The sequence below is a fragment of the Lepisosteus oculatus genome, chromosome 8, assembly GCF_040954835.1.
Source record: "Lepisosteus oculatus isolate fLepOcu1 chromosome 8, fLepOcu1.hap2, whole genome shotgun sequence".
Classification (NCBI taxonomy): Eukaryota; Metazoa; Chordata; class Actinopteri; order Semionotiformes; family Lepisosteidae; genus Lepisosteus; species Lepisosteus oculatus.
In genome coordinates this window covers 43072006-43216184 of record NC_090703.1, presented here as the reverse complement: position 1 = coordinate 43216184, position 144179 = coordinate 43072006, and the positions used below count along the sequence as shown (strand labels likewise).

At 34.9% G+C, this 144179-nt stretch overlaps 5 protein-coding genes and 1 long non-coding RNA gene across 9 annotated transcripts in view; 2 read left to right on the top strand and 4 right to left on the bottom strand.

Moving 5' to 3' along the window:
• LOC102698283 (hephaestin) overlaps positions 1–3145 on the bottom strand; it is a 26452-nt gene extending 23307 nt beyond the window's left edge. Inside the window, exons 1-3 of the mRNA XM_015351294.2 lie at positions 2874–3145; positions 2700–2796; positions 1343–1556 (exon numbers count right to left, since the gene is read on the bottom strand). Of these exons, the coding sequence (XP_015206780.1) occupies positions 1343–1503 (161 nt within the window). The 5' untranslated portion in view covers positions 1504–1556; positions 2700–2796; positions 2874–3145. The remainder of the gene's footprint in view (positions 1–1342; positions 1557–2699; positions 2797–2873) is intronic.
• Positions 3146–3965: 820 nt separating this feature from the next.
• LOC102698084 (heat shock factor protein 3-like) lies at positions 3966–16821 on the top strand. The gene is made up of 14 exons (XM_015351265.2): positions 3966–4177; positions 5279–5387; positions 6923–7050; positions 8216–8340; positions 8615–8690; positions 9638–9699; positions 9778–9862; positions 12814–12950; positions 13368–13619; positions 13972–14077; positions 14265–14330; positions 14673–14739; positions 15063–15398; positions 15743–16821. The coding sequence occupies exons 1-14, from the start codon at positions 4082–4084 to the stop codon at positions 15790–15792; spliced, it is 1695 nt and encodes a 564-aa protein (XP_015206751.1). The 5' UTR covers positions 3966–4081; the 3' UTR covers positions 15793–16821.
• A 10731-nt stretch (positions 16822–27552) lies between these two features.
• LOC107077861 (uncharacterized) lies at positions 27553–30577 on the bottom strand. Its single transcript, XR_001478839.2, has 3 exons — positions 30446–30577; positions 28889–28944; positions 27553–28194 (listed from the first exon to the last, which is right to left on the bottom strand). It is a non-coding gene; the product is annotated as an uncharacterized lncRNA (long non-coding RNA).
• A 32264-nt stretch (positions 30578–62841) lies between these two features.
• Positions 62842–91793, top strand: arhgap20b (Rho GTPase activating protein 20b). 2 transcript variants are annotated; one of them, XM_015351484.2, is made up of 15 exons: positions 62842–63269; positions 72658–72737; positions 77079–77249; positions 77730–77879; positions 78587–78628; positions 79027–79111; positions 79215–79292; positions 79908–79974; positions 81411–81593; positions 82516–82688; positions 83843–84004; positions 84438–84547; positions 85065–85254; positions 86510–86627; positions 87652–91793. In XM_015351484.2, exons 1-15 carry the CDS (start codon positions 63189–63191, stop codon positions 89376–89378), a joined length of 3417 nt encoding a protein of 1138 aa, XP_015206970.1. In that variant the 5' UTR covers positions 62842–63188; the 3' UTR covers positions 89379–91793. The 2 variants fall into 2 exon arrangements, with proteins under 2 accessions (XP_015206970.1, XP_015206969.1); XM_015351483.2 differs by having other exon boundaries at positions 62843–63269; positions 72655–72737.
• Positions 91794–91953: 160 nt separating this feature from the next.
• fdx1b (ferredoxin 1b) lies at positions 91954–96597 on the bottom strand. The gene is made up of 4 exons (XM_006632819.3): positions 96404–96597; positions 95385–95512; positions 94998–95127; positions 91954–94665 (listed from the first exon to the last, which is right to left on the bottom strand). Exons 1-4 carry the CDS (start codon positions 96574–96576, stop codon positions 94551–94553), a joined length of 546 nt encoding a protein of 181 aa, XP_006632882.2. The 5' UTR covers positions 96577–96597; the 3' UTR covers positions 91954–94550.
• Positions 96598–100518: 3921 nt separating this feature from the next.
• On the bottom strand, positions 100519–140935 carry msna (moesin a). Of its 3 annotated transcripts, none has more exons than XM_006632761.3 (13): positions 140614–140935; positions 122766–122849; positions 113919–114014; positions 113196–113470; positions 112160–112243; positions 110807–110953; positions 110437–110533; positions 109583–109746; positions 109053–109183; positions 108609–108769; positions 107575–107667; positions 105697–105927; positions 100519–102249 (listed from the first exon to the last, which is right to left on the bottom strand). In XM_006632761.3, the coding sequence occupies exons 1-13, from the start codon at positions 140623–140625 to the stop codon at positions 102085–102087; spliced, it is 1740 nt and encodes a 579-aa protein (XP_006632824.2). In that variant the 5' UTR covers positions 140626–140935; the 3' UTR covers positions 100519–102084. The 3 variants fall into 3 exon arrangements, with proteins under 3 accessions (XP_006632824.2, XP_015206963.1, XP_015206962.1); XM_015351477.2 differs by lacking the exon at positions 140614–140935 and adding an exon at positions 134232–134251; XM_015351476.2 differs by lacking the exon at positions 140614–140935 and adding an exon at positions 129018–129107.
• Positions 140936–144179: the final 3244 nt, after the last annotated feature.

Below are 144179 nucleotides of genomic sequence, written 5' to 3'. Positions count from 1 at the left end.
GCGGTCAGCAAAACTGAAAGCAGTGTCCTTTAGATTCTATGGCATTGCAAAAGAATAGGGAGACAGGAATGTATGGCATGTAAAGAGAGCACCGTAGGAATATTTTTTATTTCTCTTGTTATTTGGGACTATGTTGTCAAGTTGTTTTCCTTTTGTGTTTTTATACATATCCCTTGTGGATTCTCTTTTTTTAATTGATAACGACTCTAGCCTTTTTTGTGATTGCACATTTCTAAAAGGATAAAACCACAGCTATTGAACAGACTTGTGCTGTGCTGGTCTGTGGGTGCCATGATGGCTCTGGGAGATCTGGCAGCCTGTGCAGACAGGTGGGTTCTGGCACCTTTAAGATTGCAAGGTGGTGTAGCAGGCTACAGTTCCTGCAAACAATCACTGTTTTGACAAGAACATCATAGCTCTCAATTGCACCAGTATAGTAATATACTTGAAATGTGTTTCCCTTACGAAAAATGTGTGTCATCAACCAAAAACTCTATCTGAACAGGCCACACTGTCTGTGGATGCTTTCTGCCAACAAAGCCATGCTTTGAATAATTATCACTTGAGATAGCTGATACATTCATGATTATTTGATATGCTTCACTGATTAAGACTTTGATATGAATAAATTATTAAAATAAAGTTGAATGTGTATGATAACCCAAGATTAGAAGCTGCATACTGTATGTCTTCCTGAAGCAGCAGCTTACTAGATATCACAGCAGGTTAAATTTTAATAGTCTTAATGGCCAAGTAAATACTTTATAACTTCCTTGAATGCACTTAAATGCTTAAATTCATATCATACTCAAACAGTTACAGGAAACCTCTATTTATAGTTATTACTGATCAAGAAGGTGCCAGCAGTTACTGCATGTACTGTACTTAATCACATGAAGATTTTCATTTTATATAATTTCGAAAATTAAATCGTCCAAACATATCTTATGGCACTATAACTATAACTTTAATAAGGTTATCTTAATATTTTATTAATACATTTGTGAAGACTATGTTTCACATCTAAAATATACGAGGAACAATAGGTTTATTCCATGCTGAAAAAAGAAGAAAGAGAACACAACGTTTCGGCCGTGGAGCCTTCTTCAGGTGTGAGAGAGACAGGGCAGTAGGCAAAGGTAAAGTAGCGGAAGAACAAAGGTTGGGAGGGAGGAGGAGTGAGAGGCCGGAGCAGGGGACAGAAAGATACAACATTTTTCTTGGCACTGTACAGCCTTACTAAGATTAATGTAAAGTAAATTATAGTATATTTTGGAAAATAGGATTGATTTATTGATTAATTATTTAACTCTCACAGAAATAAAAAAAAATGTTCACTTACTGATCCTCTGTGAAGTTGTTTCCAGATATTTTATTTTTCCCTGTTGGGGTGTAATTCCACTCTATTTCACGAATACCCAAATAATAAAGCCTTGTTGCTCCTCTCACACAAACCATCAGGCTTAAAAACCCCATTATCTGGATGGATACAATATGTTTCATTTTGCCTTACTCCCAGTTTCCAAAAGCTTCTCCTTATAGTGCAGGTTAAACTACTGGCAAAAAGTACAAGGCCAAAATTAGGAATGCTTGTACTGTATGTACATTACCACTCTCCCAAGACACTCAATGAAACTACTGTTGTATAGATGCAATGAAATATGTAAAAATGACTAATATTTACCCATTTAAGCTGTTTAAACTGTAAATACAGCAAAGAGAAGATTTAATTTTCAGAAACCATTTTGTGAGTTGAAAATGAGTACTATGACACGGAGAGGATCATTGATAGAAAGATTAATTTTAAGAACTAATTCCCATTGGAAATATATGATAATAGGTAATTGTAAATAATAGGAAATATGAAGACTTCAAAAAACAAACATATTAATGAATATTGTAGAAGACAAAACTGTATACATGCCTACAGTATCTTCTTTTCAAACTATCTTGACACCTGGTTTTGGTGCAATACATTTCCTGGTCTCTGCTTCTCATTTAAAAGCCAATAGTAACGTAACAAATCTGTCATTTGATGATGTATTGTAAAGACTATATGTCTGAATATAGTTATTTAAGGTATATATCTTCAGACACAAGAGAATAACAAAACAATTCAATAGCAACAATATTTTTAATATCAGAGAATTCCTTATTCTTAAAGGAAAAAATTGGATAGAAGACACAATGTTCACAGATAAGATAAAAATGCAAAGTTTAAAGGATCTTTTTCTTAATCAATTTTTACAAAGCACTTAAAACAGAGACACATTAAATATGCTATATAAACTATATATATATTTCTTCACTATTGTCTCTTCTACATCAATCAAAGGCTTTCTTCTGTTTACTCAAAATGTTTTAAATGGGATATTTTTAAAATGTATCAACATTTTTTAAAATAATGCAAGAAAAAACATTTTAAAAGGTTTAACATTATAACAGGTTTAAGCTTTAAAATCTTTCCATAATATTTCCAGAATTTTTTATTTCTAAAGTAAAAGGGTCCTATGTAGTAAAATTCTAAAAAAGACAATTACATGTATGTGCATAGCAACAAAGTGAACAATCCATACAAGAAATTTACTTTGCAAAATCAATTTTTAATCTATGCAGGAAACAAGTACAACCTTATTTGTAGTTATTTATGAATTATGTATATAGCATGTTTGTTCAACTTTAAATTAAATGTTACAAACCTTGTTTGCAAACCACTTCCGTTATGAACTCCAAAGTTTTTGTTTGCTTCCAGTTGAGTGCATAAATAGATGTCCATTAAAACCTGGAAAATTGAACCTGTAGTACACCTGCGTTTTAGATATGTGAAAATATAAGTTTAATAAAATTTGACAAATTAATTAAATTGCCCTTACCTCCTGAATAGTAACCAGTAAAGCCATTTGAACTGCGAATTCTCCAGAGAACATTTCTAACACTATCTGAAAGGACAAAGTCTTAACAGTAAAAAGATAAGTTTATTATCAGGGAAGCTAAGCATTGCCTATCTTTTACCAGTGCTGCAAATATGGGAAAACCTGACAGAGCCCTCATCTGAAGAAACAGCGCTCAATATGCTAACACATATTTAACATACTGTACTTAAAGCATTCTGATCTTTACTTTTTTACAGCACAATAAAGTTTACTCTGTAAACTGTGGAAATTAAATCATCGTGAGAATTTTTTCAGATTACTTTCAAAGTCCCACGTATGTTTTCTAGTTCAGAAACTGATTCATTGCTGCTACAGTACGTGACTTACTGTAGATGGACAAGTTCCACCTGCTCCTCTTTTGCAATTGCAGTAGTGCCATAAATACAGTACAAAAACAGAGGTCATATGCTAATAAAACCCACGATTATTGAATTGAATTAAAAGTTATTTGCTCTAAAGTGTCGAAAAAATGTAACTTTTTTTAATTTTTCACTAGAACAATCAACTTTGCCTCTGAAGTGCTTAATGTACATAATGATAAGAATTATTTAATATAATGAATTCGGTGGATCTCCAAATACCGCAGGGTGTGTTACAGTCTTGGCCATTTTCTTCTGTCCGCTAATAATAGTGTAGAAATTCCTAACCGCAAATCATGTATGTGATCCTACCTCGAAAAATATCTTTAAACTGCAGCAAGCCAGAAACCGACTCAACTTCATCATTTCATTATTGTCCAGTCTGTTTCCGCGCAAGGTGGTTATTAGAGAGGATACATGTACTAAAAAATCTAAACACTTCGTTCCCTTCATAACAAATCAAAGGGTATTATACATTTAAAGCCTGTTTTAGAACAATAAACAAGTTACGTTTTCAAGCCAAAATGCACATCACAAAACCATTTTACGTACTAAACAATATTTTCGATTTTTTATTTTAACATTCGGGGCAAAATGATTCAGCACGTGTTTATAAAGTCCTTACGCTCAGCTGTATTACGAAACAGACAAAACCAGGAAGTGGAATGTACCACGTACGGATGCACTAACACAATCAACTACTAAAGGTTCGGTTACGGCGGAAGAGGACGTATTGTTTGCGTGTTTATTTCTTTAGGTGGCCACTTGAAGCAAACCAAAAACATCAAAATGGTGAAACAGAATATCAATCTCCAGGGATTTGTCTCAAAGCTCTGGACTTTGGTTGATAATTCAGACACCAATGATACTATTTGTTGGAGCTTGGTAAGGTCGCACACACAGGGAGTTCTTATTTTAGAATATTTTTTTGTTTCGTTTTTTTTTCCCCTCTTTATCAGTAGCTTAAATCGTGCTGAATATATATATATATGGCGGACGATTAATTAAACTTAGGTTTTCAGTTATGATTGGTGTAGCAATTCGTTATTTTATGTTAATTGTATTAAAATATCAAACTAGCCAGGCCGCAGACTTACTTAACACGCTAGCTACTGTATGTGACGCAATTTTAAAAAACTATAACTTTCTACTTATTTTGTTTGACAAATATGGTCAATTCTAAGTTAAATTAAGAGCAAAACACAATAAATAAATTGAAATAAAATAAAAAGTAAATGTATTGTTTGAAATGATAGTATTTTCTCACAAAACATACTGATCGTTTAATTTCCTTGTATATGTTGTTTTTGAAATGGATGCATAATATCTATTTCTGAAATCCCTATCATTGGTTAAACCGCACAAAAGTTACAGTGCTAGAACCTTAGAGGTTATACTGTACCTTTTGAGGTAATACTAAAGGTTACAAAAAGGTCTTTACACACGTATAATGTAGTTATCGCTAGTTTTCAACAGCAAATACAAGACTATACTACAGTGTAAATAAACGTAGAATAAATTATGTATATACAGTGACAGCTGCAATACAACATACGATTTTTTTATTATCTATGAGAGATATAAGAGATTGTATTGGAAAATTAACTCAGGTTTATGTTTAGACCAACAACCATCATTATGTGCATAGATAAAATGTAGCTGTCTTTGAGAATAATGAGGTTTTAAATTTTGTAGGAAATTACTTTTAGGAAAACAGTTTTTCTGATTACCAAATTCATTAAAATGTTTAAGGTACTGCATAACATAAATGCTTGTAAATTTCCCATGATCTTTTTTGTACTTCATTCTGAATAACCTTTTTTACAAGCTTTTAGAGACAAAGGATATGTACTGTATATATGCAGTATATATAAAACAATGGCTTCTTCCTTCAGTGAAACATACAGTATATGAAACATGCAAATAGTCTAGTATATATTACCTTAATAGCTTAAGAATGTGACTCATTGTCTTTTTTTTCCCTAGAATGGAATGAATTTCAGAATCATCGATGAACAGAAATTCACTGAGGAAATCCTTCCCAGATACTTCAAACACAATAACCTGTCTAGTTTTGTACGACAGCTCAACATGTGTAAGTATAAAATTTAGCAATGTTGTCATCAAATTATCATTTTGCCCCGATCAGTTGGTGTCACTTCCATGATTCATAATCTCATTTATGTCATGTAGTTTAGATCTTTGTTTTGCTTTGTATAGTCACAAGTGTTTCCTTGCTCTCCATAAACTTTAAAATGGGAAAAGTGATGTATAAATAACACTATTGTACCTCCAATTGGTAATTGGTAAATGTTGACCAGTTTCCTTTATGGTCATTTAATATATAGAAAGTGTGTATTCATTATATCATTCATGGATGAAAATATAATTTGAATGCATGTACAGTATGAGAAATTATATTACATAACTGGACATATCATATAACAGTTTGATTTGGACTTTTATGATCCTCTACATATGGATTTGTTTTGCTTCCGCAAAGTCATATTCTTAAAAAAAGTGTTTAAGTATTTTTTCTTTAATCATTCTAATAAAATATGTTTTCTAATGTATTTTTTTAAATGGCTGACACACACTGTCTGATTATTTGAGGACTTTTAACTAGAAAGAATTGTATATTGTATATTTGACAAGAATTAAAATAGAGCATTTTAACCTATAAACTGTACAAAATCTTTCTCAAGGTACCTAGATTAAACTTTTTCCATCCTTAGTAAACAGATTATTGTGTGGTCTTCCATAATGCAGTGATGTTGGTGGATGTTTGTAACTGAACTGTATCCTACCAGGACTGCCCAATAAACTGTAGCACAATATATACTGTAATAGTATTTTCTTATTGTATCCTCTTTCTCTGATATCCTGAAATGTATTTCTGTGATTATTCCTCTTATCTTATGGTTACACAGTAAGTACAAAGCATTGACAGGCAGCGTATAATGTGACAGTAAGCTGGTTTGCGGGAAGATATTAAAAAATGTGCACAAACCAGAGCAAAGAGCACACACATACTGCATGGTGAAGTAGTGAGTAGGTAGACTGTATATTACTATACTGAATAGAACTAAACAGTGAGCTTATGGTTATCAATTAGAAACTGTATAAATATTTTCTCATCTACAAATGTGTAAGCTTGTGACCATTTTGACTATACTATATGAAGCAGCATTACATGCCACTCATAGTTGTACTATGATGCATTTGCACTGAGCATAATTAGTCTTTTAAGAAAGTTTTTAGTTTATATTTAGGTGACTATTTCACCTTATTTGCTGTAATGGTATTTTCTTATTGTATCCTCTTTCTCTGAAGTCCTGAAATGTACTTCTGTGCCCCCTATGTTATTTTATGCCTCTGGTAACATCATTTTGGCTGACAAAGTGCTATCATGGAAGTCATCTATTTTACTATTGAAGTGTATGTAACAGTTTATATACTGCCATGGAATAAGCCAACATAATGAAGTCTCCTTGGAACTGTATCTCAGCTTCACTAAAAAGTGGTTTAATATTACAGGCTGTTAAGTGTTTCCTATCATTTCTTAGAATTTAGACCTGATGTCGTATAGCTAAGATGTATCTCAGTCATGTCATTTTATGTTCTTTCCAGATGGATTTCGAAAGTTGATAAACATTGAAGGTGGTCTGGTTAAATCAAAAAAACAAAATGTACTTGAATTTCATCACCCTTGTTTTCAGCAAGGCAAAGCAGATCTACTGGAGTTTATCAAGCGTAAGGTAAAAACAAAACAGTGACAGTCATTCTTTTTTTCAGTATTGCATTACGTTTTTTATAGTTTTTAGTTTATGCAAACCCAAAGTCATTTAAAATAAAAAGAAATCTGTATCGTTAAACATTATTAATGTATATAATTATAGAAATATTGTATACTTATTGCACTTTATATAAAATATTTCAGGCCAATATTTAATGTTTGTGAAGGCACAGTAATATTTAGTCTAAGTGTTCATTGCATCAAAGGTAAAAATATAGTGGGTTTACTATTCTCAGATATTGTATGTGTAGTGAATTCTGCAGATAATTTAAGTGGGTTCTTTCCAGGAATTATAACATGCCTTAGTCAGTCATTACCTGGTCTTATTTTAATGTGTATTGATACTTTGCCCCACTGCACTTAAACAGATTTATCTTGATAGGTGACTGAACCACATGTTTGCTCCTGTTCTTCTATAAATGGTAGTGTGAGATTCTGTTAGTCACAACCCTCTTTATGTGTTTGATTATGTCTGGTCACTTCAGCACTGGCAAATCACGCCTTTTCATTTTACTAGACATGACCAGAATTATCCCAAAGTGCCCTTAAAAACACTTGCTGTATATACGTTGCTTAGCAACATTGGACCCTTTTCTCTCCTTCATTTAGGAGCCATTTTAAATTATTTATTAATTTCTTTATTAACTGATGAGTAACACTTTTAGGGAATCACTAGGTCATTCTTGCAAAATCAAATATCAATAACCATCAAATCCCAATGCAGTAATGTCCACAAGTATGCACAGAACACTTAAAGAGCATGACAAAATTGTGGACACATTTACTTGCAAAGCAGGCTGTCTGAGAAGGTATTTTATAAGACTCTTGGTTTATAACCTCTTTGTTATTTTTTTTGTTTTGTTTTTTCCCTCCTGTTCTTATAAAAAAGAATCTCGAGTACACATCACAGGTCTCAGGTAGTTCTCAAACTTGTGGATATTCAAAATTTGGGGGGATTGTGCAAGTAAGAATGGTATACAGAAACCTCTGTGTAGATAGTCAAAACCACAGTAAATTAAAGGTTAGGTTTCTGGAAGAGGGAGTGACTTATAATATCAAAGCCAAGATTATATAATTGTATTGAAAATCCATGGGGTAATATGGTTGTAATTCTTCCAAAATAATAGGTGTCCTCTGTAAGAACAGAAGATACCAAGATAAGCCATGAAGACATGTACAAAGTACTGGAAAATGTGCAGCAAATGAAAGATAAACAAGGAGACATGGATCAAAAGCTCCAAAATATAAAGAGGTATGTAAGTGAAAATGATTTTCCAAAAAAAAGGTTAATATTATGTGAAATGGATATCAGGCCAAGGATTGGTATTTTTCATGAACTTCTGTATCTGTGAAAGCAAAATAAACTTCAAACCTGTGTTTCTATAATAAACTTCCATACAACTTTCCTGAGTAAAACGTTCCATAATTAGGTTCTGTTAACACAGTTGTACCAATTTTTCCCCACTTGTGTAGTTCAGACATTACCTATTAGATATTGAAGTACGATGTTTCTTTTTTTAATTCAGAGAAAATGAAACTTTATGGAAAGAGGTTGCATCACTACGAAGAAAGCACAATCAACAGCAGAAAACACTTGCCAAGGTATGTAACGAAATAGAAGCATGAAATTACTTGAGAAAATAAATTGTAGTTCTGGAATTTTAGTTTCTTATTCTACGAACATGCTTTTGAAATGCTAGTTTTGTTTTTAGTAAAGCCTAAATAACCCTGTATAACTTTCCATAGAAAAATGTAGAAATCTTCATCTTGTTGCCTTTTCCATATATTTATCATCCTTGCTTTTTTATATAACAAAATAAAAATGAGGAAAAAGTGCTCTAAGGGAAGTTTATTAAACTTGTGCACAAGTCAGAATTAACAAATGCAATATAATTGTTAATCAAATCAAATCATGCTAGCAGCAGGTATATCTAAAAATAACCTATTTATAAATGAATGTCTGTAAATGCAGAGGAATAGCATTTGTAATGTGAACTAAATTCCTGTATTGACCAATCATTTTGAAAGTGGTCAACCCATCCAGCATTAATTTAAATTACAATACAGTCTGCAGTGCATTGGTCTGTGAATTAGTATTTTTTGTCATCATTTTTTACATGACTTGGATGAAGGATTTACAGCACGTAAAGGAATAGGGATATATTAAGTATCCCTTAAATATAGATAAGTAGGTGTTTTGGAGAAGGTTATAGTATGTGTTGTTTCCTTATAAAAATAAAGAAGTATAAAGATATATCTGGTAAAGTTTTTTTTTGTCCTGTCCAATATACTTTAAATCATAAGATGTGTGTAGTTAAGAGACAATCAAAGTAAGTCTGATATTTGGGCTATTTTCACACCGTTTATTGGAGTTTATTTGAAACTTTTACATTACCATTACTATATGAGAATGTTTGGATCAGTTTCTTTAGATACTCAGGCTGCATACTACAATGTACACACAATTATTTGGCTGTGTAGATTCAGTTCATATCTTTATGTGTCAGCTGAGTGTATTTCTTCTAAAATTTGTTTTCATTTTATTTCAGGTGATTCAGTTCATACTAAGCCTTGTGCAAGGAAACTGTGTTGTTGGATTCCAAAGAAAAAGGTAATATATTGCCTTTCTGTCCATAACTACTAGGTAACTTGGATTTCAAAATAATTTACATTTTTTCTTTCTTTTTAGACCACTGATGATAGATTTATCAGAAGCACCACCTGCAAAATGCAGTAGAGACTTTGTTCTGAAAAGAAAGGAAAACACAGTCCCAGTAAGAAACTGCATTTCTTGTATTATTGTATTTTTGTTTCTTAAAATACCTTGTAAATTCAGTATTGTTGGTAGTTTGACAACATACTGTAGAAATGTTAAATTCTATGTCCAAACGTCTGTTCATAAATTGTGATCTAAATTGTGTAAGTACAACAGCAATGTCAATGGAATTTAGATTTTATTTTTTATATTTAAAGATTATGACTCCTTTTCAATGTTGTCTTCTCCTTCACAATGCATTGACGTTAATATTTTCTCAATTACTGTAAGGGATCTCCTTGTATCTACAGGTTCAGTCTTGGAATTCTGACTCCCTTTGGGGGGGTTTCAGTCAGCCTCAGCATTTCTCATGAAGGGGTAGATATATTCAGTACTTAATGCTTTTATCTCCACAAAAATTCATTGTTGTGACTTCAAAAGGGATATCTAATCATGTAAATATTGTGACAAACATTTGTAAATTTTCAATGCATAAATACTTAAACTCTTAATGCCACTTTCTCAATACAGTGAAAGGTATCATTAGTTTAAAGTGTTTCAAATAAAGTTATTAACAAAACCTGAATAGCAAAGCATTCCATGAACTTTTGAAAACATTACATTAAAAGGTTAACTATGCAGCCTTTTACTTACTGGAATGCTTTACTAACCAGCATTTTCTCCATAAACTTGCATCTTCTGTTGCATCCATCTTTTGGTAGTTCTGGATGCTGTTGAAAGGGTGTGCTCAATTACTTTAATACATCTGCCATAGTTCAGACGTAGTGTGTCATAATATAAATAAAGTATTCCATAATGTTTAGTATTGTTGAATTCAGGTATTCCACAGCTTGCATGAGTTTGTGCAGAAGGTAACACTTATGTCAGCTATGGAATACTATATCAATAATGCTTTCCGTAATCAATAATAATATTTTTGTAATTCAGAACATACTCTCACATTGTACAATCACACTTACACCTGTTAGCATTACAGTACTCAATGAATTAATACAGTAATACACATTAACGTTCTTTAGTAATAAATACACAGCAGAAATTATTCCAGGCAATGCACACATACAGTAACAAGATAGAGGCTGCAGACACTTTTAACAATAATTCTGATTTTCAGAGATCAGGGAGTACCTACTGTATATGATAACTCTAATGACACCAGATTTCACTATGTTTATCTTGTTACAGTAAAATCCGTGGAGATTAAGGGTTACAGGATACTTACAGTTAAAGTACTCACAGTTACATCAATGATCAGTGCTACTAGTGTAACTTAGCCTTTTAATATTCAAATTCAGTATAACTACAATAGTTTTACAGTAGTTTTACAATTATTTTAATTTAGAGCTACTAGTTTTGTGAAGAATTGTCATTCTGTAAATGTGGATTTCAATTTTTAAAGACGTTTTGATATTAGTATTTATGTTACATTCATAAAGAAAGAGAATACACATCTGTCTGTTATGGTAGAATATGACAGAAACCATTCCATCTTTGAATAATGTTTTTTATTTTTTTATTTTCAAACTGATATTCTGCCATTTTCATAATTTTTATGAAATCCTATACATGTATATCAGACCTAAACCAGCCAAACTGGTATCTGGTGTCCCCAAATAAACATAGTGGAGCTTTCCGAAACATAACAACATTATTGAGAAAAAAAAACCCATATATATTGTACATCTAAATACACATAATATTAATAACTGAAAGAGAGTTATCGAATAAATTATCTTTTTTGTTGCAGGTCTACTGATATTTTATTGATCAGACATGTCAAATGTAAATGCATTATGCTGTTCAATATGACAACACATCAGACCACATCAGAATACATTAAACAACTAGTAATTGAAAAAATAGGGTGCATAGCTGTACAAGCATACTTGTTCTGCTTGGGTTACAGATGTCTTTTTGGATTCTGTCCCATTCATCTTATTGAGTTAGGAAAAGTATGTGCCTTTCCATAGGTCTCGGAGCCATACAGCCATACAGATGCCTTGTCATTCCATATTGTCCTGTTAAATGTTCAGTGGGATTTAGGTTTGGCAAAGAGGCCATCTTTGGCATCACTGGTACATTTTCATCTTGACACAAATCTGTAGTTACACAAGTAGCATGAGGATGTGTGGTGTTGTGCTAGAATGTTGTCACAGGGATGGTAGCAAGTGAGATTTCAGATTAGACTTGATCAGTGTAGCACTGTACAGACAGGTTATCATCTATCATTACAAGAGGAGTTCTCTTTATAAAAAGTTGGATCTTTTCATAAAGTGGTCTCTTTTTCACAACAAGTAACATATTGTTCTGCACATCTGCACATTCGCTGAAATACATGAGGGTATGCTACATAAAACTTGATTAAAGAGGACTTTGCACCAGTGCTAGGGAATCCACTTGAGGTGACTTTGTTCAACCTTTAAAATACTTCAACCAAACCCGATATTCAACTCATTGCCTCCATCACTAAAGAGGAGTTGACTAAGACTTCACGTATCATAGGTTTACAGGTATATCATGGTCACTCATGAACTATAAATTAATCAAATAATTTATAACTCTTAATTAATATCCAAAATCTGTGTACTTTATTTTTCTAAACAATGCATAAATGAGGTGATAAGTTTGTTTTGATGCTTATTATTTAAAATATAAGCTTTTTTGTTTGATCTTTTAATACTTTTGTTTTATAAAAGTATTTTAATTCTTTATAGCCTGATGGTTGCAAAACTGTGTTGTTGATTAATAAACTGAATTTTCAGTCTGCATTTTATGTGCTCTGTGGTTAACTTTTCATATGAGTATTTTCTTCAAAGGACTACAGCTTATGTAAAATTGCCCCATAAGGGAACTATAGGGACAACTAAACAACTTATCCAGCAAATAATAAGTAATTAATAAGCTTGTTTTTCAAGTGTTACGTATGGAATTTCTTAATTTATTTCCCAGGTGACACAGACAAACAATAATGAATTTAAAGCCTCATCTTCAAGTGGTATAAGGATTGTGGAAGTCACAAATAAAGCCAAGCAAGCCCTAAGTGATGAGATATTAGCAGCTGGCACAGAAGAATCCACAACTGAGAGGTGAGTTTGGAGTTACTAGAATAGACAATACATAAAATGCCCACAAAAACATTACCTCAATGTGTATTTTTCAGTTAAATATTCAAAACTATTTTTTTCCACTAAACCAAACTATTAAGTTCAGTTATAGTGTATACATTAAGTAACTACATCTTCTTGCCTTTTCAGGCACACATTTATGCATTTTTAGTCCTTTAGAATTAGCTGATTTTGGAAGCATTTTTCAGACTTGATTGTTGATTGTTCTAGTGAGGTACAGAATATGTGCTGCTCCAAAGGAGGGACTATTGTCAAGCACAAAATACTTTTAACATTTTGTACATAAGTACTGCTTTCAAAGCTCAGCTGGATAAATTGGAACAGAAAAAGCAAAACAGGCCTGTGTCTTCTAACCACTGTTGAATTTAACATTTACAGGGATCTTCTGTCTGGTCCTGTAATTTCTGAGACCTCTGGTCATGACATCTCTAAATCCATAGCAATGGAAGACCCAGAAACAGTCGGCCATTGTTCAAGCAAGAATTCTGCACCTTTTGATGTCTGGGAGGAAGCCGCACCATCCGAAACAAAAGAAAGTGCCAGCAACTTGCAAGACGGCAGCTTAGATTCTATCATGACAGAAGAAAACGCTTCTGTGGCACCTCCTCAAAGCAAAGTAGTAATTAACAAGTAAGGAAATTTAAGATAGTGGATGTGTTTTTTTTTTTAAATAATGAAAGTGATAATTTATATGAACACATATAAGTAAACAAAAATATGTATTGTGGCTCTCTTTAAATCAGCCTAATTAAAAACTTCTCTGTTTTAATATTTTGCCATCATTCTTAATTTAGTAAAATTCAGGTAGATTGTATTAAGTCTTAGAATAGACTGCAAGAAGACTAATTTTTCTCATTTTTGACAATTCAGTGGAGTATATTAGTCAGGTTGATAAGTTTATGTAGTCCAAGGTCATTTTTGAATGTTGTCTAAAACCTTAACTAATGAACAGTGTATACTTCTTCCACCCTTTCCACCTTAGGAATGATATTCAGGACTTCACAGATGGCATTGATTCCAACTTTGAAGATTTGCAGACATTGCTTGCAGGAACGCAATTCAACATAAAGCCTGAATTCATCAGTGATGTAAGATGACCTTTATTCTTATTCATGGCTTCACTTTTAATTGTTAATTTACAATAATTATGTTGCAGTGGGTATGCACTGCATTGGCAATAATATATTGTTGTTACTGTATGTAACTGAAATGTGCTGTGTTGTTACTCTATATTTCTTTGTATTCATATTCAAATTCTTATTGTCCTTTTTACAGCTTTTTAATCCAGACCTATCTGCTATAGATATAAACATGCCAGAGAACATTCTTAACGTGACACCTGTAAGTAAACACAGTATTAAGAGATAAGATAAGATCACTTTAGTGGCCATATACAATTTCTTGTATTAGAAATGTGTCTTTTTGCATATCCCAACTATGCTCTCCATGAGACACACAGACAGGGAGAGAAGCTTTGGGTCAGAGCGCATGGTCAGCCATTACATTAGTATACACAGTAATATTGAATTTGGTGAAAGTTGCTATGGATATTTTGTTGCAATGTGAGAGGCTGTTTATACAGTAATGTAACAGTAACTCAAATTTGTTGTAAAATTAGAAATCCTTTATAGAATATATATGTATTACAGACAATTCTTTCTAAACATAGCCTGTTTTCTTCAGGTATCAGACTGGAATGAGAGCACCTTTGATGCACAGGGATCAAATGATACGCCAGGAAGCACTGAAGGTTAATTTCCTCTGCTGACATTTCATTCTGTTCACCAAATATTATAGTGTGGTGCATTTTGACATAAAAAGTTTGACATGGAAAACTAAAGAAAAACAGTAAGGGTTAATATAATTAGCATGCTGTTGGTTTGATGTTACTTTTAAAAATCCTTTAAAATGTTTTGTGTGGAGCTGGGAAATTGCAGTGTCTTTTCTAAATATTAATTTTGTCCTCAATGTTTGCTCTCTCAGACTTCTTAACAAGTGTTGTATTGTGTAGGAAGTATTCTGTGTATTTAATGTGTGTAATCTCTTTCATCATTATTTTTTGTGTCCTGACAGCAAATCAAGTGCTCCGGTACACACCAAGTAAGTTCCTGAGTGTGTTGGACGAATTGTGCAGCAACTTAGAACCTGAGGAGGGAAAGAAAAACGAAGTGGTCCCATATGTACCGGATAATTTCCTGAGTATATTGGATGAACTGTGCAATGATTTACACTCCAAGAAAGAAAGTAGTGAAAATACTTATTCTCTCTCTGGTGATGAGTCATTGGTTCCAGTAGTACCCCAGTTAGTTAATGAGGAGCCAATCTTCCAAACCCATGAAGGAAGTTCAGCATTTCCAGAAGAGGTCGATACAAATTACAGCTTGGAATTAAAAACAGAAGATGCAACAGGTAATTTATTTGCATTCAAAGGCTTTCTGTCCTCCAATTCTGTGTATCACATATTTTAAGGCTATTTTAGAAATGTAGTATTGTCCTCATTAAATGATAAAGGGAACTCTTTAAGGACAAACAGAAACATGATTGAACTTCCTAAACTGAGACCTCTTTGTCTGCTTCCATTATTTAGCTAGCCATACTCAGCTGGTTTGTCTTGTTTCTGCGACAGCATTCTATTCATGTAAAGTTTATTAGCCTGTATTATTCAGATGTGTAAAAGCAGAGGAATTTTGAGTCAGTAGTCTTAATGAGAATATACTGTATGTTTGGCCTCATCCCTGTCTTTCTTGTTTTAGGTGCAATTGATCTCAGCACAACTTTGCCAGAGGATGTTTTGAGTCTTTGACTATTGTTAACTGCAGTAACTCGCCATGGAGTTTGGAAAAGGGACTACAAAATATCTACGTTTAACTTCCATTGCTCCTCAGCTACAGTACCAAGTCAATTCAAGATAATATACTGAAAGATACTTGATGATTTACATTTTCCCATTTCAGAGATTGCTCTTTGTTCTGTTCCTTACCTACCCTGTGTTTTGCATCTCAGACTTGGTCAAGTGTAGACTTTTGTTTTAAGGTAGTTAAAACATTTTATATGCAAGTATAAATACAATAAAACATATTTTTAGTGAGATCACCTCTTTTGATATACAGTAACTTTTCAGTTTTAGTAAAGCTTTTTATGCCAGATACTGTTGGGACAATTGTGCAGAGAATGATGTGGTTAGCCCTTTTGACTTGTGGAAGAGTATATCCTTATAAGAACATTAAATCTGATCATTTGTGATCCAGGAGTGTATTTGTCAACAAGACCGAGCTCCAGTACTCTCGTGTTTTCAATTTACAACAATTTGACTTCTCTCTAGGTTTTGTGATAGATTTGTCATCTCTGACAAAAAGTTTTGGAGTCCCTAAATGATATTAAATTTTCAGCTTTGTCATGTTCTTCGGTATCGTGTGTAACGGCCCCGGGGGTTTCCGCCCTTGCCGCTCCTGCCCTGCCTGTTCATCACTCACTGCCTGGACAAGAACCCAGGTCTCCGGCGTCACGCAACAGGGAACTTGCCAGCTGAGCTAAAGCAGAACTCCCTCTGCCCAGGCAGCTGAGATCCCTGTTATATGCAGGGGCGTATTCGTTACACTTGACTGTAACTCTAGATCAAAGGATATACAGTATACAGTACAAGATGTGTATATATCATTATGTACAGTTTTATTATCTAGCATCTGTGATGAAGAAAATAGAATTGAGATTTTTAATGTTTGTAAACCAATTAAAGTCTTGTAATATTTATCTTAAATGTTACTGAATTGTTCTGCCTCCTCTCTCTCTTTATTACTTTATTACAATAAACTCCCCATAGATTATACCACCACCAGTGTTTTTTACTACTATTACAACTTTTAATTTTTTAATGCATGGAATAGAATACTCAAAAACTTTAAGATTGATTTTACAAAGAAGCATTAGCAGTCAAGGTGAAGTGTTGTAGTGTATGCATCTTATTTACTGATCAAATTAAAATGACTTATTGTCATGTGCTCATTTTGATTAACTGTTTTCATTGATTCAGTCCTCCCTACTAAGAGTAAAAATGCAGATGTGTTACCTAAAAACAAAATGTCATTTTCAGTAAAAGTTCTCAAATCATTAAGTGAAAACAGTAGAATAATGCAAAATGTCTTAGACTAACCAAAATAAATCTCAGAAATGCATTGATTACAAGTGTGCAATAATAGGTTTAAAGTTTATTCTTAATTTAGATGCAGAATATAAATTTTTCATTTGAAAAATATGAAACCATGTCTACTAGTTTGTCTACTAAAAGTTTTTTATGCATTCTGAAAGCTCAAACTCGGATGCTTTACACATTTTACACATATACTATACCATAGGGATTTCAAAGACAATTTCAAAGTTACCTTCTTCAGGTGTTATCAGGACATAGCTCCACAGCCAAAACATTACACTTGTACCAAAGGGTAGTATTGAAGAAAAAAAATATTATTTTCCTCTCTTTTCAACATGGAATAAACCTTGTTACTTGTTCCCTTGTAGCCTATGCATGCCGACGCAGCTACCTACTTGAACCACACGTGTAATGTCACATATTTGCCTATGTGTATGGTTTGGATGTTTTTTGAGACCCTTGTAGTTAAAAAAAAAAAAGTTATCAAGGATTGAAACATTCAATAAAATTAAATATTTGTCTATTTTTTTAAAAACATTATACTACTCTTGCAGTTACTGTATGTCTTGTACTTCATAGTGAAGAAACACTGATCAACATGTTGCTGAAACTAGAAGGCTTATTAAGTAATCCGTGATGTTTGAAATTACACTGCTCTATTTAATGAAAAGAAAAGGAGAACCTCCTTACAATAGTGCTCTTAATTTGTTTTTCTCATAGAGGGTTTTGTCTCATAACATTCACACAAAGATGATGTTTGCTGTCATTTTACTTCTATTGTGTTCAGGCATGGGTAGGTATTGTTCTTGGAAGTCTTGACCTTTTATCTTAAGTAATTGTCTATCCAGAATACTTCACATGAATGCACTGTAGAATAGTATAATTCTGCAGTAATGAAAAGTTGAGATTGCCGTTTTTATCATCACCTGAATCTTGGTAAGTGTTTGGTTCATGTTTCTTAAAATGTGTTATCTTTTAAAATATATGCATTTCTTTAATTTCAGTCTCAGAAATTTACAATTCAGACATTTTGGACAGTTGCTCTGCTTTTGTGAATTCACACAATACAGAAAATGTCTTTGTAGCTACAAATATCTTGAATTTCCATTTTATAAAAAATAGGTAAATTGCAGTTCTGGACACTGAAGAATTTCATTAATTTTAGTATTCTAAAATTATAATAGCTAAGAAATATTTTATGAAAATTAAACTTGATTAATATAATATTTTTCCAATACTTCTGTTTCAAAATAAACTTACATATGCATATTTTAACATGTGTAACATAATACAGGAGAATTCATAGATAATTTGAAAGAATGTTTTAAGTTTTCATTTTTGTACATCAGTAAATGAAATCACATTTATTTTCAAAAGTAAAAATAATTTTCATGGCCTACTGTTTTTGCATCATAATTGTTATTTTTTGTAAAATACATGCAGATTGGATGTAACAATTTGTGGAATGAAAAGGTTCAAAATATATAATTAGTATTACTAGCTGAGATATGATTCATGGGAGTATTGTGAGTGGTTTTAAAAATAAAATATGATTAATTGATTACAAAATGTTAGGTGCAATTTGAGACACCCTTTAACATGATTAATCATTTTAAACTTTGAAGAACACATCTTTATAATGCGTATCTTAGAGTGAACTTGACTTCTTCAAGTTCTCAAATTTAATACACAGATATGCAAGATAGTTTATGGATATTGTGACTGATTGCCTTATATTTTAATGGATATTACAGGGTGTGAAATGTAAACACATTTGTAAGTGAATATTTTAAACAAAATCTGAATCTAAATCTTTTAACCTTCATATTTTTTGTTGAGTTTGTGTTCTTTTGATCTCATGTTTGGATTTTCTATAATTAGTAATGTAGAAAATAAAGTGAATTGAATGATCTACAGTAACTGTCTTGCTAACTAATCTGATGTAGTCTGCAATATCTGTTTTATATTCACTTCAGCAGAAGAATTTTCCTCTCTAGATCCCTGCCTTGAAATACAGTGCCTTGCGAAAGTATTCGGCCCCCTTGAACTTTTCAACCTTTTGCCACATTTCAGGCTTCAAACATAAAGATATACATTTTTTATTTTATGTGAAGAATCACCAACAAGTGGGACACAATTGTGAAGTGGAACGAAATCTATTGGATTTTTGAAACTTTTTTAACTAATAAAAAAATGAAAAGTGGGGCGTGCAAAATTATTCGGCCCCCTTGCGTTAATACTTTGTAGAGCCACCTTTTGCTGCGATTACAGCTGCAAGTCGCTTGGGGTATGTCTCTATCAGTTTTGCACATCGAGAGACTGAAATTCTTGCCCATTCTTCCTTGCAAAACAGCTCGAGCTCAGTGAGGTTGGATGGAGAGCGTTTGTGAACAGCAGTTTTCAGCTCTTTCCACAGATTCTCGATTGGATTCAGGTCTGGATTTTGACTTGGCCATTCAAACACCTGGATACGTTTATTTGTGAACCATTCCTTTGTAGATTTTGCTGTATGTTTGGGATCATTGTCTTGTTGGAAGATAAATCTCCGTCCCAGTTTCAGGTCTTTTGCAGACTCCAACAGGTTTTCATCCAGAATGGTCCTGTATTTAGCTGCATCCATCTTCCCCTCAATTTTAACCATCTTCCCTGTCCCTGCTGAAGAAAAGCAGGCCCAAACCATGATGCTGCCACCACCACGTTTGACAGTGGGGATGGTGTGTTGAGGGTGATGAGCTGTGTTGCTTTTACGCCAAACATATCGTTTTGCATTGTGGCCAAAAAGTTCGATTTTGGTTTCATCTGACCAGAGCACCTTCTTCCACATGTTTGGGGTGTCTCCCAGGTGGCTTGTGGCAAACTTTAGATGAGACTTTTTATGGATATCTTTGAGAAATGGCTTTCTTCTTGCCACTCTTCCATAAAGGCCAGATTTGTGCAGTGTAAGACTGATTGTTGTCCTATGGACAGACTCTCCCACCTCAGCTGTAGTTCTCTGCAGTTCATCCAGAGTGATCATGGGCCTCTTGGCTGCATCTCTGATCAGTCTTCTCCTTGTCTGAGCTGAAAGTTTAGAGGGACGGCCAGGTCTTGGTAGATTTGCAGTGGTCTGATACTCCTTCCATTTCAAGATGATCGCTTGCACAGTGCTCCTTGGGATGTTTGAAGCTTGGGAAATCTTTTTGTATCCAAATCCAGCTTTAAACTTCTCCACAACAGTATTACGGACCTGCCTGGTGTGTTGCTTGGTCTTCATGATGCTCTCTGCACTTTCAACAGAACCTTGAGACTATCACAGAGCAGGTGCATTTATACAGAGACTTGATTACACACAGGTGGATTCTATTTATCACCATCAGTCATTTAGGACAACATTGGATCATTCAGAGATCCTCGCTGAACTTCTGGAGTGAGTTTGCTGCACTGAAAGTAAAGGGGCCGAATAATTTTGCACGCCCCACTTTTCATTTTTTTATTAGTTAAAAAAGTTTCAAAAATCCAATAGATTTCGTTCCACTTCACAATTGTGTCCCACTTGTTGGTGATTCTTCACATAAAATAAAAAATGTATATCTTTATGTTTGAAGCCTGAAATGTGGCAAAAGGTTGAAAAGTTCAAGGGGGCCGAATACTTTCGCAAGGCACTGTAAGTACCAAACAAAGTAATCTATTAATGTCTTAATTGTATTTTTGTGAGACACCTGTATAAATGTTTTCCCACTTAACGAAATGTAACTGAACTCTGATTTTTTAACATGTTACCTTTCACAGAGCAGGATTTCATCTCTACTATAAAGTAGTAGTATTTGTCAATTCCTTATTTCTCAGTTCCTTATTTTTCACTAATTAGCACCAGGGAGAAGAACATACAGTACATGTTTACATTTTCTTCTTGAGGAACCATTACAAAGCTTTGTAGTATAGAAAGTATGTTTAGAACAGGATGCTGTTTTGTGCAGTTTATCACTGTTGCTTGAGTTTTGAAGGGTGTTAAAGGAATTTGATAATGAGGTTTGTGGTTTGCTTTGCAAACTTGCTTGTTTATTTTATGACACTTATTTTACAGTGGTACAGTATGTTCATCTTGCAAACAGTACAAGAGCACTTTAAAAGTATAAATAGAATCACAACTAATATCTGTAGTGATGAAAAAACATTTTCTATTTCCTTAAATATTTAATGACAAATGTAAAAAAACATAGTCCTGTATGGTGATTGAGGCATGTGCTGTAGAAGACGCATACACTACTGTACATTTCATCAGATGAGATGTTAAACTGAAAGCCCAGAGTACTTGGTCATTAATCATTGCATGTCACTTATCAAAAGTATAGGGGTGTTAATCCTGGCAAATTTCTACTCTGGGCTTTTACAAATCTGACCTTGTTAACATTCTCCTTTAATTAAATTGGTGAAGCAATTTCTTACTGTTCTACCTGACCAATGGTAGAGAGGGGCTGCTCATCACTTTCAATAGCAGTTCATCACTAGTTCCCGACTACAAGCTGGGTACTTTTCAATTAAAATTTCACAAGTCAAAATGCCCTTTAGCTCAGAAGCCACACTTGTTTGCATGCCAACTACTGGCTTCTGTTAGTTGCCTTGACTCTTGCTATTAATTTTCCATCACTTAATCATTAGATTTCTAGTAGAATTTAGCTGGGGAATATACAGATTCAGTTTATGCCATTACATATCAGTTCAGACCATTTAAAACCAGTTGCTAATTTGTACTACTGATCAGACTAAATATGAGCTAAATGAATTCTTATGCCAATTATCAGTTCATTTCACAAATTTAGATTAGATGTGGAATGGACCACACAAATGGACCTTTACTGAGCCCTGAAGTCTTTTATAGAAATAATAAACTATGCAGTGGATAGGAATTCATTATATTCTAGGTCCTTTCTCTATTTGTATTATAATAGATTTATATTGTATATAAATAACTATGCATAACGTATTGACAACAGTCTTTTTCATTAATATTTTAGGAGAAATTAATTCCAAACTAACAGATTTGGTTAATGACTTGCCGGTGAATGATGAATGAAAAGGGTAAATATTGAAAACCTTTTATCTAACAAAATAGTTTTAACTAACCAAATAAAATGTTTTGTGTAGCTAGCCAGTATATTAATGCAAGGATCCACATTAAAATCATATAATGTTTTAAATAAATATTTTGAAGAAAACATTTACAGAGTAACATCAGTGTGTCTACGTTATTGTGAATACCATAAACTTTGTGATTGTACCCAATTAAAAAAATCAAAGCGTTACTTTAGTTTAAGAGTGATCAATGCAGAGAAAATAAAAGTGCATTATTCACAGATTTAAAATGTAAACATCATTTTTAATTTCTTTCAAGGTAATACAGTAAAAAATCACTACAGTGGAAATGACATTGCTTGACATATCTACGTACATCACAACATCTTTTTATCATCAGTCATTATATCATCAGGCATCAGTCAATTCAGTTGACAGTCATAATGGATTATCAGAGGGTTAGAATATGTAAGAAAGATGAAAGAAAGTTAATGCCATTACAGGCGTAGAATCTAAATTTTGAAGAAAACATTTCGTGGACTCCACACACTTCTTCATATCTGCAGGGTAATTGTCATTACTTGTAATGACAATTAGTAGTAATTAGTAATTTTGTAGTTACTAATAGTAGTAATTCTGAAATGTACCCACTTTCACATAAAATGCAGTAGGTTGAAAACCATCTTGTTAATTTCCTTCAAGTAGTTGATGTATATTTTCTTAGAATTACTCCCTCAATGTAACTAAAGAGTAGGCCTGAGTGTTGTTCTTAAAGCTTCACTTCTACCAACAGAGTTCACTATAGAGCAATGTTTGTAGGCATTATTTCAAGTATGACTCAGCTTAATGCATCCTGTACTTAACGATTGCTATACAGACTGCTATACAGTAAATAACATGATTCAATAACCCATGTGCCCCAAATCCATGTGCCTTTTGTAATATTTTGATATAAAACTAAATATTTGACAGAATAAGTGACATATACACTCAAATAAATAAATATATTGGTCAGAATATCTATTTATTCTAAATGGCAGCTTTTCAATTGGGTTTAGCTTATAATTCTATAATTGATAATATGATGCAGACCTCCTAAAGACCTCAAGCATAAAATCATTTTCCAAATGACTGTATGTAAAGCCTTGATTATAGAAAATATACTATTACTGTATGACCATCAACTGAATACTGTATACTGAACATCAAAACAAAAGTATCACTTAGAATTGCCACAAATTTACAAAGATATCAGGAACATCATAGCAATTATTTTGCAGCAGGTGCACTGACATTTTATTGAACAGACATGACATACAGTATGTAGATTCATTATGCTGATTAACATTTGTTATCAGCAGAGTTGATTGACAGGAGCTATACAACAAAAGTGTACTAATGGTACTAGCCAGTAGCACATATGACCATTGTTGGAAGCAATATCGCATTCTTATTCTACAAGAAAACAATAGTTAGGCATCAAGGGGTTAGGCATTGTCCTTCTGTAATGTAATGTCATGTCAGGACATTGACCATGTAAGGTCCCAGGAGCTGATCAAGATCCTGGGAAGGTGTTATGGCTTGTGATCTCCCAGATCATGGCCTATCTTTGGGAGACTGCATCTGATTATTATAGTACACCAGATGAGAAATTACACCCCAGATGGCTTGAGCAGGGACATGATACAGTATCTACAGTACCAGGCTTGCCAGTCAGTGAGTTAAAAGACCTCTTTACATGTTACATGTTAATAAGTTTATTTAGTGCTTATAGAACAATCTCATGTATCTGACAGTTAACCATTACCAAAAAGACACATTTTAGTTATCTCCTATTTTTTTGGTATAAATACTATATTAGATATTATATATATTATATTCATCCTTTGTATAGTGGTTTTAATCTGTTAATTCAATAATTATGTTTTTGTTGTTATTTTCAGGAAATTTCTATGATACGGAAAAGTAAGTATAATTGTATACTGTACTGTTAAGAATGCAAATATTAGAATGTAAATGTACTGTACAGTAGAAAAAATAGCTAATTTTCTTCCACTGTAACTGAAAGACAAGTAATCATTATTGAAGTACTACTTTTAGGAAGGTCAAATATGAATTAATATTACAGCAAAACAAATGTTTCAGTTACCACATCATTATTACTCTCCCTATCCCTTTCTACAATATAAATTTGGGTAGTATTCCTTATTATTAGCATTGGTACTGTATTAGTGATGATTGTATCACTAATAAAAATAAGAAAAGTGGAAAATAAAATAAAATAAGTTAAAACTCAAATCGAAAACGAGCATCAGACAGTTTAACATTAATATTGTACACTTTATCCTGTTTTTCATCATTGCAAACCATTACATTACACTCAGTCCTCACTTTAGCTTAACAGAGACCATATAAAATATGAATACCTGAAGCATGCAGGAGAATGATTTGAGAAGAAATGTGTGCATAAACAGTATATACTGTACAGTAATTACTACAGTATGTAACACTTGATCAAACTTTAGCTCATACAGTTAAAGAAACTGAAATTTAAACTGAAAGATTTTTTTATCAAGACCAGTAGAAATGAAAGGAGGAAGAAAGTTTTAATCACAACCCTTTGTGATGGACACACCCTAGATAAAGAATTCTGTACATGAAATGTGTTAATATGGTAAAACCAATAAATATAGTGACAAGTTCAACTGACACTTTTTAAAAATATTTTTATCTTAAGGCCCCTCCTATGGTTAAAGCAAAATGTATAAGGACAGCAAATTTAATCTAAGATCCCCACACTTAAAGCAATTTAGAGATTCAAAGATGCATTTCCCTTAGATTATCCTAAGATCCATATCTTAAATTATTCTAAGCTCCCTGGCCCGAATGTGTGAATACATTGTTGGAGTTTGAAACCTTTTATTCAGATGGTTTAATTTTATTGCTGGTGATTCACATTATTTAAACTTTAGCAGCTAGTGGTTTGCCTCATGTCTCTGAATAACCATTAGCCAAGTAGCCATGCCAAACACTGCTGACACATTTGCCATATATAGCTATCAGATCACAGGATATCGCACATCCTCTCTTACTCAAACCATATTCAGTTAAGAGGGGAAGTCATGAGGAACACTGACATTCGCTGATAGCTTTACTAAGTTTTTGCAAATAACATGTGCTTACTAATATTTTTAAAATTTGTTGGTTTAATTTCAGTTGTGAATTAAAATGTCGTTGTCTGCTCTGGATAAAACTGAGACTTCTTATAATAATACGAATTAATGAGAAGTAAAATCTGTGACTTTAGGTTTACGTTAAGAATGAATAGACCACCTTTTTTTTTTGTAGAGTTTCCAAAGTTCTGTTTTATTTTTAAATGTTATAATGGTATCCTTGTAACATTTCGTGATTTCTAACAGTTTCTGAGGGCTAAATTATCAGTTACACCTGCCTTGCAGTCAATTACCAAGGTTATTTCACAAGGCTGGATCAAACTCATTCTATTCAAAGGGCCTTAATAAAACTCATATAATTTGTATATGATTTACGATCCATTGTGATTAATTCGTGTTCTTAATTAAGAGACTACAGATACATTATTATACGCTGTTTTTTCTGTTTCATCATACCATTACCACTCTAAGTTACTCCTTTTGTCCATACTGATCTCCATTTAAGATCTCACAGCTTTTTACTTCAAACTGCACATTTTGTCAATTGAGTTTGTTTTGTCAGTTGAGTTGAGCAAATAGTATCACAGTCCTAATTTAAAGGATTCAAGAAATTCTCAGGTATGAGTTCAGCATTTTTTCTATGAAACATTCTCCTTGGGGTAGTTTTTTGTTCTTTTTAGCCACAGAAAGATGTTTTGACAAGGGTGGCTCAAACAAACTCCAGCAAAAAGATATATGGAGTGAGAAAATAGATACCCAATGTTCCTCTATATATTCTTTAGTAGGAGACACAAAATCCTCACTACAGTATTTGAATGTGCTCCCAAAGCCAAGGACTCACACTAAAAAACACACATCAGAACTCCTGGATGTGCATTAGCCGTTGCAGCAAATTAATAAGTGCTTAACGATTTTCTTAAGCATTCATTGCCACAGAAGCCATAAAAACCATATCATAGCACATTATTTATGTGGCATCCCAAATACATTTACATTTGTCACAGAAGCATGAAACCCTCAGTTTCCTCTTTTCACGATACACAACAACTGTGTTATTCATGACCATCAATATCAAACTAACATTTCTGAGAGTAATTATTTCCCCCTAACATTTTCTCTTGCATTACTTACTGTACCTGTTGCAAACGATATCCTGTTTTCTTTCCTGGTGTATAGTATTCTCTTTATAGACCGCTTGTTCAATGTTTGCTTTTTAATAGGTCAGCAATATAAAATAGACTTTTTATTTCATTTCTTTCTCTTCACATTTATTCAGATTTTCTAAGTTTGAATTGTTCTTTATCTATGAACCCCAAAGTGGAGAGAGGACCAGATCCATCCACAGTAATCAGACAGGGACAGGGACACTATTTGTATAGATTATATGATACTATATACTGTAGATTAAATTGACATTCTATTGCCTCCAAGCCACTATATCTGTCTTTAATTGAACCAAAAACACAAACAGAAGATTCAAGTAAGGTCTCATTTGACAAAGAACACAGTTATGCAAATAATCATAATCATTTCTTCACATAAGAAGATAAGAAAGGTTGCAAATGAGATGAGGCCATTCAGCCTGACTAGTTTGGCTGCTACAAACTTATTCATCCAAATATTTGTTTTCATCCTGCTGTTTCTTGTACAGTTTTCTTGTATTGGCTTAACCAATACAGACCAATATACAGTAGACCCAGTTCCAGACCAGCACAGAGCTTTTTGTAAATTGTGCCTCTTGTTCTCAGTTTTTAGAGCACTTTCTTGTAGTTTCTAAATGTATTCTCCTTTATTTCACTTTTTTCTATATGTTTTGTTCTAAATCTATGAATTCCATTGTACATCTCATTATAACTATGTTTACTGTGAAGCTATGCTACAATTAACCAATTGAACAGTAGGCAAATGACTCACTCTTCATGATATACTCATTTTGTACTTTATATGTCACATAACAGGCTGTTTTCATGCATCTTTCAAGAAACTCAGACATGCAAAAAATGTTCACAGCCCACAATAGCCTTGATCCTATGACTACAGGAAAAAAGAAAGTACCTCTGATTATGTATTGTACATAATTTGCATAAGCACATTTTAATTCAGTGGATCTCTGGACCTATATTTTAGCCACAAAACTGTGATTTAATCTTCACAAGTCTGTTATTTTGAATAATAAAAACTACGAATACAGTTACTGTAGATATATATTTTATTTTGCTTAGCTTTCATTGTCTTTCATTTACATAATTAATATCCCAGCATTCATAAACAGAAAAAATCTATATATTAATCAGTGTACAGGATAATACAATGAGCCGTATATATAGTAAGTTTCTTTATCAGAAATGCTAAATCTTGTACTAAACATATAAAAAGGTACAAAAGTCAATTTAAATAAGCAATCATTTTTAGGTAGACAATTACTTATCCTTTCAGTTTTATTCTGTCTTCTGAATAAACAACATACACATGTTAAAATAATTTCAATTACCTTCTGTTTTATTTTGCTTACATATTTTTTGCTTAAAAAAAGTCAAAATGGCTGAGTATGCAACTGTTTAGTATCATTGTAGATGCTGAGTGCATAAAAGTTTTGCTTTATACTCGAAAAACGTTGTAGAGAAGATTACTTTATCTATCCTCTTAGATGCGAAGAGCTGTTGATTGAGGCACATGTGGACTTGGAGAACATTCAGATGTCAGACAGCCTCTCACTTGGGGTATTTGACAAACTGACACCCTGCTTAATTGAGTGTCGAACTCAGCTTGTCAAATACACTGAGTGGAAGGCTTCAAATTCATAAGTAGAAATGGCCCCCATGTGCAAAAACTTCTAGAAGAAAAAAGAACACTTTGGTTTAATACAGAGAGGAAAACAACATACAGTACATTGATAAGAGACTATAAATCATTGCATTAAACATTATCTTTGCAAAAAACATCATTGTATTTTGACTGTCTTATTGAAAGCTGCCTGCTCTGATGACTAAAGAAAATTCTACAGTTTCAAACTGCAGTGTCAGTTCTCTAAGTAGATAAAATCAACACAAAGGCCACTGAAATGCTAGCAATATTAGTCTGTGTACGTAATGCTTTTTTTACATTTTACATGAATTTCTAAGATACAAGCAGGAGAACAAGCATTATATTTCTTTAAATGCTTTTTTATTTTAAATAAGAACACTGAAAGGATGGAATTTAATGTCTAAATCTACAAATTGTTATGAAATTAAAGTGACCCCCCCAAAAAAAATTGGAAAATGTTGAGGAAAAAAAACGAACAGGACTGCAGCAATAAAAATAAGATCCTTTTGGAATATTAATATCCATCATGAAAATAAGTTAGGAGAATAATCTAATCGTTACCAAGATATATTAATTGTATTTAGAATACTAATCATTTGCATTTTCCAGAGCAGACAGATTGGGAAAAAAACATGCAATCCATAACCAAAGGGAAATTAATAGTAAAAACATTTTAACCTGCTTAATTGTCAAGGTCTTTCTAGGATAAACATTAACTTTACCAAATATCTTTAGGAGTTTTTTTTTCTGTCCATTATATCACACCGTGTAGTGACATCTATAAGAGTAAAAACACAAGTCAAAATGTACTCACAAAAATTGCTCGCCTCTTCATTTTGGGAGATCTGCATTATGTTATTTAACTAGACAGCACAAATTTGTAACTAATCAAGTTGCTTTCAAATGTGCTTGACTTTAACAAGCAGATTTTTTTGCTATCTTAGTACTATTCTTTAATTAAAATCAGTAACTTTGTTTGCAGTGACAGTAGCCTAATGGAATAGCTAAGGCCCTTAACTTTAACTCACATGTAGACTCTTGTGATTCTGAGCCTACTTATAGCCACAAGCTCTTGCTGGGCTTCCTGTATATCAGACAGCCCTGTAGATGCTAAATGCGTCACATCTGATGTAAAAGAAAGCTAATTGTGAGCTTTGAACATCCCCCCGGAAGGCTTTCTACAGTGTTTCTGTTTTATCATTGTGGATTTATAGAAGTTAATTTGCTACAAAATGTCTTCACTCTTATTGCTATAGGAAAAGTCCATTCCTTTTTTAACATTATATAAAATTTAAATACATGAAAAACATTTCACGTTTAATCCTGAAATTCATACATTCATACTTTATAAGTTGAACCAATTGAAGCTGATTTACAAATTCTATAAGAGAGGTGGCATATCACAGTATGTTCCTTTCATTTTTATTAATCTTTTGAGTAACACGTACCACATATTTGTGTTCCTAGTATGGTTAATTGCTTTGATCTCAACTTTTCAAATACTCATATAAAAAAAAATGAAATGTTAGAAATTTTATCTCTAAGGTTGTATGATCTGTAGAGTTCATTCATATATTCATATGCACAATATGTTCAAGTCTATTGAAGTTTTTTTTTTAAATCTTGTAGCTGAAGACCAGTCTCATTCTTAGTAAAGTTAGCTAATGGATCTGGTATGGTTTTGTTCCAAGGAAAATATATATGTGTCGTAGGTTCCCTTTCTAGTAATGTTCTTACTAATTGATTTTTTTAAACGTGTTGCAAATATATATAATTGAAAGATACTAGGCTTATTATCCCTTGATTTTGAATATCTTAAAAATAGGACATTGTAAATGACAGATAAACGTATTTTGAAGAGGTCAGACTAAAGCTACGTAGCTGGCAATAGTAGATGCCGAAACAGAATATGAAGTGTTACTTTTGAATTCTTGAAAGAGAAAACACTTTTCTTTTCCAAAATATCACCACTGCTGTTTAAAATAATTGCATTTATACAGTTTTTGTCTTCTTTGTTTTATTAATTAAAAATATTTTTTTACTCATTAAAAAATCCATGGGATTATAGACCTGGACCATACTGCCTATGTGAAATCTACACGCCTCTAAGTTTCAATTTTATTTATCACCTAGTGGAAAATGATACAGAAGTATATTTTAACGATATTTTATCTACAGTATAACATGGCAGATCAGAAAACCGACCAAAAATATAATTAATATTGGTAATATTTACAATTTCTAAGACATACAAAACAAGACTTTTATCTTTTACATACCTGTTTGGCCTTGGCTTAACCCTGCCAGAAATGTTTGACCATTTCCATTAGGCCTCAGTGCTGAGGACAGAAAAGCAGGGCTTCGTCTTTTGCTTGTATCAATGACAAGTGCAGTAAAGGCAGGAAGGCTGATCATTTTCAAGGTTTGAAATTGCTAAGAGGAAGCTGAAAATGGGGAAGATAACTGTGAGGTTAGCTAGCAGGAAATATCTGGGATTCAAGTGACAAAATGTCACAGTTGTGAAACACCCCAGAAGCTTTCAACTGTTTGCTCTGGTGTCCAGTTTATGGTATGTGCTAAAACCATCCCCCAGTCTAGATGCATTTACACATTACAGAGAACCTCTATTCCTCCTGTTTCTGGTATTTTTCTAGACCTTCACTTTCTTAACTCTTTATTTAAAACTATTAAAGCGATTTATAGAGTTTGTGAAGCATGTGTTAATTCATAACAGTGCCGTAGCAGGTTAATACAGAAACATTTTGAGTCAGAAGCCAACAGCAATACTTCCCCGAGTATTTCATGGATTTCAATGTTACACTTTTATAGTATTTACTGTATTAGTATCTTTGAATTTCAGACTTATCACTTCTAAATGTCTTGTCTTTAAGTATAATACTATAGTTTTATACTATAAATTTATTTAATTGAATGCCATTACCTGTAAGGCACCATATCAGCACTTGCACAATTTTGATTCCTCTTGTGGAAATGGGAAAGCTCTTGGGAACGAGACCAGGGAAGGAGGACAGACCACAGCTTGGGGAAGCTGCCACTTTGAGCACAACGATAGATTGGTACAATTGCCCGATTGCTATATTGTTGAGTTACATCTGGGAGGCCTGGAGGCTACAGTGCCATGGAATTGACCTGAGGTTTGCCTCTCTCCTGGAGAGTGTCTCTACCAAGATCCAAAACGGGCTGTTTCAACCATGTATGAGTACACTGATATCAGTTCTTTATGTAGTGTTGGGTTTTACATCACATTTGCAATGCAATAACTGCTATGTACAGTACATTTTTCAGCACTGCTAAAAGTATGATTTGTGGGGTAAAATGGCATTCACATAAGCCAAAGTAAGAAATACAGAAACCAGGAAACCTCAAATATTATCTTGCATTGGCAGACAGCTCGTCGTGATGTTCAGGTAGTAATGCTGTTCATGATACTATTTCAGTTCCCTTCTATTCAGGACAGCTCACATATACATACTGTATATGATATAAAAGAGAAGACAACAAATATTGTTGCTTAAATATTGTATAGCTTTTAACAGATGTATCGGTTTACTGTATATTCAAGAAACATAGATTTGGTTCTAGGATATATTTTGTATAAAGATATTTGCAAAATTGCATATTGGCAGTTATTTATTGTCTAATTTCAATATAGGATCCTACAACTCTCTTAGACATTTATAGTGTCATCTGTCATAGAATCCCTTTAAGCCCTAGGTGAACAATCATTTTCAAAGGCCTTCGGCATTCTACATTGGGAACAACTGTACAGTAAAACTAAGCCTGAATAATAAATTAGCTGGCACTACTCCAAGGTCAATGATAGCTGTGAACAGAATAATTTTTGCTGCATTAGGAAACAAAATGTCCACATGTAAGACACTTTGTCCTGAAAGTCCATTAATTTAAACAATACAATTGCATGTCATTCTTGGGAGTCCTCTTGAAAATATTTTGAATGTAATGAGCAGGAGGCCTACTTAATCCATTTAGTTTCTAAACAACTTTATCCAGTACAGGACTGCGAGGTAAGCTGGAGTCTAACCCGACAAGCAATGGGTGAAAGCCAGGATGCACCCTGGATGGGATGCCAGTCTATCGCAGGCATCTTCAATACAAAGCAAATGATAAGAACTACCTATGTTTCCTAGCAACATTAGGAAAATGCTGTTGATCCTGTCAAATTTTTAATAGTTAAAAAACTATTACATAGGATCTAAAAATGTGATACGCACAGCACATATGTATACTAAAATGTAAGTTATTAATTCAAAAGTCTAATGAGACTTTATAAGCTTCCCTCCTTAGATGTTTTGAAATTTTCGATTAAGGATGTGTCTTGCACTGAATCCTCTGGTTTAGTGTATCAGGTGGGGTTGGTTCTTCATATTAGGGTGTAGGAATTTAATATTTTATGGGTGTGAACTTAAAAAAAAATACACTAACCTCCAACTATTAAAAGGCTACAGAATATAATTTGGACCACTACACCACATAGTTCCCTTAATCGACTGAGGTGTTGTTCAGAATGTAACAGTGATAAGAATATCTTATCAGTTTTGGTTTTGCTGTCAAACTTTACATGCCAGGGTGACAAATAGTAGTTTTCCTGCATGCGCCACTATGTAGCATAACCAAGTTTTTGCCTAAAAAATACAGTATTCTTTAGGGTTTGTGAATATTGTTCTCTTCCTCAAAATAAGATATTTTCTGTACTTTCCATTAATGCATGCCCGTATGCAATGTGAGCACCATTCATTTCATATACGAAGCAAAACTATTTTAAATCAAAACAAATATTGCACCAACTATTAAAATGTAGAAGAGTAATGTCTATATCTTAATTGTAATTTCACCAAGATGAGAGTTGTTCTTTGGTTTTTGTATTAGAACAGAACTGGTTTGGGGCTGCACCCAAATTTCTTGACTTGTGAAAACCATTTTCTTCCTTTCATTGAAATTGATTAATCTAAGTTCTATTGAATCACCTCCTGTTTATTTCCCTACATTTATACTCATTTCAAGGAATGCAACAATTATTTACTGTTAATGACTTTGTAAACTCAGAGCAAGGTCTAATTTAGCTTTTAATAATTGAAGTCAAATGCTACAGGTGGTTATTGTGACTCGTCATTCAAAAGACAAGGTGACCGCAATCAAAAGTGGAGCTATTTGTATCTATTTGGGTTAATAAGCTTTAAAGGATAAACATCTAAAACCATCAGGGATCCAATTTCAAACTTGAACATTGAATTTACACATCATAGCAGTGGTAGCAGTAGTTCCAGATGAAGGTTTCTCCTGACCCTCGTTGCCACATATATATTCGGGATGTACTGTACACGAACCCAGTACCCATTTACACATGTTTTAAGAGTGCACTGTGATCGAGCGATTTTGGGTGTGGCTGTGTTGCAGAGTATACAACTGCTTCTTCTCAATGACGATCTCCAAGTTACTCTCAATGTTCTGGCATGATGTATTTGGTTTGAGCAGAAAATATTTTTATAGAAAGAAGAAAATTAGGTAATGTTTTGACAGGACAGTCAGATGCATTTTCTCATCTTGCAAATTTAGGCTCCTTTTCCATTTTTTAGAGTTTGTTCATTTTTGTGTTTTTTAGGTATGAAACTATTTTTTTATTAACATAAATTGCACCCTTGACCACTCACACAGTATTCACTTCTGAGCACATCTTACACACTTCGTGTTGCACTGTTTTCACTTTCATTCATTTTTATTCATCTTTCTTCTTTAGAAACATATTTCACACATTATGCCATATCCATGGCTTAATGCCATTCCTAACGTGGAGTTTTAGCCTTTTTGTTTTAAGATAACAGTTCTAAATGATATGTATTTTTGTAGTTGAAAAAGCAACATTTTAGCTTCATGGAGTTTTCAAATTAGCACATCTTTGTTGTGATCATCTTTTTGAAGATTATGATTAATGTGAATTAAAGACATCAAACATGGTTTCTTCCCACCCAAACATAATTAAAAACAAATTAGTTGTTTTAATATAGACACATTGCTGTAAATGGGTTTCCTTGAACCCTGCGAGAGAAACATTTCAATTATTCTTCCTGGAACACATTTATGCACATTAGTTACAAAGAACCATAGGCAATATTGCAGAACATGATTTCTGATCATGTCCATGCAATGTGTTACTGCATTGGTAGATTGCACAACATTATGAGTTAGCAGTTATATAAGCAGTTTATGCCATCAGTATAGTGTTTGGGACTACTGTAAAAAGGCACCGTACTTCACATAAAACCAGGTTCTGACTCTCCGTGGTCATTAAACATCTCAGGGTGTTTCTCAAAAAGAATAGGAATGTTACCCCAGTGCACTGGCCAACTTTTCCCCCTGGCCTTTACCAATCATGGCCTCCTCATAATCCTCATCTAACAATTACAGTAGCTTTATTTCTCTGTTGTCCTCCCCAGTGAGAGCTGATGTGTGGTGAGCTTACTTGTGCACTTCGGCAGCTGACACATCATCAGTGGAGCTACACGTTGCTAGTGGTGCAGTGCCCAAAAAAGTGCTATATACCGTACAGTAAGTGTAAGAAATTATTATTAAAACCTTGTTATGTCTCTGTTTTGTGTTGTTGCAGGGAAGAAAAAGAGCTAATTATCCACTCACATCATGTTTCTGTACATGTACAGAGCCCCTCACGAACCCCTTATAATGAAGTATCTCCAAATAATTGAACATAATTTATTGCATTTTCACAACAGCTTCACATCTGTGGTATCGATAGCTGCCTTCTGCATAAGTTCTGCATTACTCTCTGGTACAGTACGTGCAGAAGATACAAGTTATTTCCATGTGTCCTTCCTTTTGTGCTTCATGTTGCACTACAGTAGATACACCACTCTGTATCGAGACAATCCATTTTAAGATTTTTAAAGCATGTTAAATCCATTTATTTCAGTTTCATGTGTATATAGTTCTATCATCCATTTTGAGCTAAAATGTATATATTAGTCTTTTCATCTATTATGCATTGCTGAATGTAACAAAAAGCATTGCACCCATTGCTTTAAAACTGCTTCTTTATCTTAACCACAGATACATTTTTGTTTGTAGTTATCAACCATCATGATATTACTAGAACAGATTGTATGCCATTATATGAAAAGTGCTTTCAGACAATTGTATAAAATATTATTGAAACTATTTGTCACTTTTTGTCTTTTACATCAGGATTTGTTTTAGGGTGTGGGAACTACTGTAGTTTTTTTAATCAGCTATACATTTCAGAACTTCTATGATCCTCTCACAGATCTTATGAATGGCAACGCTATCGCCTTCTAACCCAATCTTGTCAAATCTCAGAAGCTAAACAAGTCTGGGCCTGGCCAGTCCGAAAATGGCAGACTTTTAAAAAAAAAAAGGCTGCTGCTGTGAGAGCCATCAGTGGACCAGAAGGTGGCGCTCTTCCCTATGGACCAGGATTTCAAAACTTACTTTAGATTGCTTTCATATTCTAGCCTGGCTAAATTTTCTCCTTAATTTAATTGGTTGAGCAATTTCTAACTTCTCTACCTAATTTACTGCCACTGTATGTGTCACACAGGTGGATCCTGCATTTGTTGTGTATGAAGTAGACTCCCATCTTCTGTATTTACAAGGCAAACTTCTGGATCCCCTGGGATGAAATGCAATATAATGCAGTTCATAATATTTACTATTAAAACAATATACATTATACTAAAAAGAAATAAATTGTTATAAATATGAAATCACTACAATCCAAGTTTATGCATTCACAGAGATTAAGATGTAATACACCAATAACAGACATTATCTATCTAAGTTGTTAAGTCTAACTTTGGGCACGTTTGATGGATGGATTCAGGGATTAGTGTTATAAACACAGGACTTTCTAATTTACACTAAAGACCTACATAAATATCACAAAATTAGAAAACAATAGTTAATAGAATAAAAGAAACAAGAGCACAAAAATAGCTAAAGGCCCATGATGCCATCAGATTAATTTGTTTGGTGGTAGCGTATTGATCCAGCAGTTTCCTGATATCTACTTCAAAAAGGTGGTTAAGCAGTTGTCAGTCCTGTAAACACACTCTCTCATACTTTCTACTTCTTTAGTGTCTTTGAGTTCTTAATTTGAGTCCTTAATATACTATTAGAACACTAGAACACAACAAATCAGACAGAGATCACAATCCAGTGATCTTCAGAAGACCTCTGAAAGAGTCTTCATCTTTCAGGTATCTGTTGGTAAGGTGATTGGAGCAGTATATGATAAAGGGTCCTCAATTAACTTTTAAAGGTCAAATATAAAAAGGGGGCACACAAAAATGCTTATATGCATAAAATATGCTATAACATCAGTTTCATATGAGTGACATTGAGAACAAATTAATAGAAAAAATAATTTGTGGACATGTTTTTTTTATGAATCATGATTTACTGGATGGATGCTAGGAAATTGAATTTTGCATTTGACAAGGCCAGATATAAAACTGTAAAAAAGTAAAAGGTACCTCAGTAAATTTGAAAATTTCATCACTTTTGCCTTTAGTTGCTAAGTCATTTTAAAGGGGAAGTGCCTAACCACCACCACTCTCCACAAAGTTGCTTAAGAGAGTCAGTTTAGTTTTCATCAGTCTCACTGCAATGTGGAAATCGGCTTTATAACTATGAAACAAAATGAAAGCTTTTACTATTAGAGGAGATCAAAACCACTATGCATAAATTACATTTGGTTTAAATAAGTCAAAACTCTGTAAATCATGCTGTATGATTCTTAAATGCATGTAATGTAAATGTATTATTCCCCGCAAAATAAATCTATTGCTAAATTGAATGAGGAAATCTCATTAAATTGTTCCAAAGCAATTATTACTGTTGATATTGTTTTCAGCTTTTGTTATTTTTAAAAACATAGTCCCATTGTACAAAATTTATGCAAGATGGAAAAGATATGGAAAACTGTTAGTCTGAGGATTTTCTAGTAAATTAAATTTGAAAGCCAAAGTGCAAAGCTTTACTTTAAGTACTAGGTGCCACTCTACAAGGCCCCAGGTAAATTAATTTGCCAACTTTTTACATTGAACATTCTTAAACATTTGCAGGGATCATATATAATAATAAAACTACACTTAATATATAAAAAGATCTAGGGAATAAATCAATATGAAATGAATAATCTTCACAGCTACAAATAAGATACTGCATGTCTAGGAGAGACCTACTGAAACGGAAGGCTATATGTTTCTTCATTGATAGGTAGGTAGGTACTTTATTAATCCTATGCAGGAAATTTAAAAGCTACAGCAGCCAGGCACAATCAACACAGTACAGTACAAATGCAGTAATACAGCAATACAATATTTTTTTTAAATAGTCAATGTGCAAGCTGTTTTTGCAATCCACAGATACACTTTATGCATTAGAGTATAAAAAAGCGTGAGCTGATCACTTATTATAGTGTTAGTTTTTCATCTCACAATCGTCTTAACTCTCAAATGTTATTGTTATAAGTCTCTTTTGAGACATCTAAATCTTGCATCTGTGTGCCAGGTCCGTGTCATTTATCTATGAGGGTGAAATGAAGGTTGTCATTCTTCCCAGTGTATGCAAAGTACTCTAGGGGTTGGAGGAATATGAAGCAACTTTCCTAATCCATTGCTCAGTTGGATTGCAATAGAGCCCATCCCTTGATTTCCAAATCAAGATAGATATTTCTAGGGCTGCTTGATAAGATATTGTTGCTCTGGAATCAGTCCAGAAAAGAGCAACCAGATGCATTCTGGGACAAATCTTAACCTTGTAAGTACAGTAATAGATAAGAGAAGACTATGAGGGGACTGATGCAAGTATCCAAAATCCACTTTGAATTTGTAACCTTTATTGTGTTCTTATGTTCAAAGAATGCAGTCATGATTTTCCTCAATTTTCTTTTATGTATCCTACTTTAATATCAGTAACAGAACTAAAAAAGATTATTCAAAAAGGCCATATTGTTCATGACATTGTTAAATGTCTTCTTAAGTCTTTCAGCATCAAAATGAAATGTTTTGCCACATTTAGCAACCAAATTGAAACAACCGAATTTAACCAAATTAAACCAAATTAAATGAAACAATATTTTTTTATCTATGGATATTACTTGTCATTGCCACTGGGACAGATTTTAAGATTTGGCTTGAGGAAAGGTCAAATCTAAATGATACATTTATGATTTATATTCTGCTGTAGTGAGTCTGCGTTGTTCCTTAAACAAGCATCTGAAATCAATCACAGCAAATGCCCCCTGCTGGAAATGATGTGAGTTTATCTAGACCACAGGAAGTAGTTCATCATATAACTCTAAAGTACTTTTATTTAATTTCAAGAAGTATTACTGTATAACCTAGTTTCTTGAATGGTTTCTGGCCTTCATGAATAAAAAAATGCTGAAAAAGACAGTGAATAAAAGCAGCATGATGGTGGGTTTTAAGTAGAAAAGGCTAACATACATTACTTAGAAAACAAAAATACAGGAATTAAAGGGTGATTGCTTCTGAATGAACTCTCAGATGATAATTACTGATCAGTACTCCTCTCAGAGTGAAGTTTTCTCAGAAAATTACAAAAAGCTTTATCAACTGTAGCTTTGATTCCATTTCTCCATGGCCATTGAACTCTTAATGTTTATATACTGTAAGCTTTGAATGAGCTTTGAATGAATGTCTTCTTTCACGTGTTACTAATGAAATCAGAACTTATGAACTTCTCTATAGCTGAAATCAAGTTGTTTGATTTTATTTAAAGAGGCCTCACACTAAATCATGTCACACATTTCACAACATATACTGCAAACCCATGATGTCCAGTAAGTTTGCGTTTCATTTGTGTTGTTATTTTGTTTGGGAAACTTTAGGCCTCTGTACTCTCCCTTGACAGTTCTTTGGACTTTGAGGAATGTTCCCAGGCAGTTTTCTTTTTTTCTAGCAGTGTTCATGGGAATGGTGTCTCTACAACTGCTGCACAGGGGAAAAATAAAATGCAGAGTGACTTTAGAGGGCAGCAAACTGACATCAACAAAACTGCACCAGTGTTAGATAAGGACATTGCATGTTTAAGCATTTACCTCCTGCAGAAAAGATGGTTGCTTAAACATAAAGTTAATTTGATTACACATTGTAATAAAGTTCTTAAATAGCCGGCCAGTTATAGTGAAGCTTAATGGAAAATGCAAATGTAGTGTAATGTTCACACTTTAAAAGAATAGAACATACTATTAATTTTCCTCATGTAAAGATTAAGCCTTAATTTCAAACTGCCAACAAACCCAGAATTCTAAGTCTGAAATCTGATAGAGATTCATAGGGTTCATCTCATGAAGTACTGGGTTCAATTCCACGACCGATGAAGTGGGTCAAAAACTCAATTTAATCTAGGGCGTTTAAATAATAAAAATATTTAGTAAAATATTTTTTAAAAGATGCTTCTTTGTTTCAGTGTAGTGAACAGTACAGTACATGTGCTTTGTGAGTCCCTTGACTTTTAAAGAGTTTAGAAGTCAAGGGACAACAAAAGTTCAGAAGCGATAACAGCAGTCAACTTCAATTGGCCTCAAATGTCCTTAACCATAATCATTCCTTATGTCATTTTCTCAAATTAAAAAGATAAATGTTGTACATAAGCCCCTTCACTCCCTGACATTTGTCTTTTGCATCCCTCCTCCACTCCATCTCCTCCTCTACAGCTGCCCTCTGGTTACTACTCATTCTGCAGGTGTGTCCCAGCCTTCTCATCCTTTGCCCCAGAGGCTGGCCTTCAGCAACTTGTTTAAGCCAAATTTGCCATGAATAAAATGCTCAATAAACATTTTCAATGCAATTAATTTTAGGGTGTTGTTACGCCTGGTGAAATGCAATTATTATCAAACTGCCATCTCTTTTTTTCATAATATACCAGGGCAAAGGAAGCTTTTAAAACCTTTACGCCTGTTGCTAATTGTTGCCGACCACCCCCAAAAACCAGAAAGCAGAGTTTCACATTCGTTTATAATTCAAGTCAGTGTGTAATAATAACCTGAAAGCAAGCTGCAGTGCAGCATCGTACAGAGAATATTGTGTAAAAATAAATACGGAAAAAAAATGTTCGTATTCAGCTATTGAAAAAAAAAATTCTGTTTCAGATATAGGCTCTTGACTATTCTGCTGTTGTGTATCTACATTTGGCATGATATTAAATTCACTAACGGCAACAAACAAATCAGAATCAACTGCTTCAGACAAAACACATTAAAACATGGAGTGGTTTGATGTCAGCATACATAGAGTATGCAGCTAAAATCTGCAATTATTTGTTCCAGTGTGAAATATAATCATTTTCACATGTACATTTACTATACATATTGTACTTACATACCAACGATAGGTTTTGGATATTTTCTCTTGGCTTCCCAATTATTTTTACAAAAATATAGAGATAGTATTGTTCAGGGGTACAAAATGTTGAGAATTGTCTTGTGCATGTCACAATAAAAGTCTGCTATGAACAGCAAACCAAATTAAAAGTGAATACAAATAAGTTAATAAATAAAATATAATAAAAAAGCTTAAGAACCTGGACCAGGGCTGCTAATATGAATACTATTACATTTCTACATGCAAGTCAAAAAGGTTTAAGTACTATGATGATTAAATATCCTCAAACTAATTCTGTAGCAGTCATGTTTTTAATCAGTCACCAACATCTACCAAGCATTTGCATAAAAACAAGGTTATTTGTCTCACTAAAATGCATAATTTGTGAAAATGAAACCTAGCCTGATGATACAACCAAAGCCACAATATGGAGTTCAATCCCAGTTTACACCGCAGCCTCATACAGTATGTTCATGGATATGTTGCTTTTAGTGAAAGAGATCATTTTAGAGAATAATCCTACCTACTTTCACAAGGCCTTGCAGATTCTGGGTAGAAAGATTAACATAATGTTATTCTGTAAAATTCCAAAGGTTTACGGAAACAGGAAATTACATTGCTGTTGTGTAAACTTTGAAAGCTTAGCATTCTCTGACACAGGTGTTATTGATGTAAGGAGTATTAATGCAATGCAGTTGTAGTAGCAGGTTTTTCACTATTCTGCATATACATTTTCTCAATTTCTATGATTTTGCTTTGCTTATACTCTTTCGTTTTTCCAACAGTATTTTGATTAGTTACAATATTAATCACTGAGGGCGATTATGAATTTATCCTGAACTATTGTTGTTCACTTGAAAATTAAACCCAGAATGCTAAAACCAGACTCCAGAGCCATACTAAAATTAAATGTGTATAAATAGACAATAAAAAACAAAACAGACAAAATGTCTATGAACCTACACTACACTATTTTTAGCTACAGATTTCAACTTTATTTGTGGTTATAATGTCACTGTGTACTAAACAGGTTTGCTATAATGTTGTATTAAACTTAAGTTTGTCACTGTTAGAGACATACTGTACTGACAACTGAACCATATTATAAAATGTATTAAAGAATCTCACTTAATTTTGTATTTACAGTACCTTAATACCTTCTCATTATTCTTCCTCTATCAATGGGAAAGATTTCAAGCTTTTCACCTTATTTTTATTCTCGGGGGAGTTTCTTGTAAATCAAGATCTATAGGCACTCCATTAGTCTTCCTAGTCTGCGGGAAAGTTGATTTTAAAAGGATTAATTCTTTACATTATGAAAAGTATTACCATTGTATATACAGTATGTCCTGGAGTCAGCCCAAGAACAATGTAAATAATTCAAATGAAAAATATACGTTACAACTATTCTATACTATAATAGTATAGTATATATACTTTAACATGCAAACAAAAGGCTGTAAAAACATATGTTCCGTTATCCAATTAACCAGCAATTGATGGATAACAAGTTCAGTCCAAATCCTGTCTATACTAGTTAGTTTAAGCAGTACAAAATCTGTGTCTTCTAAAGTTTTTATTTCATTCAAAAACAGAAACAGTTCAAGCAAAAATCTGTGTGACAGCTCAGATTGTGTTTAGCCCTCTCAAATATCATTGTGTAAATTTACATTTTTCTAGTACTGTATAAATCCAGTAGGTGGGGATTTCTGGAAAGGATTTTGGTGTGTGTTGCCAAAGAGAAAAAAAGTAAAAGCTAAGAGGTGAAAGACAAGTGGCCTTAATATGAGCCTGAATTTCATAAGGCAGAGTTAGAAGACTTGTTTTTTGTTCTGTTATTGTTTGGTTTCCAAATGACCACACAGTAAACAAACAACAAACAGCAAACAACAGTGCAGTGTGTCAGTGCATTGCCTCTGCAAACACAATTGGGATTCAATATGTATGATCTTGAGGAAACAGAGTTTTGCACCACTCTTCTGTATTTAAATGTGTATAACTGGTTTCACGGTTATATGATTGGGCAGCCCAGCATAGTCATAGTTTATTTTTGTCACCATAAACTGGTCAGATCGTTCCAGCAATTTTAAAAGTGTCAGAGGAGGTTGAACTACAGAGTACAAAATGAAAAACCTGAAAAGAAAAGAGTTTCAGGGATATACAGAAGCTTTAAATGATTAAAAATGTGTTTGTTACAGGACATTTCAGGCAACAGCTTTTCTTTTCTTGGACCTTTGACACAATGATCTAATAACTGACTTTTTAGGCATTTAAATACTATAAATTGCTCAGCAGAAAGCTTTTAAGAAAAAATGAAACAAATGAGAGGAACCCATTTGCCCTTTTCTTATGCCTTCTTTAATCAGTTTGCTACTGTCATTAATTTTAAATACTACCTGGATAGCTTTAGGTGTATGAAAATTGCAATAACACTCAAATGTTAAAGACTAATGTAAGTAAATGAAATAAATAAAATAATATTTTGTATAAATTATCATTAGCACAATCTCAAAGTACTGAAAACTTAGATCATGGAATTATTTCATTGTACACAGACTCTTTTGCTTCACTTTTTAGCTTTGTCTCTTAAAATGTTCTTCTTTCTAACATTTGTTATTGTTGTGTTTCTGACTGTGTTGAGTGAAGGCCTTGCAGCACAAAAAGCATCACAAATACAGCTTCAAAACTGTGAAAGACATAAAATATGCAATTTGTAGAAAGTCACTCAATCAATTTCAAACTGCTTCATTTTAATTTGATAATAGTTCCATTAAATAATTTGGATATATACAGGTCACAAAAATGATTAAGATTCTGGTAGTTAGGCCATTTGTGAAGCACCTATTCAACTAACATAAAAAACTATGTTCTAGGATGCTGATTAGCAAACTGTTGACTGAATTGCTCTCTTCACACAAAAATGCTGGTCAGAGTTTTGAAGTTTGCACATGTTTTAACTAATCCAAACAAAGGATTTTACATCTGTAATAATGTACACAAAGGCAACCAAAGTAATAAAATGTGAAGCAAAAAAAGTTCATAATAACATCAGTTTGTAAATTCAAACATGGGTTGCACAATCACATCATAAGAATGACAGATTTAATTTTATGTGTTTATTCTGACATGTTGTGCAAGTTATGTTCACCATATGTTTCTGGATAAGATGTCAAGACTGTGTTTCACAGCAAAAGAATCCATGCTTTGGAGCTCATTCAAAAACACTATTTCTGAAAAACATTCCACTTTTGCTTCTATTGTATTTTTGAAGAAAAAAAAAAGATTATATTGGCTTAGGAGAAAAGGAAAGAAAAAAATCCTTAATTTCTGCAACTCTTAAGAAGCGGTAATTCTTACCAACACAAGTCTGTATTTTTAAGCTTTAATTTAACAAATGAATTACCGTAAACAGAAACACATTTTAAGTTTTTGTTGAACAAGACATTACAACAAAATTATATGGAAACATACTTTATATAGAAAGAAGTTGTAACAGGAGTCTGTTCACACTCCAGTGTACAGCGTATTTAGGACATTATGCAGACGGTAAAATCAGGAAGAGACTAGAGAAGGGTAATACGGAAACACGATAGGATCGGGACGGGATGACTGACAGGGGGGCATGACGGCAGTGTTCCGGTGCTCGCGGAGCGTGGCGCAGGCAAACAAGTCCAACATAATCCTGAAGGGAAAACAGGGAAAAGTTCAAAGTCCATTGACGGGAGATCCATCCAAACAGACACAGGCATGTGGACGAGGAATCAGGAACTGAAGTAAAATCATAAAGGAGCCGGGAGCTCCGAGCGACGGACCCAGCTAGTCAGGACGCCAGGGAATAAGACCTGCCCGGGGGATAGGCAAGCCTTGTGGCGTCCATCTTAAGCTGGAGACGCCAAACTTAAGTAGTGACAGGAAAATAGGAGACAGGTGCACGTACTGTAATAATGAAACTAAAATACAAAAGGGTCGGAACGCCCTCTAGAGGAGGGATGACAATTCTGCAAAGACAAGTTTAAGGATTTAGCTCGTAAACAGGAAGTGGATGTCTATTGGTCTCAGGAATTCTGCCAGTGCCACGTGCAAGGCCAAAGAAGCAAGAGAAAATATGGAGATTAAAGCAATGGTGCAGAGAAAACAAGTTTGGGTTTATGGGTTTATCTGGAACTGTAATGAAGGGCTTGTACACACCCTCTTCACTTGACCTTTCGTGAGGTCAGTCATATCCTTTTCATTTATTCACCCATTGCCATTCTACAAGAACAAATTATGCTCTTTGACTTTTGTGTAAGTATTGTACTGTAAATATGTTAACCTACAGTATGTATTAGTTGTTTTGTATTTGACTCAGCTGTTGTGGACCTATCATGTTGTTAGGATTACAGAGCCGTTCTCACCCCTGGTTTAAATGGAGACTTGCTGTCCATCAATTGAATCTATGAGTGAAGCTCAGAGTATTTAACCTGGCACTCATGGTTGTAGCAGTTAGGCTTTTTTTGAGTGTTTGGGAAGGATGACCTGTTTATTGTATCCTGTCTCTGATATTCCACAGTCTGGTGATTACTAAGTCTTGAAAGACTGCAGTTTGCTCCTTTTTGCTGAATGTTTTGTTCACTTTTTGGTAAAACACAGAGCCCTTTTTAGTAAATACCTTTTTACCCAATCTTTTTGTTGGTGTTTTTATGAAGTTTGTGACCACCCCTGAATTTCCTCACAGGTGGTTTTGTCACAAGAAAGAACTGAGATTTGTCCAAGCAGAATTAATTTAATTAGAATAGCCTTTATACTCTATACTGTATGCATAGAGTAGTTGCAGACTATTTAAATTTGAGAACTAAGAAGTATTGTACGATCCTCTCAACAGGCCCATTTAAGTGGGATCAGGAAAGCTCTGAGAAAAGCTCTGTAAAAGAAAACTGATTTTAGTGATTATAGTCTTAGTCTGTGTAATGACAGTAAGCAACATCGGACTTGCATTTTAATATTTGTGATTATGTGTTTCTTTTTGTTTCCTCCTTCGAATAAATTGCATGCACAGCGTAATGAAGGCATAGTTTGTATTTGTACAAGAGTAGCTGAGTAAAAGCAACTCCATTTTTTGACTAACAATCCCCAGATCCCAAACTACCTTTATGGCAGGAAACACTGAATGTACTTGGAAAAGAATTCCCCCACAAGCTCCCTTTGGTTTAAGGACAGGCCAGGAATAATTATCAATTTCCTCATAGCTAGAAAGTTAGTTTGGTCCTCATTATCAAACGTGCCTTGTTTGCATTTTGCAGATTAAAGGGGAGTAATGATTTCCTCTGTAGCATTCCAGTTGAAATGGACAGTAGTACCCTTTGGGTTTTTGAAGTTTAAAATTACTTAATCTTAATAGTCTCTCTCTCTAGTAGGTATAATTAAATTGCACTTTTCCACTAACATACAGTATCATTTCTAACCTCATTACATGAAGGACTATTTACAGTAGATATTTTTTATGTTCAGTCATTGTATTCACACTGTCAAATACAGATAAATAACTCAATATAGTACAACAAGAAGCAAGTATTATTTAATAGATTTCTATGGAGTGTTTCAGTTAAGAAAATAATTACATTATACTTGTTAGCTCAATTTCTTCTACTATTTGGGAAAAATATACACCAAAAACACATTATTGATACAAACTTAAAAAGGATAAAGTATAATTATTTAAGACTGTCTGTTTACACTATATGCATTAGTGGTAATACATTTTGATTCTCATAGAAGCTATGAAATATTCCGTGACAACAGCTGTACTTCAGCCTTGAACATAATCTCAAAGGGAGCTAAAAAACAAGAGCTCCAGTTTGTGCCCACACCCAAAATCTGCATATTTTCAACCCCTACTGGGACACCCTTTGCCTATCTATTTGTTTACTTATCCACATTCCCTAGCTTTTTTTAGATTTATGAAACCATTGACAACAATGAGTGATAACACCAGCAGGACATTTGCTATTAAACTGTAAAATAAGCTAAAAGCTGAATATACATCTGAAATTTTAAATAAGGACTTGGTACACAATTTACAACAGATGTGTTTATGTTGTAGTAGCTTCAGCATGTTTCTTATTTTAATTTTATTTTATGGCTGTAAACCTCAGTTAAACTTGCTGTAATTTTACCTTTCATGCTGTTGAATAGTTTTTGCCATACAATAGAAGAGCCTAATTTTCCTTTGTAACTAATGATATAAGACAGTATAACAATATACAGTATGCTAGAATATAAATGCTATTATAGCATGAGTCAGAGAAGCTCAAGAAAAAATAGTCAAGCAATGAAAATCCACCATAAGAAAAAGTGGTAAAAAGTAAAAGGTTACTGTATATTTGGCTTGCTTTTGAATTGACAGTATTTCTGTACTACAAATACAGGACTGAAAATTATATTGGAAAGCCCACACTCACATCATGGCCACAGCAGGAAATTGAATACGGGTGTTATACTATTTGTTTTCTGATTATTTTGCAACAACATGGCCTATGAGTGAAAACAGGAAATGGGTGTGGAAAATTAATCTTTGCACCAAACGTAACTTGTTTTCAAGACCCAGCCCTCTCACTGTTTTAGAGTGAAAAAATAAATAAAAAGGAAGGTGCTGTTAACAATACTTTAGGCTGCATTCAAATGAATGTACTGTAGTACTGTAACATTTCCAAATGTCAGATATGGTGCACTCAAATAATCACAACATTTTATATGAATAATGGTTCATGGCATTATTCTCTTGAAAGCACATGATTTTTATTAAATTAAGCAAAATGAAATGTATTTTACTGAAAAATGTTGTCAAGACTGCTTTCTGAAGAATGTCCTTCAGTCTGGCACAGCTGAATTTCATGTCAAACAACACAAGTTCTTCTTTTAAAGTACAAATACGTGATTACTTGATTTCCAGAGTTCCTCCTGAGGCTTTACAGGTTGTAAGAAAAGAAGTCATAGTTTGTTCTGTGCTGAAAAAAAGAAGAAAGAAAACACAACGTTTCGGCCGTGGAGCCTTCTTCAGGTGTGAGAAAGACAAGTCAGTAAGCAAAGGTAATGTAGCAGGAGAACAAAGGCTGGGAGAGAGGAGCGACAGGTGGGAGCAGGGGACAGAAAGAGTGGCCAATCAAGAGGTGTGAAGTCAGGATAAGTGAAGAGAGATGTGAAATGAAACCTCCAATGAATGGAGAAATTTTAGAAGAAAAGAAGTCTGTCATTAAGAGAAGGGGGAAGGTGTGATCCTAGCTGCAGGATCATTTTGGTAGTCTTTCTGATGTACTGTATGAGTTCAGAAAACCGTTTTTGAGAACACAGACGGAGAGATTAGAGTGGTCGTGGCCGTTAGAGGTGAAATGGGAAACAATGGGCTTGGAGAGATCTTTAATCTTCACAGCCCTAACATGTTCTCTGAAGTGGTCTCTAAGTCTCCTTCCTGTTTCTCCAATGTAGATGGCTGGGCATTTACTGCAAGAGATACAGTACATAAGGTTGCTGGAGGTACAAGATGCCATCTGGGTGATCCGTAATTGTCCTTAGGGGCCTTGAATTGAGTGTGGTGTTAGATGTGTACTTGCAGGTGATACAGCGAGCTCTGTTGCAAGGGAAAGTGCCTGGTGTGGATGGTTGCTGAGGGCGGTCAAGGGAGCTGTGACCAAGAAGGTTGCGCAGATTAGGTGGTCAGCGATATGAGATGATGGGGCGGTCAGAAAAGAGGGCCCCATTGGAGGGATCATCTAAGGAGATACTTTACATTTTTTTTATTCTTAAGCCATTCTAATGTTATTTGTGCTGCCATGTTTTTGTTTTCAGTAATGCCCTCTTTCTTTTTGCTCTGTCATACAAGTGAGCTTTGTCACATTTTTTCCCCATCTCAGCCATTGGACCCTGCCTGTCTGTTTCCGTTAACCTCCCATGGGCACTGCACTGCTACAAAATATGTAGGGACACCTTGATATAGGTCTGGTACAATATACAGTACCTTCATGTTCTGAATGATCAGCTTCACTGATCTCTGAGTTGTTCTGAAAACTTCCAGGTTGTATTTATTCTGAAATCATATGACCCACTTATTGCACAAAGAGGCCATTCAACTAATTGAGTGGCCTGCTAAATTACCTACAGTAATTTAGGATTTAATTTAACCTCATAAATTTATGATTTACTACAGCAAAATGAATAATGAATACTTCCACAATTGCAAATTGCAATTTTCTTTCATATTAACTATTTACTCCTTTCTGTTTTTTGCTTGCATGTGTGGAGTAGCATGCATATAAAAATTTTAATTGCTACTTCAAAGTGTTGTGGCTACAAACATTAAGTCATTAAAAATGTCAACACTCTGTAAGCATCTGAATATATTTCAAGGCACTTATGAGACCCCAGATCTTTTCCTTTTCCCCATCCTGACTCACCACAATAGTAACAAACAAGATCTGACTTCAATCTCTTGAATTTGCTAATTAGGGTGCATGGAGAAATAATAAGGAAACTCTGAAAAAGGATGAGAACAAAGCAAAGAAATGTAAACTCTTAGAAAAATCTCTCACAAAATTAACTTATGTAATTGAAAACTTTGCATTACTCATTGATCTGTATTTTTTTACTGCAATGACACAATGCTATTTTTAGTGAGCATGTAATATTTGGCCAACCTACACTTGTATTTCAATTCAAACATTCATCTGTACAACTGAAAAACTTCTAGTACAACATCTTACCAAACTCTGTATGCCTAACATTTCAAATACACATTATAATACATTTAAAAAAAAGAAATTGCATTTGCTCATGAAAAGTGCTTATGCATGATCAAAAACTGGACCATTTTTCTTTCTGAGAGAACTTTTGGCGATTGATTTAATCAGTTACACTTAAATCAGTTACACTTGTAATAAATTACATAAAATGTAATTAGAATTATTCATGGATATCGGACGTAATATGAATAGCCCATAAATTCAGATAATTTTATACAAAATCCATAACAAATTTTGGGTTACTCCATATCTAATAACATAAAAATCCACTCACATCTTTAATTTCCCTAAAGCAGTTAATGCAATTTTTAAAAGGGACCCAGAATTGAAAATAATAAAGAAAACTTTACTTCTGTAAGTTGCTTAGCTTTGCTGTCCTGGAAGCTGCAGTTTTATCATTTTTACTCTTTGTAGTTAGATTAAACACTTGGTGTGCCAAGATTAGGTCTATGACTTTTCAAAATCAATCAGACTTTACCACAGTTAATTACCATCAAAAGAGCAAGAGATCAAACTACGGTATAGCCTGTTATGACATTGTTTGCTTAATGCTTCTTCTAAGGAACAGCAAGGCCTCATTATCTCACATAAATACTTTTGTATTTTCAAGTCTGTGAAAGAAGGAATAAAGCTAATTGAATTGAAGTCTTTAAAAACGTAAAGACTTAAATAAAAGAAAGAGTGACAGTACCTTGCAGCACTAGGGCCTGTATTCAGTCCCCAACCTGGGACACTATCTTGCAAATTTTAAACAGTAACATGGGAAATAATTATGCAGAGAAGTGGTAACAGAAGTGTTATTTTATTAATCAGAATAGCATAGTTACACAGTCCTTAAAAGGACTGCTCTCACCGGCCAGCAGAAACTGAAGTGGGTGAAGGTGTGGCATCCTGACTAACACAGGCCAGACAGGTCAGGGTGAGAACCCAAGACCACGGATGAGGATGGGGAAACATGGAACAGTCACATACATACTGTACACTCACATTACAGTACATGTACACAGAGCCCTGTCTTTCTTTATCCTTCAAGACCCAGGAGTTAACATATTTTATTTTTAAAAAACATACAGAGAAGCATCTTAATGCCTCCCAGTAAAAAGTACGTATTTAAATGCTTAAATTCACATTACAAGACTTGAAAACATGTACTGTATGTCTGTGTAAAACATTCTGAAGACGCACAGTGTAAAAATACTTTGCACTTCTTGTGATAACATTCTTCTGGTGTGGGCCAACAATGTTACTGCTTAGAACTGATAAGACTTAAGCACTAAAGAAAATGGTACAGAAACAGAAACATAAAAACTTGTTTTTTTTCTCACACTTCACTGCTTGTCTCATTCTCCTCCTTTTTTGCTGATTTTGTTCATTCTTCCTTCCATTGTCTACTCCAGATTGGGAGACCGCTGATGTCACCTCCTTGCCCAAACCTTTCACAACAGCTGTGCTGTTATATGGTAGGATATTGACAAGGAAGTCTTGTGTTTATTTGTTTTTTCTCTTTCTCATTTTTAACTGCTGTGGATATGACTTTTCAGGGTGTTCTATAGGTGTATATCTATGGCATATTTTGACTGGCTGTATCAGTGATTCCCATAAGTAGCAAGTTAAAAAGGGCTGGTCTGAATGTTAGAAGAAAGCCAATATAAATAGGATCTAATATAAAATAAGGGCATGAGAAAAGTCAAGGTTTAGAGTAACACATTTAGTCCATCTACTGTATGCTCACTCATTTCTGAGAATGAAAGCAGAGAAAACATTAATTCTGGTCCCGTAGATGTGCAGGGTCTTCTGTTTCTTTCTTAAATAAAATTCTTGAATCGGTTGTTTACTTTATTGGGCTTTTCTACAACTGTTTCACATATCTTTATTATACTGAATCTTCATTCAGTGAGGCCCCTATTATGCCTACAGTACATACAATATATGTGTTGCTCATTTGGAAAGGCAGTATAATTCAGTATAATTTGTGGGAAGAAGTTGAGTGGTGTGACTTGCAGGCATATTCCAGCATAGATTCCGTCCTTTAAGGTATTTTTTTCCTATTTATAGTTACAGTATTACATAATGTACCATTTTTTTAAAACTCCAGCTTGTACTTAAAATGTTATATATGTTCGATATATAATGTTTTCCTGGAGAAAAGTGATTTCTTTTTAATGTAACAGGTAATCAGAAATAGTCAGATATGCAAAGCAGAAGAATGTGCTGCAGATTTTATAGAAAGCTGAGTTATTTTCAAACCTTGGGAAATAAATCCCAGAACTTTGGGATTTAATTATTATTGATTCTTCCATAAAATTACCTTGAAAGCTGCATTAATGTTCATTATTATATACCCATCTACAGTACATTAGCTGTATGATGACAATAATTTGTATGAAGTTATATGCCCCTTCAGTCATATATATATATATTTCAGATAGCTACAAACTAAAAAGGAAGTTGCATGTAATGATTTTCTAAACACATGCAAATTGTTACATGTAGAAGGTGCCCTTTTAGCTCCAGATGTTTGTTTGGCTGTTAGTAGTTAATTGTTTTTTAGAATCTCAGTCATTACAAAAGCATTAAACACTTAACTGACATTGAGTGAAACAAATTGAATGTGAAGAAGTACAAAATATTAAATGTAGATATTAAAGTTGAACATGAAAAACACTAGAGTGAGGGAACAGAAGGGGAAATGATGTTAAAAGGGTTTAAGTACTTATGTGGACTCATTTACAGTATGTCCTCATCCACATAATGTGGTGAAGCAATAAAAAAAGCCAACAAACCATTAGGCTATATTGCGAAAAGTAAAGAAATTAAGTTAAGGAACACTATGTTAAAATTATATACTGCCTTAGTAAGACTTTATTTAAAGTATTAATTTTAAGTTTGGCCAGCATACTATAAAATAAGACCTTTGTGCTCTAGAATCAGTTTACAGTAAAGCAGAAAGGTTAAACCCTGTCCTAAATTAAAGTCTTCCACAAATTGGCTAAAAGACACCTCTTTAGTCTTGAACAGAGACTGTAGGGGAACTTGATTAAAGAAATGACAGAAATTCTGATAGGTATTGAGAAAGACATGTCTTTCTGAAATAAAAATCCCATATTTTAGAACTAATTTTATTGCAATTGAACTTAAAGTCTATATTGTGATTGAAAAAGACAGGAGTGACAATTCCTGAATCAGTCCAACTTTTCAAGTCATGACTTGAGATTCACTCAGTTTGGATTTATTTTCACATCCACTCAGTACATTATAAATGCCATACATTATTTTTCTTTTAAAAATAAAGGAACTCTTCTATTCGTAGACTTTTTTCATTCTTGTGTGCAAGAGGGCTCCACATGTCAGGTCCTCTGTTATGTCCCTGCACCAGAGGAGGGAGAGAGGGAAGAAAATGTCCATCCAACTGACAGGCTGAGGAATCATTGACACATGTGGAGCGTGAATTTTTCAAAGAGGGCTTTTGGTTTTGGTTTGCAGATTTGCAAAAGGGGACTTTGTTCTTTGGATGCCCAAAGAAGCATAGCTACTGTAGGACAGAGCCAGGTTTTTTTTTCTGTTTTTCATTGCACTGTATGTTTTAACCTTACAGATCCTGTTGAGTTATGTACAAAGCTCCAAGGCTAATTAATCAGTAAGAGTCTATTAGGAAAGTGCAACTTTAGTCCTACATCCAGCTAGTGGTCCAGAATTCCTCATCCTTAGGTGGTGAGAGCTCACTCCTGATTGGACTGGCTGGAGTCAGACAGAAAAATGCTATAAGTGAGTTCTAAATGTCTCTCCCAATTTATCTTAGGATACTGTAGTCAGATACCTTACTGGAATTGCTGTACCCAATTTGCAATGCCCAGAAAAGCATGATGCCAAAAGGTCCAGTCCTAGCTGCATACAGTAGGTTCAATCACCGTAACAGTCTTGCCTTTATGTCACAAGACTCTTTACGGGGCACTGTGTAATTGACGACTTTATAATTTAGTTCTGCCCTTAAGGTATGGGACCTTCTCTATCCCTGTGGATACAAGTAAAAGACACAGTGTGAAAACCAAGTTAAATGAGATTGACTGATGGTGGAAGACCACCGGTTACATATGAGAAAATAACTAGTAATTCAATATTTTAAAAAAATGAAATAAGATCGTATTATTGCGTGCCATCTATTTTGTATAGCATTAAAATTAAAGAATGGATATTGAAAGACAGATATTGTACATTGTATTCTTGTTTCTTTGGAATGTATTGACTCTGGGTTATTTTTTTCACATGGAAGTTTATGGACTTCCTTTGTGGAAGAAAGCTTGAGTGGGATGACTCATTTTTGTGCTTAGAACTGAAAACGTTTATTTTTGCTGATGCATTTTTGTGCCACAAATGAAAAAGTGTCCTGTTTTTGTTTGTTTTTTTAAAAAGATGGTATAACCTTTGCTTCATAAACAAGGAACACAATACCAAAAGGTGGTTTGAGCTATGTATAATTACATGCTTATTCACGTTTAATAAGGTACATGTGAACTGTAATTTAGCAGGTTTTTGCATTCTTATGCAGGACATTCACTATGCTTAGCCATTGTGTCATGCCCCTCAGTACTTGGCTGTAATTGCATTGTGGTTAACTAAATTTCATTGTGCTTTTAACCAAATAACCTCATACATATAGAGATGTCATTTAAAAGTCAATATTCTCTACAGCCTCTTTTAACAGCAAAAAAAAGTATGTTCATCTGACGTTGCTGGAATGACAAGGGCTTTCCAAATTATAAACAATCCCATTTTCCATGAAGTGTTTATGCCTTATAGGGTCTGTAGAAATGCGTCAAAGTGACAGACTGGTAAGACATTTCCGAAGGAAAGACTAACAATTTGTCTTTTAAAAACAGTGTTCTTGAACTTTTGTTGTTCTAATTCTCATAATGTTAACAATTATCAGTCCATTTAGTATTCACTGGTCAAACCTTATCCAGTTTAGTGAGTATGAGGAGTATTCAATTACAATACAATTTCAAGAGCAGGACAAATGTACTAGGGACTTGTCTGAAATCCAGATTCTATAAATGAGTAATTGAATATTTACAGTGTTCAAAGTCACTAACACATTTTGATATTTTTTTATAAAGCTTTTAAAAATAAATAATAAGATAGTAAAGGCCATTTTGTACATTTGTATTATCATAAAGTGTTGTCTATCAGGATATTTCCTTTTCTATTAAAAAATGATCACTGGCCCATGGAACAGAAGCACTATTTATAAAATATATAACTATATATATATAAAATCACACATATATTTATTAAATATATGGATACTGTGACATCTTTAAATATCTATGCAACAGAGCAGAATGATCCTTCATTTCTACATTGAGAATTTTCCAGGTTTCATTGTTTTTAGCGGAACACATGTGGTAGCATGCATTGACCTAAAAGGAAAATAAGAGAAAGACCTTCCCACACCAGCTATTTCCTGTCATTGAACTCAAATAAATAGTTTTGTTGTGCTTCACATCCAGCTCTTTGATCTGAGACCCTTAGGTCAGGTCGAATCTTTACTATTCATCACATGACCAGGCTAATCTGATGGGTTCCACACCTGTAACATGGAACTTTGTTTGAAAAAATATATCAAACCAATAATATCAATATTTTGGGATCACAATTATACAATTCTAAAGGAAAGGCACACTTGTTATATATAAACTACAGTTTTTTTTTAGTTTACTATGAACTAACAATTCCACAAAGGCAATGACCACCTCCTTATTCATTTGAATGGATTGTGAGACGTCAGCACTATGACTGTGTCCCATGGTATTGAGCAACACGCTTCACAAACACACCACATTTCCTCTTGAATTTGTAATAGAAAAGCTTCCCTGGAATGTTCATAAATGAATTGCATTGTACTGCCTTTTGAGTTTATTAAAATGTTACAGTATATTTTCAATTAAATTAGTATTGTAAATGTTCACAAATGAAACAGGAGAGTTCTATAGTTTTGAGGTTGATATTTTTTATAATTGGATATTTATTATCTATGAAGTATTTAATGGCAGAAACTACATTTTAAGCAGACTTTTATTCCATACATTTTTCTAGTGGTGTAAATTCTAAAAAAGTGGTATTGTGCTGCTTGTATTACAGTGACAGTCTGGTTTATTATAAAAACCCTGATTATACAAGCACATTGTAAATGCGGATACGTTAAACAACCGTTCAGCTTTTTGACACTAATTTTCACTGGCAAATCTTGCTAACTTTAATTTGAGTAATGAATTAAATCTTTGCAAAGCAAATTTATTATATATCCTAAAACTATTTAGCTCAACCATATTGAATCTATTTACTGTAGATTCAATAACAGGCAACATTCTAAGGCAAAAGTACCAAAATACCCTCCTTATTCCATTTTATAGAATGGAGTGTTTATAAAGAAAATTAGGTAGCATGAGCTCAAGTACTGGTGTGAGAAACTGATATGACTATGTTGATGAACAAGGTGCCGTTTTGCAGGGAAGTCTGTTTTTTCAGTTGCAGAAGTGTTTGCTTAGTTAACAAATGTAATTTTGTAGATGGAGCAATGACAGTGCAGGAAAATATTATGCCTTTTTTGTCCAAATATCAATTCCTCCATCACACCACCAGCTTGAAACTTGAGCCCCCTTCCTGCTCCCCACCCCTGTCCTGGAATGAAGCTATATTTATGTTAACGTTCTTCATTATGGCTTAATTCACGTCACCGTTTCCACACAGAATTCCCGCTGAAGTGCATGAACTTTAGAATCACTGTAAGTAATATAAAATACAAAACCGCTTAAAAATGCAATAAAAAAGTGCATTTGTAGAAGTGTTATTAAATACAGTAATAGCATGCACCATCAATTAAGGGATATTGAAGATATATAGATTTAAAAAATGGATCTATATATCCATTTAATATAGATTAAAAAAATGGATTTGGGATGTTTCGTTTACAGTCATGGGGAGGCATGGTGGTCCTGGGTTCAATTCTGGACCTCAGGAGTGGAGTTTGTATGTTCTCTGTGTGGATTCCTTACAGGTGCTTGGCTTTCCTCCCACAGTCCAAAGGCACACTGGTAGTTTAATTGGCTTCTGGCATGAGTGTGTGCAAGTCCGCCTGTACTGTGCAAAGAACTGGCATACCATGCCTCGCACCTGTGCGTGTAGGGAGGTCTCCTGCAACCCTGAATTTGATGAAGCTGTTAGAAAATGGATAGATGGACATTTACAGTCATATTCTTGACATATTTGTTTTGTAATTCAATAGAATAACATACAGTCATATTCAAAAACACAGAAACATTCTGTGTAACATGATTTGGGTTGTAAAATACCAGTTGAGAATTAACTAGCAATGATAACCAAGTATGCATTTATAAATTACCCTCAGATATGCTTAAACAACCCACAATTTGTCATGCACTAATGCATACAGGAAAGAACATTTTTAGTATTAATAATGTACAGTATTATCCGTGACCCTCACCAGGAAAAGTGGAGTGAAAATGGATGGGTGGATGGATAATGTATTATTTTTCACTAAGATGTTAATACATTGCGTGCTAAGGTGTTCTTTGTCATTTTGGTATTTTCTCAAGTTTCTGTTTGATAGTTTATGCTCAGATAATTATTATACAACTTTAATTTAATTTATGGTAAATTTGCATTCAGCCTGCATACTCTTTTCAGGACACCATCTGTTCAAAACTATTGTACTAAAAGGCTTTACTAAAACATAACAGAAGTCATAAAGACAATTTACATAATAGACCTGCTAAAATGTCTAACCATCTGACATCTGACTTGACCAGGAACAAAAAGTGAGACCTGCAGGTGCAGATTTTACCTTCTCAATGATATCCTATATTTCAAATTCTTTTTACTTTAACTCAGACGCTCTTTTCTTTTGGGAAATGATGTACAGTTTCCATGGAATTTTTCCATTGGCAACATATAATTTACTGCTATTTTATAGCTGAAATTCATAATCCTTCAGAAAAAAAAGGGGAAAATTGTTTCCAAAATTGACCCCATGTAGTAATTTATAGAAAAGGCTCCAGTGTCATATTATTTACCAGAAAAAATGAATATATAAGTTTTAACATGCATTCGTCTTGGTGAAATGGTATCTTTTTCATCTATTTCAGAAGCAGTACAGTTCAGGAAGCCATGGCAGGCTAAACCTTCAGCTGTAAAATCATCCCTGTGCTGCCCCACACAACATCCTGCAGAGAAGTCAGGGGTTCCAGCTGCAAAATATTTTCGTTTCTTATTGTTTCTAAGCAGCTTCTTCCCACTGTTCCTGCAGCTGCATGCTGATGTACCCTCACATGTTACGCTTAAAAGTATTTTAAAAAATATTTTCCAAAACTAGGGTTATCCAGTTGAAGAAGGCCTTTAAAACTCTTTGTAGTTCTGCTTGAAATGTTTGAAGCTTTTTTTGAAAAAACAAAAACAAATATTTAAGTTTGTTTTTTGGGGGTTTGGTACTTTAGATGGTGCCATATTTTGATGCAGTTTATTAGACAGGCTTCTTTTTACTTATCTTATTTCATAATGCAGGGAAGCAGCCCGAGTCCTAAAAATACCTTGTTAGCTGGGCATTTCTGAAATAAGAAAAAATAAAAACACTTCTTATTTTTTGTATGGTTTTACACTTACAATTATAATTAGCCCTTTGACATATATTTTTTCAATTATTCTAATACATAAAACAATTATGGCCATTAAGGCTATTGGTGCAAATTGGAAATTGAAAATATGATAATATATTTTCTGCTGCAAACAAAAGATGGAAGGACTTCAACAGATAATCAATTAAGTTAAACCAAAAATCTTTTTTGACAAAAAAACAATAATTCCACTCAGGTGAAAAGTGTTCTTTAAGATGTTGTATGCACACAGAAGAAAACAGATGCTGTATGTTTTTAAAACATACGCTGTATGGCTTAAAATGTTATTGTACTACTGCCTTCTGATGCTGTAGATTGTGGCAAAAAATATCTCGATTTGTAGTTCAGTTTAACACTTTTTAGAAAAGCACATGTGTTTCTAGCCTGCACGGCGCTGTCAGGGTGTAGCAATCAGAACTACTGCCTCACAATGTGCAAGTACTACAGTATGTTTGATTGCAGACTAAGGCGCCTTCTCTGTGACGTTTGCAGGTGTTGTTGGTTTTTTTTATCTGTGGATTTTCATTGCACACTGGTTTTTAACCACTTTCCAAAGATATGCTAGCTACGATAACTCTAAATTATCCCTGCTTGGTGTCCTGTCCAGGGTATAATTCCAACTTGTTACTACCCATCTAGGAACATTTCCACATTGTCATTACTGTTAACAGGAATGAATAGCTTATAAAGGATGGATATTCTTACTGCATATAATGGGTATACCAAATATTGTTTCACTGGAATTATTACATTTATTTCAATGCTTTTTGTGATTTTGTCATTTTTTTGGGTCAGTCTTTGATCCAATTGAGAAAAAAATGTACAGTGCCAAGGAAAAGCTTCTTTAAATCAACTATTAGGTATTATATGCAATATTCATTTTCATATTCTTATAGTTTGGAGACTCAAAGTATAGAAATAGTGTATGAGTAATATCAGCTTGGTAAAATTGTTTCTGTGTAAAATTACCAGATATTTGATTCATTTAAAGGTGACTTTGAATATATTCATACACAACCATTGACTTCAAACACAAAATAAAATGCAACCATAGTAAATGGTAGAATGTGGAAAGTTCAATGGTTTTCATATCCTCTCAGATATAAATGAGCTGGATTTTGGCCCAAAGAAAACAATATTCTAACTTCAAATTCCTAGTGAAATGTGAAGAATTGACACCCTGGTGTGCTGAGTTGTTTTCATAGCTGGGAAGTTTAATAATATCAGCACCATGAGTCAAATCTACACAAGGGTCATAGGCAGCCATCAGACTGTTAAAATTAACTTATTTTCTTAAAAAGAGAAAATCAAAACCATTGTTGTTCCCATTTCACAATTTAGCAATAAGTGCAGTATGTTCAATGTTTATGCAACAGCACACTGCAGAATAGACAATTCAGGAGACCTGTGTATTTCTACAATTAGTCTATATTTCTAATACTGTGCTCTAACACTGTGCAGAATAGATTTCAGGAATGAAGTGAATTTACTCTTAATATAACCAATAGAAAGTATTTTGAGCCTGGATATTGCAAAAATCACGTTGTCCAACTCAGTTCAATTTACAACACTATACACTATTAAACACTATGAGAGAAATCAAGTTCATCAGTTTGTTCTTTAAAACCCAAAGTTTGCCCACTAATTGTCAATATGGTGACAGAAGTAGTCTAAAGAACTAGTTGGGATGAAGATAATTGTATTATTGATTATAACCACATAAATTAAAGTTTGTATGTATTAGTATTTTTGTTGCACTGGTGCAACCCAAATTAAGCTTTTAATTAAAATAACTTTAATACTCAAATACTTTAATACTTTAAGCATTTAATACAGAATAACTCTTCTACTCACAATACATATTGTGGTAAATATATGGTACATACCGTTTGATGGTTCTATTTCTCTTCAAGACAGAATTTATCTGGAATATGATAGTTGGGATCCTGGTTAAAGCCCAGAAGACTGTGTATTTACCTCTGCATGTGTACAAGTTTATATTTTTTTACTTTCTTGTTAAATGAAATCAAGAGTCCCCTTGTCCTTTGTTTCTATAGTAACTAGCATGAACCTGCCTTGTAGAACATGCCTTAAATTCTAATGAACAATAAAAAACCAAAGCATATTAATTTATCCCACAGTTACTGTGCAACAGATAACAGGAAAGACATGTGTTAAGACAGCCTGTACATTTCACTTCCATTATTGTCTATGTTTATAGGGGCATTGAAAATTTTTAAATGGTGAATGTGTACTTATCCTTCAGAAAAATGGATCTGTGTCTCATTCATAGAAAAGACAATGTAATTACAGGTAATTCAATCCTTGAAAAGTGTCAAGTGAAAGTTTTATTTTACAGTTAATAGAACCTGTCCCTCTGTTAAATGAGATGTATTACATATGGCTCATTATTCTGAACGTTTGCTTAGTACTGACACAACAGAACTGTTCAATGTCACCTTGGATGGAATTAAAAGAAGCACTTAGGCTAAATGTTGAATCTGTTGAAAGTCTTATTTGGAAAGATAAGTATGCTTCTATATAAAGATTTTTGAACTGAACAAAAAACAATCTGTTTTTGAACTGAACAAAAACCAATCTGTTTTTGAACTGAACAATCTGTTTTTTTGTTATACTTGTCTTTTATTTTTCTATGCGCATGTGGGGGGCTTTAATAAATATTTTAACTTTTGGTTATCTTGCCGTTCTGGGACATAGAAAAAATGTTAGTTTGTTACAACTTCAGTGGATGTCCTGGGGTTTTAGCTCTTGTTCTTGTCATGCAATATGACACTAGGGATGTGCATTAGGCATAGTAGCCAAACATTATTTTGCATGGTTTAAGGGAAATGAGTTTAGATTTGGAGAATGTTAACTTTGCTTTATAATAAACATGCATTTATATTTAATATTTGCCTGGAACGATCTTCAGTTTTTGCATTTTGAACAGTTCCAAAGTTCTAATCCAAAATTAGAATGTCATAGCAAAATGATCACTTGAAACAAGAGTCCTGATAGAAAGCACAGTTGATTTGCAGTACTAAGGTAATCAGATCCCAGGTTCAACACCTACAAACTCCAATTATTTTCATAAGATTGCTGAAACAATGAAAATGGGACTGCTGTGCCCTTGATCAACCCAGGTTTGGTTACTGCTATATACTGTACATTAAATTAATTGAAAATATTGTGGGATATTTTACAATTATATTGACTGTTCTGAGCTTGACTATAAAATGCCTGAACTAATGTGCTTTCTCTTTAGTTATTTTGATTCAAGTTTTATTTATAACATTTCAACTTAAATACACTTTATACATACTGTATATACTCCTAAATACAATACTTCAATTTTAAAACATCTATGATGCAAAATTTGTGTTAATCCTGTAATGGAGTTAAAATATATAGTAAAGTCTTTATTTGCATTTCTCCTTGCTTGGGGAATGCCTGCATCTTCTTGCGGGTCAATAGTACAAGACATCAAAGTCTCCTATGATTCTAAAGTTAAACAAATACCCTCTGCCTCTGTGTATGGTCTGGTTCTTTTCCAAGTGGGTTAATCTACAACATGCAAATTCTCCAGTGAATTTCACTTCCACTGTCTCTTCCCTTGTGGGGAAATGGTTCCCATGGTCATTCCCTTTATTAATCCATAAGAAATGGGGCTGGAAAGCAAAATACTCTCTTGGTAAAATACTTTTTAGGTTTTGTGAAAGTTCATATCTGGCATTTTAAAATCCATGTTTTTCATTTCAAACTTTTTTTATATACTTGACATTAACAGTGAAGTGGAGAATTTTGGAATGTTGCATTAGATTTAAAACAAATCTGCAGAAATTAAAAATGCTATGAAGTGTGTAGACTTGGACAAAAGAATTTTGGGCTTTTGATTTTTATATGTATTGACTAGCCAAAAAATTACACATTGGCTTGCTGAATCCCTCTGTGAACAATAAGCTCTAGGCATAATTTATATTTTGAACTAGGTGTGTCATGTGTGGAGTTGAGTGTTTCTGTAATTTAGGCCCCTCTAATACATCTGACATCTGTTGCTCATCACAATAAGTTCCATATGTCTGTGGGCTCAAGACATGCATGACTCATTTGCAAAGAAAGTTCAGCAATCTGGTGATTTTCTGCAAATGCTGCTATCCATATAATCTTTATAGGGATTTTGACAAATACACGTATTGTGGTTCTGTTGACTCCCATTAGAGCTAATTTAGAAAAAAAAAAGATATTTTACATAAAATATTATTTTTATTTCTCTTTATACTCCAGTGTTATTTTATTTGATCATTAAGCATCGGTTTTTTAACACTTTAGGTAATTTATCAAACTGTTTTATTTTACTTTAATTTAACTACTGTCAGTATTAATATAACTAGAATAGTGAAGTAATATGCATGAGCAAATTTCAAAGTTAACCAGCAATCACTAATAATTAAAAAGAATCAACACTAATACACCGTAAGTAGTTCTAAAACAGGCATATGTTTAATTGAAATAGGTTATAAAGTTATGTTTTGTGTTTGATAGGGTTTCATTGCCCCCTTAATCTTCCTTATATATAATATAAGGACCTTCATTTATTTATTCATCTCACTTAAACAAGAAGAATCAGCAGAAGAATAAAAAAATAATATAAACCTGCCAACCTGCACTATGCTAGAGCAGGAAATCCAGTCACTAAGAGCACAATGCATTTTTGGTGTGCTCTGAAACTTGTGCAGGATCCCTGAACTTGGAGAAATGTCTTCTCTAGCCTTATGCTCTGTAGCTGTGCAGGGGACTCCTGTAGGCAGTGAAAAGAGAATGACTGTGTTGGGATGTCCTTATTTAGTCAATGAGGAGGAACAGCACTCATTCTAGACCCTCTTTGGAGCACTGATAGAGGTGAACAGTCAGTGAGCAGTCTATGAGGGAACAGGCATAGCCCACTGCTCACTGTGGGCCGTCTGGGAAATTTTATAGAATGTTATTTTAGCTTTTTTGTTTCTTTTTCAACACTTTTTTTTCCACTTCTTACATCCCCTCTGCTGTTTTTTTCCTCTCTCTCTCTCTTTTAATTCCTGAAAGTTGGATATCGTCAGATTTGGAAAATAATGGTTCTGCGTTTAGAACTCCTTCCCTGGACTTAAGATGACACCCCAACAGAATAACAACCAGCACCTGAAGGAAGACCATGATGAAGTAAGGGCAAGAATACAAGAGAGAGAGAAGGCAAGTAGTAATAAGCAAGTTGTAAACCTGCTTGTGCTAAATTTGTGTGAAGTCCAATAGATATTGACCGTGGCTGATTATCATTCTGTACATTTTCTAATCTGTCTGCTGGGTTCTGTCCGTGACAATAAACACTCAAAGGAAAACGTTTTTTTTTATATTTAAAATTATGTTTCTTCCTTTTGCTGTTCAGGCTAGCAGACTGCAGAGCTGTTGACAAGAGTAGGGATGTTTTTAAAATAAAGGGTTTAGCTACTGGAAGGAATCAATGAAATAGCTGTGTCCTCTATCCCCTATATTTGTGCCTTCTCTTTTTGTAGTTCCTTTTTTCAAACCTGTTTGTTTGATTTTAAGAGAGATACTACTTCTGTGCTTCCCTAGCAACAAAAATATGAAGTCTGGAAGGGAATGTAAACTACTTACATAGCTGCGTTTTAAATACATTTTGTGTACTTATATTAAAAGTCACAAGGTAAATGCATTCCTTTACTTTTCCTTTAAGTACAGTATGTTTATGTAAAAGACTGATGTTTTGTAAATGGTTACAGCACTTATGGTTATCATTGTTGTTATGAAAACCTTTATAAAAAACAATTTATAAGTCAGTTTCAGGATTTTTTGGAGTATGCATATTTATTCTTGTATGATACTGTAATTGATCATTGTTAATGCCCATGATTCATATGTATATTATTTATTATTATTGTTGTTGTTTACACAATAAGCCTATAAGTTTACACACGTTTTGAAAGAATGGTAAAATAATGTATTTTTTAAATTACATTGCAATGTTCAAACATTAACTGTGCCAGACATTTGATGCTGTTTTGCTTGCCACTATCAGCAACATCATTAGGACAGGTTGATGATATTGGCTGAGAAATGTGTATTTTTGAAAAGGGAATTACATATTAATACAATGTTGTGATGGTATTGTATGAAACTGAGGTCACAAAATGATACTTGATACTGCAAAGCAGTGGATGTGCTGCAGTAATGGATTAAATATGTTTCTGTGATGTACTGTACATCTTGTTCAGTTCTTGAAACTTAATTAAATAAAAGACCACAGCTGAAAATAATAACAAAACTATCATCTGAAATACATATTTGTCTCAATTTCCATAAAAACTCTATTTTTTTATTTGTGCAAATTGACTTGAAAACTTAAGTGAATTTGATATTTGTGCTTCCTTTAAATTAAAATAAAGACTGTAGAAAGCATAGTGGGTATAAAAGGTAAAGTCTACATGGTCTTAGTGCTTCCCATTCCAAGTTGATGCAGGGGAAAGATATTCCAATTAGCAAGAAATTGCAAAGAAAATATCAAGTATTTTTAATTAGGTCTGTGGATCCTTCCCATACTGTACTGCATTGCAGTAGTAAAATTAGCATAGTAGAGATAATTACTCCTTGTGCTACAAAGCTAAATGCAGCTATGTCCACTTGAAAGTATCTTTAAATGTCACAAGGTTGGGTCTTATCTACAGTAGGTGAAAATTCCATCTTGCTTGTGTTGTGTGTGAAAGTTAACAGGAGAAAACCTTTGATATGCTGACATTCTGAAATACTGGAACACATTCCAACTGGCTAACATTCAACCATTTTAAGGGTACTACAAAAGCCAACCGGCATTTGTAAGACAGGTTATAAATGAGAGGAGGTCATTTGATCTTTACTGCTTTTTTGCTTGTTAGCAGCTTAATGATCCAAGGATACAACAAAGTGAGCTCGACTACATGCTAGGAAGTTGTATTAGATTCCCAGTGGTCCCTATGTAATGAAGTCGCATTTTTTGCCCTGAATGCTCCTCAAGTTCAATCCTGCCTTGTGTCCCAAGGTTTTTGTATTGCTGCTTGATATGGAAGAAATCCCCAGAAGGGACTTGGTCAATACCTTTCAGAATCAAGTCCCCATGTAATGCTTTCTGTCCCAGGCTAAACGATTCAGACTCTTTAATCCATTGGTTTGGAACAATGGTTCCAGAGAACAGTAGTCCCACAGGTTTTCCAGATATCTTTAAATGTCCAACAGACAGTGATCAGGAAAGCTTCTTAACTTCTTAGGTTATAGGCTGAATAACATCACCCACACCATGCTAAAAACAATAATGTTAGCATGTCACGTCATTTTTCTCAATTTTAGTGGTCTGACATTGAGTCTCACAAACAGAGCCCCTCCGGGCTGCTAGTCAATTGGTTGTTCGCCTCTTGTCGTACTCTCAGAATTTAGATCTGAGTGTGAGAGAACCCAATCACCATATCCTCAATAATCACTCCCCCCCCAACTAGTTAGGCACCAAAATATTCTACACAACTGACTCCATCACCCAATATTTTAATTTAACTAAATTAATCAGTTAGTTGCATTCTCTTTCCAGTCTTCACTCTCTATTTTCATGCTATTCACAAAACCCCTGTTCATTCTCCATTTTTGTCTATACCAGCTGATCTTGTTTGGCCATGGACATAGCTCTCCTGCTTCATGCACTTGCATCACTGACATGGCAGCAGTTTGTTATTCACATTCTCAGACCACACACCTGTCTGCTGATATTATAGCCGAGTATTCAGAATTCCAGTTGTGCTATCTGGACTCTTTGTTCTTTTTTTAGGGGGAGAAGATATGGTGCTATCTTTCTACTTGCTGCACTGCTCCTTCAGGTGCTAATGCCTTCCATCAGTCCAGGTTCAGCTTGCCAGCCCTGTTCCTTGATAGAACACTTCAACCCTTTTGATCCTAGCAAATGAGCCTCCCAGTCAGACAGCCTGTCCAGCATTTGTAATACCCCTCAGTATAGTGTAAGATATATTTTTAATAAGCCCATAAGCCAGCTCAACCTGTTGCTATGGCAGACTCCTTTAGGAGCTCTTTCATGCTAGAACCTACTGACAGCGTAAAAATCCTTTTGTTTCTCCTGACTGGAGTGGCCAGTTCTACACAAAGCCTATTCCATCAGGCCGTTTCCTCATGTGGCATCTCACTCCCTCTGGATGCCAATTATTTAATTAGCTCAGGTATGCCTTGTTTTTACAGATTTTATCTTATTAGATACAGCCTAACAATGTGGCTACATATTCATTTTATAAATTACTTCTAACCCTTTACAAATGCTAAAAGTATAAATATTGTGCCTATAGCCTTGAACAAACCAATGTATAATAAGGATTGTTTGATTATGATTTATGAATGCATAATTGGGTATTAATATCCACAAGTGGCAACTAATTACCCCTAATATGTAGGAGGTAACTAATGAATGTGTGACTCAATTACCTTTCTAGTCAAATCTTAATGCATTATCTATCAATTTCTTAGAATATTAATTAAATTAATCAATGTTTATGTATGATTTTGTCTATGGTTTGTTAGTGTTATTTCTGAATAACTGACAAATGCTCCTACTGTATGCTTGAAATTCATGAAATGCCATTTGGTGTAAAGATATTGTGATGCACACATACTGTACTGTTAAAATCACAGCTCTATAAAAACAAGACATTATAGAGGAACCAGGCACTTGGGATGATTAATTGAATGGAATGTCCTAGCACATGGTTGGATGTTGTTTTAATGTCCATCCAGAAACCATTTCTCATATTTTAGACTGCATTAAAACAACATTTATTGTAATCATTCCAACCCTGGTACACTGTGTCACCAAAGCTAAACAATCACCCAGAGTTACAGAAAATGTTGTCATCAAGAAAGGAAAAAGGCTAATTAGTAACATAACAATCCAAAGACATCTGACAGACTATTCATTAGCTTTCAGAGCCTTTCATGACCAAATCATTAGTCATCAACTTCGACTTACAGTTCCTGGCATTTTTGAATAGCAGTTGAAGAAGATGGGACAATGTTGTTCCCATTGATGAATATAGGTTTAATCTGTGTTTTACTGATATCCAACTCCATGTCTATCAGTGCCAGAGAGGGTATTTTTTGTTATTGTATTGCTAACCAAGATCAGTTTGATAAAGGTATAATAATGGGATTCAAAGTACTCTCAATTCCAGTCAGAATTAGTTGTCGCACAGGTTGCTCCCATTGCCCTGTGATAAGTGGAGAGATGTTGCAACCAGAAGCCATCCTACTAGTAGTGGAACCTGGCAGGCACAGACAGCTCATTTTCCCACATAGCAGTGCATGCTCGACACAGGCACTTACACAGGAATTCTGTCAAGCACACAGTGTTCAAGTATAGGATTGGCCCTCATGATCACCTGACATGATCCCAATTGACTCTTGTTGGGTAATCATGTTCAACAGCAACATTCTCAACCACAGACCACTGTAAAGTTCTTACTGGACTTGTAGCATCTTTGGACAGTCATCCCACAAGCACTAGTGAGACATCAATATCTTGGACCTGCATCTAAATGCCAGGGCACAAGCTGGTTACACCTATTAATTGCCATTAATGGGAATACTCTATATGTATTCATGACACCTGTTGAGTTAAAGCCAGTCATTTATTTCCTTTTTATGTCTAATGATAAACTAAACCAGTGAACCTGCAATATGACCCAGCATGACTTCATAAATTGATATTTTATGTTTACATATTCATAACCATGGAACTGCATTTTGTGCCTCTCAGTATACATGTCATAAATGAGAAGAAATAGTAAACTTGCAGAAATACACTCTGTTGTTTGGGTACCACTCTCTAATAGCTGGCAAAATTCTTAAAAGAAGTCTTATAGTCCTGTATTGGAAAGAGTGGGAGTCATCTAAATCCTACATTTTTAGTCATTTGTCTGCTGAAAGCTCTGAATAAAAATGTGTAACTCATTTTTATATTAACTCCTAGTTGATTAATGACCAAATGTACTACGATTCTACATGCATTATGCCCCCACATTGCTATAAATATTGTATAAAATATCTCCATATTTGGCAGCACATTGGTGTTTATTCCAGATGTGTAAAACCCATTTACCCCAGATGTTGCCAATGTACTGTAGACTATAATCTGATCATAGAGTTTGGACTGAAATTAAAAAAATAAAAGGCTCCAGTTTTAACTCTGTGTTATCATGGCAGCAAAAGTTCTGTATGTACTTTTTGTTATGTCATTTGAGAGATTATCTCTTTAAGGATTAAAGTAAAATGAAAAATCGAACATTCAAAAATGCTAAGAAAGGAGATAGTAATGTACTGGTAGGGCTTCTAGCCATGTCCGGTCTGGATATAAACTACATACAGGAGGAAGTTAAAACAGAGGGAAGATTTGTCACTCATTGCTGAGCTTCAAGTCACAAAGAGAAAGAAAACAAATGGAGCTGCTGAGTTTTTATGTCACATTTTAGAACAACAGGGACCAACTACAATCAAAAACTGCAGAAATGTCAGTCTTGAACAGGATGTTTATCAGTTTAAAGCAGTAAAGCCAGTTTAAAAATACACAGGAATTATCACAGAACCAGGGTAATTTAAAATGAACAATGAAAAGAAGGTAGCTCCAAGAACCCCTATTCCAACGTAACATTAATCAGCTGGGTGTATTCAAAGACTGATGACCACCTGCTACAGCAAATATGCTATAATTACACGTTTGATTTGTTTTCTACATTTAATATTTTGAATTTGTAATGCAGAACAAGTCAAAAGAAAAACAATACAACAGTTCCTATAACAAGACTAAAATATTCTATCCAGCTGTTCCTGTTCCTGTTCAGGCATCTTTTCTCTTTCAGAATTTTCATAGATTGTGACATTCTAGCTTAAATTAACTGTCTGTCATAGAAAGGCATGTTCAGTATGGTTTGTAGTGTGTATGTCAATGTAGTGTGTATGAGATGGGTTATTTTAAAGTGAAACACGCTAAATTCTAAATTAAGCAGTAAGTCTAAATAATAAAATTATATTTGTGTGGTTTTACATAAATACATGACCTACAATTTAAGTAAAGCAAAAATCATGGTAACCACACAGAAAGGAAAAGAGAAGTGTGACAGTAATTATCTGTGAGAAATAATTGTAAAGAAAAGTGAATCCATGCTAGAAGTACATAAAAAACCTGCTCAGATTCCAATTAAATGTATTGTGTTAAACTTTTGTAATGGATATTCCTACAATATTCAAATTTTATACAACCTCTTTTTATTATCCTGTAGCTTTATTAGAGTCTTTCGTGGAGACTCTCCTCAGTTACAGTGTGAAGATAGGCAAATCAAAGAAGGTGATGGAAGCAACAGTAATTAAGAGGTTATTTGCCTTTAATTCCACTTGGTCTGGCACACAAAGTGTAATTTATATACACCAGAAACCCCAAACCTCTTTTGAAATAACAGTCTTGGAGTTAGTTTGATAGATACCGATAAGTATAATTGGATGAATGTGTTTACTGCTCTACTGTTGCCATAGCAGTGCAGGCAGAGTGTCTCACTGTCTAGTTCAACCTTTACTTCATAGTCATGTATAAGGAGGATTAATATAAGCAATTCTTTATTACTGGAAAAAGCTCCAGAGTTCAATGACCCTCTTCTCTTCTCCTTCTAACCCTGTAGATTATTCCTACAAAAACTACAAGTAAAAAATTGCCATATTACAAAATGACTGAAATTTGGCATAAAGTACCTCATAGTAAACGTTGTATTTGTTGTTATGTATTTTTGTTTGTGTTGTTCTGTATTTGTTTTTACGTTTGTCTGTGTAATATCTGTGTAATATTTTTTGTCTTCTCTGAAGGTTGTTGTTTTCTCATTAGACATTATGTATGCTAGGGAAGATTAGCTTCTGTTTTCTTTGATCTACTGTAGGTTAAAAACCTTTAATTTCAGTTACCAAATGACATTTGAGTGGCATAAATAATTGAGTAGAAAATACAAGAGTATAGAAACCTCAAGTTATATTACATATGATCTAGATTCTAGAGCATGAAAATGAAACAGTATCCAAAATATAAAATTTCTTTAGCTTTTACTATAGCTCTGCTGGATGGAGAATTGTATTTTACATAAGTTCTAGAATACATTTAGAGCCCCATAATGTCTGAACACCTGTATGTACGTAGTAAGTAGAACTTTTTTATGTGGGTTTCTGGATTTTCTATTCCATTGATCTAATCTCCTTTATAGTGGTTTTGATAAATATTTTAGCTCCAGGTACATTGGAACTTTTTGGTACAAATTAAGAGAGAAGCACCATTTTATGTTTCTTTGCTCTTTTCATATCTATTTAGAATTATTATACATTTTTTTTTCATCATAGCACTTCAATACAACTCTGGAGTACTCTGTGATTTTGTACAAAGTACCAACTCCATGGTATTGTTACACAGCATTTTATTCAATTTAAATATATTGTTTCTGGCAAATATATTTTCTACTTTATCAAATAACTAAGTTAATAAAACTAATGAGTTGTTGGCAGACTATTGCCCTATACGTTTAGTGCTAAAATACATGTGAACAAACAACCCATCACAAACAGTCTATTTTTAATGCACCTGGGCTAATAATGGCACTGGGATAGAGGGAGTTTCCTTTAAAATACTACTAGCCATTCAGGAACAGGAAACAGATGTTTCTATGGTAGATATTATTCCCTTGCAAAACATAAAAAACACAAAAATATACCACTAAAAAATAAAAATTACAATAATAAATAAACTGATGGTACTGAACTGAGATGTTTCATTTTTCGGGAGAATTTACTTTTCTTATTTTTAATTTTTAAATGGTTTCAACTGAGAATGGTGCCCTAACTTGTTCAATAAAAGCTGGAGAACTGCTTTCCACTGCTACATCAATTTTGGTACTGCAGCATAGACTTATCTGTATGTAAAGCACTTCTAGCCTGAACCATAGAGATGTTTTCGTACACACATACTGTTTAACAAAATGTTCTTACAAAATAAATGTTATATTTCTATATTGTTTCAATATTAGCTGCTGTGAAAATGCCCATTCACTTTGCCCAATAGTCTCAGTCATTGACATCAGGTTTCAGAAAAATTCTAGCTTTGCTGTGTGTGCCAATAGTTTATACAAACCCTTAGCTATTATTACATTCATTGAATTTTCAATTTGTGGCTGGAGCGTGTGGTCATCAGTATGATATTTGAAATGGTACTACTTAATCACACAAAATAACAGGCCCACCACCAAAAGAGGACATCCCGTAGGATCCATTTGATTATTCTTTTCATCATCAGACTTGTTTTGGAAAGAACTAGAAATAAATTCTAACTCTGGTGTTGTTTCTCAGACACTGTATGTTTTAAATCAGGTTCTCACTCCCACCATTTGTGATCAAGCACCTGCTTCCCTAATAAAGATATACTGTGTAAATAATGTAAGAGCTTTGGTACTCTAGTCCTATTGAACAAACAAAGATAAGTGATGGGTACATCCTTTGGTGTGTGTCCAAGGGTGCGCATAGCAGCCAGCTACCACTTTAAAAGTAGAAGGACAAGACACAACTTTTCAGATATTCAAACTTCTTCAGGGTTGTAAGGCTCAACGGTCAAAACGCTATGTTCCTTCCTTCTGCTATTCATGGTGGATTTAACCTTTGACTGTTCCTCTGCAGTCAATAAATGCCAAAGCCAATCCCAACTTAAACTTCTATTTACCATTTTCTCTCTGCTGAGATACTGTAATTAACCCTTCCTGTCAGCGATCCAGGTTAAAGTTCAATCCCTGAGTGTTCTATCCTTCCTGTATCTCAGACAGATATATGAAAATATGTTCATACTGTACATTTTTTGAGAGTTCTGACTTAATTCTGGACATCTAGCTTACTCATTCTCATATGTCAAAAGTCAATTTCAGAAAAGTGACTAATTTTATATCAAGGTCTATTGTTCAGCCTCAACTAGACAAGACTGCAAAAAATGTCAACGTAAGCAAGCTATTAGGGATTAAGCCACACATCTGTAACCTGCACCATTTCAAAAATAAATGTTTTAATGACAGGGTTTACCTTCTGATCATTAACACAAGAGCCAGAGTAGTATCATATACACATTTGACATCTCAATGCATTGGCTCTAGGGTTTTTCACTTAGTTCAGTTAACTCCAATAACCAGAAATATTCCTATTCCAATAAATAGGCAAGTTCACCACTATCTATGGTATTGGAATTCAGTAGAAAAGTCATGGGCAGAGCATGGTACACTAGTAAAACAATGTACTCTTCCATGTTCACTGTTATTTGTGCAGCTATATTAATATATACTCTCCAGTAGGGTTACCACTATCAGACTTATCGTAGGAGCTTCTTAAAATAGAGGAAGCTATTCAATCTGTCTTGATCATTTGAACATTAGGAACTTGCCCATGCAAAAATCTCTGAATTACTAGCTTTTATTTCACACGAAATATGACTCCCTAGGCCCTTGTGCAAGTGTTTACGGTGATCTGTTCTTTTCAGAAGATGAAGACGACCATACAGAGAAGACGCTCTGCCCCTTCAGCCATCACTAAGGCCCTCAGCAAATCCAGAACATCAAGCAGGTCAGATTTCAACCATTTCAGTCTTACACTGTAAAAACCATCGCAATGAAATGCTTTACTTGTAGGTGTAAAACTATAGTGATGCACAAAACACACACAACAATTTACATTTCAAATCAATAGCTCATTGAGCACATACGTAATGCATACATCTCATCCCTGTCAAAATTTAATCTTGGTATCTCATGCATATACCAGCTTTGAACCACACAATGCCTCCTCCCATCGTGGAAGGCTTTGAGACAGTTGAAATCTTGCTATGGCCAGCTTATTCTTGTGATGGGAGTCCAATTGGGTATCTAATTGAATGAGACCAACTTACCAATACCATCTACAGGAGCCAATCAAACCAACCAACCTTGGCCAGTTGTTAGCTTAACCAGCACTGCGAGAGAGACAGTGCATTCCATTATGTATCCAAAGGTTTATCGAGTGTGCATACACCAGGATTGTTTGGTGCTCAAAGACATTATATCCCATACTAACATTGTGATGGACATCTGGTCTCATGTTGCATTTCATAATGGAAAACATTTTCAATTTTCTGTGATTTTGTTCTGTATAAAATCATATCATTATTGTGTTTTCTTTTGTGCAGCAGTATATACTGTATGGTACAGTATATATCGGTTTTAAAATAATTAGAATATCTTTATTCTGCTTAATTTGATTTTTTATCAAGAGTCAAATTCTGACATTTTCTGAGACAGAAAATCAATACCCTTTAATCCACAGGTTACAAGCTTTGACCTTTGTCCTAATTCAGGTCTTGAAAAAGCACTGCAGTAATTTCATACCATCATACAGTTTCTTCACTTTTCAGTAAATGTGCAGCTGATAAGAACACATTAAAGTACTGGGCAATTTACGTCTTTAGCCAGCCTGTGCTTTATGTTACATTTAGTGCTTTTAGTGGTTGTTTTAACTTTTTTATGCTGTACTTAATAAGTTTTAGCTTCAGTGGAATTCCAGCACTATTTCTGATAGATAGAAAGACAAATTATGGCGTGTATAGGTATGAAACAAACAGGTGTCTTATATGCCAAGACCCTCTTTTGTCATATCACAAGAGCTGTGTTCTGTGTAACACACCACCAAAGTTTATACACAAATGCCCTGGAACTGTAAAACTTATTAACCTCCAAATTCTTTATCCCCCACACAAAGCTCTGTTCAAACTCAATGTCTTCATGGGACTTTTCTCTCTTCAGACCCAGTGTCCCTTTCTCTGAGGAATTCCTGCCTTTATTTGGCGGCAGAGAAGTTCTATCATGGAAACTGCAACTAAATAATGAAAAAAAAATCTAAACAGTGGCTTTGAAATATAGCCTTGGAATTCTAACTGTTATGCCATCTTGACTTTGTCCTGAAAGAAAATGAGTGGAATTTTTTTGTTCATGTGTCTCTGTGTTTACAAAAGCTTAACATTTATCCAGCGTAGTTTGGATCCCTCGTTGTGATCATTTGTGTTTCACATTGACGCACAAAGCTGTAAGAGTAATCCAGTAATCAATCAGTATTACAAGAGCTGGCAATTAACCCAAAAATTGCTTCTAAGCACTTGAAATGGAAAAGTGATACGTATTAACAGATTTCATGCTTAATGTGCAGCTAAATGTAAGTATATCCATTTGACACAGTCTGTTCTCTTATTTGAATGGATTTGAAAAGCGTCTGTCTGGGTTAATGTTTAGTCAGGCTATGCTAAAGACTAAATATACCAATTGAGTTTCTCACATTAAAACAATAAATATTTCACACCAATTCTGATTTTTTTCCAATATGCATTTATTCCTATGCTGAAAAAATCTTTGAATGTTTAATGTTAGTTTCAGTATATGGGTCCTAAAAAGTGTTTATGGTTATTGGTTTTGTCTTCTGAAAGCCACTGTAAAACTGTTAATCATCTGTAAAACATTTAAAAACTAGCTGTAATTTCAAACAGTTTGACTGGGGAGCTTTAAAGGACCCAACAGAGGTAAATTCCATGCAGGAAAGTAAAATGCAAAAACAAGGTTTGAGTTGCAGAGCGTTTTTTGATTACTTTTGATTATTTTTTTCAGAGTGGAATTGACCTGTATTTCCACCATAATAACAAATAAATTTAAATAAATGCTACCTAAATATCATGTTCACTTCTCTGCATCTACTGTATTCTAATTTATTTTAAATTGCTTCAGAAAATTTGTCTACAACAGATAAAACTGAGAGTGTTAAAATGTGCTAAATTAAAATAAAAACTGAATTGAACACAGAAACTTTTCAAGTTTTATCCATATTCATCTGATCAAGAATTCCAATTTTATAATCAAGAATTGGAACACATTTCACAGGACTTTAAGTTTTATTCCAGTAACAGTACTTTGGAATGCGTTAGGACATAGCGTCAATTGTTCTTAAGTGATTACAAATTCCCTGTATCTGTGATAGTGGAACCATTTCTAAGACAATTCAAAACTTACACCCTGTTATCTCCTTAAAGTTCTGTTTGTTAATGTGTTATAATTATCAGAACATGGAATTTTTCATTTCGCACAGTATTGCCAGTTGTGTTCTCATACAGTACATTTAAAATTTTCAAAGTTAAATGACAGTTAAAGTTATATACAGACTTTTTTCACTCAGTCTCAAGTGCTGACAGACATGAATACTTCTATATGGACTTTTTTGTTCCTCTTGTTTCATCCTTGGCACCTGATACCCTGTCTTATCCACACACAAAAACCTTCAAGCAGCTTCTTACTTGGAGAAATTTGTACACATAAATACTGCACATGCAAACAAAGGCAAATGTATGCATGATACTGTATATTGCCTTGCAAGAGTATTAAGACTCTTCACATGGTTTCTAGTTTTGTGAAATTACATAATAATCCATACACATTTCTAAATAATATTTTAATCAAAAAGATAAAATGCTCTAACTGAAAACTTGTAAGGGTAAAGTAAGTTATAATTAATGTCAACAAAATTGAAAGAGAAAAAGACTTAAACATGTAGATTGCATGAGTATTCAGAGACGTAAAGTCAATATTTAGCAGTACCTTTGGTAGTAATAACAGCCACAGGTGTTTTGGGGTAAGTCTACTGACTGCACACTGGCTTGGTGCAATATTTGCCATTCTTCTTGGCAGATTTGCACAAACTCTCTTAAGTTGTTTGTGGATAGCTTTTGGTCTGCAGTGTTTAAGTCTTTCCACAGATTCTCAATAGAATTCAAGTCAGGGCTTTAATTGGAAAAATCACGGACATTCACTTTCTTATTCTTAAATTAATCCAGCATAGCTCTGACCTTGCGCATTACTGTAGACCAATGTCTACATATTTGTGCCTCAGTTTTAAGTTCTTAGAAGAATTTTTCCTTTCTACTTTTCCTTCAATCCTAAAAAGTTTGCAGTCACTTTTGAGAAGAAGCACCCCCATAGCATGATCCTGCCACCACAATGCTTGACTGTATGGATTGTTGTCTGGGAGATGCTGTGCTAGGTCTGAGCTAAATGTAATGCATGGTATTTAGACCACAAAGTTCCAATTTGGTGCCATCTAACTACAAAACCTTTTACCATATGTTTATAATATCATATAAATGCTTTGTTGCAAGCTCCATGCACAATTTGAGATGACTTTTCCACTCTACCATAGAGGTCATCTATGTGGACTGAACTCTTCGAACACCCTGATCTAGGCAGTGTCTTGGTGGTACAATATACCTTCCACTTCACTGGATTCAAAGGAATATTCTTTCAAAAATCTTTATATTCTTCTTATGATCTGTGCCTTTCTTCAATTTTATCTCTGAGTTGTTTTGAAAGCTCCTTGCTCTTCATGGTTAAATGTTTGCTTGTAATTCACTACCTGTCTGTAGGGCCTCATAGAGACGGATCAGTATATTTATTCTGAAATAATATTAACCTCTATTATTACTTAAGCAATCATAGCTTTGCCATTTTTCTTTCATATTAATTATCTATTTAATTCTGTATTTTTATTGTTCTGGAATGTGTGGAGTAGGTTGCATATATAACAAATAGTAATCACTGCTTCAAAGTGTCATGAATGAAAGCTTTATAGCAACAAAATGTGAAAACCGTACCGAGTCTGAATATTTCTGTAGAGTACTCTAATAATCTGGCTGTTGTAAGACTATGAGGTAAGATATTTACCTCATAGTAAATATCTACTAATTAATGATGAGCTAATAAAACAATATATGTCACTGTGAGCTAAAGGAATTGTTTTAATATATCCCCACAACAAAAATAAAATGTAAAAAACTAAGGGAGTGTAAGAAGCAGACTGCCAAAGAGACCAATCAACTTGATGTCTTTTTTGTATCTCCAGAGATGGGCATCTCTTGACAGTCCCCTCCAACAATGGCTCTTTCATCCAGGCCTTTACATCCCAGACATCAACTTTCATCATGGAGGAACATGTTCACCTCACCACAGGCCTACAGACTCAAGAGAGGCACCTCTTCCTTTTCAGTGACATCCTTATTATAGCCAAGTCAAAGTGAGTGCGCATTTTGTTTTTATTCCAGTGATCAGTAATGCCATCTATTTTGGGGAGGGGAAGGGAACTCTTTTGTCACACCCTGCTTTTCATCAATTTAATGATAATGCCAAAATTACAAATGCAGCTGATGTAGTGTATCAGTGAGATTTCTGCAAAATCATATCTCGGCCCTCATTACTTTCAAATGACTTTCCACAAGCTATCATGACTACAGAATTAAAACATTAACAGCAACAAAAGGTAAAAAGGTTGAAGTAACCTGTTTTAAAACGTTCCATTTTCTTGAAATATGTTGACCTCTTGGAATTTAGTAACCTTGATGATGACAAACATTAATGTGAAAAAATATTCTTTGGCATCTGCTAATTTGTAATATTATAGAATTACATGGTCAACAAAAGCATTGATATTTCCAACCCTGAATTTGATTGCTAAAGAAAAAGAGCTGATTACCTCATTTTGTGTTTCACAATGTAGGTCCTCATCTAACCTAAAGCTGAAACATCAGGTGCGTCTCTCTGAGATGTGGATTGCATCTTGCATGGATGAGGTAGCAGAGAGGAAGCTGAGCCTAAAGAACTCCTTCGTCATCGGCTGGCCAACCACAAATTATGTGGTTACACTAAGGTAAAATATTTGTTCAAGGTCTGAACAAATGTTTTGCAAAAAATAACATGTTGTGCTCTATTAAGCACAGAATGTCTATATACTGTGCAAGGTCATTGTCCACATTGAAGTAGAGTAGAAACCCACCTCCTAAAATGAAAACTGTCAACAAACTGTCAGTCTAATTGATTTAGATCAGAGTAGAGTCACCTCTGAGGTTAGAAAAAAACATCCTGTGTTTCCCTGTGTTTGTGTGTTTTTTCTCCCACAATCCAAAAACATACTGGTAGGCTAATTGGCTGGTAGGAAATGTGACCCTGGTATGAGTGTGTGCATGTCTGTGTTTTTGTCTGCCTGTCCTGTGATGGACTGGCATCCCATCCAGAGTGTATCCTGCCTTGTGTCTATTGCTTGCTTGGATAGGCTTGTGATCCTTAATTAGAAGAAACGGTTAGAAAATGAATGGATGTCTTGAATTTCTTTTACTTAAATAACAAGCTTTCTCTTTCTCTTTAAAACCTTTACATTGTATAACATTGTAAATGCTGTGGAGTTAACTTTCTATAAGAGGATTAACAATGATAGACTGTGCAGGCCTCAGGCACTTTGAGGCTTTAGACACTCTGTTTGACCTTGCTTCAAAAGGAGATTCATACTACTGAGATTAGAGAGTACAAACTATGCATTTTTAATTTTGCATTTTTTTAATGCCCTATATTTAATTCCAGCTCCTCTGAAGCTAAAGAGAAATGGCTTTCAACTCTGCAATGGTAAGATTTATTTCACCTAGTATAGTCATTTAAGTTTTGTTATTTTTGGAATAGTTAAACTGTGACATCATTGCAATTATGATTACAGTTGAAAGTGTTATTTAAACTATAACATATTGTCACGTACATATTTCCACAAGGATATATTGTCTGGTTTGTTGGTGGGAAAAAAATATTATGCCAATTTTATGACTAAAAATATTCAGACAGCAACTTAAAAAGAGCAGCTTTGCATATTCTTTTCAGAAATTCATTTTTTTAGGCAGTTTATTCTCTGAAAACAAATGACAGGGAAAAAAAGCAATGCACAAACTTGGAACAGTAGTTTGACTATACATTCTGTATAATGATGATGGAGTGGGATCAGATCTCAATATCCTTGCCTTTTCATCTTACAGGCAGATCAACGAAATGAAACAAGACGAGTATCCAAAGAAAATAGCCATGAAAATAATGCTTTTGGATGTTGGAAACTGCACATCTGTAAGTGCAATTCATCAGCATTATGAAAGCTAATTCAAAATACTCTTACTAAGCAGTTATTTATACTATACTTTTTATTTGTTGCTATTTAATTTGCCTTTAGACAACAACCATAGATGTGAGCAATAAAGATACAGTGGAAAAAGTGATAATGATCGCCATACAGCAGCTTGGATTTTTGGTGAGTAGTTCGTCAAATGCTTTATAGATTCTACACTTCATTTTGAAATGTGTATTATGAGTTTTATGGTACTGACGTGATTATGTAAAGAAGTAGAATAGGTCTGTGGAGGTGTTTGTAACTAAAGAAAGATAGTACAGGTGCAATTTTATGTATGTACAGGTGCATCTACAGTATTTCGATTTTTGGTCATAAAAGATTCAAAGACTATCTATCACTTTCTGATATCTGGCATTATGCACATTTTCTTTGTGTCACTCACCCCTGATTTGGTGGACAAGTTTGTTTTATTTTCTCTGAACAATACCTGTGGCCAAACAGTCTAAAATAAGCAAAAACTGTAATGTGCCTCATAGATTAAAAAAGACTATGTCAATCACTTGATTACTTTATTAGAAATATTATTTAGATATGATGCCTGAAAGCTGTTCTATTAGACTCCCCCAGAAAGGAAGTCCCCAGCCCATCTGTCTTCATCTGTAAAAGCCGTGGAAAACAAAATGACTAACAGTGTTTTTTTTGTTACCCAACAGGAATTTCCTCTTCTCTCCCATGACTGTCACCCCAGTTATCTGTTTCCCTTCTGAGACATAATATTCATTTCTCACCCCACAGGGCAGGCCGACTGATTACCATCTCTGGGTAATTTCAGGGAAAGAGGAAGCCCCATACCCTCTCATTGGTAAGAAAATGTACTATCCTGTACCTAGGATAACACAGATGCCAGAACAGGAACAACAAAAGGAATCAGTCTGTTTTCTTTACCCCCACACAGCCTTACAACCAGAATTTGGGATAATACCAAATGCACAAAGGAGATTTTCTCAGGCCACCATAACTTTAATAAATGCTTAATTGTTGGTGTAACTCTTTCCAATTTTAACAAACCACTTCATGAAGGGTATAGTGCTCTAAATATAACTTTGAAATCTTTTCACCTTTTAGGAAAGCAAGGTTTAATCTTTGAATCTTAAAGATTTCAGACATATTGACCTCATAAGAGCTTAAGAATGTCTGAAATGTATGTTTAATAAAACAGTGTTAGCTTTTTGCATCAGAATGATATTGAGATTATACACTGTGATTACAAATAAAATGAAAATCTAGTGGTAATGATAACAAAACTACTGTATGTAGCAACATACCTTATAGGTTCAGTTTTTAGAAAGTTAAACTTTATGCTATCACTGGCTTATCCAGTGGATAATGTATTTTTAAGTAAATTACTTTCGCAGAATGGTGATGTAACTGACATTTCAGGACTTGGTCAGACATTCTTGTCTTGCTTTTGAATTATTTACTATTACATAGTTTACTTTTCCATACTTCATTTCAGTCTTGTAAAAGGTTGTGATATATTGTGTTATTATTTCCATGAAAAATACTGTATAAGCAACCCTTTAATGCAGTGCTTTGAGATATTTGCCTGTTAGGAATGGGTTTTGGGCATGAACAAATGTAAAAATGAATGCTTTATTTTAATAAACTGAAAAATCCGAGGACTTTAACTTGATAGTAAAAACACATATTGGCAGTGACAGGTTGAAAATGATAAATTCAGTAGTATTATGGCATGATGATTGTCTGGTCTTTATCTTTATATAACATTAGAGTTTAGTCTTGAAATAACAAGAAGTAGAGATGCTATAAATGTTCAATATGGAAAATATGTTTATATATGTTACATACAATATAAATATGTTTACGTTATTTTTCAAATATATTCTGGTAAATGCAAAGATAATCAGCGATTGATTTAGCTGCACAATATGCTATCGTACTGTATATAAAAATTCTACTTGAGAACAAAATCTTAATCTCTTTAGACATTGTTCCACCTGTTAGTGGCTCATTCCTCCTGCTGCATTAGAACTGAGCAGAAAGTCCATGATTTTTCTGACAAGACGTCTGTGCTATTTTTATAGTCTGGCACCATTGTTCTCTTGCACAAGTCTTTTAAGGCAACAATGCACACAAAATGTGAGTTTTCTGTCAAGAGCAAACAAGGTAAAAGATAGAAAAATAATGTATTATAGATTTAACCTTGATTTTAGATCAGGCATAAATTAATTTACCCCATTATTTGTATGACTCATTACGTAGCTTTCTTCTGAACAGGCCATGAGTACCCATTTAGTATTATAATGAACTGCGTGCGGGAGTCTGTGGACCAGTGCTACCTGGCCAACAACAACATCATAACACCAGATGGGACACTTCTACCAGAGCAGATCCCCAAGGATCAGCAGTGCCAGTTCATTCTGAAGCCCAGAAAGGCAGTACGTACCCACATAAGGACAGGTGTGTACAAGCATGAAAATGGAATTCATTTTGTGCCTTTCACACAAGGAAGCAAAAGATCACATTCAAGTTCAGTCAAAGGCAGGAAAGACCACATTTCATTAGAATTCAGCATGTACTATTTAATAATTAAAAAAAAACAATTTTGGGTGCACTTTTTTGTTTCATTTTAGTAATCTGTTCAGCATAAATAGTCTGCCTGCAAATTATACATTTTACAGCAATTTGTGAAAAAACAAGTAATTTTAAACAAAGAAAAAGGTCATTTTTAAGAACAAGCATAATATAAGGTTGTTACACTAGAACATTTACATATAATTGAACATTAACAAATGCATAATGTTTGTACCAAGGCAGTGTAACAGATTTTACAGTAAATCTTTCTATCCTTGTAGGATTCTCGAACTATCATCACTGCAATGTTTTCATTTAACAGACCTTGGCCACAGGAGACATTTCATTTCCATATCGAATTTACAAAGCATGTTTGCCTAGTTAATGTTTCTCAAGATGAAATATACCTCCCACATAATTTATTCTCTGATTTATTTACAGTAATTATGGACATAATCCTTGTGTTCACAACAAACTAGACCCTCTCTCTAGGTACAAGGAAATGCTTTGGAAATTAAAAACATTATCTTAGCCTCCTGAAGGAAGAAGTTAATTTAGACTGTAGACAGTAAACAACTTCCTCTCACGCTAGTACTCTTAGTACATGGCACAGGAAACACAATTTTTATACTTCCTGTAATTATGCCCTTTTTTGCACTCTTTGCTATGTTATTTTCAAGAATTGCTGATAATGTCACTTCAGTTCAGTACATTAGGAAGTAATCTACTGACCCCTCTTTTTTGTCTGATGTTTTGTAATCAAATTTTATGCATTAAGGTTTGTTGTATTCTGAATTTCTTTTCTTAGATTACTTTCAAAAACACTTCAAAAGAAAAAAGTCCCTAATAGACTGGGCTCTGAGGAGAGGAAATACCAGCCACTCAAGCAGCCAAGGAGAATCCCCAAGCACTCCCCGAAAGCTCTTCGGTCACTCCCTGTCCACAATCTGTCAAAATGGAAACCTTCCAAAACCCATCATGGTGAGAATTAGTCTGGGGTTTGTGTTGTTAGGTTAGGTTTTCTGTTGTAGAACAGAAAAACATTAATTGATAACCAGTCAGGCAGAAATGAAAGCTAAGTTCCTCTGTCCCACAGATCCAAGTGACTGGTTTCAAATCTGTCTCTGTGGAGTTTGCATGTTCCCCCCAGATTTTTATCCAGGTACTCTGGTTTCCATCTACAGCCATGATGTCCAGGTTAATTTACATCCCCAAATAGCTTCTCCCCATCCTTGTGAGAGTGAATGTGTGTGTGCCCTCAGACACACTGGAGTCTTATCTAATGTAGAGGAAGACTGCAGATCACCACAACACACTGCTGTGAATTACTGGAAGGATGAATTACTATGAAAGATTCCCATCCTGTGTTAATGTCACTGAACCATGCTACCAATGAAAACTCCACTTTCTAGTAAAGTGAAGGTCCAGCTTTATTCTTAAACACAAATCTTACAAATTGGAGCCAGAAGTCCCTAAAACACAATCATAAATACTTCTTCTCAGACTCCCACTCTATTGCTGAAACATATCCTTTTCATAGAAATGAATCCCATGTGAAAATCCTCACATTCCACTCTGGACAAACTGTTGTCCACCAGTGTTCTACTTGCAAGGGATGAGATCCAATTACGAATGTATTGTTGCCGTCTACATGGCGGCCTCTAGTGGTCGTGTTATGTTCATTGCAATTCTTTCTGCAAAGAAGTACCCTGCTACACTACATACAGTACTCTGTATAACACTATATTATTCGTTTGGTCACAGTTTATACTCAGAGACTTTTCATGATTAATTCATTAGAAATGTGGTAAGTGAATATCTCATGAATAAACCATGAATTAAGGTGTGTGTAACTCCATAGAAAATTACGAATTTGTGAATTAAAAATAAATTAAGAAGTATGGAACCATTGTCAATTATATGAAGTATTTATCATCAATATGCAGCCATATCATTTGCAGTGTAATAATTATATTTTAAAATAAATCTGAGGTTTATGAATCTTTATTCTGATGGCAAATATGAAGTTTGCGAAATAGATTATGATGATGCAATTGTGAAAATGAAATCATGTATTCTAAACAGAAGGCCATGATGATATCCTCACTTTACTTACTGTTTCTTCTCCTTTCCAGGACATGCTCTGCTTGCTGTACTATGAAGGTTCAACAACTAAGGGAATCTTCAGACGTTCAGCAAATGCCAAAACATGCAAAGAGTTAAAAGAAAGACTTAATTCAGGGGGCAGTGTCCAAGTGGAAGGGGAGTCTGTATTTGTGGCTGCAGCTGTCATCACTGTAAGACATCTATATGAACTGGTTTTTACCTTATTCCTGGTGAAACCCAGATGTGTACCGAGGCAAATATAAGACATCTGTTTAAATGTCAGTCTGAATATTCTTTGTTGCTGTGAAATAAGAACCTGTTGCTTTTAATCACTTTGAGCCAATATTTTTAAATTGGTGTGCTTTTTAGTAACTATGCAAAATTGCATATGAGGTCTATACTTTAACATCTCTAAATAAAAGCAGTTTCTATATTAGGGTGTTTTTGACAAGCTGAGGTACCTACATTAGCTGACGCAGGATTACAAAATGAAATCAGAAATGAAATGGTAAAAATAGATATTTGTTTAAAAAAATTGAAAACCAGTTAAACAAACATCAAAGCTATTTGTGTCAAAATTAAGATGATTTTATGTTCACCTCTATTACAACGTTTTTTTTTTAGGATTTTCTGCGTAATATCCCTGGCAGTGTCCTCTCAACAGAATTGTATGAAAAGTGGATGGAAGTCATAGAGATTGAAGAGCACGACGATAAGATTGAGGCCATGAAAAGGTTAGTGATATTTTTGTCTAGTCAAAGGAGTGTCTGGTTTTTTGCTTCTCTGCAAGAAAGGAAGACAGGCTTTTCATTTACACCTCAATGCTCTGGGTCCTGGAATAACGTTTCACTTTGTCATAAGGATGGAGTAAGGTTTTTTTTTTGCTTTGTTAAGATAACAGCACCTTTTCAATCCTATAATGGCCCTGAACCGTTTGGGTAATATATCAAATTGAGCTTCTGTTACATTTCCCTGTTTCATTTTATTAAACTTTAATGTCCATAGTGTATACAAAACACTTGTTACCATTAGATACCTATAAAATTGTGTCCATCTTAGATGAAATATAAGCCATATAAAAAGGATGTACGGGACAATTGTTTTTCAATCATGATTAAATATTTAATAATTATTTTTAAATGTACAAAATGCATTCTTTATTTTTCATAAAATAATCCATAGAGTTTTTCTCATGTGTTACAGTAATTATAATAGATAAAAAGACATAAGCCTCTTTATTTCCCATGCTAGATTGGTAGACCATTTGCCAGAAGCAAATGTCACCTTACTCCGTCACCTTTTCGGCCTGCTTCACCATATAGAGAAGAAGTCAGAGGAGAACCAAATGACTGCCTTCAATCTGGCCCTTTGTATTGCTCCCAACATGCTGTGGCTCCCAGTACCTGCAGGCCCTGAGGAAGAGAGCAAATCCACCAGAAAGGTGAGATGCAATGAAGATGCCCTACCTTACTGTAAGCCCACGTGGCGCTCAACGTCCAAGACCACAATCAGGTTACAAGAGAAATAGGTGGAAACTGAAATGCATAACCCTGTGTGGGCAGAATATATTATGTATTTAAAATAATGTACTGTGCTGTAGTTCAGTTGGGTAGCTGCGTCAGCATCCATAGGCTGCAAAGGAACAAGTAATAAGTGTATTCCATGCTGAAAAAGAGAAGAAAGAGAACACAACGTTTCGGGCGTGGAGCCTTCTTCAGGTGTGCTGTTTTTCTTTCTTCTCTTTTCAGCATGGAATAAACCTATTAGTCGTTCCTTTAAAATAATAATCTGGGTATCTGTGTTCTTTATGTTCTAGACCTTTTTTGTCCCCCATTACAACTGCTTTTCATCTAAGCAAACAATCATACAAATGTTTATGTATATTTAGACAGATTTTGTGAATATTGTGTGCAGATAGTTAGCTGTATTTTATCCTGCTGCATAATTTGCATATATTAGCCCGCATCTTCAGCCTCTGTAAATTTACATTGAATTTTGTGATTTTACACATGCATGTGCTTTTGCTCTAGGTTTGTGAGTACGGTGCTTCAGTTCTCTCCCTTTATCCCAGGCTTACATGCTTCTTATCTCATTAGAATCTTTTGTGAATGCGGTCCTTATTCTTCACAAAATAAAAGCTTAAGTCATAAAGCATTCTTATAACACATGGAAAATATTCTCTCACTTCCGTAGAAATTATATGAGTTAAGATAACAAAGCCAGGAAAAAAATATGGTTAGAGTTAGAAGATACACTGTGACCATCTAGGTTCTGTGATCTTTTTTTATTATCATTATATTTTGGAGGGGGGTTTGTTGTTGTTTTTAATTTATGAACAAATATGTGCTGTGGTACATGGGAGCCTGGGTTTTTGATTATCTGAGGATGTGAATTCCAGAGATAATGAGGCCTCCCCTGAGAGGAACAGAATGCAGTGTAGAGCAAGGGAACTTGGCAATTAGTAACATTAGACATTAGTGAAGATATAGCTTCCAGCTTGCTACATAGCACAGATGAGCCTCATATCTATTTGTATCCATTTTGAAAACCTAATGCAGAGGTCACAACAACAGATGCTTGTTGTACATATGACCATATGCAGTATAACCATTTTTACGTTTTTTATTAACTCCCTTGTTAAGATCTTGATCACTTATGGATATAATAAAACATGTTTTCTCAATGTTCTCTCAAAGGTGGCATCACTAGTGCAGCTCTTAATTGAAAATTCCCCAACTATTTTTGGAGATGACATTATGTCTCTGTTCAAAAATATAAACAAGAAGCAGAGAGAGAGCTCGGGGGATACCATAGGTGAGTATATTCACAGTTTGATAAGCCTCAAGAAGTGCAAAAAGTGTGGTTCAGAACAGTACAGTGTATATGTTACATTCTTTAGTCAAGTAGTGAATTTCAAGCAAGGATTCAACTATGAAAACCAAGGAGTTTTCAAAACAACGTGGAGATAAAGCTGTATAAAGGCACCGATCAGTAGAAGTGCATCAAAACCTTTAAAAGCAACTATCTTTTTGAGCAAGAAAACAAAAAAGTACAGCACATCTGATTCAACCCAACATAGTGCATCACTTAGTCAACATCATTTCCACTGTTAAGCGTAGCAGTTGCAGCATTTTGTTTTAGTCCTGCTTCTCATCCGCAGGGACTAGGAAACTTGACAAGATTGGTGGAAAAATAGAGCAAAGTTGTGAGAAACCTGAGGGCAAAACTTGATTCAGTCAGCTAAAGATTTATACCTTGAACAGGTTCACCTTTCTGTAGGGCAATGAACAAAGCAATACTGGATTAATTTAAGAATAAGAAAGTGAATGTCCTTGAGTGGCACAGTGAAGTCCTCACTTGAATTCTGTTGAGAATTGGTGGAAAGACTTGAAACGCAACCAAAAGTGATGCTCAAGAACCTTGAGAGACCTTGAGCAAATCTGTCAAGAGGAATGGGCAAACATTTCACCAAACCAGTGTATAAAATTGGTAGACATTTATCTGGAGCTGTAATTGCTCCCAAAGTAGCTTCCACCAAATATTGAGTCATGTGTCAGAAAAATGTATTTGGTCAATTTATTTAAGCTATTTCTCTTTAGTTTTTGATAATATTTATGGTAACCTTTCTCATTGTTTGAAGTATTCACTTTGAGCATTCAGGTTCTGTGAAAATATTGTGTTTTAAAAAAAATTTGCATACAATGGGTTGAAATACTTTTGTTTGGCGTTGTTTCTGATTTGTTTAGTATTTTTAATTATCAGCTCTATCTATTCTGTTCTTTTGCTAAAATAAGCAATGATTCTACCTAATGTAATATGCATGTTACATTTTTTTTAGATGGGGATACTTTGCAGCAGCAGTACTCTTCTGATGAATTTGATTCTGAACAAGAGAGGCAGAAACTACTACATGGTCAGGAAAGGAACTCTTACTTCTTGCCCTTAAATGATTTGGTACTGAAGGAGGATAAGGAGGGCTGGGGGCTTTTGGACGCAATTGACACATATAAAAAGGAAGTCCTAACCGAGGACAGTGCTTACAGCTGTGAAAACTTAGATGATGCGTCTTTCCATTCCACTGGGTCCATCTGCTGTTTGGGCACCACACAGAGTATTCAGTCTGCTAGAGACCGCTGTTCTTCAGAACCCAGTGTGTGTATCAGTTCCCAGCCCCTCACTCGGTTTCATGCTCCTGTAGCGCGTCAATCCAGCTGTGACGCAGCCATGACCCGTGGACAGACAGACTGTTTCCAGCACATGCAGAAGCTGAGGATAGAGAGTTCCAAAGTTTCAGAAGGAGACTGCAGCCCTAAGCTGAACAGCAAGTCCAAATACTCCCTTTGGAGGTCACCTCAGATTGCTTCAAGGATGAGGCACTTTGGGCCACCTCGGATGAATCTGTCCAACAGGTCTAGTTTTTCCAGCTTGTCTTCTACAGCCACATCACCCTCTGCGTCGTCCTTGAGCTCTCTAGACAGTGCCTTCTCATACTGTTCCGACTCAGTGTTCAGCCCCAGCGATGTGTCTTCATTGCCTTTCCTGTTCGGGACCTCAGCAAAACTTCAGCCACTTTCTCCCGATACTCCCAGTAAGTTCCCCAAAGATTGGAGCATGGCTTTGCCATCCTCTATGGCCCGAGAACCTTGCGATTTGAAGTGGTATGATGAATATGATGAAAAGGATGAAGAGAACAATAACTGCAGCAGTGAGGCTGAGGAGGCAGCCAATGTTCAGACCCCTGAGGAAGAACAAAGCAGCTCGGGTAGTCTGAGTGCCTTGAACATTAACAGTTCTGAGACTGACCAAGACAACAATTCAGAAATTGATGGACAAGAGATGGAATCAAGTCTATCAGAGGGCAGGAATGAAACAGATCGGGCGTCTGAGACATCTAAAACTGGGACAAACATCCAGCATAAAGAACTGTCAGTGAAACACATAAAACTGGTTAGGCCTGAAGGCTCAATGCCTAATAAGGATAAGTTAAAGCGTACAAAAATTACATTCTACATGGCCCCGAGCAAACTGACAGTGAAAAGGCATTCAGACCACCATGAGAAAGAACAGCCCAGTATTTCAGTGAGTGTGTCCAGTGCAAGTGGTGCAGCTGAAGATAATGCAGACAAAACAAACCAAACATTACAGGTCCATATCCCACAGAGTGTATTTTACGGTCAAAATACACCTTTGGTTTTGCGATCTGTATCAACGAGGCAATCTTTAAATTCTGAAGAGAATGATGGGCAGGCCAAAACTGCTGTCACAGATGGTCCAGTGGTCAACATTTCCACAGAACACAGTCCTGAAATTCATCCAGTGTCAAAGACTCATGGCAAAGCTGCCAGCACAATACGGCATACAATTCGGATAAGGCTTCCAGCTGCTGTCAGAAACACTGTTAAGGAATATTTTCATCACAGTGACCCTAAGAACAGCCACCCAGATGTAAAAGCTGTGGAAAAAGAAATAGTAAGAAGCAAATTGGAATGGCACAGTAAGAATTACACAGCCTCACAGCAAGAGACAGTTAGAAAACTAATGCATGGAGAAGAATCTTTTGTTTAATCATGCATCAAGTGTTCTTTTGTAAGCATCTATGAAATGAATATGTGAATTACACCACCGCTTTTGCACAATGGTTTATTGTTTGCATTACTGTAACAGAGAAAATATTGTAAGACGTATATTAGATGTGGCAGTGGATGTTCCATGCCAAATGATGTGCTTAAACAGTGAATTCTATAAACACTTAACACTCCTCTGACAAACCTATGTTTTATAAAAACAGTCTGCATACCAAAACAAGTCATGTAAATGGTTCTGAAATATTTCCTCTGACTCCTTGATCAATCCTTTAATTGTTCTATCCTTTATTTGTGTCCATCTGCATCACTTAATTCTAGGAGAGCACTGACACATAGAGCATTTTGTTGTCTTAAACATGAGCTCTCCAGACTTCCCCATTCATTTATGATAACATTTGAAGAGGGCATTTTTTAATTTTCTAAGGTTAAATGAAAGACATTTCCTAAATGTTATCAAATACTTGAATCTTCAGTTGTATTAACACTACATCACAATCATAACAACTCTGGTAAATATAGTCACAAGTACAATTTGTCTCTTTCTCTTCAATGTGATATCAGTGGGCATATACATTTTTATTGCAAAAAGAGCTACAGCATCTCCAGTTACCCATGTCAACACAATATATTTACAGCTTTCAGATAAATTTGTTAAATTACACATCAATGGCGCCTAAATCTTTATATAATGAGATGAGATCTTTAAGGCAACCGAAAATAAGCTGGTTGTTGCCTTCTTTGACCTTTGTAAGTATTTATGAAGAGTGAGATGGTGTATACGGCAGCATGGTGGTGCAGTGGTTGGTATTACTTTCTTGCCGTGCTGGGGCCCTGGGTTCAGTTCTGGACCTTGGCTGATCTTTGTGTGAAGTGTGAAATTCTCCCCTGTGATTGTGTGGGTTTCATCTGGGTGTACCTGTTTCCTCCCACAGTCCAAATTACCATACAGGTAGGTTAATTGTCTTCTGGGAAATTTGGCCCTGGTTTGAGTGTATGTTTCTGTATTTGTCTCTGTGTGTGCCCCGTGATGGACTGGCATCCTGTTCAGAGTGTATCCTGCCTTGTGTCCATTGCTTGGCACGATATTCTCCGGCTCCACAGCGACCCTGTATCGGATACAGCAGTTAGAAAATGGATGAATGGATAGACATTGTGTATAGGTAAAGTGAACGAGCAAGTGAAATGTTGGCAAAAGTATGTGGTTTTCTTTGTTAGTGGAGGATGCATGGCAGTTATCAGAAGGTGAGGAGGACATTTTTCTTTTCTGAAAGTCTGAGAGTACATTTCAAATACGATGACTAGAAAAATACCATACTGGTCTGGTCCTTGAAGGCAATAGTTCTTGTAGGTGTCATAGGTCTCCTTAAATGATGAACAGCTTCACAGCAGTGCAAGAGTTAAATGAGTCTAACTAATTCTTAATTGAGCACATTTACCAATCTTCCTGGGTTATGCTATTGATGATTTAAGGAGACCTACAAAACCTGCGAGGGCTGTGGCCCTCAGGTTAGGAGGAGACCTGTCAAAGGGCAATGAAGGAAGAAGGCCGGGAATGGACATGACCATTGAAGAAGTGTGGTCTTTGATTTTGTGAGAAGCAGAGGCTCTGGAAATCAATTAAGAAAGCCTACCTGCTCCCATATTCTAGAAACAAATTGCTGTACATTTCATGTTTCATAATTGCATAATTATGCTTTTCTTTTCAAAGGGGAAATGGGGAATTTCATTCAGCCACAAAAGATTGAGGAGAATTTTTGAATGCTTTTGTTGTTACATCAATGCAGAATTAATAGGTACTGTTACTCACTATTTTGTGGTTTATGGCAAATGTGAGTTACCACAATGATGATGCACTCCCGAGGAAAGGCTTGGAACCACTTATGTACAGTATTGCTAATGTAAATTTCTATCCCACTGTAATAGAGTTTGCTGAGGGTGCTGAGCACTTTTACTTTAGAAACATGCTCTATCTTTATTAAAATCTTTGAGTTAAGACTGTGATTTTTTTTTAAAAGAACAGTGTACCTTGAAGTTCTTTCTGTCTCTACTTTTATTTTTAAATAACGAAGAAGAAAAAACAAAATAATTCAACAAATTACCCATGGGGCATATATTTTGTCCAGGTAGGAGGAAAAATGGTTTGTCATTGTGCTTATAAATAATAGTGTTTGCAAAAACCATTTGAAAAAAATACTCCTTTACTACAATTGCCTTATTAATATAAAAGAGAAAATATTCGAGGAAAGAAAGAGCAGATCAAGGAAATATATTGAACTGTTTTTGATCATGTTTTAAAATCTTTTTTTTTTTCTCCAGGACACCTTGTTGCACAGGTCTGCTATATTGTATATGTTGTTTTCCCACAGTTTTTAAATAAACATCTAAATGACTAAAATACTTTTTATTTTTTATTTTAGGTAATATACTACTACGTACAATGTACTCTACCTTCCTTTATATCACCTTATAATTCAAAATACAAATTATTTCTATTTCGAATAAATATTTTCCAATTACAAAGTATTATAGATAAAATAATTGTACTGTATTTACAGAATGTGGAAAAAACATCATACACAAACATGAAAAACACATATTTATAAGACATCTTATAAATTGTGATTACACATTCTTAACTAAGTTGTGGTTTTAATATGATGTTCACAAATGAGCCATAAGATTTAAATTGTTCATTAGTTTTCAATTGAAAAATTCACTTCATGCTAAATTAATTGTGCATGCTTTACAAATGATGACTTTTGAAAACTCATCATAAATTCCTTTGTGTGTTCCACAGCAATGGAATATCGTCAAAAGGAAATACATCAGGTTATGCATTTGAGGACTGAAACATTTTGCTACGTAACTATTTTTGAAACTTAAGAGAATTATAGAACAAGATCAGAAATTAAGCCATCAAGATTTAGAAGGTATAGAATATCAAACTGAATGCACAGAGGAAGGCGAGGCAGACCCAAGAAGAAAATAGGTTCTGCCACCTGCAAGGATGATTCTTCACACACCAAAGACAGCCTATCATTCCTCCACATTTTGTAAGACGTGACAGAACAGATAAGCACAAAAACTGGTCAGTCAAAGCCAAATCACCATGTTTATTCTTAGGTAACCCCATTCTAGCAGAACTAGGGAAGAATTTGAAAAGAAGACATTAATTCACTGCACATCAGCCCTGTATGGACCCTATTGCACTGTTCTTTTTACAGTACGTAATAGTAATCACAGAGGTTTTGGTGCAAAATAAAGATTTTTGTACCATGCATTATGGATTTAGATTAGATCAAATTAGATTAAAATGTTTCTTTCACATTATATCACTTGAATACATTTTCTAGACACTTTCAAATTGCAAATACATGCTAAATGGTGATTATACAGTACTAGGCATTAAAATGAACTGTCCAACATCCATGGCCACATACCGCCCCCTCGTGTACACAGAGAGTACAACAGTCTCTACAAAACTCACACAGGCAGGTGGTCAGATCTGATAAATGATGTGCGTCGGAACTTTGTAATAAGTGACTTCAAATTATTATTATTTTACCTGCTCATCATTCCCTGTATCCAATCCAAACCCATTCCAGCATTATGCGGATAAAATCTATGTCACCCCTACTCTAACATCCCTACTCTTTTCACATGGTGCATTTTTCACATGATTATACATGATTAGCTTTCTTTTTCTCCACATATGAGAACTCTGAAGTAATGTATAGTTATTTCATGTTTATTTGCAATGTGTAGCATGAAATTATACTTCTAAAAAGTAAAGCAATCCAATTCAGACAGCCTAGTCATACACAGAGAACATGAGTAAAATACCTCTTTGCACTTGAGTTATTACTTTGTTCTATATTTTGACTTCTAATTATTGACTACTAATGTTTTTCAAAAAGGAATCACCTAACCTTTACCTCACCTACTATGTAAGCTGTAAATGTTCAAATACTGTGTGCATCCAGGCAGTGATGGTTGCATCACTGCCTGGTTTGGGAGCTGCTCCGGATGGGATCGCAAAGTACTGCAGAGGGTGGTGAAGTCAGCGCAGCTCATCACCAGCTGTGAGCTGCCAAGCATCCAGGAGATCTACTCAGCTAGATGTCTAAGGAAGGCCAGGTCCATTCTCAAGGACCCCAGTCATCCCAGTCACAAACTGTTTTCCCTCCTACCCTCCGGTAAACGGTACCAAGGCATTCGGTCCAAGTCCAACAGACTACGGAACAGCTTCTACCTCCAGGCAATAAGACTGCTAAATAGCCAACCTGTAGCTCCTTAGCAAATCACCTGTAACGGCTACATGGACACACAATTCTCACTATATTCAGCATAACTGCACTACATGTATATATTGCATACACCACGGACACATAACAGCTCTACTCGCATTGAGTTTTATTCAATTTAAAAAATGTAACCTCGATTTTGTGATTTTTGTGTTTTTGTGAATTTTTGTGATTTTTGTAATTCTTGTAATTTTTGTGAGCTCGCAGAAAAAGACGTTTCATTGCCAGCAACTACTGCTGCACGCCGTATTGTTGTGCATTTGATAAATAAACTTTGATTTGATTTGGTTTGCATGGGAAGCTAGTTAAGAAATAAATTTATTTTCAAGACACAATTTAAAATAAATGCTTCAAAATGAATTAAATTGGGTTTTATTTACTAGAAAACAACTTATAAATATTTATAGCATTGTTTAAACAGCTTTTGTACTTGCATTTCAAAGTAGTATAGTAACTCTGAAGTATTCATCAATCAGACTTACATGCCAAACAAGTTTAAATGCTTCAGAATAAACTTCTGAAGAGTCCTGCATATCAAGAAAGAACTAGCATAGTCATGCTTTACTTTTCAAAATATCACCTTAGTGAGTGCTGGATGAATAAAGTAGCTTTTAGTGGTGCACATTCTGGAAGTATAAATGTAGATGCCTTCAACACTACAGTGGTTTTAAGCAGCTAAAGAGTTAAACCAACTACAAATTGAGCAATAAAGAAACCAGGATGTCTAGCCAAGGCTCTAATGCAGTGTTTCAGTTTTAAACAGTGAATATTGTTAAAAGATGTTCCAAGTGATAAAAAAGATCAAACAAGGTCTTTCAGAGCCTGCTTCAGCAGAGGTTGCAGATGGTTCATTGATTCTGTCTGGACTCCATGGTCTCTCTCATGTCCATCACGTCCTGTGGCACACGGACAGTCATGCCATCCATCCATTTCTGAACACACACTTGACAGCCCAGGCGAGATCTGACAACACAGCAGCAATTTCTATTATATATTAAGTACTTGTCTCTTCTTGGAAAAACTCAGGACACCCTACTCTTGCAAAGTGACCTGCCTTGAGGGCATTCTTGAAGACCATACAGTGTTAAGGAACTATCCTGAATTTAACTTCAGTAGTACACTTCATATATTATACAATTTACATGCAGATTTATCAAATTTATGGTCTTGAGAATGATTATCTCTTTGTTGACATAAGACGTTTCAACAGGCTAATCGAATTTTGGTTTGCTAGCTGTCCTATTGCAATCCAGTTCAGATCTTTCAGAGTCCATTGGTTTGCATATTTAACTTACGTCTTGGTCAGCCCATAAGCCAAATCCAGCATATCTATCTCTTCATCTACCAAAGGTTCCATTTTTGCATAAATGTCCTCTTCAAATATCAGGTGACATGTTGAACAAGCTAATGTACCCTCACAGGCACCTGCAAGTAAGACAAATTCATATTAAAATGAAACAGCCAGAAGGTATGCCCATCACTTTCTAAAGCAAAACAAAAGTTCATCCAAAAAATGTTCTAAACATAAAATATTTGCTTATTTATCTATCCATCACATCTGTACTTTTTCTTAAATATTCTAGATGCTCGAAGTTTGTTTAAAATTGGAAAATGTGTAAGAATCCATCAGTCTGCAAAAGTATGTTCAGTATGCATTTTAGAATTTGAAACACTAAACTTACCAAACCCACTGATGTCCAAATTCATGTTAATCACAACATCCAATAAGGTTTCACCTTCTGTGGCTGTAATAGTAGTTCTATCTCCTTTTTGGTTCACAAAGTGTACTACAACCTTATCACTTGACTTGCTGGTAAAAAAAAAGTGCTGTTAGAAAACCACAATCTTTTTTACCATTTAAAAAATGCGTTCTTGTTATCAGTGTTAGAACATTACAGTCCTCCACTAATCCAATACATGATCATTAGAAATTGCATAATTCTGTTTAATAGTAGTATTGTATCTAATTATCTGACAATATGTGGTATAAATTCTCTCTTTAATTTCATTTGTCTGTAGGGGCTAAAGATACCATATAAAATTACATGTTAAAGCTCTTGCTGTATGCAAATGCATACAACCATATTGTATTTAAATTCTAGCTCTTTAGAATTGCTTGGCATTACAGTTAATCATAAATGCGCACCTGATAAATATTGTCAGCATTCAATTTGCTACAAGTAGTACTTGAATTCAGAATTAACCTTTACGCTTACACTTTCACATTATGAATTATTTGTTAAGTGGTCTCAAAACCTTGAACAACTAGCTGTTATCTTAACTCAAAGATCAAATGTGAAGGTCGCATTCAGATTTGTTGTTATATTGCGAAAACCATTGATTTTTAAGGGGTACAATTCTAAATTCTACTATGCAACTAGAAAGGCAACCTCAACTGCCTCTACTTAAAATGCCTGTTTTTTAAAGATAACGTGATTGCAGTAGAGTTCAAAGCAGAAAAAAAAAAGACCGTTAGCTTCATTTTGGAGCACCATATGGTCTTCTGAGTTTATTTTTATCAGCATCAGAAAGATTTAATTATTTAATTGAACCAACTAGTTACCACATAAAGCTCAATATAAAATTGAGATGATTCAGGTTATCTGCCACAAAGGTTACAAACCCTCTGTTGCAAAGACAGGTATATGAGCTATAGCTATAGACATATATATCATAGTTTAATATTTTGTTGAACACTCACCATTCCTCTGCTGAACTGTTGTAAGACACTGGGTTTGTGCTAACAGCCCTGTTTTGTAAAGTTGAGAGCTGTGGAGTGTTAGTTAAATATCTTGCCACTTTCAATCCCATAAAGCCAGGTTTTCCAGAGACGAATGCAGAAAGGAAAGAGTGGAGTTTAACACACCTTGCCATGTTGCCTGTGCTTCTCTTAAAACTTGCACTGTCAGGAAGGACGCAATACAGATAAAGTCAAATGGCCTTGAAATTAGCTCACACCTCTGGGCTGGTTCTAATGATCAAGCTTTCTTAACTTGGTTGAAGTTATATTACATATAATACAAGACATCTAAGTAATTTTGAATATCACTTTAAAATCATTTATTCCAATTACATATAATTTCTGATATTGCATTTTTGTTTTATCATTTATTACTCGTTTACTTATTATTTATATATGTCATTCTTTATAGGATATAACATTTTCATATAAAGAAATCAAGATCTATATTAGCATTTATAGACAATAGAAATTCCTTTCTAATTATTTTGTCTTTGCATTATTTTGTAAAACATACAAAACTTTATTTTAAGTGACATATGTTGGATATCAGCATCGCAGAACATAAGATTTTGTCACGATGAATGTAGAACGTAATGTATTTAACACAACATTTTATAGTTACATACTGATTATCGATATTACAAATGTTCTTAAGACATGGATTTTTCAAAAACGTACTTCTTTCATAAGACAGCTGAAACAGACGGTTTGAGTTAGGTAGTAAGAATACTAACCAGGCTCATTGATACTGATACTAAAAATTCTGTCCTTCATCACCAAGGTCTTCGAATCTTTCCATCAATCATCCAGTCAGCTCAGGGTCATCCGAGTTCATTTAAAGACACCAGCAGAGCAGTGTAAGGAATCAATCCTTCATTCATGGTGTTCCAATTCTTGACCTTTTCCAGCATGTTTACTTCTCTCTGCTCTGCATTCAGTGACATATTTTCAAGAAATGTCTTCAAATTACCCTCACCAAGTGCCGAGGGAGAGCAAAATGGCTTTATGTAAATGTTTTAACTATTGAATTGCACTGGGACAAATGTGAATAAAATGCTGTGTTTTAAATGGGTTGTTTTCTTTTTTAAGAGGTTTAGAACTTTTAAAATGCTGCAAGGTTACAGCGGAGGAAGAAAAATGTGTTGTCTGTGCTTATAGCTGCTGATGTTAAACTTCCACCAAATAGTTAAGAAAATATCCTTACTACCAGAGAATCGTCTGAATCCAGCACAGTGAATGAAAGGTTGGTCAACACTAATTGCTTTCAAATGTTATAATGCTGTGGGGGCTGTGCACCAAGGGCTGGAAATTGATATTTGTGACACCAAAAAGCTGTTGCTGGGCAGGTTCTATGATTGCTGATATGCACAATGGTGGGGGTGCTTCTTTAAGGAAATAAAGACTTTGTTACGTGGACTTATAATAATAATAATTGCTTACACTTATATAGCGCTTTTCTGGACATTCCACTCAAAGAGCTTTACAGGTAATGGGGACTCCCCACCACCACCACCAATGTGCAGCATCCACCCGGATGATGCGACAGCAGCCATAGTGCCCCAGAATGCTCCCCACACATCAGCTATCAGTGGGGAAGAGTTTCAGGAAACAGGATTTTATCACTGTTCACCTCTGTTCAAGAACTCCTTGTGCCATTGGCTCCTTTCTCTCTTATTTATAGTGTCTAGAGATCTAAAACTATACAGAACCATCTAAAGAGAATTCTCCCATTAAAGAGAATATGCAATATCTGCTGAGTGATTTTTTTCCCCGAAGAAAACTGCAAATAACATTATAGATTCCTTTTATACTTATTGTCCAAATACCTGATGTTTCCATAAATCAGACACCTCCTTTAAAAAAAAAAGATTTAAATCTTCTGATATGGATTTTTTAGATAAGATTCTACATACTGAATGTCCTACAGCTGTTAAGCAAGGACACAAACATGTTTTTGTAACATTCAGGAGTTCAGTACTTGATAACCCAAAAGACCTAGAAGAAATGTTAGTGAAGCAAGCAAAAATAAATGTGAATGTGTGTTTCTCTTCTGCTTGCATAGGCTATCCAGAAACAGATGTTTATTATTGCAACACAATAATGATTTAAGGCACAGGTAGAAGTAGCAATCAGAAAGTAATAAGCATCATTTATAGTAAATTGGCACTTAAGACCATTTCTGGTTAAGGTCACAAAGAAAAAGGCCACTGACTGAAACTGACCATATCCATCAGTCCACATACAGTATACAGTATATTTGCATGGTTTTATGATGATTAAATTACCATTGTCATCTTGCACTGAATTACTACTTTCTAGTTTTACTGCATTTCCTGTACATTTTCCCTGTTTCTGCTAAAATGGTAAGTCTATAACATTTAAATGTAATTGGTGGTGATGACGCTTGTTTTGCTCTGGCTGTTCTAATCAAAGGCCCCTGAAGAAAGATTAGCAAACTCAGTCCCATTTCAAGAGTTCTACTGTTCTGTGCCTAAAAACAAATTGCACTGTAGTTCATAGATAATCTTTATCAGTAAAAGGTTTTGTGCAAAAAGTCCATAGTGCACAAAAGATATACGATTTACCCATCTAAATGCAATCAAATCATAACAGGGACACTTCACCTGTGGCACACTCTCAGTTTTACATAATTTCAGTACATGTAACTCTTAACCAGTGACATCTTTCCCATCACCCAAGGATGTCCAGAAAAATTCAACATAATTTATAATTGAATTATTAAGCAACTAAATACTTGTGCAAATATCCCTCTCTAAATGCACACTGCCCTTGACCTGCAGAGTTTAATGGTATTAGCAACAATATTGTATCCAGGTACATGCACACATATACAGTACGTATTTAAAATGGCTGGCACATGCCATCCTGGTAAGGATGAATTAAGTGAGGCCCCACCTGTAAGCAATGTACTGTGGGATCCTTTGATGAAGAGATGAAAGTACTCGATAAAGAAAGGTTTTCCTACATCTCATAGCTCCATCCGCTATAGAGCATCTAAGCACTCTTCAGAGATCTGCATTTGTCAGAATGTATTTCCTCATATGCAAAAAGACTGTGGTCATGGTTCAAAATAAAACCAGTGAAAAACTGCACCTGATGCTTCAGATACACAGCATGTAGAATAGAGAAAAAGGTGTAAGACAGACCTTCAGTAAATGCCGCGGAGTGTGGTTTTATATACTGTAAAAATGCGGGAGTGGGAGGAGCCACGGCAAGCACCAATAAAAGTCAGTGGCCCATCTGAGGGGGAGGAGGCACCGGTGTGAGGTTCGTGAAAACAACGCAATGAAACTAACACAAAAGGGGGGGGGTTGAGGGGACGAAAAACAAATATGCGCCGCCATGCATTGCAGCATCCAGTCTGAACTTACTCTACCGTACTTAATAGGGCCCAGCCTGGGAAAAAGAACCCGCTTAGCACAGCGGTTACCAGACTGGACCTACTGAACAGGGTCCAGTCTGGTAGAGCAGGGAGTAAAAGGCCAAAACAAAACAAAACAAAAAACCTCAACCTGTGCAAAAAGGGTCAGCCCGCCCCAGTGGAGAGGCACGGCAGGACAGGCAAAACGAAAAATAAAATGAAGGAAAAATGACGACCTTGATGTTCCGTCACAATCCGCTCCAGGACTATCGGAGGAATGGTCCTCCCCTTCCGGGGGTCTACTTGTCCCTCGGGGAGGTGTTCAGTGTGTCTTAAAGAGCCTCCACACCCGTGGCTCATCTTTAGTCAGAGCTTAGTTACTTAGTTTGTGTGCCTTCCCTGTCCAGAAGAAATCTCAGCCATCTTACAAACGGACACAGTTCATTCTCGCACACCATTATCCTCATCTAAGGGTGGCTTTCATGAGATGAGATTGGACAGCAAATATCTGAAAATCTTCAGAATACGTTCAAGTTCCAGCTCAAACCATTTCCACAGGCTGTGGAGGGCCAGTTAATTACTAAATGAGAATAGCTCCATATGATTGCCTGGTATGTGCATATTCTCCAGCACCCACCCACCCACTCACAGAGGAGAGAGATGGAAGGAGAGAAAATATTACAGTCACCAGATTATTTTAAATTTTATTACAGTTTTGAAATGAAAACCTTTCAAGCAGCGAACATTTTTATTATTATGAAAACAAGGCACTGCCTGTCGCTAATACAGCAATGCAATATTAACATTCTTCTGATATGGTGGCATTCTGTCTTTCACATAATTTAACAAAAAAGGCTAAAATGAATATTTCAATGGGCCTCTTACATTAGTAATACATACATTTCTTGCTTTTTTTATAAAATCACAAAGCTATTTTTTAATCAAGACAAAACAAAAATGGAAATATTCTAAGCAAGCCTTGAAACAATTAGGCTGCATACAATATTTTTATTTCAAAATAGTTGATGCTTCATATTATACAACATTTCGCAAAAGATTTGTTATATAAAAAGAAAATCCTATATATCTTTTACTTACTACTCTGCATAGCTATAAAAATCATAACAGATATATCAGAGAATAATACTCACTGAAAAATATGTAACCAACTACAAAAGGAGCAATCATGGTTTTGCAGCCTTGCATGGATTGTGATCTAATACTGAGTCTGAAAATATAATACTGCAAATTATCAGATTTTTCACGTAACGAAGACAAGAACTGCTTTTCAAGAACACAACATTGTGGACTTACAAAAAAGTTAAAAGCTTAAAATAAAAAAATAACTAAGAAATACAGTTTCTATTGTATCTTACTTTACTGAAATTACTAACAGTGGGGAGCCATCCAATTGAACAGACTCCTCACTACAAACCTGCTCAACCTCTCTTATTGAAGGCACAATATGAGAAATACTATTAAAAACAAGCCTTTTTAAACACACTACTAAATGACTGTTGAAATGCTTTATTGCTGCACAACATTTATTCTAGTCATGCTTAAATGTGATATTTTACTCTATTGCATCAAAGCAGCTTTTGGGTTCAGAAGATTTGATTGAAGAGGTCAAAATTAACTAAGAACTGTTATTAGTTCTCTTATTTAACCCTGAGCATGTTTAATATTCCCCATAACATAAAATAAACACCAAGAGAAAATCAGTTCTATTTGTACAACTCCTTCATTTAACCATTAGGTGGTTCCAAGCTGGTGTTTTATTGTTTGTTGTCAATTTAAGATGGGGATCAAAACACACTAAGGTTCAATCATCAATCAGATGCTTTTGAGGTCTGTTTTTTCTCACAATTCCTAAATCTTCCCCAATACCAACTATCCTAGTGTATGGTATGCAATTAGACTACTGAACACTGAAACTTTACTAGAACATTTTTATTGACACTGAATGGGAAGACTGAACCAATTAAAATTAATACGTGTACAAAACAAAATTGGTCTACTGCTTTGTCAGGCAATAACCAACTATAAATTGTAACAGTACACCCATGAAAACTGAGTCAAAATGGTTGCAATTCACATTAAATGTTCCGGTTTCAGTATTAATGTATTGTATTTACCACATCTTGAAAGGTAACTGCTGATTTGCGGATTAGTTCAAGACAGGTTTGCAGTGAAGGGGCGGCAGTGTCCAATGGGACTCCTCTGTAGTGGTTCCAGCACAGGTATCAGTGGGCACCGATCACATGGACTCAAACTCATCGATGCGCTGCTTGGTATTGCCTTGCCTGATCTGTCGCAGTGTCTTGTACTTATCCCGCCCTGCTCTCACATTCTCTGCATGGATCATGTCATTCTGCGTTTTCTTGGTCTCGTCCCGGGCGTTGGCCAGCTCTGAACTCAAAGCCTAAGGAAAAGCAAGCAAAAAAGAAAAAAACGCACGTTACAGTCTCCATGAAACAACGTGGTGCATTACCCCTGCGGAGCTGGAGAAGCTGAAAATTCATACCACTAGAGGCCGCCATTGAAACAATTTAAGAACAGTATTTGGTTCCAGGATAACTGAATTAAACTGAATGTCTGGTATGGTCTATTTTTATTCAAGATGTGGCAAGTTTTCACAGGTTGCCAACCAGGCACTGGTCTTCTTCCAAGAAATCGCTGGATGACATCCTACAATCAATCAACCACTAAAAACCAAGCTATGCGGTAGTTCATGTATTATGGCACATATATAATTATACTGGAGTAGCACCTAAAATGCACCAGCATACACATTACATTCTCCTGTGTGTAGAGCTGCAAGGGAGCAAGGTTTTGTTTCATTGGTGTGTCACACGAGTCAAGGGTCCTAGCAGCTATTCTGAAAGTGGGGATCTTACACAATAATAAGGGACTGCAGTCACTGGTCACCAATGCAACCAAGGTTCTACAAAATGCTTTTAAGATCTAATACACAGCAACATGCACATGACAACATGACCTTGTATTTTGTTACAAACAAGATACGGTATGATAAAAGGCTTGACTTTTTCTAAACCAAATTCTTGAAATTTTGCCTACTGATGAGTAGCACTTTGTACTATTAGTTTAATCCTCCAATATTATTCTGAATATTCTACATGTTATGCACAACCTTCGGATATTCAATAAACAGCGCAACATCAAAAATAGTATTTAAAATCTTAGAAAAAAATTGTGAAGTATACAATCAAGAATAACATGCAGACTAGTAGTCTTCTAATTAAGTAAACCAGTAGTTTAGCTAAGAACATGTAGGAGGATTAAGCAAGGAAATCAAAATACTGGTACTTCTTTCTCTACAATAAATGTTTTAAAAACTACTGTAGCTTGATTGCATTCAATTAAGTCTTCAATGATAGCAGAACATCTTGTAATAAGTCTAAAATAAGTCATAACTAACTGTCAAGTATACAGTTAGACTGTATTGCAAGTAACCAAGTTTTTTTTTTTGAAGGTCACATCCTATCACTGGCATCCTGATAGTAGAAGTGAATATTAAACCAAGAAAATGTAATGATTGGCATTACCTTCAAAACAATTTTAAATGCCATACCCTTCCATGAAAGGTTTAATCACAATTTGAAAAGTGTGCAGTGAAAAGACTGCATAAAGACCAAGCCCTATCCGTTTCAAGAAAATACAAGTTGACATGACTTCTGGTCATACCAAATCAAATTGCACATTTGTTACACATTTATAAGGCTTAATATGTTTAAGATTTAACACTTCATTGTGAACATTCTTCTTATACCCCAAAGATGTAAGATCCACAACCTGGCAGCATCGACACTGACAGTCTTATTTTAATAAACTGAGCCCAAGTCATAAAATTGTAAGAAATTAAATATCACACAACACATTATCCTGTAACAAACAGGCTTTTTTTCAGTCACTTAATGTTCTATTTTAGCCAAGAGACAAAGACTAGTGTATAAAAAAAACTAGAGAAATAATTGTTTATCTGTTTGAGGATCTATTATTGATCATCCACAACGGCATACAGGTTTAAACTGGAAACCATCTGAAACCAATTTTCTGATTCAGAAAGGACATTTCTTTAAGGTTAGGAATGTAACTGACGAGTTTATTTCACATGAGTTTGCCTTTATGATGAGTCTTTGTACTGAAGCAGGAATATGTCAGGAGGAGTGGTAGGTAGAACCGTATCCTTACTGAATTAGTTTCTTACTATGACAAACTTAGTCAAAAGATGGCCTTTCCTTGAATAACCAAAATGGTTTATATTTACCAATTCAATATTTTCTGAAGTGCAATGGTGTACAAAATAGAAAAAAATAGTAATTAAAAATCAGTGTCTGTGAAATAACTGAAACCTTAGTTTTTTTAGCACAATAAAGGTGATCATTAAAATTAAGTAGCTAAATACTTTGGAAAAGTAAAGAAGAGTTTGAGCAACCCTGTTCTGCATAATGGTAAGAAAGTTTGAGACCATTATGGTCACCATTATACAGGTTAAATGTTAAAACACAATGCCATGATAAAAAAAGATTTAAAAGAACCTTAGAAAAAGGGTAGTTGATGCTTATCAGTTTGGAAAATGTTTAGAAATGGTTTGTATCATCTGGGGCTCCATCCATCCACTATCAGACAGGGAGTTAACAAATGGAAAATATTCAAGGTCACGGTGACTCTACCCAGCACCATTTGTCTTGGGGGAAAAAAAAAGAGTAGCCCAGAAAATCATCCAGAAAGTCACAAAGAACACCAGCATCTAAAAACCTTTAGGCTTTACTACTGTATGTAGGAATAAACCACTGCTATCTAAAAAGAATGTTGCCACCCATTTTAAGTTTGTTGAAGAGCACCAGGAAGAACCACAATACCACTGCAAGGGCACAAGTGGAAACTAAATTGTAATGCGTTTAAAACTAAGAACAGAATATTGCTGAAGCCAATACATGGAACTCATGGTATGGCTGAATAAAATACTCTGAACTACTAAGTACTACTACTATAAGGGCCTGATGGGCCAAATGGCTGCTTCTTGATTCATTCCTTACTTAAGTTCTTACTGAAGAACACTCTCTATACAAACAAGTTAAAAGTTTTTGTCCACAACAGGAAATATTCTTAGTGGCCTAAACACCACTGAAATGTTCCAGCAGAACTAGAACTGAGGTTTTTGTTATGAGGAAACCCTCCAATGTCACCAGCCTTAAGCACTCTTGTAAGCCAGAACAGGCTAAAAGGTTGATCAGAAAGACTTGTATATGGTCACAGGAAATGACTAATTTAAGTCAGTGGTTCCAAAGGATGTTCTACTAGTTATTAAATGCAAGGGTTCACATACTTATTAAAAAGAGTGTACTTTACTTATTAATGTTAGATTGTTTTCTTAAATAATCCAAACATATGTCAGTGTTATACATAAATTTATCTCATCTTCGACAGTGGTACACAAATGACCTATTTGGTTATAATACAAGGAACTCATTGCATTTTTTGCATTTAGGTTTTGTTTTGAATCCGATATCAAAGAAATGCAAGTGCTTCTAGTTACCAAAAGAAGCATGAATGAGAATATATTCTAAAATGGAAAATGAAGCTCACATTTTGAGCACCAAATTTATAGTCTCTGGTATTGTTATCATTCTTGACGCAATTAACAATATTAATGATATAGGTGGATTCCGCACATCGGTGGTAATGGTGGAGGTGAGTCCCCATTACCTGTAGAGAGCTTTGAGTGGAGTGTCCAGAAAAGCACTATATAAGTGTAAGAAATTATTTTTATTATATAGTCATCAGAGTTCTTATTAAGAACAGCCTCCTTATATGGTATGGACATCAAACTCAAACTTCCGCTTACCATTAGGTGCTTCTGCACACGCTCATTCTTCTCCGCCTCTGTCATGCGCTCCTCCTCGCTACGATCCTTGTAGGTGCCCGCTGATGTGAGCTCGGCGCTGGCCTCTGCGCTGCTCTCGTCATTCTCATCATGCTCGTTCTCTTCGTGGACTGGCTCCTGTACGTGAGCAACCATCATCTTGGATTTCAATTCCTCTTTGGTCTTCTCCAGGTCTTCCTGGACCATGGTCGCCTTACAAAATAACACAAATGTTGAGGATGAGCTGCCTTTTTGGCAAAAACTTTCCACAATTTTTCACAATCCCTCAAGTACAATTACCTCTTCCATGACAGTAATAGTAACAGTAACAGTAATACACTACCTTATCATTGTGCTTTATATCCAACAAATGCGCACTCCATTGTAGTTCGTTTCATTTACAAAATGTTTTTATGCGACAACAACTAATGGCTTATATTTAAAAAGTTATTTTTTCAACCCATAAACTCCCAAAACACTTTCCATATAGAAGAGGGCATCCATCAATGAAGTGCAGCCTCACCTGGGTAATAAGGAGCAGCTATTACATACCATTCACACATTAATATTCACATCATATTCAGTCTAATTATGATCAATATCTGCCTATATTTGCTGTATTATTACAAAGTAATCTACTACATAAGTAAATTACAGTATTCTGTAAAAAAATCAAACAATTGGTGATAATATACAGTATGTATCCACCCAGTTTGACATCACCAATTGCTTAAAGACTGGGCTCTCTGTCAATGACTCCCATGCCAGATTAGGAGTACCTGGTAGGTCTGTAATTAGACTACTGAACACTGTAAGAGTAGTGTCTCTTGCTAACATCACCGCACGACTTTTTGTACAGCCAATTCTGTATGTATGAACTTTAAGACTTAGCTTGCACCATGAACAACCCACAAAAAATATTTTAACCAATCTGTATTAATATATTGGAAGATTTTACCCTGTTCTACTTTAGGAGAAATGTGACTTTTAAGCTCAACTATGACATTAGTTATGAAAATGCTGAGATGGTTGAAATCAACATCGTGATAGTTTAGTTGGAATTTCAGTGAACCTGTACTTGAAAAACCTGTGACTGCTAAACTGTTAATGAAGTAATGTAGGAAATGGTGATAGTTTCAGCTCGTATACCAAAGGAACCATCGGTGTTTATTTTAGCGAGCACAATAACAGGACATTTGGGAATTGCCATTTATAATTACACTCTTTCAAAAGCTAAAATATGGAAAAAAAATCACAATGGGGCATCAAACATCCTCCCAGGCAAACAGGATTTCCCTGCCTCAGAGAAAGCAAGACCACCCTTTACAGACAACTGGAGCTCACCGACGCCTTGGATAGGCTGTGCATACACGCCTTTGAGGCCAAGCCCAGGTCAAGAACTTCTACTTTTTCACACTGACCAGTCAGGACAAAACTGACACACAGGATACAAATTATACAGCAATCATAGAAAAGACATCTTGGGTTAGCATTGTACTACAGGTGGGTAGCTGCGTCAGCATGCGTAGGCTGCAAAGTTATTATGTTTATTCCTTGCTGAAAAGAGAAGATAGAAAACAATGTTTTGGCTGTGGAGCCTTCTTCGTGGCATTGTACTACGACCAACAAAAGCAATGGGAGGTTGATTAAAAGCTTTGGATGCCTATTCGCACGTTAACTTTGGCATTTTAATTGGGTACATTTCTTTACCAAAATGTAATTGTTTTGCTTTATGAAGTAAAGTTAAAACCTTCATTTTATTTTAAGGAAACATTTTCTCATATGCTCTATCCTCAGTTCATTTTTAGAAGGCCCTTGTAAGACTTATTTTAGCTACAAGGGTAGACCAGGGCTCCTCACCTTCTGCTGCCACTGCAGGGCCTCATCTTCCTTCTTTTTCTTGGCGTCCTCCAGGAGGGAGATTTTCGAAGTCAGTTCAGCCAGTTCAGTGGCCTAAAAAGGAAAAAAAAAAAGGAAAGGGTGGTATTTTTTTTCTTAAACTGAAGAGTCTAAAATAACAAACGCATTCACCAGACACACCATGTGCAAACCAAAAAAGAAAAGAATTCCCCAGTTCCCTTCCAACAAGCTCACTTTATTTGAACAGTCTAATAACTGTTTCCTGTGCTGTAACATTTATAACCAAGCACTTTGAATTCTACCTATAACTGTGACCGGTGTGACTGTGATCTCCACACATGCAGCAAGAACAATTATACAAATACATTTTAGCTTTACCAATTATCCTCAAACAAAAACATGTACTCAGAAAATAACAGGAAAACAAAAACAAATGACTGACATGAATGTGCAACAGAACAAGTAAAGGTTTTTTCCATGCCGAAAAGAGACGAAAAGAAACACGTTTTAGCGGTGGAGCCTTCTTCGGGTATTCTCTTTACAGCATGGAATAAACCTTTACGTGTTCTTTTGCAGCCTACATATGCTGACGTAGCTACCTACATGAATGTGGAAGATTCTGTTTCATGTAAAAACACGTTTGTGAGGCCAGCGTACACTGCACTGTGTACAACCATGGGTCTAGCTTTATTAGGCCTAAGCATTTTTTGTGATTAGCAGCATGGTGGCACTTTGGTTAGCATTGCTGCCTCATAGCATTGGGGTCCAGGCCTGGGGTGTGTGTGAAGTTCAAATATACTCTGTGTTTGAGTGGCTTTCCTCCGGGTGTTCTGGTTTCCTCCCACAGACACACTTGTAGGTTAACCGGCCCTAGTGTGAATGTGTGTGTCTGCCCTTGCAATGGACTGGTCTTCTGTCCAGGGTGTACCCTGCCTTGCGTCCATTGCTTCAAAGACAGACACCAGCTCCTCTGCGACCCTGAACCAGATTAAATGGATACAAAATGGATGGATTATTCAGTAGGTCCCACTCACTAGGTGCTCCTGGTTTTTCATCTGGCTTTCGGACTGCTGGAGGAGTGCAGCCTTAGCTTCTTCTGCCATCCGGCGATCCTTCTCCAGTCGCTCAGCCTCCTCCTGGGCACTTTTCCTCTCCTGTTCCAGCTCCAAAGCCCGACGGGTCTGCTCCTCCAGCTCTGCAGGGGCAAACACAGGCTTTCAGTAATGAAGGCAAATCCTGGAGTTTTAGAATTGTGGAGGTTTGAGCTAAAACTGTTGTCCGAAATATGTGTCACTGATTCAATGTTTTTGCACAGATCCTTAATAAAACATAACAAAAAAATGTACTGTCTTGTGAGGGAGAACTTTGAAAATGACAGCTGTGCTCCAGACCAAGGAAATAAGTTGAAAGCCTTTTTATCATGCCCATTCAATGCTAATGTACTTCAATAAACTGAAGCTGTTGTTTTTTCCTCCAACCTTGCTGAGCCTTTTTAGTTTGCTCCTCGATTTGCCTCAGTCTCTCCATCAGCTCCTCCTTTTCACGTTCAATCTTCTCTTTCTCCTTCTCAGCCAGCTCTCTCTTCTTCTTTTCATTTTCTAAAAGTGCCCTGAGTACAAGAAAAAACTGTTGTATTTCTGAAAGCAAGTGTAGTCAACTCATTACTCATATCAGGACAGAACTGTGAATAACTTAGTACAACGGGCAATGCTTAAGGAACAAGTAATAGGTTTATTCCATGCTGAAAAAAGAAGAAAGAAAACACAACGTTTCGGGTAACTAATGTGAATCAACAGTACATACAGTATAAGCCTGTTATCTGAGTGATCAAATAAACCTGAAATGTGCATAAAACAGAACAATAGTAAGACTTCCTAACAGAAACAGCAGATAGGCATTTACAGTATGTATGTACAGCAGTTTTTGAGATTCAGAGGCAGAAAAGTCTGAATCATTGTATGACATTTGTGAATGACTGATGGGGAACATCTTATTGATTATAACCAACCTTTCCATCTGCTTCTGGTGCTTCTCCTCCCGAGCCTGGGCCTTCATCTGCTGTACCTCAATGGTGTCTGGTTTGCGCCGCCTCATGTACAGCTCATGGTTTCCCATACAGAGGGCAAGTATCCGCTTGTTGATCCTCAGACGAGGGGCATAAAACACAAAGTCCTGAAAGAGGAAGCCGGTTTAGATGTGTTAATAACATCCCTAAGACACCATTTTTCCTTTTTTAATTACAGTAAAAAATATATTAACGACTTTGTTTAGCATTCTTTTCTTGAAGAAGAAAAATTGCTCAGATTTACGTCATCTGGCTCATTTTTAATTCATAAAAATTGTCTCTTCATGTGCTTTGAACATTTGGAACAATTCATTCATGTAGCCAATTTTTGTATTCAATGCATAACATTGAAAAAGCAGGAGGCCAAGTAAAAATAAATCCTCGCAATAAAGGTCTGCCTTCTTTTTTGTAAGTCTCAGGTCTATATGAAAAGCTCTAGGTATCTAGGACACTTTTAACAGCATAACTCCTTTAGAGGGAGAATGACATGTTCAATCTCACTTCAAATTTTATGTAATTATGTTACTTCTTTCTCCATACAGGAAAGATTTCATTTTTTCAAATCAATTTAATAGCAGTAAGTGCCCTGTTTTTTCAAGATGGCACAGCTGTCTGCCTTGAAAAAAAAACTGAAGGAAGATTACAAAACGTAGAAGAAAGCAATACTGCAGACTGTGAAACTGTTATTCAAATACAGAACAGCTTACTGCCCAGTGACTTTATTCAGCTCATTATTACTCAATACCTAGCAAGTTAAATATAACAGAATGAAACAAAGGAAATGGCAGTTTACATACCGGTGCTTTCTTGTCAATTGGTTTGATGACAAACTTCTTATCATTAAAAGAAATATTTCTGATCTCACTCCATGGGAATCCAATTTTAGGAGTCATCCTTTTAAAAAGGCAAAGGCGTGTCTTAATATTAGTGGAAGCATTTATTCAGTCAATTCATTATTAAGAGTCAAACAGTACAAAAAATTATGTTTGATCAGTAGACAGTACATTTTCAGCTCTGGAACAATGTGATCAATAATTACTAAAAGACAAGAAAAGAAGTTAATTGTTGTACGTATGGACCAATACCTCTTAAGCAGCATGCAAAATAAAAATGGAGAGAAATTTGCCAAAAGAAAGTGTTTCTAGAAAGGAAGAACTCTCAACTTACTTGTCATTTTGCTCATATATATTAAGTCCCAGAGCATCCACTCCCAGCCACAGTTCTGATCCTTTTTTGTTCTTGATGCTGAAGTAGTTCACGCCATACATCTCCAGATCCTGTGCAATCTTCAGGTACTCCATCATAGAATCCTCCCTGTTGAACATTTTTTCCTCATCATCTTCAACAAACCGCATTTAGCATTTTGACTTTGACTAAAAGTACAGATACTGCAATCCTATATGGGCTACTATTGAGAGATCTAGAATTTACCTAACTCTAGAAATATACTGCATTTACAGACAATTTTAATTTAATCAGTTTGAATCTTAGTTATGACACTGTATTCTGTTTAGACTCTTTCCTTCAGATTCCACAATCTTCACTGTAAAGCTAATGGCTTGATTGTACTGCTTTTGTTTTGGTAACTGCGGGGTATTTTTGTGTTTTCTACTTTCATTTTTATCCACCATTTTGGATATTTATAATGTGAGATTACTACAATAACTTTTGTTAAAATTAAGCCACTGTGCATGATTAATATTTATAGTTTACCACAATATTTCCCTTTCAACACAGGTTTTAAACGTTTCTGTGCTGTCCAATGTCTTTACGTAATTGAATGAACATCTTTTAATGTAATTTTAAGTAGCATGTTTTTACGTTACTTATGAAAAGCAACAACTAAAAGTCAGCCTCTAACATGTTTAAAACCTGAGAGCAATTAAAAATTCTCCCAGACCATGACTAGGAACCTATGGCCTAGAAAATACCCACTGATTAATCAACAGGTGCGATTAAAGTTTTTCCAGCTACACACTCTTGCATGTCTGACCAAGGTAATAATAGATGCAGAATGTTTCATATACTGTATGTTGCCTTCACATCATCAATACAACATAAATACATCGTAAATACAATTATAACCAAGGAAATTCTACTCCAAACAGACATTCTACGACAACTACTAAAAAGAAACTATTTTTTCTTAAATTTGCTTATCAAAGATGGTATTGTTTACAAAGGAAAAAAAGGTAAGCTCATATCACTGGAACAAGTGATTATTCATCCCTTTCTCCAATATAATTTGCGCAACACTTTCAGGTTTCAAAACTGCTAGTTTTTCCACACTCCTTCACAGAGGGGCGAGGAACGAAAACAAATTAAAATTTCGTCATAGGCAAGCAGACTTTCTGCTTGGTAGAGATAAATTTTAAACCACTAATACTGTACATTTCTGTAATATACACTCATAAAGAAAAAAAAGCAGGAAAGTTAAAAAGTTAAATATTGTAAAGATGGATAAATTAAGGCATCAGAATTGGAATTTTTATGTGTTTCCTCCTGTACTACTGTACATACCTCAGCATTCCTCTGTGCTCTTCGTGCCACACCTGAATACGTTCCTCCCACTGCTCCTTATTCAGTTTGTGCTGCTCCAGTACTCTGAAAACCATATGGAACAATTTGTGAACTGATCTGACAAATGTCTGGAAAAGACCTACCCAAATTCTCAGACACATGAACCATGACATTTCTGAAAAACCTCAGAGATTCTCTAAAAAAAAGTGAATCGGATCCCTGTTTACCATTCTGTAAATGGCTCTGCTTGTACAACCACAACTACAAAGCCTTAACTTGAATGCTCCAGCAGAAACCAACTATTTTACAAAAAGATCAATTTCACCTGTCCCCTTGTTCTTTAAATTATACACCCTAGGTCTAAAAAGGTGAGTTTATCAAACATCCTTTCACATGAGAGATGGTTCATTCTGATCTATCTAAGATTCAGTAAATTGCATCCATTAAGAAAATATTACAAAACAACCACAGTTGCAAAATATCCATATACTGTGAATGAAGAAAGGGCAAACAAAATGTCCTAAAAGTGTTTGAGTTCTGTCTTGTCTATTAGCGGTTTCTCTTGTTGTTCAGTTCATTATAAAGATGATAAACAACCTACACAAGACATCTGATATCACACTGCCTTACTACTGAGTTTTGTTCAACAAAATATAGGAATATTCTTAGCCTTTTTAAAGAGTAAGTCATGTATTTTCCTTTATACTTAAAACAAATAACGGACCACAATTCCATAAGTGTGTTCACATAGTAAATGAATGAACAACAGCTATTGGCAATCCAATGAACTTCAAATGTTGTAGATTAATCAGTTTGACTAATTAAAAAAAAACATCCAGCATTATAGAAACATAAATTAAATATAAACCGTTCCCAGTGCTAGTATACAAGTAAAACTTAAGTGGATCATATGCAGTAAGCAATTATTTACATTTTTTCAGCAAAGCAAAAAAAGCACAATACCTTTAGAAAATCAAAATCTGATCCTGTTCATGGTTTAAAAAGTTTTACGAAGCTTTACATGACAGGGGCGTACCTCTGTGGGAGCAGCTTGTCACTGGCCAGGTATCCTGGACTGTGGGCATCTTTGTTATAATCTCCATACTTGGCCTGCACTGCATATGAGGCCAACAGCACGGCTGTTTCAGGGGGACAGTAGATATCATCATTGAGGATTCCCTCCTTGACCTGCAAGAAGAAGAGTCGCTGTGTTGTCTCCTGGATCAACTCCTCCGACACATCCTCAGGGTAGAACTTCGCCCGAAACTTGAACAGCAGTGGGCTTTCCTTCCGCACATCCTGCGCTGTCACCTGGCAACAGGAAAAATAAAACCACATTTAGCAGCTTGTCTCCAGGGCGTGCGAGGAGTTGTGATGTAATGTAATGAAAAAGCAGTCTAGCATTTTATTCTTTTAAAGATACAATATGATAAATTAAGATATGATTCTAATGATAGGCATTGCAAATATTTCCCAGTGAACACATTATCTCTCTGTTTTACTGGAGGCATAATATTATTTTTTACTTTACAGCAACCTGCAAGAATAATCTACTTTGTTTAAAACAAAAGCAAAATACAACAAACTAGAGAGCGGAGTGTGTCAAAAGTATAAACAATTTGTAATTCTGAAGTCCAATTGCAATTTCCTGTTCTGGAGATCACTCCCTGCAAGGTTGGATTTTAAAACTGTAAAATTAAATCCACAAATGCTATGAATTTGATCTCTTCCAAAGATTATAATTCCCCTGTAATTTTACCTTTTTATTGAGTTTAAGCCAAGTGGAGAAGCCCTTGGTATCCTGGTACTGTAGTCCAAAAAACCAAACCTCTCTCAGCCCAATAGTCTTCACCACCTAAGAACAAAAAAAATATTAGTTTTAACTAATAAATCATGCACATCCATTACATTTTGAAGTTTTTGTTGTAATTTTTTTAGAATTCTAAGTCAAAGTCATAGCTGCAGGGAACATTTTAATAAACTCACTGGCAAGGCAAGAGCTCCGTTTGCAACTAGGTTCCCAGCCCAGAATCTATAAAGCAATTGTATTTTTTTCTTTGCATGTACATTTATTTGATCCCATTTTCTTCTATTTCTTCCTCTTTATTCTGTCACTATTTTCTGCAAGGAATGATTACAAATCATTTGTAAATTCAGGTAAAAGCAAACGACAAAGACCTGACAACAAACTGCACTCCAGATGTGCCCAATAACATGTCCTACAAATCCTGGGAAGGTCCTGTAAAAAAAGCATTTTTGGAAATGTAAACATAAATGAAAAGTGTTTCCTCTAAATGATAACACCCAAATTGCTATCAATCTTGAGGCACAGAGACTTTTTCTTGTATGGCGGGTCTAGGTAAAAAAAATCTCATGGGTCTGGGTGTGTGAGTCAGATACCCTTCAACTGCACTCATTTGTAGAAACGTTACTTATGAAAAAGAAGCAAATCTGCTGCTGTAGGTTACACTTTCCATGTGCAAAAACTATGACAGTTAGGGACGTGTTTTCGTATCCGAAATATGGGTTTAATTGTAATCTTTTGTTGCATTTTGCTGCTGCATGTTGACAACTAATAGGTTTTTTTAAAAAAACTACAAAACACAGATCATGCACACAGCAGTTTTACCTTTGTTCATTGTTTGTGTCAGTAAATTAGAAATGTATCTCGGCACAACAAAGTGATAGATTAAATACATCTGAAGCCCTGCAAAAAAAAAATATCTGACTACTTTCAAAATATATGCATCGTTTTAAGAAAGTCCAAACTGTAGTTTCCACTTTTAAATGGATTCACAAATATAGAAATAATTTAGATATGAATCACATTTCTAGGTTTATTGCCAGTTTATCTGGTTAGGTTTTAACTGGACTTAAGAGAGGTAAAAAGAACTACAGGGACAGAAAAGTCTGGAGTTCAAGGTTAAGATTCAATGGTCAAGAGGACAGGGCACAACAGCCTATAGGACTGAATGCCAGCCTTAGGCTATAGCAGAAGCTTGATAACTCTGGAAAATCTAATCAAGTCGTAGCCAAGGATTTTACATCTGGACGTTGCAGATTTACATGGCAGGATTAACAGAGAAAATTGCTTTCACAGTAATGACTCACTGATGGAGCATCTACGTACGGTGCATGAAATGGAAACAGCAGCACAACTTTAAGGGCAGGGTCAATCACTTTCTCACACCAAAAATAGCTTCAAAATGCTACGCAAAAGTCCTCCTCTGGTCTTATTCGATCTCTGCAGTCAAGATTTTTACTAGGTGTAATATAACAGGACTTCCCAATATAAAAGCCAAACCAAGAAAAAAAGCAAAACAAACAAAATACGCGCCAAATGGATGTTGAATGCATGTTGACTATTTTTATATCAGTATTTTTTTATACATGTGTGGAGTACAAAAGCAAAAATGTACCCAAGGGTGTGATAAGAAACACACAATGCACAATGTAAGGCAACATTTGGATTATAACTAGTACTAGTAATTTAAAAAATTTATAGCAAATGTATGTTTTGTTGAAGATATTAGGTGTTTTTATGCGATTTAGTAGCTTTTTTTCAAAATTTGAAGGCAGAAACAGACATATAGTTATAATTTACCACTTTTTAACATGTATTAGTGTATTTGTTAATACACATTTCTCTTAAACAGAACTACATAGCAAAGTATTTTCAGAAGGAACTAACCAAGTCATTACACCAAAATGTTATGACAGTGTATGTACAGTACACCACCTTGTAAAAGTATTCATAAACTTCCTATGGTGTCCTATTTTGAGAAATTATAAAATGACGCATACAAGTTTTTAGAAATACTTTATTCAACACCTGAACCTTGAAAATGAAGAATTCTAAGGGTAAGAAATGTAAAGGTCAAGAAAAACTAAAGTGAAATAGCTTAAATAAATTGATTGATTAAGTATGCCAACACATTAATTCAATATTTCGTGCATGTTCCTTTGACAGCAATTAAAGCTCCAGATACATTTCTACCAACTTTGCACACTGGCTTAGTGCAATTTGTGCCCATTCTTCTTGACAGATTTGCTCATCACAATTGACAAGCTCCCCAATCCTTACTGATGCTACCATCATCACAGCATGGCTGTAGGGAGAGTGTTGATTGTACTGCTGTATATTGGATTTTCATCAAATGTAACAATAGAAGAAAAAGGTCCATTAAAATTCTGTCTTCATCTTTTTTTAGTTCGATATAAGCCCTCTTTGTGGAATGGCTAAGAAATTTAAAGCGTGGACATTTTCTCCCATCTCCCACTTAACTTTAAAATGTTCTATTTACTTCCTTGTTTTATGTACTTTGCTTTGAATCTGTGAAATACGTTGTTTGTATAACAAATATTAAGCTGAGTACTTTTGCAAGGCACTATAAATGTCAAAAGTATGATTCATAGAAATGAAAATTAAGTTCTCGTTAAAAAGTATCAGATATATAATCGCTGTTTTAGTTTTACTACACCTTTTAAAGGTTTTTCCAACATGTTAGTTTGTTAAAAAAACAAAAAAAAACAAGCTTTGGCAGAATTCTGTAGTAATTTACTTTAATTAATCTAATTTCCACAAATGAATGCACTGCTGTTATCATCAGCCTCACTTAAAAGAACTAGTACTAATAAGTGGAGGTCATTTAAATGAAATTTTATCACCAACAGCAATGGGTAGTACTGAAACTAAATAACAGTGATTTCCTGATGATGTTTTTAGGTTACTATTGGAGGCATTTTTGTAAAAGCGCACTGTTCAACCAAATGGGTGAATCACTCTATGTAGGGTTTCATTTTTGTCAGTGGTAACCCTGGAGGCTTGCTGAAATTGAATGTATTCTTCATTGTATAGGCACAATGAATTATTTATTTTTAAAAAGTACAGATAAGTCTTGCATCCTGTGGAAGTGCAGTCTTTTTTCTTTATCTTACACTGTTTCCAGTCTTCAGATCCAACTTAAACCTAGATACCTCTCAGCTATCCCATTACAAACATCCTTATCTTTATTTAAGCATATATAACCAGGATAAACTCTCAGCACAAGTGAACTGCTTATGTCAGTCACACTACAAACTATACTATCCACAGTATTACACTGAACAGTTATAACTATGAGCATGAACCTACAGTACATAGAAAAAAAGCAAGCACATATTCAAGCACTTAATGGAAACATTATAAAAGTAACAGCACTAAATGCTGTCCCAACTAGTTTGGTTACCAGTGAATTCTTCATTTAAAAAACTGAATTTTAAAATAAAAGTCATAAGCCAGAAAACATTCTTAACAGTGGAAGACTTTTTTTTTTGCTACCTTCTGTGATTCACTACAAGATATTCAATTAAGAAAGCAAGTACGGATTTCACTGTCCTTTGGAATCAAGACACGAGATACAGCCAGCCACAGCAAACTGATGTTTCCAACAGATAGTTCTGGAAAATTCAACACCCGAGGGAGTAACATGGGTCAAACTCAACCTATCAAAAACAGCAGTACACTGCCCCCACAGCTAAATTTGGGAACATTAATAAGTTAAGTAGAGGGTAAGTAGCAATTTCAGATCTGTTCATCTCCTATGGTAGTCACAATACCAAGCACTTTCATGACAAAGTAGGTTTTATTACAAGTTCCATACTGTAATTACCAGCTATATTCATTCATTAATTTATATAATAGTTTTGTCACTGCTTTTCAAATAAACAGTACTAATATCTCATAAAGAACTGAATACTAAGGTGGGGGCTTAACCCTGAATCATACTGAATATACTTAGTAAAATAATTTGTTGAATATGGCGAGTTTTAGATCTTTCTGGGTCATTCATCCTCAGATGCTAATAAATTAATTGGTTTCATTACTGGGTACATTAACTTAAATTAAAACAATGGGTCTGTATTTTGGGTTATTATGGCGAATGATAAGAGCTTTTCTAGGCAATTTTGTTTGTGTGTATGTGGCCTTTTAGGAACAACTGAATAGCCTGCCCAAAAAAGAAATTGTAACTTAAATATTTAAATATTAACTTGTTTATACACATTTCTTTTGAGATGAAAGAGACTCAACTGCATTTTACAGTTCACAGAATTTGTCCCTGCAACAAAATAGGTTAGTATAAAAATTCCAAATAGAAAAACAGAACACTTTTTGGATCCAAATAACAATTGTAGCCAAGCTGCTACTTACTGAAATACCTTTAGATAATTTAATGCATCAGCATAGAAAATGCTGTCAGTTTTATTAAGGAAATATTGAAAGAAAAATTGTGTTTTAATGGACAGCTAAAGCAGTGGGCCCACACTTTCTTCCAAACAAAATTACTGTTGAAAAGCTGAGCACAAAACATCAATATATTCTTCGTATTCCTACTACAATAATCGTTTTATTGCAGACTAAGGAACAACAACCTTGGGCTGTTTAATTTTTGGAATTATTACATTTAATGTGCTCTTAACCCTAAAGACTGAAAAGGTTGTGCAACATAAGAAGAGTCAAAAACAAAGAGTTCCACGGGCACTCGTAATCCAGGGCTGTTTCTTAAAACATTTTTTTTAAAGCAATTAACAGATTCATGTTAAAGTAATTTCTTCCATCTTTTCAAATATTGTTTCTAAATTACACTTCAAAATCAAAGTAAAGAAAGAAGAAATAAGGAGGATTCTCAAGGACAAACAAAGCTTGTATTCTGAGTTAGAACACAAGAGCCTTATTGCGGATCACTAGAAAGTTCACCAATGTGTCCAAAAGTAAACAGACGTCTTTAGAGAAAACCCATCTGTTTCTGTACAAACACTGGCAGATCAGTCTTGGGCTGAGCTCTATTACACTAGAATTTGTTAAATCTGAGTAGCAGCTATAATACATTAATCTGCCAAGAACACACTAAAAAACATAACTGAAAGAGTCTGGAGAGCCCAAAGAAATTATGTAAACCAGTAAATTGAAACAGTTGTCATCTCCTGTCCTATTAATTTTAATTTTAAGACTCCATCATTTATTGCTGTTATATAAACATGTTCAAATCATTTCTCCATTTCTAAAGCAGTACTGAGGCAAAGCAAGCATTTCACTATTTCAATACTGTGCCTTAACCTGTCCTTATTTTTTATAAAAAATGGTAGTCTTAAGTGTAGCTAATAAGCTTACACATTCACTGGATATGACTAGCAATCCTGGCCTGTGAAATTGCAGCCATTTTTGACACTGAATCTACAGTACACTATGAAATTAGAGTTTACAGCATCACACCTGGAATATTTATCTGAACAGCAATTCCCCTACTGTGCTCCATGCAGTTCCAATGCCCCAACTTTCTGCCCATCTATACGCTCTATAAGAAGCAAATAGCAACTTCCATAAAAATAAAAAAATTCAGGGTCTAGCATTTAAAACAAGTCTGCAAAGTTTAAGGAAAATGAGAACATTTAAGACCTAGCAAGAGAGGATACTACTTTAGCCAACAATATAAACTATTATAAACTAAAAACAAAATTAAAAACAAATTCTAGGTCTGTCTCAAACAATCTTGAAGTGTGAAGAGCAGTCCTAAACCATTGGCTGTAACTGATCTGCTTACTGGACTTTTTGTCCACTCAAATTTTTAGTTCAACAAACAGAATTTTATGTTGTCCCTACTGAACTAGAAAATAATTCATTTGTTCCCTTATTTCTGACAAAACCGCTCTCCAATAGGTACAACTAATAGCGAACAGACAAAAGTGGGAATAACACTATCAGATAACCACTGATTTATCACGTTTCTTTCTGCTTACATCAAATTAGCTTGATTTCAGCAGGCATAACTGAATAAGGGACATCCTAGTACTCACTCATTAGCACAGAGTTCATACCAAAAATAAATCTCTTTCAACATATTAAGAGCTGAAAGCATACATAAAAAACACCTCAAATAGGAAATGTAACTAAATTAGCCTATGATTAAGAACTCAGCTTGAATGGACCAAAACCTGCAGTCAAGGGTACTTGACTAAGAACTGCTACTAAGGTAGAAGATTATATTTCTTGAACCAAAGCACTGTGACCATCCACTATGTGCCCATATAAAATCTACAGCAACGAGTGCCAAGACACCCCAAGACAATACTTAGACATACTGACTGAGAGGGTGATATCATGCTTACTCTTTTAGTTCTATGACTAATCAACAGGAAATCCTCCTACATTAGTTTTATTCTTTGCAGAACACATGAAAAGCCTATTTTCCATAAAATACCTTACTAACCTATTTACTTATTAATTGGTCAAGTTCAAATGTTGTAAACACAAGGCAGAAACATTGTTGTAACTATTGCTAGGTTTAACCCCAAGTTAACACTGTGGAACAAGCCAGCATTTTCAATGGAAACCAGCCACACTCCTGTCACTCAGAGCTTGTTACCATGGAAAGGAATGCCGACAGGAAATCTGCATCACCTGTGGCCAATTTACATCTTCACCTGCATTAGTAGGTGCAGAGTACTTAAGGACATCTCCAACTCCCAGTACCCCTAGGACATTGCTCAGGGTTCTGTTATAGAGTTGCATCTCCAAGTCCCTAGTTTTGGCTTGCTTGGAATCTTGACCTCTTCTATTTTCTACCTCGATCCCAGATCACCCCTTGGCTTGTTTTCCATGTTAACTCGGCATTGACCCCGTTTGCCATTCGAACAGTGTCTTTTGGATTTGTCCTTTGTGCTTTGCTCTGTTGATGTCTCATCCCCCAGATTCAACCCCCTGCTCAACCACGGATTGTCTCCCAATGTACACTTCCCGATCAACCCCAGTCCCCGAGTAAATGTGCAATGCTGGTCCATTTTCCCCTGTGCACTCAGACACAGAGTCTCTACTGCTGCGCTACGCAGTTTCCCTGGTACACTGTTAGCCATCTTGCCCTGTGCATATTCAACTTTTGTCTCCCCCATCGCTGCTAGCCCCCGTCAGCAACAGGATCTGACAACTATAATTTGAACATATCCAGTAAGGAAGAGATTAAGGAATGCATTTTGACAGAACTTCTATTCTGAAGTCTGATTGTTTGAAACGTATATATTGAAAGCTCCAGGATATTAAGGGCACAATTATCCCTGTGAGTGCAAAATTCTTTTGTAATGGAGTTGGAGCTAAAATTAAGAAGGAACTGCACACAGTTTTGCAAAGCTAACAGTTAAAGCTTATTACAACTTTCAATAATAAAACTACCCATTTTGCAGATTCTGGTTATAGAAGGCAAGTTTGCTAAGGTGTGTGGATGTCTCATTTTATTTGCTTTGGAGCTGCACAAAGGTGAAATCAAGATCTAAATACTTAAATATTCCTTTATATCACGTAATGTGTAGCATGTAGGGGAGGAGCTAGCTGTAAACAAAAGTAATAGACACTTGTAACAAAGCCAGTCTGTATTGCCTCGGAAACAGAAAACTGAGTCATCCCATGGACTATGAGTAAGAGTTCGTCAGCTGTCTGAATTGGACCTGTGGGACTACTGCTGGGATAGAAAACAGTCTGGTGAAAGAGGTCAAAAACAACTGTAGATGTTCAGGTCATCTGTTTCAGTGGCTCTTAATCTTGGCATTCCTGTCTCCTTGCTACTGTTTGGCAAATGCAGAAATGACTGCCAGAAGGTTTAAATGTCACCACACACCCCACAAGACTCCAGTAAAATCATTAAATTATTTTTGGAGGTATGCCTGAAACATGTACCGGAACTCATTCAAAGAAGCATAAGCCATTGCTTTTCATTAAGTTATCTTTTTAAAAGCAATATTTTATTAAAATGACACTATGCAATTTGATAATAAGGTAAAGCTGTTTCCTTCGAATTAGGTCAACTATTTTTTTTCTTGTATACCTTTCCATTTCAATGGGCAACTACAAAGAAGATATAACCTTAATGGCCTTGTCTCATTTGTAAACTGTCTTATGGTTTGTACATGCAGGCATTTCTTCAGATGTTTTGATTGACCTAAATATGTGTATTTAGTATATTTATACATCTCCTGGAAAATGTCTAGTGGTGTTAGCTCTCAAAATTGTTCTGCCAAACCTCCATTTAATAAGGTCTGGCCACCATCCTAGGAAGGTCCTTGTATATTTTCGTACTGACAGATGATTTGTCATTTAGGACTCATTTTAGTCCTATTATATGTTTTTCCACTTTTTTCCAACGCAGAATCTCCTTAAAATTTCCAGCCACATCAGTATTCAAAACACTAGTTAATGAACTTTTCAATCCTGTGTTTGTGGAGAATTTCACACTGGAAAAAAAAACTATAATCCAATTTCACTGGAATGTTTTAGGTGTGTTTTGGTTGCTGTAGGTGACATTAATATATCACAACTGACAGATCCCACTGTCACCTGAAAATTACAACACACAACTCACTATACAGAGTCAGATGTGAGTTTTCGGAAAGAATCAAAAGGGTCAAAGTACAAAATTGACATAAGTTAAGGACTGATTCCCATGTTAGTTCAAATACACTAAATCCTGTTATGACTTGATCTATGTGTTGATACCATACCATATGATACCATAGTTATATCAAAGTCTGAAACAGTAACGTCGATTTAAGACTTTCAAAACGTGTAAAAAAAAAAACTTACCTGGTCAAAAAGCTGTTTGCCTGTTGTGTTTGGCTGGATGGCAAACTCCAGCTCAGCATCCATAGTGGTAACTCGCACACTGATCTGTGAACAAAATGAAAACATACACAATCATTCAAAAGTCACTGGTGTTTTTAATTCTCACTTGTCTGCTTTTTATGTCCTGGAAAATCCTTCGTATCTAAACTAGGCATTCTGGAATGAAGTCCACAGGCCATAGGCTATATCTAAATTTTCCAATTCAAATTATACTGTATGCTCACCTCTTGGTCGAGATCTGTTACCTTCGTCAGGCCTATTCTCTCTATTCAGCCCCATTCGAACTGCATTCCCTAATCTCGTTCCTTCCAATTATCTCCTGTTAACCAGGTGGTTCTACTTTCCCCATCACTCTCAAGCCTAATATTTCTGTTTGCTCTCCTCTGTAATCCCCAGTAATTGAATGAGTTTGCAGCACCTCAGGAATGCACATTCTTTGACCACCACCTAACAGTCAACACAAAATCAAAACCTAATACTGCTATAACCTTACTGCTAAGTAATGTAAAAACTGTGCTCTTCTGTGGTGCTATACATTAAACAGCAAACTGCAAGCACGTTTTGTTGAACTCTGTTGCTTTAGATATTCGTTTCTAGAATATACAAATGCACACCTTACTTGCTATTATTGCCCATAGTCCAGCACTGTATTTTTGCTTCATTTGCTTCCGTCTGAATATTAGATACTCGAATTTGTTAGGCCAGTATTTATTAGTATTGCGTACTACACTGCATGTGATTGTTTTAACTTCCCGTGTAATATTTCTCAGAATACTGCAACAGAAGGTTATCAACCAGGATTGAGACATCAGTCAACTCCACTCACAAATATGTATACCTTTGCGTTTAATTGTTCAGTACTTTACTGTGAGGCTAAATAAAATGTGTTACCAGCAGCTAAAAAGCCAAATGAGGCAGATCACTAGTGCTTTTATTCAATGTCTGAAATTCACTTACTACATTCTATCAATATTACCCATATTGAAGCTCAAGTCACTGTTTTGCACATTTTTTACATAGTACGAGACTGTGACAGGAAAAGCGGAAGAAAACAAATGCTGCAATGTCATGACAATTAAAGTGGCCCACAGCTATAGAGATGGATGCAAATGGAGAAGTTAAAAGGAACTTTTTAAGATGTCATATTGAAAGCATTTAGTGATGAGGTGGTACTAAAGCTACACACAATATTTGAGGACAAAACTTCTCAAATGGTGACCCACAGAAAAGGAAATGAAAGGTCAAGCCTGGTCCAGTAACAACCTGATTTTATTACAGCCTCGTCTATTACAGATCACCATCCTATTAAAAACAACAATAAGAAAACACAGGAACGGCTTTGCAAATTATTGAGAAATTTGCCGTGCCAGAAAATGTATTACCGATTCCCATGAAGAAGAATTACAACAATGGTTAACTAACAGTACTACAAGTTCTACACTTTAAACCTAACCATGTCAGCCTTATTTTTTTTAGAATGATTCAAGATTATTTTGTATCTTCTTCCTCATATAGACGCCCACAAATCCAAAACAAGATATATTCTATAACAGTCTGCAAAGGATAGCTCTACATCCAGATTAGATTAGTTTCTTTTCAAGAAACTAAAAAAAATTAAAACATTTCTTGGATTCTTATAGGAAATTAATGAGCTGATCTGATACATGGATTTTAAATACAGTAATTTCACTTAAGACTAACAAAAGTTAAAAATGGTATAGATAATTACTTCTTTACACTAATATAATAGTCTTATTGTTCTGCTTCCCCACTTTGCTATAAATTAGCCAAAATTCATTTACAAAAATGGAAAAAATAAGTATGATTTAAAGAACATTTAAACTACTCTTAAAATAAATATTGTGGAAAATGATTTCACAGGATACTTTTTGCATTGCATGGTTACTTTTGGCCACTGCCTTATAAATTATGGCTTGAGACTTTCACAGTTCATGACGAATGGCTTTTGAAATAAACTACTTATGCCTTTTTATAAATAACAAAAACACAGTGTATGGAAACAGGAAATAAAAAAATAAATAATTTGGCAACATTTTATTTTCTTCTTTCTCCAAGATCTGTGTTCCTGAACCTCCAGTTCAAACTAAATGGAAACAAATTATATTTTCTCCTTTGTCCAAGATGGCAATGGAGGTCAATGATAGGGAAATCATTCTGGTTCCTTGTTGTCCGTGTAGCCTGCTGGAGTAACGTTCTAAAAGTGCCTGAAATAAAGGGATTTCATTTTCAAAAAGAGTATGAAATTCCCTCTGACTACAGTTCAGTTTATCAAGTATAAGCTCTGCGTAAACCAACTAAATCACTTTCAGGTTTTATCAAGCAAAGACAAAGGAAACACTGTAGCCAAAACGTGGAGCACAAAACTATCTTGACTGCAGTGCAAATATTTTTAACTGTCAAATTATGGTATGTCAGACATAAATCAAACTTAATGAAAAAGCCGGCCTTTTTCGTTTACATAATAAAAGAAAACTCAATTACAAGTAAATACTGTATATAAATTCAAATATCTGCATTCTAATCTTGAATATTGAAGAATACTTATTTTAAACTGACTATTAAACAGTGCTGTAGCAAGACATATACTTTCTAAAAAATAATCCATTAACAATATTCAGGGGAATTTTAAAGAAACTATTTACACATATCAGATTAGTCCATCTATTTTTTTCTCTCATAAATCGACTAGTCTAATACTGAATCAAATGTTAATGCCCTTGGAAAGCATAAACATGTCATCTGGAAATTTAATGTGTCTGGTTTTATCTACTCAAGAGAAGAAACCCTATGCCTGTTTGGATACTACAGTATATATCAGAAAAGGCCATTGCATGAAAAAGTCAGAAATCTGTAAAAAGGATCTTTAAAGCTCCTTTTTGTCTCAATATATGATTTAATAGTCTTATTTTGGGGGTAGGGGGGGCAGGAACCATATATTCCAGCATTTTATTCAATTTACAGACATGTAGCGCAGAACTACATTCCATTGTTTAACTTTAAATATTTTTGGTAAACCTTTTACAACAAACATTGAACACTTACAAAACAAAACAGCATAACAAAGAGCTCAAAAAACAAAAGGAAGGAAGGGGGCTAATTTAAATGGATTTAGGAAAAAAATGTATCTGGCCAGGCTGACAGTTTTCACACAAGAGCAAAGCTCTTCTACAAACACAATTTCCAGAAATGAATGCAGTCAAGTGTGAGTCAGAAGTATTAGTCTCCACAAGGGCCTGCAAAATAGATTTTTTTGGCTGCAGTAAGACCTCAAGCAAAGAGGCATATTGGAATGGTCACACAAAATAGATGTCATAATATACTAGTGACGTAATACATATTTAAACAGCTGCTAGTCATACCCTCTCTGTCATATACTGTATGTACAGAGGTGAGGTGCATTTTTACTCTCAGCAGATCATTTGTATGGCGTTGCACAGCTTGCATGGATCAAATGGTGTGCTAACTTTTTAGAAGCAATTAAAGGGGAACTATGATCACAATTTCTCAGACCGGTTATTAAATCTCAGTAACAAAATAAATTCATTGACAGTATAGAAAGATTCTTACATTACATTCCAAATTAAGCACAAAATCGTGAACTGTGTGAAACTCATGTAAGTCGCAATGTTGTCACAAACCCCTGGTCTCAAACTGTTGCCACGAATTGTGATGCGATGCAGCCCTTCCCACTCGCTAGTCACTGTAATGACTAATAATGTAAAGCGAGCAAGTACAGGTTGTGCAGCAGGCATTTCACCACAGAAATGTTTCAATGTGATCTGCATGCAGAGTATTGTTGACAAAACCGTGTCAAAGCCGAGAGCAATATTTCTATTGGATTAAAATAGGTGTATTCACGGGCCCACTTGCTTACAATAAAGCCGCTTCATGTCATCGGGTGTTTTGTTGCCTTGTTCTGAATCACAGAATATAGCACTGCACGTACCTGGAAATTGAATCTATTTTGTGATGTAAATTGGAGGTTTAACAAGTTACTGTGTATATTTTACTTTTAATGTGTTTTGAGATGCACTCATCAATGCTGAGTCTGTCTAACCCCCAAAATATAAAAATAGCATTGGAGTTCCCTTTTAAATTCCTTCAGGATTACCTTCCATGTGCTCTCGGGTATACCGAGAAATTTGTGAGGCATAAAGTACATAGTTACCTATCATAAGTTAATTTGGGTTCTTGACGCTAGGTTTGGAGAAAGGAGAGTCTCAAGTTCCACGGACGTCGCATTGTTTCTCTAAGAGATTGGCAAAACAGGAATGGAACTTACAGTAGATACAGTACGTTGTTTTATACATCTTTGATTTTAAAGACCACAGGCCAAAATCTCATTTGAGAAAATGAATTTTGGTGTCTAACTTGATAAAGAGTTCTTTAAATGTTAAGAAAATATAAAACGTGACAAAACTATGATTAAAACAGCAAAAGGAAATACCTGAGCACTAACTTTCCAAGCAGTGAGGACTACAAGTAATAATGATCTGACAAGACTATTCAATACCAGGCCTTCACTGTAACATGTACAGACCAAAAACGATTCTTTTGCAAATTCCAGGACTACATGTACTTGAGCTCGCTAATTTTGAGAAAATATTTATATCATTTGTCGAGCTATGCAATCGAAACAATCAGCCCAAGTTTATTGCTCATGTATACCTTGAGAAAGAATATAAAAAACTGCACAAGTACATACCAGAAATTTCAAAGCCCCTATCTATTTTTTCTTCTTTAGAAGATTATACCACTCCCATGACTTCCAAGCCATAGAAGGGATCATTTGTAATCTTAGCAGTTTTGTAAGGGTTAAATGGCAAACAGATGCATTTTCTAAGGTATTTATACAAAATAAACTGTTATTGTTGCAGCTAATAATGAATTTGAGCCAGTCTCACACTGCATATTTAACATTTTTTCACTGATTTATTAGAATTATCTTTTAAGAACGATTGAAAATGTTTTTAAACAACTTACTGTAGAAAAAGCAACTAGTTTATTTTTTATCTACAAATAATTTAAAGCTTAAAATTTTACAGTATTCAACTGTGGCAGTATTCAGAACACAGTATGACTGTAATTTCCTTAAAACTTAAGCCACACTGAAAAGGCAAATATTTTAATGCATATTCAACAAAAAAAAAAACAGGAAACATCATGAATGTAAGCTTTTCAATGCTTACATTTTTACAAAGTGAAGATCTAATTTTATTAAGTAAAAAAGAATATATTTCCAAAACTACTGCTGTGATATTTACAAAACAAATTAATCTTTACAAAAAAAAGGATATTATTAAAATGAGTTTACAAAGCCTGACATAAAGGAAGACAAAGATCTAACCATATTTTTAAAAAATACCATGACCATTAACCTTTTTTGATTTGCTGTGGTTTGTCTAGTTTAAGAATTACTGTACGGTTATTATTTTTAATAATAAAATAATAGATCATGCAGATCTGTGCTTTGTAAAAAAAAAGTTTTACTGCAACATTTGTGCTCAACAGTTTTAGAATTGCTCAATTCTTCCTTAATTTTAGGGCATTTCAACGCCATAATTAGTAGAAAAATAACTATAAACTGCAAAATAGTGCAGGAAATTAATGCCCAAATTCCTTCTTGTACGCCTACAAAGCCTACATATAGTTTCATTACAGTGATTATTCCTATGTTTCTTCAATGTAAATCTCAACTGTTCCAGAAATGCTTGCCTTCTGCCTCCAATTGTATTTAAGTTACAGATGTATATTGTGCAGGCATTAAAAAATAGCACAATGAAAAACAGAAAATGCTTTCATTATACTGCAACTACAATATGAATGAAATGAAAGACAAAATGTAGGTTTACACACAAGAAAGAATGTGGACATAAATATTCTATACTATTTTCCAGTCTGCAATTACTTTTCTCAATCTACAGAGATGTATAGGCCAGCAAACTACAGATAAAAAGCCAACTGGAGAAAATCCAAGGTCATTAACAACAAAACATGTCTGTCAAATTGTCAAAATAAAGCAAAAAATGTGCATTATCATTCTGAACATTTCAATTCAAACTTTACTTTAATCAAATTCATTTTACTTCAAGCAATACAACATTATATAGGATCTCAAATTTCATAGATTTTTAAAATTTGGATGCAACACATATTTAAATACATTTTAGGGTCTAATAAATCAATACTTACAGACATTTGTTAAGCTTTCAATGCAGATGCAAACTGTTTCATAAATGTTCCCCTTCTGCCTTCAGTTTCCACCAAGTCATATGAAAGTGCTTGCAATTTTTAAAGGGATTACACTTAATTAAACCAACCCCCACTTCACCAGAGTTAAATGGGCTTTTCACAGTTATAATCCAATAATAATTCAGCACTCTTGCTAGGGTGCAGACCCCTGTTTTGTTTTCAAGTGTGACCTGTTATACACTGTAGTTACAGAATTTCAGATTTAATCACTTCAATTATTGCTACTGCAGTACTGTTAAAATACAAATGTAGCCCTAAAAGGCTCACTGTGATAAAGTTTAAATCACTTGACAGAGATACAGTCAGTGAAGACAGGCCTAATACCCACTGACTAGAAGCAGAACCCATCCACAAAAAGGCCGTAAATATAGATCAATAGGCTTCACTATTTCACATATTAAATTATGGAAATGAAAACAATTAAAACAGATTACCATCTGTAGGATGATTTGATTCTATGGTTATTACAGATAAACAAAGTCAAAATATGTTACAATATGTTAAAATCCTATTACTAACAAGTAGTTGGCAGCTAGCTGAGCTATGTTTCCTCTTGTTTGTAACCTTTCTTATATCCTTATGAGATTAAATCACATTATATTTAACTTTACTTTATACCACACTGTAGGACAGAATGATTTTAAGTATACCACATAAAAGTCTTATGTTACCTTCCCTAATACTCCAGTAAAATGTAATTACTGGTCTTTATGAAGGTTTGTTTATAAATCGTCATGTCATTGGATTTTTACCATTCAGGTCATGGTTTTATATAGATTAGGTAAAAAATTACAACTACAAAAGAAAGGAACTAAGGTTCGAGTTGTTTGAGATATTATCAGTTCAAGGCGTTGGACCATTATTTAAAATAGTTAGAAACTCGGTAGTTTAAGGTCTGTTGCAGATAAGAAATATATATTTTTTTAAATATCCAGCAGTCTTCAATTTTCTAATGCTGGTCAGGGGGCTTTGAGTCAAACCACTTTTAAAAAATTCTGACTTATGTACAGAATACAAGCTAGAATCATTTAACAAAGGTCTCACACTTCAGTGAAGAGTTTATCTTTGTCTCCCTTTCACAATACTTCTGCATTTAGTCTACTCTAAAAATTGCCACACTTTGAAAAGGCACGAGTACAGAAGATAAGTGTGGAAAAATGCTTCCAGTTCTCATTTTTGCTGTAGAATGTAAATGCAGTGTAACTTCCTCTACTGTATGTGTGCTCCACCATTACACTGATGCTTACATGATTTCCTTCAAGTGAACTGTACTCACTGCTTTGCAAGTGAGCCATTAACCATTCTACTACAGGAAATAAACCACATCCTCTAGTTAGGCCCTTAGATCCAAACTGGGTGGCTCAGCCTTGACTTTATTACTGCTTGTTAGAAACTGATTACTAAGACAGCATCCTGACAAGCAAAGTACTGATTGGCTAAACTCCTGTAGCCCTGCAACAGATGCAGTTCTGCTTTTCCTGCTTTTCCGTTATATTCAGGAAATACATTCACTTTAAGGTATTAACTCATTTTCCCCCCTTTAAAATCATTACAGTTCTGTGCTAACCGTCTTAGCAATAATCAAAGAGTGATGGAGTTATAATTGACAACATGAAAAAAGTGCTAAAGTTTATACGGTCCCCCCTAACTAGCTGTAAAATCTTGGCTAGGAACTGAAACAGGTGATAAACATGAGTGGTGTTATGGGAGTGAAAGTACTTAGAGGGAAATGCATGCATTAATATAAAATTAAAGCAAAATGCTGGATAAAAATGTAGATGGCTTCATTTCAGAATAAACTAGCTATACAACTGAAAAGTTCAATAGTTAGTATGCTATTAAAATTGATTATTGAAGTATTTGTTCAAATATTCAGGAAAACAGACAATTTAATTTCTTAATTTAATCTTAATATGTACTTTACATTTTAAAATAAAAGCTATTTCATGATGTTCAGGGGTTTGGGCTCGGAATTTCAGTCAAAATGTGACTGAAAATTTTAAAAGTAAACTGTGAAGTTTAATCAATACTAAAAAAACAAACAAGTAAAATCACACTTCAGACATAACTACTGAACCTCACCACCGAACTAAACATTATATGAAAATCCACATAATCCAAGAAAGGACCATTTCAAAGTGGAGCAAAGTGGGATCAGTCCATCCACACAGATACAGATACAAATCAGACAAACCAATTAACCTAACCAGCATGCCTCTTGGGGTTGGGAGAAAACCCACATGGAGATGGGGAGAACATGTAAACTCTTCAATAAAGCTCCCTATTCTGCTATCAAAACCTAGAACCTAAAATAAAACATGGCAGCAGCACCATCAGTCTATCTTAACTTGTTTATTTACACAATAATGGCAGGCAGCACTAGAATAGATTCAGTTCTTTGGACCTTGTATAACCCATTTTGTCAACACGTGTATTACACGGCTGCTAATGGTTAAAAATTTTATACTTACTGTTATATAGATTATCAATATTTTACAGATTCCACTTGCTTACATATTAGGTAAGGAGCTGAAAGCTGTAAAACAATTTTGAATGTCAGGGATAGCTACAACAGAAAATTTGTAAATATGTAAAACAGGTATTTCATTTAAATGCTGTGGTCATGTGGTTTGTAATACACTCAGAAGTGGTGTTGAAGTGATCTTTACATCCCAGGAAAATAAATATACAAAGGTAAAAATCGTGATTTTTATTTTACAGTGATGAAATGATCAAAATCACACAAAAAAAACTTAAGCTTTTCTTTGAGCTGCTAACTAGATTCTCTATCATAACATAACATAACTCCATCTTATCATTCTCTATCATAAAAAAACGGGCAGCTAAATTGCTTTTCAAAACCCTTTCAAAAACACATACTTCAAAATTATAAAATCCAACGCTCAGAAAGACTCTCCCTGTGGTGGAGCTACATAATAGTGACTCTATATGCTGTCCAAGAGGAGAGTAATGTCCAACAGATGGACCTGTAAACCTCTACATCCTGTTTTTTTAATCTTGTCCAACCAAAGGTCTTACACCAATTGATTAGTTGACTGGGCAGCAGGTCATTTCCTGCAGCTTTCTGGAGAATATAGTCGAGACAAGAGCTGCCTCCTTGTCTGATCTGGCTGTCCTATTCGCATTTTAAATAACCACAGAATACATGAAGAAATCTAGATAACAGGAATATCATGACCAATTTTTAGTCTTCAATGTGCCAAATTGTAATGTTTTCATTTTGATAAAGGGTGTTTCTTGAAAAGAGTAGGGTGTGTTAACCCCAGTGTCATGGCCAAATTTCCCTCAGGCCTTTACTAGTCCCCATCTATGAACTGGCTTTATTACTCTGTTCTCCTCCCCACCGAGAGCTGATAAGTGATAAGCATTCTGGTGCACTTTTGCTACTGTTGCATCATCCAGGTGGGGGCTACCACACTGGTGTTGGTGAAGAGGAGTCTTTTAATGGAGTGTCCAGAAAAGTGCTATATAAATGTAAGGATTACCATTACCAGGTGTGACCTCCCTTCATATAAAAAAGCCTGGTAGTGCTGACATATGCATATGATCAGCCCCTGGATAGACTGCTATGGGATGTTTTGCCACTCTGGTTACAGCTGCACAGAAGTTGGCCAAGACTGACTAGTTGTGGTTGCTACCAGTTAATGGCATTAACAATTTGGTCCCACAGATGTTTCTTCTGAGCTTGGTCCAGCAGAACCTTAATACACAGCAAGACCTACAGAATTTTCTTCAGATTCTGGCATTGTAATTCTAGCACTGTTTGGACATACACTGTCCTGCTCTTCTGAATGGGCATAAAGTAATGGAAAAAAACTTTGACTCCTCATTATATGGCTGTGCAGTAAGGTTGCCTTCATTCTGCACCATAGGAGCCGTGTCCAAAAGAAGATTTGGAAATAATTTGTATGTCCACTGTCCTCACTACAATGAATACAAGTACACTATTAATTTGCATAAATATGAAAAATAACTGAAACCGACAGCCTGAGAGTCACAAAGGCTTGCATTTTTTCACAGCTGCATGGCAGATAATGGTTGCGTTCTTTCCCTCATGTATCAGCAGCCTATGCTCTGTACTTGTCGCAATGCCACTTCCTGTCATCACCAACAGTGTAACGAAGACTGCAGGTCTACAGGGTGGGGCCCACAGTATCTCAAGGCCTTGCAACTGTAAGCAACTACTGGTATTCTACCACCAGCCCTTGGAGAAGCCCTCAGAAGAACAATCTGGTTCCTTAGTAGTGCCTTAAAAAACTGAAAATTAAGATTTGGGGGCATAATTTTCTTCTTTTTTTGGTTCACCACCTTTTAGTAGCTGTAACAATTTATATTTATTTATTCCATTGTGATGGGTTCTTATGGGTTCTCGGAAAATCATAGTCCAACACGGGGGTAAAAATCATTTTAACAAAAGGGAGGGGGTAAAAACACTTTGAAAAAGCAGCACAAATACCAGGGTTGGCTTACATCTACAAAACTAATCTTATATCCTGGGATGATAAAATTCAAGAATATTGCAATACAAACTAAAACATATCTTTTTTTAAACTAGCAGGTAAATCTTCATAATTCAATAGTGCTTATACTGTATGTTTCAGAAATCTTTTGGTTGTAAATGAAAGAACATAATTTGTATAGTTTTAGATATAAGTTCTTCCTATAAAAATGCTGTATGAGAAAATGAAACAAGTGTTTAAATTAGTATAAAAATACAAACTGAGGTTGAGCTAGAAACCTTAAAACTTACAAAATCTGTTTGAATAATGATTGCCATTTCTTGCTTAATCCTTCTATAAATTTAATGCGCATATATGAAATTTCTTATTGGAAAAACTACCCAAATTAAAATGACAGCTCTGTATATTACACGTTACTTTAATTACCCAAGAACATGAAATTGGATTAAGTAGTGTTAATTGAAATAAGGTCAGTTCATAAGTAGTATACATGAAACTATATAAACTCTCCAGTCAAAGATTCCTGAAAATAACATAATACTACTGTATATTGGTTCAAAGATTCTCCAAAAACAATGTGTGCCATTGTAATGGTTAAATTCTAAACTAGAAATTCAAAGAAATCAACGTAATAGGAAAATTATACGTTCCACATTCATATATGAAATCATACCCGATCATTGAACCCCAATCCACAAAAAGATGTGCTGAAAAAGCAACTCCCTCTGACTGTTTCTGAATGAGAATTCTAGCTTAAACACCTTGGTAGGACATCCCCATACTTAAATCTGTAGCTAAGCAACCTTCCATGTCAAATTACCAACCAGGAACTGGTTTCTGAACCCAGTTTCCAGTGGCTTTTCTACTCAGCCTGCTGCTGAAGGAGTGGTAACTTTTTTAAATTGTGATGTAATGCAGAAAACCCACCCCGTGCAACTGCACCAAAGAACACTCTGTGCTGTTCATAGTCAGGGGAGAAATTCCGTTAGCTACTGAAGCCAGCGGCTCTTTGGCCGCATTTCAAAACCCTTTTCACTAGTGACTGTTTCTGGTAAAAATAGTTCATCTCCAAATTAAAAAGGAACTAAGAATGAGCAGTTCTGCCTGGTAAGGGCGGGTCTCGCCCAGGCTAGTGATCAGGGTGTTTTCCAGATACTATTATTAGCACAATTGCTGAGAGAAGAATTATTCACAGGTTCCTCAAGATACCGTTTTTCCCTTTTACAGTAATCACCTTTCACCACACCAATGGGGGCTTTATGCTGAACAAGGGTGGAGACACTTTTTTTCTGTTTTCTATTATAAAAAGTGTAGTTGACCCCCAGTTCTTGCTTAATTACCTAGCCTATGACATAATTCTTTATATAAAGATACAATAGTCATGAGTTAAAGAAAATGATTAACAATGTGTCCTTTAAGAGTTAGGCTACAATTCACCATTTGGGTTCCTTGTGCTTTAAAGAGAATCCTAGGCCTTTTTGGTATTTTAAAGTCTAAATTGAGTCCCCTTAACTAAATATCCTGTATCCCTTCTCAAGAAAACAGACTCAAATCTGCAAACTTCTGAAACCTTGTTGCTAGTTTGTAGAGTGTGCCACCACTTAGCAATATACTTCAATACAACCAGCTATAAACAAATTCTATATTTCATCTGCATCATTAATACTATTTAAAAGGTATGTTTCTCGGGTAATAACATATATGAATCACCCATATAAGCATTTTGGCTTCTCCAAAGCAATAAAGGCAGTGTCAGTAGGCTAACAACTTACAGGGTCAACAACTAAATAGGTCTGAAAAAGTATGAAATGGGAGAGTTGTATTTTAGAAAGAATGTAGCTGACAGACATTATTTAGAACACCAGCCTACACCTCCAAAATCTCCAAGCATCTCAGCGATGAATGCAGTTCATTTATTTCTGGATGTTTCAAACCATAAACCGACTCCGACGATAATAAAAGAGCATACAGTAAACCTGGTAACTGATAAAGTGCTTCAAAAATGATTCAGTATGTGAGCATGAAAATTAATCACAACTAGAAAAATACTTTAACCCTAGACAAAGAAGTGGTAGAGCTTTCAAATTTGCCTCTTTCCTTATCAAAGTGTAACATACCAGCAGCAACTCTTACAAAACTTCCAGTGAGGCCTGAAAACAGAAGCTTACTTCCTGTGCTATCGAAATACTTACATTTCGAACATTTAAAATGTTGACTACAACAGAAACACAGTAGTGGAAGCATATCTAAACCAAGCAAGATACTTCTAAGTGAAAACATGACAAAAATAGTGCACAATTGGCATAATTATGTTAATTTGCATTTTGAGGAACATCAATCAGTCAGTAGGATTGTCTTTTAAATGAGACAAAAAAGTTCCTGCACTTTGACATCAAAGCTCAAGCTTTCTTTTCTCTTATTATACAAGACAGCCATTGAATAAAGTTTATCAAGCTAGGTCAAACCATTATTTGCATGAAAAACTCAAGCACCATTGCTCCTTTCTAATTCAATCATGCCACATTTACAACACAAATATGAAGGCTATAAAAATAAATCAGTGATCATTAGTAACATTGAACAAGCTAACTTAAAACTCTCAAATACTGTTTAAAAACCTAAAGCATGATGACAGTTAACCTTTAAACTTATGCCTACTGCAGAGCAATCTTTTCAGATCCTCTTCAGCAACCTATGACATTGTACAGTACTATGCTTGCTTACAAAATATTTTCCATTTCTCATGTGCTCCTTTTCACTACAGCTCCAACCCATGATGACGTACTCAACTCATGCAGATCTCCGTCTACCCTGTGCACAGTTGTCAGTCAACAAACTTCAGTTTACACTAATCTTCCTACTCACTTTTGTAAAGTTCAGAAACAAGGCAAACAGGTAAAAATAGCAGTCAAGAGATGGCAGAGCTGTACACTACGGCTTCATTTTACTTGCAGCAAACTTAATCGTACGCACTTTGCCACGTGCTCTAAGACATGGAAGAAATCCCCATCACCCCATCAAACGTTTTTGAAAAAATAATAATCAGCTGGAAACATATGCACAAATCATTCGTTGGGCTTTTAATGCCAGAAAGATAAATTTCCAAACTGCCTTCCTGCTGCCAATCTTCTTAGTAAAGGTCTGGGATAGTTCACATAATTTACCCTTAAACACTGGCGACCACCTGTAGCTTAGTTTATTACAAACTGTTAAGCCCTGCTTTGCTTTTCAAACTCCCAGTGGTACCTAATCCCCTACTTACATACCAGTGGCCCTTCCACATCAGTTCATTTTGTTGGTTCTGTTGCCTAGCATTTCAGTTTCTTGCTTATTTGCAATTAAGCCAAAGGATATATTACATTGAATCAGTGGTAAACAAAACCATCCTCATAAACTGGAATATATAGAACTATCTAGTTATCAAAAACATCCAAAGTACAAACCTGCTTCAGTTTTAACTTGGAAATCAGACAAGATTATAGGATTTTAAAAAACTGACTTGCTCCAGCTGTAAGAGAAACTACAAGAATTCCAAAAATTGACATTTTTTCTCCATTAATCAGTTATCAAAAGGCAGCTTGTCTGGATGAGGGTGATAGCCTATCCAGGAAACACAAGGGGCAAGCCAAAGACCAAACACCGAGACCAAAAACACATGACAGTTCTCAACCTGGATTGAGCACCAATCCGTTGCAGGGTCAGGTAGAAAGGAACAATTTAGAATTGCTTATCAAAGGCAGCAAGCATATTTGTAGGGGGAGGGGGTAAACCCCTGCATCTAGAGAAAACCCAAGCAATCAGGCAGAACATGCAAACCCACATAGTCTCTCGGGCCTATGATCAAACCTAGAAACCAAAAGTTAAAAAGGATATGGTTTCTAAAGTTATAAATTCAAATGTTCGTTCACATGAAAAAGAATAAGATTTAAATGGAAGGTTCATGGAATTTTCTCAGCAAAAAAACTTGGATTTACCTAATAAAAATCAGACATAAACCTGTATTAGTAAAGTATTTTTTCTAAAATTATTTTTCTAAAAAGAAAGAAAATAACATTTGTATACATACAATCTCTATTCTGCTCAATGTTGTTATTATCTATGAGTGTCTGTGAATTCTTATCATAAATAAATCAATCATATTTTCTACATTATGTCGCACCGATATAACTTTAAAGTGTTATCTAATCACATGGCGATCAGTCATGTAAAGTAATGCTAGGTCTAAGTCTCTAAAGAATGACTTCTTAGGAAAACTTGTATGAACTGGTATAAGTGATTCCTGGAAAACTCTGCTCAGAAACCCAAAGGCCTGGAAACCAGTTTGGTATTAAATTTTTCATGTATCATACACATCACAATCAGGAGGGAATCATTATCATTACGAAAAGAAAAAAATCTCAAATGAAACTTTAGAAAAGAGCAGAGATTATCTAAAAGTAATGTAGCTTTTGTCAAAAATAATTTGTTGAAAATGACCCCTGACTTTCAATTCCCTTTGACAAGCTTGCTATAATTAGACAGCTGAGTTCACCCCAAAGCATGGAATTTCCCACCATTACCTCATTTCAGCCTTTCAGTATTTTCATAAAGCTTAGACAGTGAGTAACAGTGTGAACTACAGAGAACTTGAGGTGGGGGCCATGTGTTGTTTTTTTACACAAAGCAATGAAAAAAGCAGCGCAGACATTTAATGGTGGTGATGAGATAAGGAAATAACTACAGAGCTTTCTGATGCAGTGGCAGAGGGGGAGTCTAGCTTTCTAAATCCCCAAATAAGGCTGTCAGAGGCAGTGTCAAGTGACTGGAAGCCAGGAAAGAGTCTACAGGGAGCTGACGTAGGACCGGAAGCTTTGAGTCATTTCACTGCAGTTCCTTGGGAAGCTGAACCAATGCCAACAAGGATTTAGAAGGAATTTAATTACAATCTGTGGTAGTACCACAAAAGTAAGCTGTACAACTACACCATTTTAGCCAGAAAAAAGTACCCCAATGATGAAAATACACATTTTATGAAAAATAAAGCAACACCCCTAATTAAATATCTATACAGTATTATGCACATAGAAACAAAACTTACAGTATGTGGAAATGTTAGTTTTTTCATCTCAAACATTTTCTTGCCCTCTCTGTCACCTCAAAATGTATTTACAAAAGCATCATAACGCAAACTTTGAAACATAGAGCAATAAAAAGAAAAGCAGTCAGTAATACCACAAACCTACAGATTCTGCTATTCAAAATCCTGTGACAAAAAGGTTTTTTTGTTGCTTTTCAGAGAGGAAATCCAGGTCAGAAGTTAACCTGGTATCTGTATGTGTGTTGATGTCTCATTTGTATTCAGCAGGGTGTACTTTACCTTTCTGACCAGGTTTTACAATTTTGAGACCCACAACCCTGTAGGCTTTCTAGCTTTCTAGCTATAAATTGCTATCGGTTGAAGACCTTGCAACATGTTAATTTGGTATTTAGGATCATTAAATGTAGAGGTGGAACAACACTTCACAGACACTGTGGCCAGAGTTGTGCATGGAAAGCAAAGCAGATAATGTAAGAAGAGCACTAATGCCTGGAAGGAGCTAAATTAATATTCTCAGTGATGCCAGCCTCCAGATAGTAAGAATTTCAGATAGGAAATTTTCACATTTCAAAGAGCATGTCAGATGAGTCTGACAAAAAAATGAGCTTGTCTCATGGGATTATATGGTATAGACGTTTCTTCCATTCAAAAGAAAAGAGACCTGGTCTATTTTGCTGCAGTTTTGTGCCATTGCAGTGCCTAGCATCAAGTTGTCTTCATCAATCAGAGTATGTGGACATCAGCATAGGTAATTAGTATTAGAAGGAAAAATTACACTACTAAAGGACAAAAAAAAATAACTGGACCAAAGATTGTGTTCTGATGCGAATAAGACTAAATTCTTGTTTAAAAAAATCTAGCTGACTCCCATACAACAGGTAAATGTGCCAGACTAGGTAATACAGTAATCATATAGAATATTTATTAGTCAATAGCTCAGTTTCATCTTGCCAAACTGCTATTTGCACAGTGACAAACTGATTTATTTTTACAGGGCTAGAAGCTTTCAAGAGAACCTCCACAAATAAAAGCATAGCATTAAGTTAATTCTTTTGATTAATTGATAAATATGTACTTTTCATTGATAAACTGATACATGGTATGTGAAAGGTACCTCTACTATTAATATTTTCATCAACAAGATTATCAATTTAAATGTTAAATACAGAATAAGCACAGAATAGAAAAAAATCCATAACTATTGCCTTTGTACAGTTTGAAGGCCATGCAATTCATGTGCACAGACGACAACCACGCCTAAAGTTTAGCAAATTACCGGGGATCTTGGTCAGAAATACTCTGCACTTTATTTTGTGGTTCTCTGTAGAAGTAGGTATAGATATTTAAAATAGATGAATGATCTGGATTACAACGTTTCACACAGGAAATTGCAATGTACAAGAGCTTGTATAAAATATGAACGCCGCAGGCCTAGGCTGGAAGAATAGACGCAACCCAGACCATTCAATTTTCAAGAAGCTCTCTTTCCTGGCCAATCACATAACAGAAAAACGGATTCTTTAAGGCACATAGGTCGATACAGAATAACTGTTTGAGGCATACGCAACTAACTTGTACCGCATTGCAATGAACTTGGAGCTGCTTGATAAATATAAAAATCACTAAGTTGTTACTGAAATAGCTCAGCTCACACAAGACAACATTTCACGATAATCAGCGTGCACATTAGTTGGAAAAATAAGAAAATAAAAAAACGTTATCCTAGATCTTATCGTTTTTTAACACTAGAATATTTTACGTTTCACTTAGATTTCTAATAATCAAATGCTATCCTGATTCACAAATGCATTAATTGTGGGTAAAAACGGATTGAATTAATTTATATTAAACCCAGCGTCTTTTTCCCATTACCGTGAACCAAGATTCGATACAGTATTATCATTTTTCCATTTGTAACACAGCACTATGACGTATAATCATTTAAATTAAGTTAAAATGTAAATCGTCGGGTACTCACCGTTTTCGGCATCTTTTCACTCTAGTTTGGAGCCAGATAACAAGCCTTTAGGAAATGTACGATACAATCGAAACTTTTTCAGAATCAAAACTTTTTTCCAGCAGCTGCCACATGCACGACTAAAGCAAAACCGGATACAGCCCTGAGAAGTTACCGTTAACCAGTTTACAGAATAAAAACGATTTTGAAGGAACTTTTCTTTTTTTTTACTTATTTGTGACTGCTGTGTGTTTCTTGCAGCTCTGAATGAGTCTAGAGTTTGATTTCCTGCTAACGGAACTCTAATGTCTGAAAACCACACCCAGGCAAAATGAAGACATACAAGTTGAGTTTGCACATAGACCCCGCCTGTGTTTTCAATGACCCGTATTTCATCAATGCCCTTGTCAAACCCCCCCAAACGAGAAAAGGAATTCTTAAAGTTTCCGAGGAGTTAAATGAGGGATGCCCTAACCTACTTTTACTCCGCATGGTACGTACAAAAATCGCCAAACATATTCCAGTTCTAGTTCTTTATTTGAATGCTGGAAAGTATGTCGACATTAATTATCGTTTGCCCTGCCACGAGAGACACCAAATGACAGTTAGAATTTCTTTTCTTTTTTTTCATTAATAGTACTCCTGCGTGTATTTTCAATGGATTCACCAACGAATTAAAATCCACAGTTCTAAACAAAAAAACAACACTATTTTTGCAACAATAAAATGTGGCCATTGGTCATTATCAAACCAGATGTGCAAGAAAAGCATAACAATTACCATGAATTTAATGCCCCCAAAGTTTTCAAAGTAGTGATCATTTATATTTTTGTTCTAAAACATAACTTTATTTGTGGACTTCAATATCCTGTTTGTACGTAGGCAGCTTTGTGGTTACAAATAAGGGCTAGGATGAAATAACTGAAATATTAGTCTGGCATGTTGTTTCAATTCTTCTGTTCTTCTGAACATTTTATTTGCCTTTTTTGTAGCTATGGTCCTGTCATCTTTCATATTTATGTTTCTAAACAAAAGAGAAAAGGACGCAACATTAAAACAGAAAAATATACAGGAAATAATGGGTGTGACTTGAAACGTTTAGTTTCGTCTGTACATCACAACATAGCACTACTGAGAAAAGAAAAAGCACTTTGTAATTAGCTCTTTGGCTACTTTGTATTGTCAACTTTCGGTTAGATAATTGGAAGACAATACACAACACATACCCAGTAATGAATATACCTTGAAAATTGTTCATGCAAGTAATGTAAAATGGAACAAAAGCACTTCACCTCTTTGTATTGTGTTATTTTAAAATATTACGATAATTTGATTTAACAACAGTTTAAAACGGTATTCAAGCACAGAAAACAACAAAATATATTAAACAAGTCTGTCCTGTCTTCAAAGAGACTTTTACAGACATAAGAAAATGAGAAGGGAAGTTATTAGAATTTAGGTAGACATGTTTCTTTAATTATTTCTTATTTTGTTGGGGTCTTATGTTTAAACTTGAACTACTTTACCCAGCTTTGACCCTTTCTGAATTATCTGGTGTACTTGTTAAAATTACAAACAAAACAGAAACTGGTAAAACAACAAATTTTGAGTACTTCCTCCTCATGTGAACATTTTTATGAAGTACCACCTCGGCAGCTTCACCTCAGTTTGTAAATGTACAAACATGAAAACTTTTTTTAGATTGTAGTTAATGTAATTCATGTAATGTATCTAATTATATTACACCTCTTACACAGTTTCACAGTAATGCAGTATATGCCAGTCATCAGCGAGACAATGAAAGGTCAGGTCAAAAGTGTTACATTCTCAGTTCCTGTTGATAGGTTTTGCCAGTGGTTCTCAAACTGTGGTACTTGTACCAGTTGTGGTGCCCGGAGCGCTGCCAGGGGGTACACCATATGATCCCAGAACTTTGTTGTGTGCACTGAAAAATTAGGATCGGTTTTCATATTTTCTATTTTAATAAAATTAGTTTGGGCCTACGTACTACGATACAGCCCGTGCTAATACTTGAGTGGACACAAGAGCTACTATGTAATTCTATACCATTGTATAGGAATGCGTGCTACGAACGAAAGCTGCCAATTGTATTTAAGAAAAGTTATCTCCAGCAAATAGGGAGGTAGGAGAATGTGCGTGATTTTGGAACAATGCCATTGTTGTAAGCACAGGAAAGCTTAGAAATGTGTGCTACGAATTCTGGCAATCTTGTGAGCACAGGAAAGCGTGATAGATAACAGAAACATATTTAAGAACTGTTCTAAATTAATTTGAGAAAATACACCGAGCTTCTCTGTGTTTCGCTCCCATGCGCATGAAATAAAAACTTTTTAACTTCTGAGATTGAAACGGGGAAAAATGCAAGCTTGTGGATTGCTAAAGCAGGTAAGTCCAACATACTTGTGAAGAACTTTGTTTACCATTGGCAAAAGAGCTGACACGTATTATACAGTATGTGGAGAAAAAGCTGCTAAACAGCTCGACCTACTGCCCCCAAATCGATGACAAGCCTACACAGCGGTGTAGTTGCATGAATTAGAGAGGTTGCTCTAGATATGAAGTAGACGCACTGCAGCATCCACCGCGAGGCCTTGGCCGTCAAGAAAATGCCTGAGGTTTTAAAATCTGTTAGACTCTGCGGTGAATTGTATCAAGGCTCGATGAATGAATTCACATCTGCTTTGCTCGACTAAACAGGCTCACCCCTCTCACTGAAATGGTGTTTTTTTTATTCTTTATTTTTAATTGTTGTGCTATATCAAATAAAGTTTATTATAATAATTATTATATGTGTATGTGAGTTTGTGCATGCACCCACACTCATGTTGGTCATTTAGATTTTCTGGGGTTTCTCTGAGAAGATGATTTTGTACGGTAGGTTGTACTTGGATGCTTTGGTTTGATCAGGGGTGGTACTTGGTCCAAAAAGTTTGAGAACCACTGGGTTATGCTACCGTATCAACTGAAGAAGACTGAGCTTCATGTGTTGAGTGGGGAAAATGGCCTTTTTATTTCAGTATACCCAGGCCTTCTTTGACACTGTACAACCAGAAAATGTTTCATCTGCTATTCAAGTATTTAATTTTATCAGCATAATGTATATTAAAGAATATGAGATACAGTACTGAAGATTTTGACTTACCTCAGGAACTTTGCATCTTTCCTTGCCAGGATTGAAAAACTTTAATAATTGCTGCAATTTTGAATTTTGGGGCAACTGAGGGGAAACAATTAAGGTTTCATGGTCAAAATAGTAGCTTTTAATATACATTATGCTAGAACATCTAGAGATTCAGTATTTTATATCAGGAAGGACCTAATGATTTTACAGCAATGTAAACTGAAGACATGAAGACATCTACATGAAGATAGAATACTATTTCATATTAAACAGATTTAGAGAAATTCTACTTCTGGAGGCAAATCAAAAATGGTCAATATGAGTTTGAATATAGTCATCATTGAAATGTTACAAATAATGAAATGTAACAAGTTTACTGTTGTGTTGTAACAATAAATTGATGGCCCTCTTTGAATTTCTCAGGTTATCTTTAAGAGTCTATGTG

Bases quoted from the DNA above. Each gene is read 5' to 3' on its own strand.
- fdx1b (XM_006632819.3), bottom strand. From the start codon at position 96,576: ATGGCAAGGTGTGTTAAACTCCACTCTTTCCTTTCTGCATTCGTCTCT. The intron at 95,513-96,403 runs GTGAGTGTTCAA...TTTTTTTACCAG, and splicing joins AACAGTTCAGCAGAGGAATG to CAAGTCAAGTGATAAGGTTG. The intron at 94,666-94,997 runs GTAAGTTAAATA...CTGTGTTGTCAG, and splicing joins GCTTATGGGCTGACCAAGAC to ATCTCGCCTGGGCTGTCAAG.
- LOC102698084 (XM_015351265.2), top strand. From the start codon at position 4,082: ATGGTGAAACAGAATATCAATCTCCAGGGATTTGTCTCAAAGCTCTGG. The intron at 5,388-6,922 runs GTAAGTATAAAA...TGTTCTTTCCAG, and splicing joins TGTACGACAGCTCAACATGT to ATGGATTTCGAAAGTTGATA. The intron at 12,951-13,367 runs GTGAGTTTGGAG...TAACATTTACAG, and splicing joins GAAGAATCCACAACTGAGAG to GGATCTTCTGTCTGGTCCTG.
- msna (XM_006632761.3), bottom strand. The intron at 114,015-122,765 runs GTAAGTTTTTTT...TTTTGTTCTTAG, and splicing joins GCAAACAGCTTTTTGACCAG to GTGGTGAAGACTATTGGGCT. The intron at 110,534-110,806 runs GTAAGTTGAGAG...CCTTTTTAAAAG, and splicing joins ATATATGAGCAAAATGACAA to GATGACTCCTAAAATTGGAT.
- arhgap20b (XM_015351483.2), top strand. From the start codon at position 63,189: ATGACACCCCAACAGAATAACAACCAGCACCTGAAGGAAGACCATGAT. The intron at 82,689-83,842 runs GTGAGAATTAGT...TCTCCTTTCCAG, and splicing joins ACCTTCCAAAACCCATCATG to GACATGCTCTGCTTGCTGTA. The intron at 84,005-84,437 runs GTAAGACATCTA...TTTTTTTTTTAG, and splicing joins TGGCTGCAGCTGTCATCACT to GATTTTCTGCGTAATATCCC.